Source organism: Lasioglossum baleicum, chromosome 4 (assembly GCF_051020765.1).
Source record: "Lasioglossum baleicum chromosome 4, iyLasBale1, whole genome shotgun sequence".
NCBI classification, from domain to species: domain Eukaryota; kingdom Metazoa; phylum Arthropoda; class Insecta; order Hymenoptera; family Halictidae; genus Lasioglossum; species Lasioglossum baleicum.
In genome coordinates, this window is record NC_134932.1 from 11,776,845 (window position 1) to 11,921,023 (window position 144,179).

A 144,179-nucleotide genomic window follows, 5' to 3' on the forward strand; every position below is an offset into this window, starting at 1 on the left:
CGTTATCTATCAAAAATGGCTCGGTAGCATACCGCGGATGCCAACAGCTAGATCAACGACGGGGAAAGGAGAGAGGAAGAAACGGGTAGAGAAATCGGGCGGCAAGTTTCTTTGAAGATTCCTCCGAAAGCCGACGAAGCTACGACCGCCCCGGCGGGCAAGACGGTAGAGCGCGATCGCCGTAATTTCGCCTCATTACAATTACGCTAATATCCAGCCATCAATTAGCCTCGGCTAAAGAGCCTCGCATTAAATAGCTAATGCATCGGCGTCGTCGCGGACTCGCTCGTTCTGCTCGGCTCGGTTCGAGTCTCGATAGGCGACGATCATCGTTGCCCGTGAACTAGCTTTTCCACGGTCATCCCCTAGAATTCAACCATTTTCCATAGGAGAACGAACGAAGATAACAATCTGAAACTTTGCATACGCTTTTGTCATACTTTTGTCCTGTTACGTAAATCTTGTCAGTTGCACTTCGTTGGAAATGCAGTTTCTACAAAATGTTGACTGGGTATCCCTCGCATCAGACACACCGACAGAATCTTCGTGAATTCTTTGCTTCAGGAAGACAAAGTGTTACTCAGCCGAAAATATTGCTAAAGGTCGCTCGATATATGTGCTTTTAAATAAGATACACGCTGAAGAAAGCAACCCATTAATTTCTCCGAGAAAAATTCGCAAAAATCAACGGTTTTTTTCAGACAGCTAACTAGCCATGACCTCTTAATGGCTGAATTACACGTTACGATTGTATCGCGACTCGCCGCGCGTTGTTTCGTCCACTTATTAACCGGAGCCGGCTTTCAGTTTCGTGCTTTGATAATTACGATCCATGAATCACCGCGATTACGGGGACGGTAGCGGCCAATGAGATATCGCGAGGCCGCGTCGAGCAGCTGTGCAAAAGACCGCTGCGAATTCCCGCTTCGCCGAGGAGACGCGATGAAACTGTTGATTTCCGAAAGTGAAACCGTGTGATTATCGGAAGCTGAGCGCCCCGTAACTGATAGGAAACAGCGTGCTTCCGAGAAACGTGGCATTGGCTCCTGTATCCTGGGGCACGGGCGAATGCTATGATCCTTCCCGCAGGATCTAACCGCCCATCTAACCGATAGTATTAAATAACTATCTGTAGGTAATGCAGTCGAGCAAATGATACCTTGGAAATCTTATTTGCAATTCCTGTACTTCTATTCCTTAACTACCCGCGCTGGTGTAAAAAGTACACCATTATTTCAAAAAATGCTGTTCCATCACAATGCGACTTCCCCCACCAGTGCCGCTTCATGTAACCTACGCCCTATGTATACACAAAATACACACGAAGTATTGTTTTGGTGGCGGCACGTTGAACTGCTGTTTTCGTGTATTCATTCGTAAAGAAGAAAGAAATGAAGAGGAGTCGCCACCAGCTTTGGCAGGTATTTTGATACGAGCGAGATGTTTTATCTGCGGTAGGAAGAAGAATCGAGTACTATCATCTGTGGCAGTTGCAAAAGATCAGTATGTAAACAACATATGACCAGCGTTATTACATGCGATTCGTGCAAGATCGGCGAACAGAGCAGCGAATAAAGCGAATGTGAAAAGAATGTCGCCAGATTTTCTTCTTTATTAACAATTATTATATTCATTTATCGTTATTTTCTCAATAAATTCAACAAAATACACCGCGCGAGTAATTAAGTGAAAATTCAGGGCGCGGGTAGTTAAAGGTTAAATGATAACAATGTGTCAGTCAGTCTCCATCAATTCTCGGAAATATTTTGCCGCACAGATCAGAGTTGGGCATTAATCGATTAAAATTTTAATCAAGATAGATTAATTAATGTGTACGATTAAAAAAGTAATCATTGAAAAATCGGCGATTGATTCAATCGATTGATGAAGTTAATCGTCAATCGTTAATTAAAAGAAGAAACCATCGAACAATCGGAGACTGATTCAATCGATTGATGAAGTTAATCACCATACGGTCTATCCATAAACTGTAATAAGGAGGGAGATAGAGACAGAGAGCAGAGATGGAGAATTGACAGAAATATATCTCAACGGAAACTCAGTTTACATTTTTTTCATACAGTTTTGATTCCGTATTTCATTTCGAAGTTTCAGTAGTTAATCATTGATCAATTATCCGATTGACGATTACAATTGAAAGGAATCTAAACGTTAACCGTAATTAACGACTCAACTAGGAGATTAATTGCGATTAACGATTGAAGTAGTTATTCGTCAATCGTCGATTAAATTTTCGCCCAACTCTGGCACAGATTAGCAAATCCTGCAGAACTTTTGTGTTCGGACTGCTTGAATCTTGATCTTGGACCATGTCCAGTCCCCTCGCGAGCATCCAAGACACCAGTGACTCAAGCAAAGGGTATCTCATCGATCCCCTCTGAAAGTCGATCGGAGTTAACAACGCGACGATGTAAATAACGAGGATTCCAGGCTGCACGAGTCATTAATTCTCGGTATACGTATGTATATGAATGACAGCGGTATCACGTGCACGATATTCCTTTTTACAGCGGCGGGAAGATAAACCGCGTAAGAGGGTTCAATGTTTCACGGCACGTGCTGCGCCTACCACTGTTTCTCGTTCGATAAACTTGATCTTCCCTGATTTATGTGTCTTTTTTCGGCCTGTCGATTCGCGACGGTTCTACCCCGAAACGAAACTGTTTGCCGGCTCGATGTCTTCTTCCGGGGACCAGCCGATGATGATCCTCTTTCAAGGTTTGTTAGACCACCGTTGATCCGTTCTCGGACAATTTGTCGGAAAACGTTGGACGACGCGAAACTCTGGCCGCGCGGCAGGTACTAAATGTTATTTCTTCGCGACCCGTCATCGGCTCGTATTTCGATGATTTATCGCCGCTTGTGTGCGATGCAATACCCTCTGCCGAGGCCGTAAGTGCGCGTTTAAACGATAAATCTCGGCAGTCACGGTACGAGAACCTTTTCAGGTCGCGACACACACACACACACACAGCGTCGAGCTTCTTCTGCTTATCGATATCTTCACGGTTTGCCTGTCGCCGAACCGTTCGAATAGGGTAAACGTACCTATTACTGCGGGTGCACGTTTTACTGCGGTATTTTTCCCCAATGAGATTAAAATACGTATGAATGAATATTTTCCACTGAATAAATTTGTGCAATTCGAGGAGAATGTATTCTCGTTGGCAAGGCAAACAAAATTGTCAATCATTCTCATATTTTTATAATCTCAGGATTTACAGAGTACAGTTACCCAATAAGGAAGGAAGAAACTTTCTGAAGGTGAAATGTGTTGAGATAATGGTAATTATTGTCAGCTCAACATCGTCACGTTCATCTTGAATACAAAGCACAATATAAAAGCACAAAATACAATAACAATCGACAGCAGAATTTGTCGGATTTGATCGATTTCGACAAGTTTCCAGGCGACCGTCCGCCCCCAGCCTCCAGGGGTGTCTTTCAATTACAGTTTTCTGCCATTTCCGTGGACGAGGAGCGGATCGATAATAACGCGATAAATCTGGCCGGGTTTTCACGGTCGGTTATAGCAGTCAACTTATTCTTTTCGGGTGTTCGTAAACAACGTGACAAATGCCCCGCCGGCCCATTAATCAACTCGTCGTAAATTTGCCCGGCACTTCGAGTGCTTTAATTGGAATTAAAACGCGGCCGGGCCGCCGCCGCTGCTGCTGCTGTTGCTGCCTACCTCCTCGTTTTGTTCGCGCATTGATCTCGGATTACTGCATTACAACCGACATCGCGGACATGACGTTGTCCCGGGGACGAATGAAATTCAGCCGCCTTTTATTGTTCGACCATTGTTGTCCGTGTTCCGGCTTCTTGCCGAGCGTTGGATTCTTTTTTGCACGTCGCTTCGTCGCGTTCCGTCTCCTGTAACAAATCATTTCTGTCCATCCGGTTTAAAAATATATTGAATCGGAAAATATTGGTGACGTTACTCCTGTTGTCACGTGGGTAATATAATTTGCAATGGTTTCTGTGACACTGTAGGTGTCGTTGCGCAAATTATCCCCTTGCCGTAACATTTTCTTTACAGTTACAGTGATTAAAACGTTCTCATCCTCAGAAATGTCGTAGAAGAGAAAAGAAATTTATATGGCCACATTTGTTTTATAAATATTTAATAAATTTTATTTCAACTGAAAAGAAACGCGTAACATTCATATTTGTTAGACTCTGTTCAAATCTTCATCACGAGTCTTATTCTCACTTTTATATTTAATTATATGGAGATTAAAATGAAAGGAATAGTCAGTCCTCGTCTACGAGGATGAAGGATATTATCATGTACGGATGCTCCACGGTTTGGAAACAGCGAAATCATTACTTTGTGACGTTTTTACCATTTTCATTGTGTTCTCCGGCGACAACCCTTGTTTTGTTCCAGATCAAGCGAAAAGGAAGCGTACCCGGCCAGGGTTTCTCCCTTGAACCGTCTCGGGCGAACGCAACTGCAATAATGTTACAACCGCAGATTCGAACTTATAAGGGAGTAGCTGAAGAAAGTCAAAGCCTTAGACGGGACTTCGCGCGAAATCAAGATCCGGGCTTTAAGGTGGGGACACGGGGGTAATGGCGTGTGCATTATTCTGATAAATCGCCCCCGGGCCGGCGTCAAACCTGACTTCGTGGCTGACAGGAACCTTGGTCAATCGTATCTACCTCTACGCAAGACGTTCGCATTCGAACCACCAAAGTTATTCGACGGCGAGCACATTTCCCCTCGAAAAATACAATTTTTATTGAATAATTCCCTGCGGATGAACGCTGATGTTATTCGGGTGGAAATTGGAAAAGAAAACTGCTGTCGGTCTCGAAAAACTCATTTCTAAAATCCTGTGTGCGAGGTCCTTTGTTATTAAACTTGGCAAACATAAATAGTTTTACAATCTAGTAATAAGCAAGGCAGAAGCAATTAAGTGTCTCCCAGGCTATCGAGTCCGATCGAAGGCCGCGCCGCAGCAACAATTTCTAAATCAGTCGCGAAATGGAGGGCGGCGATGGAATGGACTGCGACAGAAAATCTGCGGGGACCGCCATTAATCGGCGAGTCTCAGCCAATCGGCGGCCGTCTCGAATTTCCGTGGACACTGATTAAGCAACGGGACTGTCAGCTTAATATCCAGATGCCCGATAAAGACCTTACGGGCGGCGGTTGTGGTTCCGGCGATCGAGGACCGAGATAGATCGGGATCGTCCGGCGGACGCGCATTCAGATCGCATGCGAAATATTCGCGAAACGAATGGCCCGCGTCCCCGTGGACACGGCTACCGTGCATTTGTCCAGGGGCCGTTCCTTTCGACCGGATCGTATTAATCCGTCGCTAATGAGCAACCGGCCGATTGGTGCGCCGAGCGAGTATCATCCTCGAGATACGAGGGACAGCCTCATTACCGAGCCTGGGCCGCGTGTGCTTCGTGACCGGCTCAATATTTAACGCGTCTCGGCCCGCTCCATCACCTTTCGATATCTCGACACACCTGGCCCTGGGATTAGGCAGCCGTCGGGAACGTGGACGCAACCTGAGATCCGGGATTCGTAATGAAACAAGACTCGAATCAATGAATAAAATCGAATTTTCTGCGAGGCAAGTGAAAAAATTCATTTCTAAACCTGTTCGGGAAACAGTGTCACTCACGTAACGTCCCACGTGTCTGCGAACGTGTGAAAAGCACGCTGACCACTTCCAGTCGCTAGAATCCAGCTTCAAGCCAGTCAACTAAATACCAGAATCCATAAAAATCCGAAAGAAACGCAAGTTACGCCACGTACAAGCTTGCACATGAGCAGTTTTCACCAACGCTGTCCGTCATTAATAAAACCGATAAGCCAGCATACTGAAGCGTGCCTAAATTGAAAAAATTCGAGCGGCTAAGCGCGATCAAGATTCGAATTGAGTTCCTAGTCCCCGAAACGTGGCCGTGCATTCCCTAGGCTCGCGTTCCGGCCTGTTAATTAACCGAAAAGTCACAATTACAGTCGGATCGCGATAAAAATCTGGATTCCCCGCGCGACGATTATCTCAATCATCTAGGGAGGGAAAAATCGTGGAAAAAAAGAGGAGCGGTGCAAGAACACACAGAAAGAGAGAGAGAGGGAGCCTGCGTATTGATCTGAGGTCCGGTCCGAGCCCGATAATTAGTCAATCAGTCAGCGGGGCGAGCGTTGTTTTATTGAAACGAGGCCGAACTCTTAACAAGGCGGGCCCCACGGTTCATTCATGCCGGCTAATTCCCAGCCCGTTTCCCTTTTGCGTCGCCTCGTCCAGGTACTTTTACGCGAGCCGTGTCATTAATCGTTCGATTAAGCCGCCTGATAACGCCCTTTGCGAGAGGCGAACGCAGCCAGGCCTGCCAACCGATTGGCTGCCATAACTCCCTAGGCTATTCCGCGAGCCCCAAGCACAACGATCGCGAACACCCGTTCAGGGGAACCCAACGCGACTCGCCGCGGCGACCGCCTACCACGAACATCGGTCCCGATTTTTCAACGAACACCATACGCCCGAGACACGCATGCGCCTCCTTCGAGGAACCGTGAAACATAGGGACATTTCGCAGGACACGAAAATACACTCTTATCGATTCCACGAATCCGAACGATTCCTGGCAACCCCCGAGAACCCACGCCGATAATTAATTACCGGGCCTGATTGAGACTGCGCGAGTTACCCGGCAGTTTTTAACGAGAGACGGACCTCCTTGCACACTGCGTGCGATCCAAAGAATAAATCGATCGCAATCCCTCGGTAATAGCGCATCAGATCTACTAGATCCCCAGTTTTCTCGATAAATAATCTACTCCTATTTCGGGGGAAGGTGGAGAGTTTGTGGCAAAAACAGAATGTTTTTGTAATAAGCACCGGATGTAGAAACGGGGACTTTATAACGGTCAAATTTTCTTACCTGTACTGTGCCAAAAGGCTGTACCGAAACCGAAATAAATAGCGGTATTTTTCGGTTTTTCCCACGCAAACGATGTCCCAAATGAAAAGGAACTGCGTACCATTGGCCCTAAAACCGTCAAGAATATCATTGACCTAAATTAGTTTAGTTCACACAATAAGTATAATAAGTTCCGTCGCGTGAAACCCTCCGTGCGAAATAACAAGCGCTAGCCCGAATTTAGGTAAACTATCCACCGACGACAATACCATGACCGTCATAAAATATTAACAACTAGACTGACCTGATATTAACTACCGAGCCTTAGGGTCTAGTTAGTTTGGGACAACCTACGTCCGGTCGCACACTAGACCGACACGGCGTCTACCTGCACCGCGCCGCTAGGCCGTTTTGGGTTTCTTCTGTGTATTTCAATGGGGATGCGGATACTAGGCCGTACCGACGACCCGCCTCATCCCCATTGAAATACACCGCCGCGCGGTGCAGGTAGACGCCGTGTCGGTCTAGTGTGCGACAACCTTGAAGGTCTTTGCAGACTATACCGACACGGCGCGGCGGCTACCTGCACCGCGCCGCTGTGTATTACAATGGGAATGCGGCGGGTCGTCGGTACGGCCTAGTATCCGCATCCCCATTGAAATACACAGAAGAAACCCAAAACGGCCTAGCGGCGCGATGCAGGTAGCCGCCGTGTCAGTATTATAGTCTGCAAAGACCTTGAAGGATAGGGCGCCCGGCATCTCCTATCCTTAAGCATTGGTGTCGGACGGAGGCTGTCCCAAACTAACTAGACCTTTAACCTTTAGTTACTCTCACCTCAATTTGTGCTAAATGTGGTCTTGTAGGATCCCAATATAATAATGTTTCAATTTAAATAACACAACTATTTTCTCAGTTAGGTCTCTGCTAACAGTTTTGATAGTGTTCCTGATGTCTCGAGAATTCTCTAGAATTTTTAAGAAAATAAAAAAATATTGGAAAACTTATGATATTTTGAATATCTTTGATAATATTTATCGAAAGCGCAAAAGACATTAACTCAATGTTTATTCCAGTCCAATATGTACATTAGGGTGGACCTAGGCTATACTTGATAAAAGGATGACGTGGCGCACTTAAATTGAAAATTTTGAAAATTGTGAAATTCACCTTACTATGGAACATGGCACATCGTTGGATTTGTCTTTTTTCTGAATAGGAATATAGAATAATTATATGACCTCCTTTAAATAATAATAACGATGACCTTGAAATTTCGAAATATGGTTTCCAAACAATTTCTTTATTTTGTCATTATATGTATTTACCTTATTGAATAGTGCAAATTTCTCCACTGACGTTTCTTCGTATAATCACAAGTAACAGAGATATTTAAATATCTACATTAAAATGTAGCATGTTTTGACTGATGGTAGGACATATGTATTTGATCATTTCCGAAAATATGTTATAAAATAAATGAGATTCATAAGAATTTTCCTAGATTTAAATTTCTCGTGAAATACTGTAATTTCTCGAGAAATGAGAAATAAGCAATTATAAAATTTCTCGAGAAACTCTCGAGATAGAATTCTCGAGAAGGAACACTTCTTTTGACAAGAAGTTTGACAGGAATTATGCATTTATGAAGACATCGAAATTACCATGACTCCATGCGAGTAACTAAAGGTTAAAAGTAGCTGGTACATGTTCCCTTATAAAAATGACACGTGCTGTACTGAAGATATTTATACAATCAATTCTTATAAAATCATTTTTATTACTTCAATAATTGTAGAATAATAAATCTGCAACCGGTCATTTTGACCGGTGGTGGTAAGTTTACTGTTACAGCAAAGATGTAACACCCAGATGTACCACCCAATTAAGTGATTTTTTTAAACATATCTAATAATTACATTTCATAAATATACAGTGGCCGAAATTTCTATAAAGTCATCTTCTTTTTCATAGATATTTTAAAAATATCACCATTTTTGTTGATTTATCGTATCTGGTCTTCTGCCTTGCAGACACTCGGATAGAGGGACTGCGTTTTGATTTTTTTCTGTGTGGTGCAGAACACAAGTGCGAAGTTTCTATAAAGTCACTTATATGTATAGTGTTTCTCTGTATTCTGAGCAGAGAACTACGGAAAACTGCGAATATTCTAAAAGTAGTAGTTTTAGAACTCACAGAAATCCTGTTTGTTATAATTTGATTCACGTGTATGAGAATGCCGAGAGGAAAAGTACTAACAAGTGAAGAAAAAGCATCAATCGGTGCTTATAAAGATATAAGGCTGCTCTAATCGCGCAATTGCTAAGAAAACTAATCGGTCATATACTGTGATTAATAATTATGTCAATGTACGTGAAAATTACGGAAAACAATCATCTTAAAGGTAGTAATAAAAAATAGTCAAAGAGACAACATTCAATATTAATGAGGTCTGCAGCTAAGGAAAGGAAAAATGCAGCACAATTGCGGGCTGAATTGGAGCTCCCAGTAACAACAAGACGTATGCAACAACTTTTAAATTCTTCTGGACAAAAATACAACGTAAACCAAGCCTTAAAGAAGTACATAAACCCGCCCGTATTGATTTCGCACGGGCACAAAACACAGTGACTTTATAGAAATTTCGGCCACTGTATATTTTACTATTATTAATAAAATTTACTAAAATTTGTCTCAGCATTAATAAAATAAGACACGTGAGTTGCGGAATACCTCGTTTATGATCGTGAAGCAGTTAATGTATCCTATACATTGGGAAAACCGAAATTACCACCGGTAAATATATACAAATACTCAGATATATTTCGTTAGGAAGAAATAAGCGATGTACTGTAATTTAAAGCAACAATTCCTCGCCCCAGCCACAAAATCCAAATCCTCTACTACAACTCTAAAAAAAATAAAGAAAATTCCAGCTTGCCCAGCTGCGAAAAATACAATATTCGAACCAGAGGCATTCGGGCAGTGGATGCGAGGCAGCGCTCTATTTTCGCGTCCATTTCCGCAACCGAGGGCAGATAGTCTCCCGATCGCTGTTAATCGGTCAATTCCGAATTCGAATCCATCACCGAGCGCGGCTGGTTTGAAAATAGTTCCGTAGGAACGGAAGCAACAAATAATCGTGCGAGGTGCGGACGCAAACCGCGCGTAACGCGGTTCCCGGTCGCGGCGAGGAGCGCGAAAGAAGCAACGGGGAACGACAGAAGCGGATCGAAAGAGCCGCGGAAGAGCAAGAGTGTCGGAAAATAGAGAAGCATGTTTGAAATGGACGCGCCCCATATAATCTCTGCGATGCCAGTCGGGAGAGAGGCTACCGTCTTCTACGCCTTGGAGATTCTCTGTCGCCGAGGCACCCTCGAGTGTCTGTTTGTTGCTCCATTGTCGCGGAACTTTATCCGTTTTGTTCTCGAATTATCGAGCCAGTTACAACGTCGTTGCGGATACAGCGAACTTGACATTCAGTTTGAAGAAGTTTATCTTTCATCCTACCAGAAGACCAGCAGGAATTCTGGAGGAAGAAGACGAGTCTCGGAAAATGTATTGAATCGATGTGACGTTGTATTGTCTTTTTTTTATCAGCCATTTTTAGAGGAACTTCTTTTGAAGCAACACAAATATGTTCTTCGCGCGTCAAAGGGTTGAAAAGGGGTGGTTTCGTTTCTTTTGGGTATATTTTATTTTTTTAATCGAAATTTCATGTAGAAAATGTCGCAGACGTGTAAAATTGATAAAAGAATCGTAAGGATTGAAATTAGCGTAGATCGGGCTTATTGAATTTGATCGAGGGTGCGAGTCGTCGAAAATAGAGCGGGACACAATGGTCGGAAAATAATAGAAAAGGAGGGAGTGGCTATTAGCGTCGACGCCAATGCACGTTTTATACTATATACACAGACGGTCTCACGTTTATATACACGCGAGTACTGAATTTGCCGTCCAAAGCAAACCGTATGTCGGACATCGAGCACGATTTATCGCGTTGACACGTGTCTCTTACAGAGACGCGTTTCGCCCCCGTGCACGGCCTCTCTTTTAACCGCGATTAAAATACATTTCGAGGATAGAACGACCGAATTTCCGCGGCCTGTGTTCCCTTCTTACGAAGCCGGCGAACTCTTCCCTAGTAATTTATATCCTCGCGAGCGGCGCTCCTTTGCGGAGGGCTTCATTAAAGGCGAAGCTGTCGAGCGTGTGCTCGGTCTATCAGATTTCCACTCGTTCTGCTGGCTACATACATATCATCTCTAACACTCTATACTGGTCTACAATACAGTTTACACAATTTGCCGCTTTGGCCCAACAACCGAGAACATTAATCGACTTTTGCAGCTGCAATCTGTTCCCGAATGTTCCTTTTATCAATAGACTGCAGAATTTTATGCAACTTAAAACAATTCTCTTACAAAAGTTTACTAAAAATTTGAAATTATCAAACGTTACACAGACGCCAGCAATTTTCTTTGAATCAAGGAGATCCAATTTCGTAAATTAAACTCGAATCGCTGGTACCACGGGCCAGGGATTCGAAACGATCCGCGTTGAGTCACGGGGGTCAAAGACACGGGGGTTCCTCCAGGTCGAACCGTCGGCCTAGAAAAAGAAGTCGACAGAGGTTTCGCAGCTACTTGCGGATAATTAATAATGCCGGGATCAAAAGTGTGCCCATTGAATGTTCGCTCATTCACAAAACGATCTCTCTCCGCCCAGATGAATGCCGGACCAGATCGTTACAAGGGTATTCTACGGGCGTGCCTCTAACGGGTGTCTTCAGGTCAATACCGGCGGTTCGTTGAATACAATTATTAATGCCGTCATTAAGAGCATTTACCATTTTTAATGCGAGCGATCGGAAAGAAATATAAATCATATCCGCCGCATAGCGTCTCTCTTCCTTTCTCTCTTATATGCGTCTCTTTTCGCCGACGCGTCTTCGCGCGAGCCTGTTTTCAACTCCAGCAGATCCTCTCCCTCTTTCCCCCCCATTGTAGCTCGCTTTCTCCATTTGTAATTTGACCGAGAGGAAAAATTGGGCCAGGTGGACTTGGATCGATCTCTCGCGGTTCGGTTTAATGCGTTTCCGAGCGAAAGGGGTGCGCACCCCTCGAGGAAATATCATTAATTCGAAATTAATGCGTCCGGTGCTCGAGGAGCAGCGAACGTACAAATTTTAAAGGTGAGCAGCAATATTTTCGAAGAAATTTTATGCAACTGTTTATAGTGCAGCGGTGGCGAGAGAATAGCGGAGCACATTCCCGTACTTCCTCAGCTGAGAAATCTGTGGAATTAACAAATTATAGCTTTTACTCCCACGACAGAAAATGGCCCCCCAATAACGTTCCTCTAATAAAAATAATATTCCCCATAAACCAATCGCCCAACCAAGCTCCTGGATCGTTCTGAAATCTCTACCACAACTTTCCCGACGTCTACCATTAGATAATCGTTCTCACATCCTTTCTACCGCGCAGAGTTTTTAACTTTCCCCGCGAATCGATCTCGAACAGCGAAACACGCGTCCTGAAGGAAACTCTCATGCAATCCCGAGCGGATGTGGGCGTCGCTTATATGCTAGCCAGAGCATACTGAAGCAAACTCGGGTAAAGGATCGGCCGCGGGGCCATCGGAAATCGCTCGAATCGCGACCCTTATCGCCTTATTAGAGATTATGCGTGTGCCCTGCGCGGCACGGACCGTTTCCCGAGTGCTCTCTCCGCGCCACGGGTTTCGATATTTTTATCGGCGTCCTGTATCGACGGTACTCACGCTCCCTTTCATGGTCTTTAAACCGGCGCACTTAGCATGGCCCCCGTCATTACTTAACGGTGAGTAATAAAGTTGTACCACCAATTAGCCGACGCCATGGAAGCACGCGCATCAACGACGCGGAGCCGGTAGCCGGCCTTGCGTATCGCGGCCACGCTATCAACGCGATATCTCGTTTCGCTCGGCCGGGATAAAATCGGTAATCCGAGAATAATCGTTATTATCCTTACCTGTGCGAGCCGCCAGGCGTACAGGTAACCGTCGCAGAACGGCCTCTCTCGCCAATTTGCCCTGCCCCGTTCGATTGTTCCATGGGAAACCGAGGGTGGTTTCGCAATCATTCAATTTTTCGCTCGCGATCGACGAGCTGCGTCCACGGAACCCTGGGAAAAAATTGCACTCGAATATTGTGCTTAATTTTCTTTTTTTTTAAGCACTTCGAGCCGTACACCTGCTTCTCATTATGTCTTAACGCGTTACATGTTACTAGACTGCGAATCTTTATTCATTTATGGCTCATGAAGATTGTATGTAGAAACATTTTTATTTGTTTCGGATCTACAACGGCTGTACCCACTGGAAATAGGACTGTATTTCATTAAATCAAATTTGTGCATAATGGCTTATACATACAGTTAGGAGCAAAATTGATCACACACACTTTAAATCAGAATAACTTTTTTACGAATGGACCAAACGACTTCAATTTCTATGTAAGGCTAGGAGAATTAGTTTAGGAAATGACGTCTACAAAGTATGTTGAAAAACTGCATTTGGTCGGAATTGAGAAAAACAATAGTAAAAATTGATTTTTACGACTTTTTTAGCTCAGCTAATAACGAAAATTTAAATAATGTGTTTGGTCAACCTGTATAAATTATTATATATACGCTCCGAAAATATCATTGAAATTGGCTAATTGGTTTACCAGTTATGAACGATCAAAAGTGGTAAAAATGGCAATTTTTCAAGATTTTCGGTCTTACCACTTTCGATCGTTTATAACTCGTGAACCAATTTACCAATTTCAATGAAATTTTCGAAGCGTATAATAAATAAATTGTCGTTATTGGCCCAGCTAAAACAGTCGTAAAAATCAATTTTTACTATTATTTTTCACAATTTCGAACAAATGCATTTTTTCAATATATTTTTTAGACGTCATTTACTAAACAATCTCTAAAAGAGAAATTCAAGTCGTTTGATCCATTCATAAAAAAGTTATTCTGATTTCAAGTGTGTGTGATCACTTTTGCTCCTAACTGTATAGTGTGCGATACTAATAAACGATGAACAACACTTTCCCAGAACGACCAGAGTGTCTGACCACCCACGCCAAGGCATCCCTGGAAAACCACCCCCATTTTTCGCGTGCGTACTTTCTGGGTCGCGTTTTCCCGAGGAAAACCGCATGAATATGATTTTTTCAAAGACATTCAATCTTCTTCAATGACTTTAGTAAATAGCAAATAACGTCTAGTTATTAATTCCTTTGAACCGGAGACGAAATTCTATTTCGTCAATATACGTTGGAGAGAACATAAGATCTTCTCGGAAGAAATGATGACCGGCAAAGAAGTTCTAATCACTGTAATGGTAAAATAGATCGTAGGACAAGGGATTAATTAACAAAACCATGCAGCGATCAGGACAGCGTCCATTATCGAATAACCGATGAATCAGAGCGGGGGATCGAGCCCCGGTAGATCACCGTCTACAATTATCGTGACATCGACGACTGCTGGAAGAAGAATTAGAGTTCGGCTGGCGCGGAAAGGGGACGCCATCGGCCTCGGGGATGAAGAGGAAGACGAAGGAGGAGGAGGAGGGTCGTCGGCGAGGGATGAGGAGGTAGCAGAAAACGGGTCTCGGTTACGTCCAAATAGAAATTCAATTGATCTTGTCCGGTAGTGTCAGGCAATCCATCTTGTTCCTTCCGCCGCGTCTGAACGCGCGTCTCTAACCTCGGGGATACCCAGAAGGAGGTTTCCGCGTTTCTCGTTCTCCTCGCCGTGGCGACGGCCACGATTCCGTCCGTCGTCGTCAGAAGAACCACCGACTAAGAGAAAAAAAGGAACCGGCAGACAGCTGTCCAGCCGACCGCCAAACTGCTCATTAATTACGTTCCTGAAGACCACTCACACGCGACCGGTTGTTTGTCTTTCCCACCCCGTCTGTCATCCGGCTGAAACCGAATCAAAATCGGACCGCGCGGTTCCTCCGTTTCCGCAATTCGATTTTTGATCGGTCGCAACGATTCCTCGCGGACAAGCAGCATTCGAGGGAAGAAGCAAAGCACAGTCGGGATAGAATTTTCGGGAAAGATGCTACAGACAAGAGCAGTGGGCAATAATGTATGGGCAAGATGAAACATATTATCTTTCGTAGGAGATAATGTATGCGAAACACGCAGATGCAATAGAAAACAGAAGTTAGGTTCCGCCATTCACGCTAAAGTGTCCGCCACCATTTGTATTTGTCAAGCATAATAATTTTATCTATGGCCCACAGCTCAATCTAAGCTCAATTAATCAAGCGCGCGCGATGATGCAGCATTTAAAGCTTAATCAAGATGCAAAAACAATCTAAAACACTCAAGAACTTTCGTCGTATTGATATTCAAACACACACAGACACACAACCATTACTACGTAGCAACACTATGTACAGACTCTCCCTCGAATCTATGTACATTATAAAACATTTTACAAATCAAAATGACTTTGCATTCTCTTATCCTTGTTGCTTCATTCGTCATCCATGGTTTAACATCCATAAATCGTTGTTGATGAATGCTCGAGCCAGCAAGGAGCTGAACGCACGTAATCAAGGTGATTTTATCGAACGTCCAATGGAAAATCTTGATCAAGATTAGTAAAATTGTTTCTCGAAGGATTAATAAGACGGATGAATGGTTCCGAACCCGGCTGTCTTGAATCCTCCTTTCAGGGTTCGCAGAAAATAAGGAAAATGCGCTTCTCAACAGCGATCATCCGAGTACACGATCAAGGTAATTTTATCGAACAATCGGTGGAGAATCTTAATCGAGATTGGTAAAATTGTTTCTCGGAGGATTAATAAAACAGTCGATGACTTTGACGGTGTCCTTAGGACCTTAGGGCCCGACGAAAATGGAAGGGCTCACGATGCTCGGCCGCGCGCGATAGCCAAGTGATAATAAATGGGTTTCGAAGTAGCTGCCTAATTACCTTCACGGACATTGCACGAAGCCCAGGCGATGGTGGCGGTGATACCGTGTATATTATTTTTTTCCTCTACGACAGACCAGCTACCGGTTTTACAGCGTCGGTTGAATTTAACTGCCTATTAATTAATACGCGCCAATTAATTACAGTCGCGGCATAAAAACGCCATTCCGCGTAATTACAGTGGTGGCGAGTCGTGTCCCGGCCGAACGCTTCTCCGTCCCTCTCGCCCCTGGATCCACCTGGATCCGAAGATTTTTCTATAGATCCGTGACAGACGTCCGCATCCTTTCCCCATACATTTACTCTGATAGTATATTCTTATTTTCCCTGATTTCGCTGCATTCAGTCGGGCAACCTTGAATCAGAACTAAAGTGACTGATATTAGCTCTTCAGTACCTGGTTATTAAGATTTATTTGTTTATAAATAAATGGGAAATAGATTTTCCCACCATTTTTATCGGTTTTCGTTTTCGGTTTGAACCCCATCGACTCTTGTTCAACTTTCATTTTTTGAATTAATTGTGATTTAATTTCGCATACCGTTTCACCAAGCAAAAGGATCGCATCAAGGAGGGTCTAGATCCCGATCTAGATCCAGGTTAAATTCCGATCACGTCGAGATCGGGTCTAAATTAACTCCCGAGTCAAAGCCAGCGTTTCTCCATTGTCTGCGAACAGAAAGAATTCAGTTCATCGCGTACGACCAAGGCTAACTCGGCAAAACAATGTTCACGATAACATGGTTACCCAGTTTTACGTCACTTGGCCGTTTTCCACGGTACGTTGTTTCTTTCCACGCCGGCATGTCACTGTCAAGAACGTATCGCATAGAGCAAGCAGTCAATAACCGATTGCGATTATCAACCGGCTGATGATACGCCCCGCGCGACTCCGTTTATTCCTCGAAAACGATTGTGAAAGTCGCGGCCCGCATACAATATCGCCCGACGAAGAATGCGAGAATAATTGCGAGCTTCTTGCAAAAATTACCGTTTGTAATTAAACATTTCCTTATTGTCGTTCCCGGAATTCATTTTGAATAAAATAAAAGGCCAGCTTTGTGACTGAATTTATGGCTTTTAAAAATTGCTGTACCATTATTCGAAATATTGTTTAGATTATTAAGTATGTTGGTGTCGAATCAATTACTAAACATTTAAGTATTGTATATGAGGTATTATATACAGGGTGTCCCAGCTAACTTGACCACCTTGAATAACTTTAAATATCGAATGGTGTTTTAGAATATTTAAATATAATATTAAAAAATACCTCATTCCATTTAAAAAAATGAAAAGATGACCTTTCATATCTTTAAAAAGATTACCTAAAAACAACCATTCTTTTGGTATCGTGTGAGCCCCATTTTACCATTCAACTTTGTCCTTCAGACATTTGATCTATCTTTAAAAACAACAAAGATATTCAAGGTGGTCAAGTTAGCTGGGACACCCTGTATATCAATTTTATATTCTAGGTCGGAAGAAACGTTTAATTTTCCAGTTCAACTAGCTTCGAGTGCAAAGGGTTAGTGGAGGCAGAAAAGGGTGTGTTCGATTAAATAAAAACGAAAAGATGTAGTACCTGGTTGTTCCATTTGCGTCAGTGCCTGAATGATCCGAACAGGATGATGCATTCCTGTTGGTCCGTGCTCCTTAAGGACAAGTTCCTGTCGGCCGAGCCCCCCCTCGTGAAATAAAAAGGGCTAATTCGAACAAAAGCCAGGCAAAGTTACCCGGTGTGCACGACCAGGGCCGTTGTTCAATGTATCATTAGGTAGTCATTGCGATCACCGTGGGTCCCGTATGTACACGCACCGGCCGACGGACACGTAGGTAAGCCATCCTGGCTTCATTCACGTCAGATGCGAGGCAACCACGTCATTTATCTGCCAACCATCCCGGCTAACGATGCATTGCCGGTTTGTTGGCCAAACGTCGTGCCCCGTCCTCGTGTACCGTCCACCAGTTCCCTCTCCCTTCCACCACCCCCCGTTGAAATTTAGTCCGTTTTTACCGTTTATCCTCTGCTCCTCTCGTTCGCTACGTTCCAATCCCGTAATTCTTCTGTTCCTACCGTCAAATCTTTTTCGCCCGTCTTTTTCACCACCTTTCCAACCTGCTATTCCAAGCCTAATTTACCATGCCGCCGTACAGAGCGGTCCGGATCGAGAAATTCAGTGACATTTTGTTATATGTAGAGACTGCGAATTTTATGCATTTATGATAGAAATGGGCAGATCTAACTTTTGACAGTAAAATAATTCCAAGAATTTCAATGTACTACTATATTATTTTCAACATGTTAAACATATTCAGCAAGAAAAATTAAATATTTATTTCATCCCAGTTTGTCGCGATTCAGGTAGAAAGTTTTTATTTTGCACAAAAACCCGCAGTCTAGTAATAACTTCCGAATCATTAGAGGATACTGCAATAAATTGTCCACTAAAAATATTTAAAGAATAGTCATTTCTAATTATAGAGAGAGGTGATTAAATATTTTTTGCATTTGTTTAAATATAATTTTACCAACTGTTTTTTATTTCCACATATGCATTTTATATTTAGATTTCGTACATGTAATGTTCTATAGGACACGTAAAAGTAATGCCTCAATAAAATTCCATTTTCCAAAATTCAAATATTTCTTTTACGTAAAAGATCTTTCATATGAAATAGGTATTGACTCCAAAAATTGTTCCGAAAACCAGAAATGATTTTGGCGATGAAAGAGCAATTAATGGCTCCAGATCGGCCGGTGATTTCGGTTTGAAATTATTCAACGGTGTCGCCGTGTACGATGCTCGATCAAATACCAGTTTTCCATCCGGAACGAATATCAAGAGCCCGGTGTGTCAGCCGGCGTCTCCCGAAGAAGCAAGGAACGACTTTAAAGTGCAATACAATATCGCAGCTCGGTCGAAGTTAATGAGAGTTTCGCGTGTTCCGGAAGCGAGTGGACTCCTCCGCCGCCGGCAGAGGCAGCCACGCTCTTTCCTACCCTGTTTCCTCCCCTCGAACCCCCTCGAAACGTACGTCCCTGGCAAATGTCCGGGCCACTCCCAAATTTTGCACGCACCTTAAACACATCGTGCAATTAGCGAACTGTGCCACGGGTCGTCGGCGAAAAAAATTCATGCCCCTTCTGCCGGCGACAGATGACAGCGCTTCTTTCTGTGCCATGGGCGGCCCACGATGCGCTGCGCTAACCCTTTTATTAATCAAACGGTGCACCTAATTACGGTCCAAACCCTGAATTTGCTCTGGGGAATTTCATTTTGATTTTTCAAGGATGGACATCTCATTAACAGTGTTAGATTAGGTTTATAAAGTTGAGTTAGCTCAGAAGAGTTTTCTAATGACAGGACTAACAAACTCGGGTCGAGACTGTCGGCTTTAAGTCTTAAAATGATGCTAGAATAATTTTGACCAGCTAGATTCGCGATCGGCACCACTGTGCAACGTGGACAGACGTCCATCGATACGCAGTATCGAGAATATTCCGTGATCCTTTATTGCGAACGAGAATTTCGCCGACATCAATTACACTCATACATATTATGCACATTAATTATATTCGCGCCCGGCCGATGCCGGGGCAGCCAGCAATTCCACGCAAACGAGATTAATGTACATTAATTAAAGATGTGGGTACGCGCGCGAAAAGAGTGCACCGAACAAGAACTGAATTGAAAAGCGTGTGGCTTTTGCGAGAGCCCACGCGCGTGGACAGTATTCAGCGTTACGTACACGCGAGTTAACGTTTAATTCGTCGAATACGGAATATCGTCGGTGGAAAATGTTTAATCATAAAACAAGAATGTCGAAGCTTAATTTCGAAGAGCGCAAATATTCTCTGCAAAACGGACGTTCAAACATGAAAACATGTACCGTTCCGCCTCGTTCTCGACGCAATTAAACCAAATATGTAGAACGGAGAAACAACGCCGACCACGAGCAACCTCGAACAACCACACAATTACCATGACTTCGATCCGTCTCCCGTCCCCCGGCCCACTAACAACCCCATGATCTTCAATTACGCTCGCGAAACACCCCGGCATCCACCCCCGGAAATCTACCAGGCTGTTCCAGTAAATCATCTACTCCGGTAAATCCGAGAATTACTTTCCCAAGGTTATTGATCACGAAATATCAACTACCCTCCAGTCTTGCGTCCCCCTAGCCCCTGTAAAGCGTTCCAAAGGAAACACGATTTTCTCCGGAAAAACCTTCTGGAAGAAGGAAAAGGAAGAGAAAGATGAAGCGCAACAGAGAAAGAGTGAGAAGAAGAGAATGTTCACGAGTATCCGGAGCTATCGATCCCGCATTCGTTTGTATAACGTGTTTACTTCTCACCGCGGATATCTTCTCTCGCATAGTCTTCCCGGTGTCTGTTCGGTCTGCGAGCGGTCCGAGACACCCTCTTCTGGATCCTTCCCGTGCTCAGCAGGGGTGGATCCACGGTGAACGCGGAACTGGGATCGAGGGAGGGGAATATATCATTTATCATGGCCGGGTCTGTCAATCCGTGGCGCATTGATACGATGATGGCACAACGACGCGACGCTGCCATGATCGGACGGCCTGCCGCTGATGCTCGCACAACCGGATAAGAATGGTATTAGACAGTGAGAGCAGATCCGGGAGAAGCAATGGACTCGCTAGAGTGGAAATAAATTGTTAATGCTCGGACTATATGCCCACTGCTTTTTATTCATGTTGAATTACAATTGAATTACTTCACAAATTATAATTACAAAGTAATTCGATTCGGGGAACCTCGTTCAATTAAATGACAATGTAATTTCTAATTCTGGTCTCACATTCAATTAAATTACAATATTAGGCATGCAAATAAGTTCCTTCTCCTTTTTTTCTACGTATGATCATAACTTCTGACTGAATTCGAATTACTTCCCGATTTTGGTGCCATTTGAAAGAGCGTTCTTTTAGTTTTAAGAAGAGTCGTCATAAGCGCTCTCCAGTCCTATGCAACAATTTCAAGCAATATAGCGTGCGAGAAGCTTCATTTGCGTCACTGCTTACTTTTTGCATTCCAGCTTAGGAAATCAACTGTTGCAGCTAATGAAATGGTTTGTTACAGAACATGCAAAAAGTGATATCAAAGATTTAAAGCCGGAAATTTTCATTTGGAAGACGGCGGTCGTTCAGCTGCACCAAGAATTTTGATGACGGTGAGTTAGAGCAGTGGTCCCCAACCCCCGGGCCGCGGACCGGTACCGGTCCGTACATCAAATGGTACAGGGCCGCCCAAGGAACATTAAATACAATTAATTTAAAATTATTAAATCAAAACAAATCTAAAATGTAAACAATCAACGTCCTCCCCTCCCTCAGCGGGCCGCGGTAAAATTATCAAACGTTGACCGGTCCGCGGCGATGAAAAGGTTGGGGAGCACTGAGTTAGAGGAATTGCTCAACGAAAATTCGACCCAGACGCAAGAAGAATTGGCAGAAAGATTGGGAGTCACACACCAGACAAGATTTCAGTACATTTTATGTACGTAAAATGTAATAAAATCTTGAATTTGGATAAAAAAGGGGAAAGAACTTATTTGCACACCTAATAATTCGTGTTTACAATTGAAATACAATTACAAAGGACAGTTGGAGCTCGATTAACCGGCTTGATCGGGAGACAAACAGCCCGGACAAATTAATTAATTAACCGATGGATAATCGAGATCCGAGGGATATAATTAAAATGTACATTATATTCCAGAATAAATTTTTTATTTTTGTAACTTGATTTCCCTTATGATGACCCATAGTTCCTTTGACACTTTTTATCCTCATGATGCGTAGAATACAAAACAATTTAAAAAAATTTGACCTTGAAATTCAAGGTCAAGGACAATTTTGCGGCAACTTTTTGTTACAGATCTCCATCGATCCGAAGATGTAGAATACGCCTATGCTTGCCAAGACCAAACATTTCTTAACACCCTGTACAGTGCAGTGTAGGGTAAACGTACTGTATTGCTGGCACTGCAGTAGTTATTGGCACTTTTCATTTAAACGGCAAATATTAAGAATTCCTGGTATAGAAAATCATTTTATATTGCTTCTTATGTATATTTCAAAGCAACGTTGTAAGTTTTCATAACAGAGTTTCACATATGACTGTTAGCAATGCTGGTACATCCAGTAAGACCGACGACGGATGACCACAGTGCAGTGTAAATAGTAAATAGTGTTTTATTAAAATTTTCGTTACGAGTAAGTATACTTTATCGCTTTTTAACTTACTTTCGGAGTGTACTACAGATGTAATAACTGCGTATAGGTTTAATTATAAAACAAATAGACTGTTTAACGTCTACTTCTGACTGTGCCAATGACTGTACCATTTCTCTTATGTTTGTTATTCACTGAATATATTTTATAATTAAAGATTTATGACTCGTAAAACTGTTTGATTTTGCAGAAAAATCTCTATTAGCTTATAACGATAGCAAGTTAATCTCGTTTAAACATTTCAAAAACAGATTTTTAATACGATTTTGGCTAAAGGTGCCAATCATTGTACAGTTTACCCTATTTAGGAGTTGTATGTATAAGAAAAGTAAGAGGTGGATAAAGAAAAAGATTATTATCCGTGATAAACTATATTATATTCGGAAATTTCAGGCAATCGAGTATTTCTAATTGTCGGGACTCGAGTCAGTAAAACCCGACCCTAGGCACCCTATAAAGGGTGGTACCATCGAAGATTAGATTTTATGGGATCCCACTGTCTTAAAATTCGTCTACGAATATTGTAAATTCGATAAACATCCTCAGTCTACTAATAACATTATTATATAAACATTATAAACACAATATTTATAAAGTTTGAAACAAATCATACATTAGCGTCAGAACTCTAGTACCGTTAGTACCCTAGAGAACTTGGGAAATTTCCATCTGTCAACCTTTTATTCCCATTTCCGACAGGGGTCGATTTACACATTTATTGGGGGCTATCGAAAGTTTTATAATGACCCAACCTGACTACATCGTAACTGTTTAGGGTTGTTTCGACCGCGCCATTTACGCAGGTAGACGACAGCTCAGTAGCGTTGATCAGCTACATTCCAAATTGAAACTCATTGAACAAATACTGCAATAGCTGTCAGATATTTATGAATCTATAAATCCGCGTACATATTGTCTTGCCGGCAGATTATGCTGTTTCCAAATACTCGAAGGTCGAGCCACAAGGACACTGTGAACTTCAACTAGAGATTATGACCTCGATCAGCACCTCGATTAACCGGATCCCGATTATAAACAAATATGCGATTATATTATGAAGGAGAATAAATTTGCAAAAATAAAAAAATTTCATTTTGGAATATAATGTACATTTTAATTATTTCCTCGGGTCTCGATTATCTATCGGGCCTTAATTTACCCGGGCTGTTATGTCTCCCGTTCAAGCTGGTTAATCGAGGTCCTACTGTACAGAGTTGGGTATTAATCAATTGAAATTGTAATCAAGATTGATCGATTGATGTGTACGATTGAAAAAGGTAATCATTGAAAAATCGACGATTGATTGAATCCATCGATGAAGTTAATCGTCAATCGGAAATCATCGAAAACTCGGAGACTAATTTAATCAATTGTTGAAGTTAATCGCCACACGGTCTATCCATAAATTGTAATAAGGAGGGAGAGAGAGACAGAGAGCGGAGATGGAGAATTGACAGCAATGTATCTCAACAAAAACTCAGTTTACATTTGTTTCCGTATACATACAGTTTTGATTCCGTACTTCATTTCGAAATTTCAACAATTAATCATTAAACAATTGTCTGATTGACGATTACAATTGAAAAGAATGTAATCGTTAACCGCAATTAACGACTAAAGTAGGAGTTTAATTGTTAATTGCGATTAACAGTTGAAGTAGAAATTTATTCGTCAATCGTTGATTAAATTTTTTGCCCAACTCTACTGTACATGTTTTCGCCTTTACTAATACACAGGGTTTATCTATTAACGAAAATATCTTGTGACGCACTGAAGTTACGAAAAAAAATTTGTTCACAAAAATTGTTCGGGAGAAATGTCAAAGACAAATTCAACACGTGTATTTCAGTTTACATTACATTTCGGATTACATTAACTACACGTGAAATGGGTATCCCTAACTTGTACCTACCTCGGGGACTTTCACAATGATAGAGAACCGACTTGAGACTTTAAATCTCCTTTCTCCTGAAAGCCGAAGTCCCAAGCGACAGCCGTTCGAGAGCTTGATCCTTGGAAAGGGTAAACATTGACAGTCATTATAGCCGGGGATTATTTCTTTAAGTATGTATCAGTCACGTCTATTGATTACACGGCCCGAGGGAGTTGCATTGCCGCGTTAAATGTTTCCATTTCTAGAACCCAGTCGGATAGTCAGAAAGCGAACGGCCGAACAATCAACCCTTCCTTCCAAAGATTTTGAAATTTGAATGCGACGAGGAACGGCGTGTCAACGTTTTCTATGGGTCTGCAATTAATGTGTTCGGCTGTCAACGAACTTACGGTTATTTAGAACCCATTACGTTGACCGAGACCTATGGTTTATTACTGTTACTGGCAAATGTATAATGAAATAATAACAGCAATTTAGAAGTTGACGCCTTTTAGTGTCCCGCTGACCTCGGTAATTCCCGAGCGGGAATACTTACGTTTTTCGGGTCCGCGATTCACTCGGGTAGAGATGAACCGGCGTAGGGTTCATAAAGGATACTACGGACAGTAAATGAACATTAAACTGAAACGACCAAATGACTGTTATAAAGATGTACCCTCTCGAAGCGAGGAATCATTTTATTTGAACCAGGTACTTAATGGCGGTAAAATTTTCATGCCGGTATTATGCCAAGTTGCTGTACCGAAACCGAAATAATACCGAAATCGTTAAAATGCCGGTTTCGGCATATTTATGGTCGGTATATTTCCAATATTCTACCGACACCGTTATAAATAGCGGTATTTTTTTCGGTTTTTCCAATACAAAGGATGCTCCAAATAAAAAGGAACTACGCGCCGCTTACTCCAGAACCGTCAAGAAGCACACTAAACTAAATTACTTAAGTTTACACAATAGAAATACGTTCCGTTGTAAAACCCTCCTGGCGAACGAACAAGCACGAGCCCGAATTCAGGTCAATTATCCACCGACGACGCACAGTGGTACAAACCGATGAATTCTGTGTCAAAATCAAAGAACTTTCGATAGCTAAACTTAATTAAAGCTGAAACTTTGCAGAATATAGGAAAAATAGAGAGATTATGGTACGAACGTTTTTTAACCTAGAAAAAAATCGTTAAACTTTGCACAATTTCAAGAAAATTGTGGTTTATCCAATACCACGCGTAGAAAAAATTTTGTTTTGACATTCTATACATCATTTCCAGTAGATTCTTTCACGCTGATTTACAATCTGGTCTCATCAATTCGTTGGTGTGTGGCATGTCAAAAAAAGAATTTTCCGCGCGTAGTATTGGATAAACCACAATTTTCTTTAAATTCTGCAGGTTTAACGATTTTTTTTCAAGGTTAAAAAACGTTCGTACCGTAAACTCTATTTTTCCCATATTCTGCAATGTTTCAGCTTTAATTTAAAAGAAAATCATCGCTCTATCTCATTTCTATCGAAAGTTCTTTGATTTTGACACAGAATTCATCGGTTTGTCCCACCGATTGTCGGTTTGTTATCATGGCCGTCATAAAACATTAAACCAAAGACTTTCCAGATATACCTCCCAATTAAGTGATTATTGAACATATTGAATAATTACAATACGCGTTTGATAAATATATTTTATTATTATTAATATTTACAACAATTTGTATGAACATTAATTATCGATAAGACATGCGAGTTGCAGAATACTTCGTTTATGATCGTGAAGCAGTTAATGTATCCTATACATTGGCAAAACCGAAATTATTACCGGAAAATGTATGCAAATATACCGATATTTTCATATATCGGTATGACGCCATACCGGGATAAGTCCCTGATTTAAACATCTATTGTAATTAAACGGATTACGTGCGTGTATGACAAGATTAGGTAAGTTTTAGAACGGTAAAGGGATTTCAAGTAATTCGGAATAGGAGGTCCTCGCCGACAGGAGGGTCCATCACCTTGAAATATATTATCAAGGTCGTCCCGAACAACTTTTTCCTATAACTCAACTCGTTCGAATTATTAAGGTAGGTAAGGTAGTGTTTCACAATTTATTACATAAATTATATTGAAACGGTTAAGGGTTGCAACAGCGGAGTGCAGTTTAAACAAAGTCTAAGGGGAGCGGAGGGAAGAAAGTCGAACGAAAAAGTATATCACTATCCTGAGAAATGATATTATGCTTTTTGTCGGAGTTCTGTGTGGCTCTGGCCGAAAGATCGGCCGCCCTTTGAACGATTGCTCAGCAGTTTTTCCGCTCCGCCCCGAAACGCCTGCTTGTCTCGGCCGCGGTATTGCTGCCATTAAAGCCGTTGCTTCTGGATATGGGCATCCATTTTGAATTTTCTATTGCTTCCTCTATATCGCACAATTTAATCATCAGAAGACCCCCGTGAGCTATACTTTTACATTTAATCGCAAACGCGACAAATAATTAGGAGTTAAATCATCCCACTTACAAAAAGGCAAAATTACTAAACCAATGAAAGTGGTCTAAGTAAAAATGAAAAAACAAATGAGTTTATCAGTTATCTCACATGACACTATTTTAAACTAAAATATATAATTCAATGTACTTTCATGATTATCCCTTATACATTTCCATAATTATGAGCACATATGAACAATATTCAAGTGAAAAATGGGGGTCTCCAAAAATTAAAAAAGAAAAGAAGACAATGAACTGAACATACAGTTTTCTTGTTTCCAATAAAAAAGCGCAATAGACATTAATTTCAAAGCAACCATCAGATCGGATTTTTTCACGACGAAGGGTGAAGGTCCACTAAAGTGATCGAAAAAGTCCACCGAGGTAAAATATTTTTTAGCGGCGGTAAATATTTGAATAAAAAATGTCTCATTAGTTACGAAAGCAGGGAGAGTCGTCTCTGACCCAGAATAAATATTAAAAATCGCAAAGAGCCCATGTCGCCAGCAAATAGATCCATAAAGTCGGTCGGCGGCGCGTCGCAAACAGATATAAATCAATCGAACAATGATAGGAGGTTTCCTGGCTTGATCCCGATATTTCCACTTTTCCCAAATGGTTGCGAACGTCGCCCTCCCGTTGTTGTCGAGAATTTCGTTCCCTTCGGAGGAGGGTACACCCGGGTACACGGGGCACATATGTTACCCCCCGAGATGCCACACCATTTCACGCAACGCGAGCCCCAATTTAATTTGTCCTGCAGAAGCGAGCAAGAATCCGCATTCGGAGTAACTGGTTCAAAGGCTGACCCCCTTTGTTCGAACACGCGCAGATGGACGCTGATCGTTGAATCCGGAGTGCCTTCCATTCGGTGTCCTTAAGAGATGAGTCTTTAATTAATGTTTCTAGTTACAGTGGGTGTACGAAGTATTTGATACGTTAAAAAGATTAGTTTACTAGCTAATGTGTAAATATTTTTTTTAAGAAAAAAATAAAGTTGCAGGCAGAGGATAACGTGATCGCAAAATTACATTTTACATGGTCCCTTTTGCCAGCATTATTCGAGGAAGCCTCAGTGAATGTGCAGTCTAAAATATGGAGGAAATGGTAGTCAATGTCGAAGAAACTAAGCGTGTCGTTCCACAGTGAATAGGTCTAGAGGTACCCAGGGGGTAATAAAAAAAAGAAGGGGAGGACCTTTTGGAAAAGGCCAGGTACTTATTTGCAGTTGAGCTCGACGCGGCAATAAGCGAACTACCTGAACGACACCCGAGATGACGTACAACGGAGTGCGCTGTCTTCATATTTTGCGAGTCCGCATCGTAAATAGCATTGTCCTCGGCCGTCGAGCAGACTCAGAGGCACGCGTATTCGTCCCCCACGCGTTATTCCCGCCCCTGGTAGAAAAGATGTTGGCTTAGTTTTTCCATCGTCGGTCCTGGAACTTGATGGAACACCAATAAATAAGATTATTGCCAGTTGATCCTTCCGCTTTTTCTCTCCCGGCCAGGTAAAAGGCAAAAACGTAAACCCACGAGCCAGTAGTTCACCAAAATTTTTCGCTTTCGGCCGGCAGGACACAATAAGCACTAAAACTTTCACCCACGGTCCACCCTTGGCGATGATTTTGTCCGACAATCAGCTACGCACCGACCTGCCACGAAGCTGGACTCGTTGTTGAAGCTAAAACAGTCCAGGGGGCTTTTTGTTCACGTGTTAGACCGTGTACGTGTTGATCTATCGCCTCGGGACATCTTGATACACCGTGTTTTGGGGGTCAATGGTTTTGAGGTCCGAGTTTGTGGGTCACCGGGGCGGGATGCAGGTCAAACGAGAGACTAGAAGCTGGTGGACCAAATGTCTTTGAATTTCTAACAAAGACGCAAGAGACTAAATGTAAAGTTATAGTGGAGCAGCGAGGTGAGCTGTGCGGTGAAAAAAAAGAAAAACGAAGAAGATACATATGTACTTTTTCTTTAGTATGTGTCGAAATGTTGTCACGAATGTTGGCTTGTTTTCACCGTGCCGCTCCACTATAACTGCACCCTAAATGAGTTTTCAAAGTGAGATTTAATTGCACGAGGTTGCGGGATTTCCAAAGATTTTAGGGTAATAACAAGCAATATTGCAATTTCATTTACAGCTCATTGTGTCATTGAAAGGAATCGAGCGAAGCGGCGATGGGAGGGGCGATCATTATTCCCTTAGACGGTAACAGGTTTCGATTGTCTCCGATTCTAGAATATGGACTAGCCCTCCTCGATGAAAGGCCTACTTTCATAATTCTTCAGCCATCCTCGGGCTTTTCTCTCCCCTACGAATGCGCCGAAACGAAAGTGGGATTAATGAAAATACAGAAGGTGAACGGGGGCAGAAGAGAGACGTGCTAAATGCACGTGTATATAACAGGAAAAGTAGGAGTGTGAGTAAGAGAGAGGGAGAAAAGAGTAAACACACGAGAGGGAGAGAGAGAGAGAGGAAAGAGAGAGGTTTCAGAGGGGTTGATTAATCGTCACCGGTCAGGCTTCTAGAAAGAGACGTCACTCGCAAGACTGCCTGCGTCTAGCTTTGCTACCCGACGTTCTTTGTTTACTTGCTCGAAATATCTATTTCAATCTCTTCCGTCCCGGAAAGGAAAAACATTGCAAAACATTCGAATCACGGCGAAAGAACCTTTATAAAATGGGGACGGGACGTAGAACGAGTTCGAGATTGCCACTGCGGTAATATTACTACCCCTGGGAAATGGTTCTCGTGTGTTTTGAAATTTAGTTCAAATATCCGACAAGAAATTCCCGAGCGAAATTCGTACACGTAATTTGATATATCAGTACGAAATAATTATTTAATTCTCGTGAACGATCTACCAATTCAGAAACAACATCATTAAGAATTTAATTCCCTAAATGATCGAAATATCACACTGTGCGCCAGTCGAAAAACTGTCGAATCGAAGATCCCTGGATTGAGACGCAATCGTCTCGCGAAGAAGACGCTAATGATCGGCCCTTGTTTGAAGAGCCGGCCTCGAAACAATTATCGCTCGCCGGAGATAATAGACGGCCTCGCGGACAAACTATAAATAGTAAAGCAACCCTGAAAAAAATGAGGAGAAAAAGCATGATTAATGATGCGTTCGACGCGGTGACCAAACCAACGGGGACTCCAACGGCTGATCAGGATGGACACGCGTCTGCACGCACATAATCGCTGTCCTCTCTACACGTATACGAAGCTTGGTACCTATACTATCTCGTAAATGATGTCTGAGAGAACAACGTCCGAGCCGGCTCGCGTGTGTACGGGACGAACGACCACGACGATAATAAATAATAATCCGCAAAGGGCGATACTTGTGGGAAGGAACGAAGGGTCCCCCTACGTACACCGCAGCGTAAATGATTTTACCTACTGACTTCATTTTCCTCGGCCGAGGGAAAATCATGGGCCTCGTTTACGGTGGGGAAGATATGCGAGATGGATGTTGCAGGAAATGGAGAAACTGCGATCAAGGTGGATGTACTAAACGATGATCGAGAACTCCTTTATGCTTATTCATGCTTCGCTTTTAATTCATCTTTGTCTTTTCCAAAAATTTCCCCTTCTTTCTATTCCGAATGATTGTACCTTCCATTTTTCTTTTTGTACATTGTCATCCCCGTGTCGTCACCACGAATGAATAGGCAAGCTAAAATAAATTTAGAATGAAATCATCCATACTAATCGCAATTAATAAATCAATAGTTAAAATATTACACGAAATAACGTTTGGCCAGTTGCGGAGGAAGAAATTCGGGAGCGGCAACTCGGGGGTTTGAAGGATGCCTCCGTGATGGTTGATACGTGTTTCGTACACACGCGGTTGGCGCGATGTTTACACTCGGGTGCGTTCACCTGTATTCGACGTCGAGGCCGTACAGCTGATCGTCCAAAAACGTCAAACACGTGAGCGTTCTTATGCTTCCCGCGGTCTTGAATTCGGGACCGTTACGTATCAAACAAAATATGAAATTCTCATTAATAGTTATTCGTCTTTAAAAGGTTTACGAATACTTTGTACACTCGCTTGTACGACTTAGACCACTTCCATAATTACATGCACGAACGTCGCTTATCAATTTCGCCAATTTTAGCAGATCTCGCGAAGCATTTTCGATTCTGCGGGGGGGATTGGTGTTCGCCGATAGGTCGACACGTACTCCGGACCTATGGGGTAGCCGAAGGGGGTCGCGCACATGGCCGGCATTGTGCGAGGTCGTGCGCATGGGGATTCAAGGGGAACCAAGGGGAACCAATATCTGTTCTGTGTCAATAGCGTTAATAGTGGGAGGGGGTTGCAGTACATATCGGAAAGCGGGTCCGCAGTATTGGGGGTGGCCTTAACTCTGAATCAAAGGGCAGCTGATAGAACGGAGTTCCCCTGGATGGTAGCCACGGGAGGCTTTGACACAGAGAACGAAATCAGGAAAGGAAGAGGGAGACAGGAGAGAAAGAAAAGAGAGACCCTAATTGTAAACCAACCCCCTCCACCTTCGCCCGACTGCCTCGGTCCGCGTGGTGAGGTTATAAACCCGGAGAAAGTTTGCCGGGGTGCTCATTTTTGGCACGCATAGAACCCCCTGTGCACCGTGACTGGTCGAAATCGTAACGGGGACGTTTCATTTCATTGTAAGTCGGCTACGGTGCCCGGCGGAACTACCCCCACTGTCCTTCAAGTACCTGGACTAGCCGCATTAACCCTGGAGACCATCTAGGTAGTCAGACTTTACCCGTAATTCTCGAAACAGTCAATTGGCGTCGCGCTTACAGTGCAGTCGGAACTCTCTTCGTGCTCCTGAAAGTGCCAGTACAGCTACGCTCGAGAAATTATCAATTGCGAAGAGGAAGTGCAGTGCTACTCGTGCCACGAAGAGGACGTGCTAGAAGCAGTGAGGAAACATTTTGTGCAATTTGTGTCATCTGCGGTGGTGATATATGCATCAAGAGTACGACATCAGTTTGCAAACGGAACTTCAGTCACCTTCCGTCATCAGTGAAATGAGATACGGGTTCACGTTAGTGACCTGTCCAACGCATGAACAGGTTCACGTGTGTGTCTAAGGAAGAGTCCAATTGAGAGGAGTATGATCGAGAGAAGAGCTTGATCCGAGTGGATGCTGCTAGATTGAGGGGAGGTTGATCAGGATCGAGGCCCAGTTTCATTCAAGTCTTGCTGGACTTAACTATCGTAGCGTCCTGTTCTTTAGCCATATTCAACATGTCCAACTCCACGTACCCTGCCAACTGCGGGCCCGACTATTGGCTTTATCAAGCAACAGTCGGCGACCAACCCCCTCAACAAGTCATGTACCCGGATAACGCGTATCAGGCGCATCAGCAAGTACAGTCCAGGCCGGATTACATGCAACAACTCAAATTGCAAGAACTCTCGTCGACTCCAGCGAGTCTTCTAGAATCACTCCTCCGTCACGGAAAGAAAGCAGTCTGCGATAGTTACGCGAATTCTTTCGGGAATCCGCCGACACCACCAGGCGGACAATTCCTGCTGACACCGCCATATACACCGACTTCGACAGACGGAAAGTCACCTGTCACAGGATGCGTGCCGATTGGTCAAGTGCAGGAGACTAGCAACCACGTGCAAGGATACCAGACTTATTCACAGCAGCCGCTGTGTAATGTGACGCCTGGGCCGTCTAATTATGTGGCAGAACAAACATACGGAACTGGTTATTTAGACAATATTAATATTGTTAACCATAATAACGCAAACACCAATAGCAATTACAATGGGGAACCGAATCCTCAGTTGAAGCGTACCGAAGAGGCCCAGGTAGATTACGCATGGATGAGATCAAATGGTTTGTAGATTGCGACTTTTTGGAAATGTTACTCTGTGATTGTCCTATTTATTGTTTAAAAATTAACACGTTGGTCGCCACATACATGGGTGATGGATACTTCCGTGAGGGCCCTCTCACCCAGATGTGGATGACGTTCTTCTTCGTCACACACACACACACACACACACACACACACACACACACACACACACACACTAACAAGTTAAACAGGATTTTACAATTTATAAAAATCCCATTTGTAACGCAGAATTTAATGGAATAAGCACCGGCAAATATAAAATATACTTATACAAAATAAAAATATTTAAAATATATACACTATTACAGTACTCCCCAATCTTTTTATCGCCGCGGACCGGTCAACGTTTGGCGGCCTGCTGTGGGGGGGGGGGGGAATTTTAGATTGTTTTGATTTAATAATTTTAATTTAATTGTATTTAATGTGTTCCTTGCGCGGGGGTTGGCGACCAATGCACTATTATACTAATTTATATTTATTGATTTATATTTATAAAATAAAATATAACATTATACATACTACGTAGCATGATATTCGTTAAAACAGTTAAAATATTTTCTCGCTTCCTAGAACGCAAATCTTTCTAATAGACCAGCCCCGTTGATTCTTACGAAGTTCTAAACGGCGAGATGCCTTTGTCGGTTTCTTCCATTCATTGTCGGACCTAATATTGTCCGAGTACAACCATTCTCTAACTAGAAATTCCCGAATTTTTGTATTTACATTTTTTTGATTACTACGAATTACTGTTTACGTTTTTGCGCCCTGACTATCGGATTTGGGGCTCCGCGAGAGAAACTCGAGCGATTCACGCTGGGCGACAAACGTGTTAAGTAAAATTTACAGGGGTGGGCCAATGTCCGAAAATGTTGGGCGGGCACCCGAGCCTCGGGTCGGGTTTTGATGTCTCGGATATGAAATAAATAAAAATCGTACTCTATTCTATCGACCTTAATATTCTAGTATTTCTTGAAAATTTCCAGAAGCCATAAATGCATAAAGATCCGCAGTCTACTTATTAGTTTATCACTTACTTATTTATCTTTGATGTATTACGTATTACGAATTTTCTCGCATATCACCCCTCAAAGCTAGATGATTACATAAACCTTTTGTTTCAGGCGAACACAATGGAATCGTACAGAAGCGGACCCGCCAGACGTATACAAGGTTCCAAACCTTGGAGTTGGAGAAGGAATTCCACTTCAATCGCTATCTGACTAAAAGACGCCGCCTCGAAATCGCTCAAGCTCTATGTCTGAGCGAGCGCCAAGTAAAAATTTGGTTCCAGAATCGACGGATGAAGGCGAAAAAGGATGGAATAATATGTAAACAGAATGCCGAGGTGGTAACTAACGGGAATCATGTATCCAGCACTCAAAATTGCTCGTCGATTAACAGTCAATTTGCTGCTGAAATGATGACACCAACGATGCAGATAGGACAATTATCGGCGACAAATCAGCCGACGACTTCTGGTTTGCAGGAGTATCCGTATCTTCACGAAGCCTACCTGCATTATAGACAAACTATGTATGATGATAACAGTTATTATCAAAAAGAAAACTACATGGACCCAATGATTAAGTTAGAAACTCTTGGAGACTAATAAATCTATTTATACTTAGACATTTTTTGTACGAATAATGAAGTAATCAAGCTCGATTGCAAAGACTGGTTTGTATAGATGAGATCATTTTTCCAGTGTGTATATATAGAGATCGCTGGACTTGATACGAGCAATTAACACTTTCTATGATGACCAAATGTGAAAATCTACAGTAAGGAGCATAACTGTTTCCACAGATTTCAAACAGAACAGCTTTTTTATGAATTGACCAAACGACGTCAATTTCTCTGTAAAGCTAGAACAGTAAATGACGTTTAAGTTGTGATAAACAATGGTAAAAATTGATTTTTATAATTTTTTTAGCCGAGCGCCAATGACGAAAATTTCAAAGATGTGTTTTTTGTTGAAATTGGTTAATTGGTTTACGAATTATGAACGACCAAAAGCGGTAAAAAATGCCGGAAGTCATGAAAAATTGCAATATTTTAACCACTTTTTATCGTTTATAATTCGTTTAAGAAAGTTAGAAACAGTTATGCTCCTTACTGTATGTATGTATGTAATGGGAAAAGACAATTTGACGCCGGTGATAAACACTAAACCTACCCGGCCTTAACCGTAACTTGTACAGAAATAATTGTGTATAAAACCATTTTTATTATTTTAATAAAAGTGTAACACAATTAATCTGGAACCGGTCATATTGACCGGAAGTGGTAGGTTTAGTGTAAATTAAGTTGTAGGTATACGGACTATTTCGATGCTTTAATTATTCTTGTTATGTTAATCTATACGTACGTTCTAATGTACTATCCGTACATTCAAGTCGGAAAGACTGGTTTAATTTAAGTTTATGTCAAACGAGATATATCTGTGGTTGTAAGGAATCTTGTATACATGTGGTGACGCAGCATGTCACACAATTTCAAATTTCACCTTTGCATTAATTGTGATTTATAGTGTAGAATTTACGTTTTTATAAGAAAAAGAGTAATGGAAGTAAATTCCTATGGAATTCCTATGGCAAAGCATTAGCGTTCAAAACTTTAAACTGCAATATATGTCGAAAGCGAAATTGTGTGACATGTGGCGTTCTTCCTGATAACCACAGATATTACGATATCACTCGCCGTTTGACAGAAAACATTAAGTACTTAACAAAACTTAATTTGTTGATTCCGACGATATCCACAGTACTCCCTCGGTATAATTGGACTATCCGAGGCACACAATGTGATCGCAAAGATCAGTGCAATCTGATAATCTGTAGATCATACTTCTACAGCGTAGATAAAGGTCTGCGCAAGATTTTACATAGTACGTAAAATAAAATTAATTAATGATTTTCCGATTCTGTGGAACCGACTGTTATAGTCGGTATCTGGTTGAATTTTGTTTTGAAAAATGGTAAAATGGAAATCTACACGAAGAGTCGTGGTTTAATAATGAGGAAGGTGTGCTCTAAAACCCCATAATACATGGTGGAAACAGAAACGCCATTAGAAGGGGTCGACCAAGAGCAGGTACTACGGGGAATATCGTACTTAATCAGCTGCGAACGCTAATTCCAGTGACATATACCTATGTGCCAACAGTAATGTTAATCTAGTAATCAAATGTCCTCAGATTATGTTAATTCATCTGTTGAGAAATAAATAAAATATGAAAAACTAGTCATTGTTGTGTGAAAGTATCCTGTGAAAAAAGTGTACCATTAATAATTAACTGCCTTACGATAACGTGCCCGAGACTGAACATTGCCAACTAGAATTTAATACTCGTTAACTGTTTTAATAGGATTTTTAACTGTGATTCTGAATGAACTTTCTCAATGTCTTAATTTTAAAATCGTCTGCATCCAAATTTGAATTATTGTTCGGTGACTTATGGACGGGAGATTATTCATTAGCTTCTTTAATTTTCTGAGAAAACCGTCGATTTTCCACAGTCTCTCGGACCATTTTTATTTTGGCTTTTAACACTAAACCTACCGATCATCAAAAGTGACTGACGTGTACAGTATTATAAAAATAACAAGATTAAATTTATTTATATTTTGTGCGATTTTTGTGCCAGAATATATACTGGAGTCAAAAAATATATTCAATAAATTACCATGAAAACACCTTTACGATTTCAATAATTGTCAAATCAGAAATCTAAAATGACCGGTTCCAGGTTTTCTATTTTACAATTAGAAAAGTAATAAAACTGATTTCATAAGAAACGATTGTATAGATATCTTTAGTAGTGAAATAAAATCAATCTTGTCATTTTTATAAGGGAACACGTGCCAGTTACTTTTAAGGCTCAGGTAGTTTTAGTGTTAAAACATGAGAGTTTCAGCGCCAGTTTTCCGGACGCCGTCAAAGCAAACGGCGCTTGTCGAAGACACCGTTGCGAAAGGCGTAACGAAATCGGAAGCAGTTAGCTGAGTCATCACCCATTAATCAGCCGCAAAAGTATGAATTTTGGCGCGTCAAAATATTTTCATGATGACGTTCGCAGTAATACTCGAGCTGCGGAGGAGTGGCCGAAATGCGAAGAGATCGGGCGAGAACCTACGGAACGTGGCGTGAACGGCCGCGCGCGCTTTCGGTATACCTGAGAGAGCTACAGGATGCTCGGTTGTTTCGCTTGGTCCGACTATAAATCATAGTGGTTGCAGGGTCAGCTGGCCTGATCTTGCCCAGGACAGCATCCTCTCTCCTCACGATCCACCGTAAAGGTTGGACTTTGTCGTGCGATTCTCGTAATTTTCTTTTTTTGCATCATTAAATTATTTACATTTAATCAAATCATTACATTTTTGCTTATCATTAATGTGAAACCTAAAACAGTAAAAACAGTTTAAAAATGTGAAAATGATATATAATCATTTTATTTCGTCTACTTACCACATTTCACGATTTTTCCTTGATCTTCCAGTTTATTAACATTTTCTTTCACACTCATTTGAGGGTTACGGTCTATAGAAAAATCTTAGCCATTTTTAGTCTGCGGATTTTTACGCATTTATGATAAAAACCACTGAGTCCACTGAGTTCACTGTGAGTAACCACTGTAGCACTTCAACGATTCGAATATTTTTGGTGAGAACGAACTGCGCGCGCAGGGATTAGGACAGGATTTTCTGAAGAATGAATATTTCTAATTAAAAATGTGAAAGCAGCTCGAAACTGGCTGGTAGTTAAGGGCAAGCAGAATAGAGGGTAGCTTCAAAGGGAGTTGAAAAGTTAAGGGATGAGGAGTAGGGATCGGGCTGGCAGCTGCGCTGTTCACATCGAGCAAGATGGCCGAAAACGTTCCTCTTGCGTGTGCAGCAGCGTCCTTACAGTTTCTTTTTTATCGGAGAAATTTTCAAGTTTACTTTACAGTGGAATATCTTTGTTCATTTCTGATTCACAATATCAAACATGCATCGTCGCATATTGTCATTCTGTGTTTTTTAATTCTGCTCCGGAAAATGTGAACTGTGTGCGTAGACAATTAGATCTTGCCGATCATTCTGGTGAGAATGTTCCGATATGTTGAAGGTTTATTGAATACGTACCGTTCTACTGTCGCGCACACGAGTTTCTTGATGTTGATCATTTGTGAATTCGCAAGAGACGCGTGAGTGTAGACCGTTGAAAAGATTTTTATAGTTATTTTTACAGTGGTACATATTCTTCAATTTTTTGATATATCTATGTATGTATTTATTAGGAATAGTAACTAGACGAAACTTAATACTGGATAATTTTATTGAAGCTTTAGAAACTAAGTTTACGACGATACATATAATGTTCCTGTAAAAACAAATCATTCGAAAAAGTTCTTCATGTCTCACAACACGATCCTCATTATCATCTTCGTTCAATTTTATTTTGCATATCATTTCAATTATTTTTAATATTTATTTAATCTACTGTCTACAGATTCACAAAAATTTTTTCGAAAGTCTCCCAGTGACCTCAAGAAAAATAATTGTTGCGATCTCCTCAATACCGTCTCTTTTCTTTTATATTTGCACCCTTAGAAATTAATTCAGAACTCCCACGAAGGGCCGACACGATTCCAGGCTAACGAAATCGGTTGCAAACGGGGCCGCTAAATCGCGAATCGTGTCGCCGTTATCGGCCGATCGCTGGCCATCAATGGCGATCGATAAAACATTTTAATGGGGGCGGCGAGCCTCCGTTTGCCACACGGATACCGTCTACTTCGAAGCTGGTTCAACACTTTACCTACCGGAAGACTATTAATAGCATTTTTAATCATTGAAGCGCACCAAGAGAAGTTCAACATTTCTTTATCCAAGAACATATTATATTGTTGGCAACTATTTTCGCGTACTTTTGTTTCGTAATTCTTTTATTGTATCATTATAACCTGATTTAGTGACCATTCCTTTTGAACTGTATATCATTGGAAAGCTCTGAATTTTGCGATTAATTTGATATAAAATACTCGTGCTTAAAAAATATATAAATGACTTTATTTGAGAAAATGTGGAGGGCGCGAACTTAGTTGCCAACCTAATATAATAAAAATTGGACAGAATCTAAATAAATATAGTTTTGTCCTTTTTGTATCTAGAATATTTTAGTCGCTTCTAGTGCTTGGTAATTTTATTGTTAATATAGCAGAAACGACATAGTTCAAGTGAATGTATTGTCAATTAAAAATTCTCAATGTTTAAGGAACTTGTGAGTCGTCGGTAGGCAATGTGTTAAATATAGATTCCGCGGTTCTTTCTTATGCAAACACAGGCGATCCATGGTGGAGGAGATGTGCCATTTGCGAAATGGTCATGGACTCTCGGGCCAGGCGTCAGCGGTGGGGGACGGCAGAGAGGAAAAACGGGGGCCGAGAAAAGGTTTGTATGGTAGTGTATAGGTAAACCTACATTGCGAGCGCAACCCTGGGACGGAACGCGCCGCTGGCAGCGAGAGTGAACCTTCGGTTTCTAGGGGTTGGACGGAGAGGGCGAGGGTCGATATTGTGCTTGACAGATAGTTTCCCATAGCTCCGGCAATCCATCATGGCCGGCACGCGGATACGTATTGGTTTTTCTGCAACGCGTCTTAGCTGTGAACCTCGAATTGAATATATTCTTTTTTTCTTTCTCTCTCTCTCTGTTTCTCTCTTGACGGCCTGTCCGGGTAACCCGCGTGGAATTTATCAGCCCTCGCGCTCTGTTTATACTCCTTCCTCCCCCCTTTGCTTAGGGGTCTGTTGGTCTTGGACGCTTCGAGCATTTGATGGGGGTGAACATCGTCTCAGTGCAATTAGGCAAATTTCCGGTTTGAAGAAATAACTTGATCAGTAGACAGCAGAGTTGAGCAGATTTACAATAGAATTACTCCAGGAATTATAATTACAACGTAATTGAATTACATTGTAATTCATTCATATTGTAATTTATAATTCAGATCTTCATTCAATTAAATTACAATGCAATTCACAATTGCAATTGGAGTACAATTATAGAATACTTTGTAATTAAATTATAATGTAATTCGTAATTGCAATTGGAGTACAATTATAAAATACCGTTACGTATTATGAAGGAGGACGAGGAATAGAAACTACGCCGCATAGACAGCAAACAAGTATATGAAAGAAAAACATAAAAATATATCGCACATCTTCAAAGTTCTGGGCTATAATTTGGAGAGCTGTATTTTAATTATATTGTATTTCAATTACACGTCTTATTAAAATACTTAGTAATTGAATTAATTGAAAGGTTTGAGTTATGCAATTCAGTTAAGACGTAGTTGAATTACTATATAATTGAATTAGCAGAATTCTGATAGACAGCCTGCAACAATTTGCAGTGAAATAGAAATTTTCTTCTAATTTGTTTACTGTTTTGAATTACACATACTCATTGTTGTCATAAATGCATAAAATTCGCTGTCTATTGATCAGTTCGAAATCTTGTAAAAATTCGAAGTTCATTTTAATTATGTTGTTCATTTTATATTGTTCATTTTTTCTTTCGAATTTTTAAAGTCAATCATTAATGAACTTTTTAATTCTTTCGTAAGTGGTCACAATAAACAGAGAATCAGGTTCCATATAGTGTATCAAATGTACATTTTATTTTCTAATTTATTGAAAGGTTTTTCGACTACGTGTGTAAATTCTGTAGTAAACGTTACAACGAAATCCCCGTACACCGGTTCGACTTGTCGCATATTATTCGCATAGAATCGCGAGCACCCCTGATACATATTGAACTCGCTGCCACATCCGATGGTAGTACAGCTCGGAGATCGATGACGCAATGACTCTCCGAGTAAGTTTAGGAGGCAGAGGTTTAATGTAGATCTTGTCGCGGTTGTGCCTGTCATGATGCTCATATGTTAACACTCTCGCGGACCGTTCCGCGTGTATGGAGAACTAAGATCGAATAGATCCAGGTTTTGTTTTCTTTTCGCTGTTAATAGACACCGGGGCTCAGAGTCTCTTGTACTCTAATAAAGAAGATTGAGCTGAACTACGTTCTGAGCGAGTCCTCGAATATTTCTCCCGCGAATCAATAGATAAACACAATTCATTCACACACTGGACATTTTTCATGCTTACGAAACAGCTTTCAGCGAGAACAAAAAATTGTCTGCGTTAATTTCAAGACACTGGAGCTACGTAGACAGTATTCTTATTTTTTCACGAACAATTTAGAATTCAACCCCTTACCCCGTAGTTTATCGAGTCAGACTGATGATGAAGATTTGAACAAAGTCTAACAGGTGTGAATGTTACGCCTTTCGTTTCTAATCAATCGATATTTATCAATATTTAAGCCTTCAAATAAATGTAGCAATGCAGAAAATATAAATTTTCTTTTCTTTTCTGCGACACTTTTCGGGATAGAGACGTTTTAATCACTGTAACTGTAAAGAAAATGTTACGGCAAGGGGTTAAATTGATGATTGATGATTAGAGTTGAAAGCATAGCTTATGACGCAACAAGGAGCAGAAATCATTGAGAACGGTGACGATTAGCTGACCTACGGCAACCATTTCTCCGACCGCATCAGCTAAACCGCTTGGACCCCATTTTCAAGCAGCCAGGCTTCCCCTCGAGCTGCGACTACTTATAAATCTCTCGATTTCACCCCAGCAGTAGTCGGGAGTGATACAAATACATCTGAACAGTAATTCGCAGCCAGTTAAAACCCGGTATCAACCGCAATAATCACTTCCCCTGGCTATGGTCGCGGTCCGACGACCTGCTGGATTATGGGGGTGCGGGGAAACCGGAGGGACCAAGAGGACTCCGGAGAGAATGGCATAACAGATACACGTGTCCTGGCGGCTCTGCTTTGCGACACGTGATTCATGGGGGTCCCGATACGTTTTTTACACCTGCGACGGCTTTATTAGAATTTCTAATGGGATGGGACAGCAGGGGGACAGAGAAAGAGAGAGAGAGAGAGAGAGGATAGTCAGCGAAGAGTGACACGCGGACGCGAGCCCGATCCTCCACTGTTCAGGCCCCGAAATGCAACGACCGTGCCCGACTTCTTCAGGGTCCCTCCGATGCATTCGGCTTTCATTACGTCAGGCTTGAAATACGTCCATTTCCTGACGTGATGACTTCGTTATCTTGCTACAGGGAATGCCCTGCTGATGGGATCCGCGAAACCATGGGCAGACCCTGAAGAATCTTTAGCTCTCAAATATTTTAGGCTGCGAATTTTATGCAATTCACTACAATAGTGAGTAGATGAAATTTAAAACAGAAAAGAAATTTGAATGAATTAAAACTACTGTTGTTTTCCTCACAGTATTCTCTCTCCACTCACTGAAATTCTTTAAAAAAGAAATACATGTCTACGTGCCTCCGCGTCTTGCAATGAATGCAGACAATGTTTACTTTACGGTCCTGCTTTTCCGACGGTTCAATTGCAACACAATCCTAGGGCACAAGTCTAAAAGTTTTGAAGAGTGTAAAACGATTAAAGAAGTATTTAGCTTGTGGCAGAACAACAATCGCATCAAAAATCATCCTCACCCCAAGAATAAGGATCCCGCCACTCCAACCACAACCTAATAGATCCATTATCGTACCTGAAGAGACTACGGAATCCCCACAGCCCTTGATTCGACTTTAAATCACCCTGAGCAAACCAGTACTTTCTCCACCGTGAAACGATACAAAGACCTTCCCTGAAAGAAGACATTTCCATCCCCATGTTCGCAATAGCAGCTCAAACAACCCCGAAATAGGCGTCCCCTAAAATCAGTGCGAAAGCCATGAACAAAAGTGAGTCTCCGATGACGGATTCGCGTGCGTCCCGGCGATGATCGCGTTTCGAGCGAGTCGTCGATGTTTTGCGGGCTGGGATGAGCCGTGTCTGATCCGCGATCGGTCTCTCCTTAAGTGCGCGCGCGCGTGTGGAGGGCACGCCACCGCCACCGCCGCCGCGCCGCGCGCGGTGCGACGAGACGAGACGAGACGAGGAAAGCGAGGCCTAGAGGAAGGATGGTAGGTGTAGGACAAATACCGGGCTCCGAAGTGGCGAATACCGAATAAGAGGTGGTGGGGATGGTGCCGGCGGTGCACGAGCGCACGACCGCGAGAGAACTTAAAGTGGAAGAGATAGCCGGTTCCGTTTCTCGGCGGTGGGGGACGTTTCGACGGAGCGGTGGGGAGGACACGAGCGAAGGGGTGGGGCGGCCGGGGGCGGGCGCGCGCGACAATTCAACAGGAACGGCCGCGCTTGCCACATCTGGCGAGTGAGTGGCACACTATTCCGGCACTTCTTGCTTTTCTTCGGGATCTAATCGAGCCTTCCTTCCTCGGACAAGCGATACTGAAAATTCCCTTCCACAAAGGACGCTCGGTGAGAAATGATTTACGACGTCCGCGCGACCGGGTGAAAGGGTTTTTTAAGGTGATTTCCAAGGGAAGAAGGAAAGGAGGAAAGGTGGAAGTTGAGAAAGACGGTTGATGAAGAAGAGGGACGGTAGAGGGAAACGCGGAAAGTATGCGTAGGAAAACACGAGCAAGTCGGCCACGGGCCTCGCGTTATCCGCGAGAGGCAAGGAGAGCTCCGCCTCCTCGGCCGTCCCCTTCGCTCCGGAACCCCACCGACACGTCGCCACCCCGCGGTGCCCCCCGTTTGACCAACTGGCTACTACGTCACACATGCTTCTGCTCGCCTTGGTGCCGGCAACTCCGAAGGCTCTCCTCTCTCGGCTGGCTCAGTCGGCTCAGTGAGTTACGAGTTGCGTCCGGGTTCGCCGTACGCGCGATAACGGGGGCGTCAATCGGACCGCGCGGCGATTGGGAGAGGATTCCTAGAGCCACTCGTGCTACACCGTTTTCCTCGCTCTCTCTCTCTCTCCCTCTCTGTCTTGCTCGTCGTACTGTCGTAAATATCTGTCTCTCTGTCCCCCTGGATGGAACACGTCTCTGTCGCTCCTTCCCGAACGGCGGTTGCCCGTCCCTCCGATTCGGCTCCGGGCAACAGGTTTGAATTTATGGGACAATAAAGAGTGCCGGTGCGTAGTGCGCGCGTGTTCCCCTCTCGCTTGCTCGCATTCCAGCTTTTTCTTCGACACGTCCCGACCGACACGGTCGTCTCTCGTCGGCGCGGAGGACAGCGAACGCCGTGCCAGACTATCAAACTCTCATAAAACTGTCAGCCGCGACCGGCCGGCTGACTTATGCGCGACCCCTCTTCGCGACAAGGCTTCCGACCTGTCCCGATCCATGAACAGTGCCCCATCTCTTGGGTGTCCGCGATGCGTCCGGAAGTGGGCCGAGTGGTAGATCCTTGATCGACACACAAACGAGTCAAAATCCTTGCCGAAAGTCTTCGACGTGTATTCGCGAGACCGTGAAGTTCGCGGATAGAATCGCACGGATACCGCGTGCACAGATCGTTACCGGGGTTCCGAGAGCGATCGGACAAGGTGTATCGGTGTATCGAGCCGTCGATCGAGGATCGAGGATCGCGCGGGAGCTGGAATCGCGGGGAACCACCTCTTCTTTCCTTCTTGGCTGTGCACACGAGGGTGTACGCGGAAGGGGGCGCGTGCGCGCGTTGCCCCCTCGAGAGACGGCAAGCGGAAGACTACTTCTCGGTGACGTTCCGGCCAGAAGGTTGCTGAGAAGAGAGGAGAGCAGGAGAAAGAGAGAGAGAGAGGGAAGGAGTGAGAGAGAGAGATATTCTCGCCCCACCATAGAGACCTCGGGGCTCCCGAATATCTCTCCATTAGCCCCCCTGACGGTGCTATCCCCTCTCTGTGACCCCTTGGATTTCTCATCTCGCTCGCACACCCCTCTCGTCGGCTCTTGTCACGTCGGGTAGCAGCCAGGCAACACCACCACACGAGCAAGCAACGGCGGCAGCGCCAGCAGCAGCACCCAGCAGCAGCTTCAGCACTAGCACCACCAGCAGCAGCGCAGCACCACAACCATCACCAACATCAGCAGCATCGGCACACACCACCATCAAGCAGAGAGACGACCCGACTCGACTCGACGCGGCGCGACGCGACGCGACGGAGACGCACGCGGAGGAGAGAACGGGGTTGAAGAATCCTACGCCGCGGCGGAGAGACCAATCAAGGTTTGACGAACGACGGGGATTGGTCGAGGCGCTCTCCTCTGACACGCAGAGAGCGCGGGCACGTGACAAGCTACCGCACACACCGGGGCCTCCGTTGGATCGCGGCGAGGCCTTCAGTACGATACCAACCACCCTCCGCGCACGCAACAGGAACGGTGAACGCCGAGGCCGCGGTAATACGCCTTTTCACCCCCCCTGATGCGGTGATATCGGGTCTCTCCACCCGGGATAACGAGGGAGACCAAAGAGAGAGCCCGGCGTTGTTGGACGGTTTTTCGGCAAAACTTGTTCCCCTGTTCCGTGTTTCATTCGCAACCGCGTGTCAACGGTCGTCTTCATTTTCTTCTTCTTCGACGATAATCAAGAAGATACGGTAGTCCGTGGCCGGTACCAGCGAATTCGTCGTTTCGTCGGAGTCTCCGGCGGTGTCGAAATAAATCATCGGTGAAGGAGAAGGAAGGAGGAGAGGGAACACAGTGCGCACACAACGGGGTCTCGTCTTCAATGGGGCGGCCCGATAAGCCGGCTGTTACGCGCTACTGCACGCTGCCGCCGCGAGTTCTCCGTAGGTAATTGCGCCTCGTGAGGTCGTAAAGAAGCAGAAGACAGTTTTATAGCCCAGGCCCACGTGGCCCTCGTAAACTCGGCGCGGCTCAGGTCGGCATCGGACTCTCTGTCCCGGCCTGTGGTCCACACGCGACCGGGGCCGGCCTCTTCAGACAAAACCGCGCTCCGCGCCGAAACGTTCTCCTGGGTTCTCCAATCCCCACGTTCATTATCGAGTCGTTTCGGGGTCGGTGTTTATCCGCGTGTAACCGTCCGCGATAGGTGTGAACGAGCCTGTCTCTCCCTCCCTTCTTTCTCTTCTCTCTCTTTCTATCTATCTTCCATTCTCTCTCTCTATCTATCTCCAGCTACCAAAAAGAAACCGCGGTGGTCCGCGTACAGTTTGTTCTTCTTTTCTCTGAACCGAATCAGTGGCTGTATACCGAGAAGTGTGACGTGCGATCGTTCGCCGCGGAGCCGCCGACAAGATGACACCGCGATCTAGTACTTAACGAACAACCACCCCGAGACACCCACAGTGCCGTGCGAAACAACAACGTACCGATCCCACGAACTAATCGTGGAACCCCGGAGAGGAATCCAAAGGTGTGTTGTTCTCCGTGAATGTCGAGCCGTGGACGCGCCGGTACCGATCGGTATACAGTGAGAGGCTGTCGTCGTCGTCGAGCGGTTCATCAGGTGAACCATGAGTTCGTACCAGTTCGTGAACTCGCTGGCGTCGTGCTACGCTGGTCAACAGCCGCAACAACAGCCGAGGGCCACCGCGAGTTCACCTGGCGAGCCGATGCAGGCCGCGTCGCCGGCGGGTGGAGACTATTACAACCCTAATGCCGCGGCAACCAGTTACCCGGCACCCTGCTACTCGCCCCAACAACACTATCCTCAGCACCCGTACGCGACGCCGGCGTCCGGGATGCAGCACACGGCGCCCACCGGGATGATCGACTACACGCAGCTGCAGCCCCAGCCAAGGCTCAGCGCGACCGCCACGTCGCAGCAACATAGTCTTCACGCGCAACAGTCCCAACATCATCCGCAGCCCCATCATCCCCAGCAGCAGCTGCACCAGGACCCGACGACGCCGCTCCTGCAGGCCGCCTCGGCGCCGTCCGCGCCGTCAACCTCCAGCTGCAAGTACGCCGACTCCACGTCCTCCACCAGCGTCGCCTCGCCCCAGGACCTCACCACGTCCACCTCGAGGAATAGTCCCACGCCTCTGGTCGCACCCGGCACCAGCAAAGCCGCCTCGGGACTCACCTCGCCACCAGGTAGTTCATCAAGGTCCTCGGTCGCTGCATCCGCTGCATCGCCACCCAGCGGCAGCTCCAGACCAGGTCCAGAAGGCAGTTCCACTCTGACAACAGCCTCTTCAGCGTCCTCGCCAGCTTCGTCGACGTCCAGCACCTCCAGCACCGGGAACAACTCGTCGAACAAGTCCAACGCCACCGGTAGCAACCCGCCGCAGATTTACCCGTGGATGAAGAGGGTGCACATCGGCCAGAGTAAGTCGATCCTTTTCACTCTTTTTCTCGTATCTTCGTCTTCGTCTTCGGATGCTTCTGCTGAGCCCGCGAGATTGCGTTTAATTGAGGGTTGCCGCGCGCACAGGCCCCGACCGAGGCCGTTCAACGACCGCCGACATTCGATTGGAAAGTAGTTCTTGCGGTCGGCAGAGCCGCCTGTGGAATTTCGAGGGGAATCGCTGCGTGTCCGGGGGGGCTGATCGCGCGGATTTTTCTGGTGGTTGCGGAGTCGATCGACGGAAAAATCGAAATTATGCTGGGCGGGACGGTGCAGATAGGCCGGGGAGGTTGGCAACTTGTGCTTTTGTTTGTTGGGCTGATTGGAGTTGCGATAGTGGTTCAGTCTCCGATGAGAAAAACGTGTGGTTTGCATTTTAGCAGTCCGACGTCTTTGAAAATTATTGTACGGGTGTTCTGTCTAGATTCTTTAGGTAGATTCATTGTTAAACTTGTCTAGGCTGCTATGTTTCACTGGTTGAACAAACAGAATGATTAAACGACTGACGTTCTTTTAAAAGACGCAAGTTTTTATAAACTAATCAGTAAAACATTTAGATCCGATAGAAGTTGTCGATGTGGTCGTGATTAGAATACAGGAAACATTTAAATGACTGCACCTGAACGGTTGAATATGTTAGATTCATAATCTAATTTGCATGTAATGATCGGGTAGTGATTCTTGATGACAACGTTATCATCTGTAGAAATTGTGGGACCATTTATCTTTCACTCGCTGAAATTGATCACACGAGGCACGTTCATTAAAAACCCTAACTCTAAACACGATTTGTCAATGTTCCTATATAAAACTTCTTAGAAAATGTGTTCGACTCTTTTTGCTCAGGAAATCTTCTTGACGGAGATTAAAACCATGCAGAACATTTCTGTTTTGCATAAGGGCTCTCAGTCTAAACATAACCAATGATAAACTGGCTTAATTGTCAGTCCCCTTTTTTCCCGCGTACCCTTAATTTGCATTGGGAGAACGTACTCCAAAGCCTCCACCCTCAGACACTTCAGATCCTCCTCGTCGACAAGTAAATTCTGGTGATCTTCGCCTAATTTGCGTTAGAAGAACGCACTCAAAAATCTCCATACTTAAACACTCTACATTTTCCCGTTCGACAAGGAAATTCGAAAGATCTTTACAAGAGCGGCTGGAAAATGGCAAATTCGAAAATTCTCCACGTTCTTCCGGTGCACTCGGTGCATCCTAGCAATAAAAGGCAATTCACAATGGGACAGTATGACAGTTGTTTCGGATCCCGTAGTTTCGCCTCCCACGACGCGTACCACGTGTTCCCATGGTCCCCGATCGGTAGCGCAAAAAAAGATTCGGATTTCCACAGAGCCCGCAGGGTCTGTTCTCGTGTTTCCCTTATGGCGGAAAGTCCGCGACAAGGTATTCGACGAGTCCCAGAGAAAAAGAGCGGAAGAGAGGGCCGTGAAATCGTCGAGCCAAAGCCGTAAATCGCTTGTCGGCCTGTGGCGGGCCCCGGGCCGATCGGTGATAAGTCATCATGGAAATGAACGAAAGAAATATCGCCGGCCCGGCCGAAGTTAGCGGTGATTTGTAGATCGGCGCCGCGGAAATTTGTGCCAGTGTGTCATAACAGGAATGTGGAATTACGGCGGTTAATAATCGCGATTACTCCACGGGTCCGGTCCGCCTCCTTGGGCCTGCTAAATCACCGCTGAAATATTCGCGGCGCGATTATAAATTTCGATAGTACGTCGCGATAGCGATCCGAGCTCCTCCGGAACGTTTCACAGATTTCAGATCTCCGGAATCTCTACAGATTTTCATGCTCCTGACAGATCAATCGCGGATTGTATTAGCGTTTCCATTATAAATTTTCTACACTAGGATTTCAATGATTCCGATAGGCGATAGATGAATCGCGGATGGTCCAGATCGAGATTCGTCCGGTGTCGATCGTTTTCGTCGGTTCCGCAGCCTCGGATAACAAATTACACGGCGAACGATTTAGAACAATTTGCGGCTCTCGGTTAGTCGGTGGCTCGTAAATGTTTCACGTTATCGCGGCGCGGCTGACGTCCACGGACGAGAAAGCAAGAATAGCAGAAAAATAATCGATAGGACAGTAAGAGATAGAGAGAAAGAGAGCGCTGGCTGCTTGATCGCGGATGAGAATTACCGGAATATTGTGTTACCGCTTCGATTCGATTAGGGGAACTTCGCGAAATTAGGGGGCAATCTGCGTCGATGTAGAGCGCGGAGAAGTTTGACGCTGTTGGGTCGTAATTGTGGATCTACGCTCACCGAGCATTTCTATTTTTCGGTCGGTGATCGATGCGAGATTAAAGAGGACTCTCGGAGTCCTGATTATACCGTGTTCGATTTCGAGGATTGTTCCGGAAGGATTTTCGTCGATGCTCGGAAAGTGGAGATGCAGATTTGAGTACAAGCTTTGAAGTTCTAATGTGAGGCTGAAACCCTGCGAAACACTTTATTATAAAACACTGTATCTATTAAATGTTGCCGTAGCTGTGATGCCAAAGAGACAAACGGTGATCAAAATCCGAAATCGAATACGCAACAACCGCGAACGAACGCCTACGCGGGGCCGACGTAACGTCATCGTGGGCAGATTACGCAAACCCTGGTCCCACGTGAAATCGTCTCTGCAGTTCGGAGATAGGTCCCAACAAGTGGTCCCGCGTGAATTCGGCTCGCTGTAAAAATACGGAAACGAGAGGAGACAAATAGAGCGCGTCGCGTTCGACTGAAACACGGTGTGGGAACGCGGCGCCGAAAGAAAACGAGAGAGAAAGAAAGAAAGAAAGAGAGAGAGGAGGGGAGCGGGGGCCGTGGACCAAGAGTAATTCAGCGGAGTCCAAGGGACTGGATTCACCTGCCCCCGTGGTTCAAAGGAGATAAGACAGCGAGCGCTGGTCGCGTTCACATTAGTCGCCCCGCGTGATTTACTGCGCGGCCAGTATGATTCAGTCAGCGGGGAATTTGACGAAGAATTAATGGTATTATGATATCGTGTGTAACTCTATGTATGTGCGCCCGGGCCATAAATCAGGCTGCATTGTAAGGCGCGGGGGGCCCTTTCCTTCGCGTTCCGTCCCTCTCCCTCCGTAGCGGCCCGACCCGAGCCCTCTCCGTCACTCTCTCCTTCTATTGCGGCCCTCTTCGTCACTCCCGACCTCTCACGGACGAAGGCCGAAGCCCCATTCGACGGCCCTACCAAACGGACCACGAAAACCGAAACGCTCCTTTCCAACCTCTCTTTCTCTCGCTTTCTCCTTCTCTGTTTCTATCCCTTTTAGCTCACGCCTTCTCCACCTAGGCTCCTTTACCCAGTTCACCGCGTTTCTGAAGAACTGGATAGGATTACGGGTTTCCCGAACGGTAGCGCACGATCCCTGCAGCATGGGACCCCCCCAAACATGGCGGACGGGGCCCGGGGTCAAGCAGGTTTCACAGAGTTGCAAACCTTTCTTTACCACCTTTCGATCCTATTTTACGCACACCTTTTCCTCACTCTGCGGACTCCAAGCTTTCACTTTGGAGATTCCAGGTTTTTGCGATCGGTGTGGCGCGGCGGTCTGATGAAGATATTTTTCGATTGAGTGTCCTATAACGTGGTAGTGTCCATAAAATTAATTACAATTTCATTACAAACATGCAATGATCGACTTTGAATATTCTGCGATACCTGCAAGGAGTTCGAGGATCTAGAGTCAGAGTTTTTCTTAGATTTCGTTCGGCCGCTTCTCGATGCACTTCGCGAGAGATGCGTAAGAGTATAGTTTTTCCACGAAGTTCCTTTCCACTCTCATATTCCCGACTTCCACTCGTGGGTCACTTCTAATCTACATCCGGCTCGTGAAACCTCCACCTTTCCCGGTACGATCTGTCGCTTGATATTTTATTTACACAAAACTCCGTGCGTTCTTTTTATTTCTGTTAAATTTTCCCGCGCCATGCACGCTTGCCACGCATTTATTTATGCATTTGCTTCGGCCGTTGGGCTTCTCAGAACTCTCTCTCCCTTGGTCTTCTCTTTTCCTTGAAGTTCTACTTCCCGCCGAGTCTCTCGGAATTCCATAATACTTGTAAAAAGAAGAAATATCGCTGGGAACCTGCCTAATGAGTCAGAGAATATTTGAGGACGTTGCAAACATCCGCGAAATACTTATGAACATTGTCAACGTAGCTTTATGAAATTCCCTGTCAATAAAAATAAATTTTCATTGTCCAACAATTTTCTCTGAAAAATAACTAAAGTACTTGGCGTATTGGAAAAACTTGCTTCGAGGCAGTTCAAGCAAGCTGAAGCTTGCCCGACGGGACCAACAATGTCTCCGTTCCTGAGAGATCGACATTTTTCGAGGACAAACGCCATAGTGTCCTCTTCAGCGACCCCCCGAACGTTCATTGTACGTTTTCTCGAGCCGAGGCGCAATAATTGCCTCGTTCTCCGAATCGCGGAGAAGAGCGGCGCAAGGCTGGCCGTAAATCACGGACAGTTGCACGAGATTCGTCTCGTCAAAGGGTTAATTGTATTCGGAGATCATTTGCAAGGTAATTTCTGACCTGGCCGTGTCTTCTCTAAACGATCCTGAAAGCAAGCACCCCGTCGCCTCGGCCCTTCGGACGCGAGATACCGATTTGGACCGGATTGGCTTCGGATTTTGACGGTGATCCGACTCAAGGTCGACGTTTGCGTTTTTAGTTGCATTTTGACAACGCACGGGCTGCATTTAATTATAACGCCACGTCTAGAATAGACCTGCACGACGTTTGCCGATGTTTAGACGCGGTTTGAGGCCGTCTCCGCGAGTTTATTGATACGATTTAACTTGTAATTCTCATTTTTAGCCCGATGCAATAATTAAAGAAAATAAAAGTGACTGCGAGGAGACCCCGCTTTCCCAATTAATAATTTCTACCGCAATCTTCGAATTTGCTTCCCCCAAAATTGCAAACGCATCGTCTCGTCGAGAGAGAACCGACGGAACTCCGCAAGGGAATAATTGCCAGGTTGTTGGTAATTGCGGACATAATTGCCAATAACGAGGAGCATAATTGCTGGGGCTGGAATAAGTCGATGAATATCGGCCGATACCACTTTCTACGGAACACCGTACAATCTCGGTTGTTCGAGGACGTTTTCCATCTCTCTGTCTGTGCTTTAACGCGAGTTCCACAAATATATTAATTTGAAACTATTAAGACAAATTACTGTATGTTACAAAACTTCAAAGAATTTTTTAACGTCAAAATTTAAAGCATTTATTAATTGTATCTTAAAATACTAAAAGAATTGTATTGTTTTTAATTCAGGAAGAAAAGGAATTCATTCAAAAAACACAATTACTTCGTAGTGAAAAAGCGAGAAGGAGTCATACAAGAGGGAACTCGCGCGCGTCCAAATCGAGGAGGAAATAATTGATTCGTCGAGGATCACGTTCAGAAACGACGCCGCCGTCGCGACGCTTTGAAGTCATAAACGCATCAGCAGCCTTGTGTGAAGAAACAAACGTACGCTGTGAAAATCCAGCGCTTCTGTATCTGCGACCGAGGAAATGCTAATTATACACAGATTACTCGAGAATGCTGCCTGTTATCAAACGAACAATTTAAACTTGACAATGGGTCGGTTAACTTTTAACATAATTCACTATTTTAGGAGGAATAGAGAAATAGAGTAAAATCCAATTGTTGAAGATAATATACCATTCTGCAGTTACCAGACTGCTGTCGTTAGAAGTTTGAAAGCGGATTGAAGACACGCTGAAACATTCATTCAATCTTTTTGGTTGCTCCGAAAATAATAGCAACTTCACAACTCTTTGATTGGCAGAAAAGTCTGTCGTTTTGGGGAATTCTGCTGTCGTTCAGAAAATTGGCGTCGTTTGTTATTAATCTTAATAAGTTGAACATATCTCGGTATTCTGAAATTCTTTTAATCTACTGTTTTAAATAGCACCAGATAATTCGTTTCCAAATAATTGGATCTCATTGTGAAATAACGTGTCAAAGTTGAAAGAATTTAGTACGTATCTAGAAACAAGAGGGGAGAATACACTCCGGGAAAGCACACTTTGAAATTAATGTAATTTGTGCTTATTAAACATTAGAAATTCAAGTTGTTTTATACACATATTTTTAGTGTGTCTTTCTTAACAGATATGAATGAAATGAAACGTAGTTTCATTAACTTACCTATTTTTATTAAATGAAGTAGAATTATTAACGAAATGTAAAGGTACAAAATGATAGCACACTTAACGAAAAACTTGAAATATAACAGAATTAATCGATAAAAATCAATTATCAATATTTTGTAGGACCTCCTGTACAGCTAACGACTTTAATCATTCGGTTTGGTAAATATTTATACAATTTTTTAATACTGTTTTGGCTAATATTCTCCCTATTCGTCCAAAATGCTCTACTTTAAATCGTTAATATTTTGGAATTGTCTGCCATTTTGGTACACAGCTCCGACAAGATGTCCCCAACAATTTTCAATAATGTTGAGATTGGAGATCTTGCTGGCCACTCCAAAACACGAATAATTTTGGAAGAAAAGTATTTCTTGACCGCTTTCGCCGCGTGGACTGCGACATTATCGTGTTGTAAAATGTTTTCGTTTGCAGCAATTCTTACAGCATAAGTGTTTAGTTGTTCATTTATTATTTCAATATACCGTTCACAATTCATTCGTCCTTTTATAAATTTGATTTCTGTTTACCCCAATATCCAATATCGGCCCAAATTATCACACAGCCGCTTTCCATTTGGCGACGCGACGACTTAAAAATTGCTGTTCTTCATTCAAATCATTATAATAATAGCCTACGCCGTCCGGGCCATCCAAATTATATCTTGCTTCATCAGTAAATATGACTCTTCGCCACTTTGTCCTCACATTTATATGCTTTTCGGCAAATTGTAAGCGGAACGCTTTATACTCTTTCTTTAGCCAAAGTTTCTTCTGCAATTTTCTTCGTGCTAAGTGCTTGCATTTTTGTAAAACACAACGTATATTCTTTCCGTTAGTGTTTACACCAACACTTTCAGCGATTTGTTTCACAGTCATCCTCGAATTTGATGCTGTTCTCAATGTTGCACGTTTTTCACGGGCAGTTAAACTTTGTGGGCGCCCAGAACTCTTCTTTTTCCCGTAATATTCAGGATTTTTTAACAAGCTCATAATAACTTTTCGACATCCATTTACAATTTTTGATATTTGTGTAATTTAATCTTATTCTTCTTTTAACTTCAATATCGTATGTACTTCACATACACTTTGTTTTTTTTCCACGACCCATTCTTAACCCTTTAGTACATTGTTTTATTAAATTAGCACGAAAGAAGCTAGTAAGTACCCACTTTATCGATTACGTTTGGCAATGAATGTTTGCTCTTCAGTAACTTCTCTGCACAACTGACAAATCTAAAACTGCTATTTGTGCTGTCATGTTGTCCCGCGCGTGGGCCCCAATATTCACGTTTCCATTTCGAAAATTCTATTGAAGTAAATATTGTGGATGCCATTCAGCACATTGTACTTACAGGCACGTCAGAATATGTTGACATATTAAAATATATATATATTCTTTTTCTTCGGTCTAATGTGCCAAATGAGGTAAAATAGACGATGTGCTATCTTTTTGTCCCGGCGTGTAAACCTTCATTCAAAGTCTGCGCGGGCGTTCGGAAGATGGTCAGAAGTAATTACTCGTAAACTCTCGGCTCAGTCTTTTCAAGGATAACAAAGAAAGCCGAAGTGTACAAGCGGTTGCACGTGCCAGCGAGTAAGGCCTTGCCCCAAAAGCGGGCTCGCAACCCCCCATGATATGCGATCGGCTCAGCAAAAATGCAAATGCGTGGCTTACTCTTTCTCTCTGCCTCTCTTCGTCAGACAGAGAGTTCTCCAATCCGGGCCGAAATCTTTATTCGGGGCGTGTCGGTTGTGGAAAATCGGTCGGACGAGCGAATCGCCGGTCGGCGTAGACCGCGTTAATGTCCGCGGATCACGCAGCATTAAGACGAGTGTCCGATAAAGATCGGTGAAAGGCGTGCCACCGATTAGTATCGTCTCGGAGCAGGTCTTGCGCAAGTCTAATGATCATCGGCCAAAAAATCGTGTTTTCCATCGAATTTCGTCGGGAAAGGTCGCCCGAGCCGATTTTGGGGACCTCGATCGTCGATTATCGAGGAGAAAGCTGATCTGATTATGGTCGTGGCCATCTTGCCCGGGCCAGGATTGAAGGTTCGCGATTCGGGGGCCACTTGTTTGCCAGTCGGAAGATGGTTCCGCTCCTGGAACGAGTAATTACCCGGGCCGATCGGTTCCTCGTAAATAAGCGCGAACGGCTATGTGGCACACGAGTTCACCTGGCAACCGGTTCCCTCGTTTGAGAGATTGGCATTGCGAGCTTCTTTGACCTGTACTTGGCGTAATTGAATCATTACGTGGCCCTGCGACGCTACGGAGGACCACCGAAATTATTCGGAACGGCGATCATGCAGCTTTCTGATGGGGCAACCATTTTGAGAGAGTCTGAACATCATTTCAGAAGAGTCTTGATATGTACTTGTAATAATTTTTTCAAATGTACAGCTACCAGATTGTTAGTTATGTTTCCGGCTACGGGTGGCATTTTTTCTGGAGTTCTGTTAGGTCGATTCTGAGATGCGGTGCAGAAATAGACGGGGCATTCGACGAGAAGACGGGGCGTGCAAAGATGTCCAAGAAGTTGTTCTAGACAAGAACTAGTGGTTTAGCATAAATAGTACGGCTATGCTAATTGACCGCCTACGGAATGGAAACTACAGAGCGTCTACTTCCGCTGCAAGATGTCATTAGTAGAAGCGGAGAACGATAATACGCGGTACGTCTACGCGATATTTCAAAACCGGAATTTTTATAAATAATATCTCGTTCCCGTACACGTTCGAACTTGGCCGAACGATAACTGGCGATAATTTTCGTAGATAACCGGACACCGCTAACAAGCTGAATCCTAAACGGATTCGATTTCTAAGAATTTATTCCTGTCCGATATTTTACAACAAATCCGAACGATTTCATCAATCATCTCGTTTCTTTTTTGCCTCTTAATATTTCAGTACGACTCGCTAAAAATAAGAAACTTTCGACCAGTTTCTACGCTTCTATTGCTAACATTCTTTTATTATTATTCAGCAAATCTCCCGAGGGATTTCCTTTTGCGAAATTTATTGCTACATCCGACACCTACAACGTATCCTTGGGATTTCGTCAACCGATATTTTTTTTTCTATCTCTCTGAATGTTTCAGTAGGATTTATTAAAAATGGGTAACTTTCCACCAGTTTCTATATTTCTATTGCCAATATCCTTCGATTGTTATTCCGCAAATCTCTCGAGATTTATCTCTTGAGATGTAATCTTGTTTCACTCGCGTCAATAAATCTCCGGAAAGTTTGAAATTTTTTTCGGGCCTATAAATTCGCAATGACGCGCGGATGGTATCAAGGACTCGCGAATGGGAGTTTGAAATGTTGAAAAAAGACGGCTTGTTTTTCATAACGCTCCATGTTTGCATATAGAAAGTTGATCGGCCGGTAGCCTTCGAGGAAGACGTTTCGCCGTCGAAACAGAAACGATAGAAAATGGCGAGGAAAGAGGCGCATCCGGGTCCCCGACAGCTTTCAAGAAGCCTACCGTCAGGATTTTAATCCCTCCTGGTGACTTTCTCTGGAAACACGATTTTCTCCTTAAACTGCCATTCCTGTTTCAGTTCTGAACCATCCTAGCCACTTGTAACGCAAATGGAAAAAATCAAGGAAGTGGAAACACCTCAATCTCTCCGAAATGACTATAAAAAAGTCATAGGCACAGATAAAAAATTAAGAAATCGTGACCTCCACTTCTCTCTTCGCAATCGCGACCAAAAAATTATTATTCATTTACTGATCCTTCTAACGTCTCAAAGTAGCTCAAGCTGCTGGGTCCAGTTTTGAAAGAGTTATTCGTTTTTAAAAAGAGCATGAATACTTTGCACACCCACTGTAGTTATGGTTTGCCATTGAAACGAGAGAAGGAATGCCGTGTTGGTGTCTTTCGATAGGATGGTTCGCCATTCGGCAAGGTCGCTTTCCGCAGCCCATAATCACGGGTCAATCATTCTGCTATAAATAAGGACGTGCAAAGGTTCACCAAGGTACAATTCCGAAGGGTAGCACGCAATTCGCAGGGCAAAATAATCTGGTGATTCGCGCGCCAAAACGGTCTGATGATCACGGGTTCTGTACCGAACAATTTGAGCCTCTCCTTTGGTAACTCTTCGAGAAACAATTCTCCATAAACCTCGCAAATGAACAGTGCCTGGATTTATTGCTGAAGCATCACACTCGTTACACATCAATTTAATCGAATCAAACAGATAGGGTCCCATTAAAAGGAGCCACATTCTCTTTGACAACAGATTCAATCGATAAAAAAGAAATGTTAACTTTTGTAGTTTATGTTTTCTCAGACTTTTATGTGATCTACAACTGTAAATTCTCCAGCAGGTTGATCAAGTTTTCCAAACGTGATTATATTGCCAGACCTCATTAACACCTCTAAATGACTGCGGACGTTATCGTCGTGATTCTGTCGTTCAGACTGGCTTATCAACCTCGCAATTACTGTAATCTTGTGCTACAGGTTATTAAGACCAACTTCTGCCATTATTTATCTATGATTAATACGTCTTGCGCATTATATTTACATATTATGAAACGTTTCTCTGCACATTAACGCGCGGTGATGCTTGATCATTAGTCTGATGAATAAGAAACCTCACTTTGTAATCAAAAACTTGCACGTGTCTGGAGTGTTTGACAAATAGATGAAATCAAATGCGAGAAAGTGGCAAAACAAAAATTATGAAAGTCTTGTTCCAGAATACCTCTAAAAAGTCCTAAAAATTAATTCATCGATCGCCGAACGCTCGAAAAATGCGAAAGAAATTTTTCCGGCAGTATGAATGAAACTAACGCACTGTGTATCCTTCCAAGGATGCTGTATCTTTCCAAGGACCCTCGGAATAAGCGAGGAATTTTTTGGAACGACATTTACCGTGGGACTGGAGTAGTCGGCCGCGAGGATCACGAGATCGGCAAAACGATCGGGTTTTTCGCCGATCGGCCATAAGAAATTAACAAGCTTAGGAGATGGTTTCCCGTTCAAGGGTTCCTCGAGGCCGGCGATACCGGTCGCATGATGATGAGAGAGCACGCGGACGTGTATGCATCCGCGATTACCATGGCTAACAGGCGAAACTAACACGGGAACGCCGGCCTGGAACTGGTTTTCCCGGTCGCATCGCATATTTCATTTGAGTAACAACAAAAATTTCTTTTCATTAGTATGCATTAATCAATCAGCATGCATGAGCAATACCCTGTCAAATATGCCTGCTAAGTTCCGTATTATGGCCGCGAGGGGGCCCCGATTCCTTCTCGTCGAGAGGAGACGGCACCGCTTTGCCGCGCCGTTAACAATACCTAATTTAACCGCGGGATTGCTACTTCATGGATTTTATTTTACTTCCTCCCGATTTACTTTATTTCTTCGCCGGGGAAATCGAGCGGTCCGAACTTTAATAATCGATGGCTGCAATCTTATTATACCGCATACAAGGTAGCCAATTTCGAGCGAAACTTTGACCGATTAAACTGACTTTTAACAATCTCCCGAGCACAGTGAAATAATCGCGTGTGGAAATTGAAATTCCGACGACAGAAATTTGCATGGATCAACGTTGAATTATTAAGTGACGTTTGCCATTAAGGCTGCCGTGTGCAAGCGTCCGAGACCAATTATTTTTTTGCAATTATTATTACAGATTATTGCCCGGTACAAATTGCTTCATGTACCTCAAAGTACCTCTTCATCTTGCTGATATTAGCTTCCAGAAACTGCGGAACAACGGATTTTAATTACGCTGAATCAGAAGTCTCGGATAATTATTTGTTAAGCGGTCGGTTAATCGAATTGAATATAGATTCATCGGCGCGGTAGACTTTGCACGGATCGTGTACGTACGCTCTCCTTCGAAAAGAAGGTATAATTAATTACCCGGCCGCGGAACAAAACAATTAACAGGTTTAATCGTTGCCTAATCAAAAATACTTACTCTCGATATTAAACAGAACACGGGGCTCAACAAAACGAAACCCGCGCCATCAGTCATCGGCAGCCAAAGCGATAATTATCATCCCCGCCGAACCGAAATTACTCATTGCACCACTTCGAGCGTAATTAATCTCCATCATTACGTAATGCCCATGCCCATACAATCAATCCTAACCGAGCAAAGTCAACATTACCTTCGCGAGGCCTGCGAACGAGAAAATGCTTCGGTACGATCGACATGACATTTCTCAAGGCTGATCTGCTTGGTGCGCGCACCGACAAACAAAATGGCCGCTGAACTCGCCAACAAAATGACGCTCGTGTCTCGAGCTGGACATTGCCAATTTTGCAGTGAACATTGGTAAATAACAGCGTCTATTTCGTTCTATCAAACGAGATTCAAATGGTCCAAGTATACCTGCTTGAATTAGAGTAAATTCAATTCTGAGATTTTCATAAAGCTACAGTAGGTGTACAAAGTATTCGTACAGCTTTTAAGATGAATAACTTTTTTAAAATTGGACCCAACAGCTCCAGAAGCTATTTTACAGTTTTTTACAGTAATTTCAAAGAGATTGAGATGAGAACTTTTAAAGTGTCTTACAAGGTGGAAGTGTATTTAATACTTATTTGTTTGCCTAATAAAGGCCTGAACGACATTTGCCTAAACAAGCATGGCCTACTCAGCATATGCGGAGCTCTGGGGTAGTTTACGACGCAATCCTGAAACGATGGAATTTACTGAGGGCGAGGGGTGGTGAGCTTCGGTAAGGACGCGGTACAAATCACTTATTAGGGCATAAATTTTCATTGCGAGCAGCTAGTGCAAACGGGATGAGCCGATGGGGTAATGGATGTGTGCCGGGAGCGAAGTGGGCCGCCTGTTGCTGCGTGGCCCGCTCGCCACGGGGATCCTTGATCCTTATGCTCCTGCAGTCGGTCTTTCGGCCCTCTCCGGCGAGAACCCCTCCCGAAGGAGGATTCCCGTTCCTGAAAATTTACGAGCTGCCGGTGAATGGAGCTCGAGCAGCCCTGCCGCGCCGGCACGCTACACACGTTCCGTGGTTTTCCCGCGACAAAAGTCCCCGGAAAACCTTGCCACGATCATCCCGACGATGCGATGTCTCTCTTCGGCTTATCGCGCGACGTCTTCATACCTAATCCACGTCCTCCAGTCCCGCGCAACGTCCACGCGGCCGGCCCCAAATCAGGATTTAGCAGAATCAATGCAAGTCACTTTGTTTATAAAGTTTTCGAGAAGCGCCACTGGGAATGCCGTTACAAATTCATCCCGAAACGTAAACACACTTTCACATTTGATTTAATAAATTTTCGTGCCACGTGTACCACCCATGACACGTGAAATATCAGTTACTATATCAATTAGATATCCATGAAATTGAAAAAAATCATAGAGAATTAATTTTCGAGTTAAAATAGCACTAAAAGAATGAGGAATTCTAAAAAATGCCGTGTAGAACGGAACACATAAGTTTGTTTAATTGACGAGGAAAAACGCGGCTCGAGATGGAACGTGTTGAAAAAGGTCGTGCTCCGAATAACCATGTTCCCTGTGGCTCTCTTCTCGCAATGAAGACGTCGCGTCGGTAAAAAAATATTTATGAGCGGTAGTTTGTTATCTTGCCAGAGGAATTAAATTCAAATTACTTGAATTTGTTACATTGTTACGGTCATGGGTCCAATTTTCTTTTTCCCCCTGTTCTGGTCTCCCCTCTCCGCCTGTTGCGTTCCTTCTTTTTTTCAATACTAACTAATTTAGGTATCGGAAGCGGTTCAAACGATCCCGGCAAAAAATCCCGGCGGAATCCGTGGCTCGTATGAAACAGAGCGTTCACTGGTTCGGGTTGCACGGCTGATTGTAAAAAAGCAGTCTTTCGCTCCCCAGGAAATTTATGGCCTGCTCTTGAATGGCGTCTGTTCGGTTCATCTTGGGGGTTTTGATACGGCACGAGAGAACACCGTACAATGATTATTATTACGGTCGCGCGAATATTGACTCTCGAATATCGGGAACAATTTCACATGTCCTCGAGGCGTAACATCGTCCAACAATCGTATCTGGCAGAAGCCGCTGTCCTGAGTTATTTATGTGAATTAGAGTGAGAGAGAGAGGGGGGAAGAGAGACTGTGCTCTCTTTTTGCCCCTTGTCCTCCACCACTCTCCACGGTTTCCCTTCTCGTAAGAGGCAGTCGTCTCCGTTCACAAGTGTATCGAATTCATACGGTATTTTTACTCGGACTCTTTTCGGCAATATATTTCCCCGGTACTCGATCCCTCGGTGTCATAACATTTGTGAGTTATTCGATGCGTGCTGCCTTTCTCTCAAACCCCCTTGCTGTTATTGTAACATTTCTTTCTGCAGCTTGCAAATTTTCTATGGGTACGAAATGTGCTCGAATATTGAATTTGTGATTCTTAGGAAATTCTATATATTTTACTCTGTTCGATCTAATAAAATTTAATCAAACCTCCAAGACTTCGCTTTCGCAATTAAACGAAGAAGAAAATTTCGTCGATCTTGCAGTAGAATGTCGCAGAATCTCGCAGAACACCCGCAGAAAACTCATCAGAAAGTCGAAAGATGATAAATCGGGCCCGAAGCCTCGACGAGCATAAATAGTCAATTAAACACGGCGGCACGGAACGGCGGAAAAATCGGTTTTGCACGCTTTCGCCGGCGATCGACGGGTTCGAGGACCCCGGATCAAACTGGAGGCGTCGATCGATTAATCAGGATCGCGGAACGTCGTCGTCGCGGCACCGGTGAAAACTATTTACATAAATGGCGCGTGGTACGACAATCGACAAATGCGAACAGCGCCGATTACACGTCGTCATATTTCCCTGGGACGTCGACGGATATTCGTCGGATGCATCGATTAGAGTGCACAATATGGGACGCAACGGGAGAATGCATTTTTTACTGCGTGTATTCGGCGTCGGATGCAACACGAAGTCTATCAGTCAGTTTCGCGTCTCAATTAACTGTGTGAAGAAATATTGCTGCTATTTTGTTCCTGGCTCCTATGCACTTTCTATGCACCTATGCAGTTACTGTGTGTTTATGATCTTACATGGTGGAGCGATGTCGTTCTATATCATCGGCGATGATCGATTTTCAACTCGTTTTGCAGTGATCGACAACGTTGATTTTCGTGAAGTAGACGTTCCATCACATTAAAAAGGATTTCATATGTTAAGCATTTCTTTAATTGCGTGGATAACATGCGAGACATTGTTTAGTTTGCTACACAACGTGAACAAAATTTTTGAGGAAAATTGCATATCGGGAATCAAAAATTAAAACACAGAATACGCAGCAACGGTGTAATGTGACAAAGATGATAATAAAAAGAAAGTAGCGCAGGATAAAAATGAAAGAAGGCCTCCGCGTGGAAAATCGGGCCATCCAACGCGTAGAAAAAAGGTCTAAGCGATTTCTAAACGCGGATCATGAGAGTAATAAGCGGTTCGGCCGAGCTAAAGTGGAACTAGTGAGCTGAATGGAGTTAACGACGTGCTAACAATAACATATTTTACGAATATTTGCGGCGGCGTGCAATTTGTATCCGCTTCAATTACCCGGCTGCCTCCGTTCGAACGGTCTCGCGTGTCGGTGCGCATCAAGCCTCGCGAATAATCCGCGAGCACCCGCTATAATGAATTCTTCCGAGCATGATAGACATGGTCGACCAACGACCCGACAATTCCTCCGACCACCACGAAAGCATCGGCGAGGAGGAGGCAATCGTCTTGAAAATGTTTGCCGGTTCTCGGTCCGAGCTAATCGTCGGACGGCCGGTCGCAGCGTTAACGCTAACACTCGCGCTCCTCGCAAATCGAGTCCCATTAACGAACTCGGTGGTTAAAGGCAAATGAGCGTACGTTTCAACGGGGAATTCGTTAACACCTTCGTTCTATGACACGGCACATTACGTCGCGCGTGTAACGATTTCACGGGCGCATCATCGACACACATAAATTTTCCAGCATCGCGGATCCTGGCTCCGGTTACGCTCGTTGCGCTCTCCGAAGAACTATCACTCTGACTTGGCGGAAACGCGGTTCGAATACACTGTGGATTTTCATGGGGAAATTGTTTCGATTTTTAGTAACCGGAGTTTTCAATCAAAATTGTCAACATCGAAACGAAGTCCGAAGGATTTCGAAATCCTTGCGAAATTTGAACAATTCGAGAAATAAAACGGGTTAAAAGAGCGGCGCACCTGCCGAGCCATTAAACAGCGCAACTAATTGAGAAGTATTTTCCCCATTAGCCGGAACTATGCGTGTTTTCCGATGGGTTCCGCGTCGATCGCAGCGAGCGACAGTCTAGTCGCGCCGAAAATAGTTGCTAAGGGTGTGAAAGGGGACGCTGCAAGCTGAGCGTGATTCCGCGGTACCGAAAAATACTGTTTCTCGCACCCTCGCCGATTGAGACTGTAGTTGAAACCACTTGAAACTGAGTTTTGATCATTGAATTAATCCTTACGTTGTTCTTTATTTATCAAATAAATTCCTATAGTCACTTCACTCGTTTCGGAAATTGCTAATAGGTGAACTTTTGCTTGGGAAACACGCGAGGGTTAATTGATGACTGATTGGTTTCTGTGAACATTTTACTCAGTCGCAAATAACAGGAGAAATTTAATAAACGCTCGTTAAGAATTGTATCTTATTGTATTCGAGACACTCGGACAAGTAGCAGCAAAAACTTCGCAGTCTAGTCATTAATATCACTTGAAGTTCAGATGTTGGGGTTAATGGAGTTGGGCCGAGTATGTGCTCCGATGTAATACATAATCAAACGTAACAGTATTAAAATTCTATTAAAATCCTGAAGAAGATTTGATAACGGAACTAATAAAATCACCTAATCCAGCAATATTTTCAGTTCTGGTGAATTGAAGTTACGATATTCTATTGGGTTGTAATATCTTGTGTAAAACTGGCGATGCGTTCGTTGAGAAGCCATGCGCGATTGAAATAGCTAATACGATTGAAAAAATAGATTTGCAAATATTCTGGTGAAAACGACAATACCATGTATGTAACAAGTAGAACGTGCTAATTTTCCTCGGTGAAAACGTTTTATTGGAACCGAGGCAATCGAGGAACCCGCAAAAGGCACCGAGTGATGTCAGATAGTCTCCATTCGCCAATTGTCAAGTGATGCAGCGTTAATTAAGTGGACGGTTTCGAGTGTACCGAACAGAGTGGAAGGCAGAATTAAGTAGGGAACAGCTTTATTCCGTGGGTGATGCTCGGTGTAAAATATGTTCTGTAAAGTGTGTTGTAGAGGCGCCCCCGTCGCACACCCGGTGACCCGAGACCATAAATAAATGCTTGCGTGAGGTTTACATACTACTGTGAATTCTTCCGAGGGATCTGACGATATACGAATACGGCTCCCAGGCAGTTGCTCCTGTTTAGATCGGAATAATCCGATTACGCTAAAAATAATGCTAGGAAGTGTCGCTCTATCCTAACGACGATCGCTAAATCTTTCGCCTCCCCTCATGAGCGACAGATCTTACGAAAAAAATTAAAACAAGCCTGCAATTAATCCAGCCTATCATAAATCAAACCATTCTGACCTTTTTATAAATCTTCATTTCTCAACAGAGATTCTAGGGGAAGATTTTTTCTTTCTCAACATTTCTTGAGAAAGCAATTAAAATGAGTCTGACTCCTCGAGGACCTAGCAAGTGCGAGCCTGTCAGTGTTACAAGGACTAAAACCATCAATTAGCAAAATCTCAAAAATGGAGTTTAGCTACCAGGAATAGGAAGAGGATTCTAAGCTGATCTGAGAAGCAGATCGCGGAATCTTGTCGATTCGAGTGGCAAGCCGAGGGTGCAGGGACTCGTTTTCCGAAAAAAAGCGCCGCGGATTAGGGTGTAAAATTAACGAAGGGATCCGGGTCTAAGCCGGGAACAGCTCGATCGGATGGTTGACTCCGTTCGCAAAGAGTGCTCGTGGTCTTGTAGAGGCGGTTCTCCTCTAGCAGCCGAGAGCGATCCCGGACCATAAATAAATGCTGGTGCGCGCGAGGCTTACGTGCCACCACCGAGCTCCTCTTCGTGGCTGGGGCACCAGCCGAGAGACCGGGGTAAACCAGGAGGAACGCCATCGCCGATCAAAACCGACAGCCTCCTAAGAGGAACAACCTGACCTAAAACATCGGTACTACATGATTCATAGAGGACAGAACGACCGCGGCGTGTCTGCCCGGTTGCCTCGAAAGAGGGATGCGTTTCCGATGATATTTATCTGCAACGCGCACGCTTGGCATGGGAAATAAGAAGCAGATGGCGGACGATCGGCCATTGCGGATGGATTCTGGCAACTACGGAAATATCAACTGTGAGGATCGTTTCCTGCTGATTCTGGGCGAGGTTCGATCATTAGACCAGACCAGAACATCCGCTTTGTTTTCGTCTATTACCATGTTTTTATTAGCTCGTTTTCTAAACACGCTGCTTGAACTCTCTCACAGCATCGTGCACATTGCTGTAAAATATTTCACAGGATCGAATGAAATATGCTCGAATGAAAAAATACACTAAAGGATTTCTACAACTCTGGTCTTCGCTCGACCGATCAGAAAATTCGCTGTTCACCACAGGTTCGCCGTGAGCCTATCAAAGAACGGGGGATAAAATCGGCCGCGGCAATTAATTGACGATAACCGGGTTCCGTCTCCGCCCTAAGTTCCCGGCATTCAACAGCCATAGTCTCGCGCGTGCACGAGCGCGCAGCGGCGTGTGGCCGTAACACACGGGCCCGAGAGCAGGCAGCGTTCCTGCCGCGGGAAAATTAATGACTTACCTTCGCCGGGAACAATACAGTCAGCTGCGACTCTTTACGTGTCTGAGTGCCGCGCGGTGATGCGAGCTGCCTAAGGTCGAACGAACAAAACGCGCACGCGAGCATGAGCGGGGCTGGCGAAACGTGAGCATAAGCGAAAGCCAGCGAACGCGAACCTAAACGTGAACGTGAACCGCGGGACTAACACCGAGAACGAGCCGGAAAGCGTGGCACGCACGGCACGGCGCGTGGATCGATTTATTTCCAGCAAGAGCGCAAGAATGTGAACGCGTATAATTTTCATACGGCCAAGGGTTTTTCGTGCGACCCCGAGCTCCGAACGCTTAATCCGTTCGACGGCGCGTCTTCTCTTGGCGCGCGAGAACCTCGTGCTACCCGATTCGCAACGGTCTCGCCGGATTACCGTGCTTTATGCGCCTCCACGCCGCTACATTGTTGGCCGGTACTACCGCGTTTCGAATCCTGCGATTTAGCTGAACGTCGCGCGATTATTTTCGGCGGACCTCTTCTGCTTCCTGACCAGACCGCTTCTTCTCTCTTCGCCCCCTCCTTCTCTTTCTCACGGCTTTTGCTCCCCGGGGTGAAAGACTTCGCTTCCCGGTGACCCCGCGCCATCTTCCTAACTGTGTTCAACTCCTCGGACTCGAACCAGCAGATACCATAAGCACATCGGCTGTTCAAAGTGCATTATCGTTGCCTCCGACCAACGGTACACGTACGAAATTAGACGTTGTCCATTCAGTGGGTCATCGTGGTACATCGGGAATAACATATTATCTGTTCCCCGGAGCTCTCCGGATTGAATTCACGCGGGTAAGAAACTGTCCTAACCGAGGGGTTACTTTTGTTGCGAGCGGATGAAAGAGAGGCCAGAAGAAGATGCTCGGGAGATTGCGTATTCGCTCCGAAAGGGAGAGAGAGAGAAAGAGGTTGGGACAGGATTGAGGAAGAATGGGGAATACGCGTCTCCATCCATCAGGCAACGGTCCGATCGGTCGACACACGCGACTCGAACCTACGGACAACCACCGAATGCATTATCTCTCCCCGTACGCGGCTATCCGACTCGGAGTCGATGCCTTTTCGATAATCAGAGCGTTTAGGGGTCTTTATACGTTCGTTGAATAACGTATGGCGAACTGCTAGACCGATACTGATGTCACCGGCTCAACGTCCGGCCGTCTCTCTACCTTATACGTACCGGCGGACCTCCTCGCCGTGATGTTCTCGATGGACTATGAGCTTCCTAAATGATTTGAATAGCGTGTTCCTGCGATGCGCTCGCTTGAGTTTGATCGATCGGGAATCATCGAACGGCTTCTTCGGTTGTGGTCGACGTTGCCCGAGCCGCGTTATGGCCTATGTCTTTGTTGGATCATGGCGAAAATGACGCGACCACGCTTCTGTGTTCAATCTGAGATACATTCTGATATTATGTTAATGGTCATCATTAGACTGCGGATCTTAATGAGGAATTTTAAGAATGAGAATTTGTATGAAGAAACAATTTAATCTTTTTATAAAGAAGCAGTTTGCTGATTGTAATTCATAGTTCGTACATTTGAAATAAATTGTACTGAATCATTTCGAAGAGTCTGTGATAGCGTAGCGACATCGTAAAATTTACGAAATTACGATACATTCATTCAACAAACACAGTGCAAAAAGAATCGAAGAGAAATATTTAATACTCTCGCCGAGAAAGAGCAGAAGGTAGCGAAGAAGTTTCTCTCGAGCCAGAAAAATATCAAAATCTATAATCGATGATTCCCGCTCCAAACTCGCATGCCCAGATACAATCTGGAAGTTCCACGCCATAGAGACTTGATAAATGACCGTGGAACGTTTCAATAATCAATTCCGAGCGGTTCGAATTGTTTCTCGCGGGCCGAGCAATCAGTTCTTATTGCATTCGGGCATCTCCGTTTTGGCTGTGGTAATTAGGCAGGGCGACAAATCGGGGTTTCCTCTTCGTCGTACGTTGCCCCGTTCGAATGATCATGCGTTCCTGGCACGTCCGTCGATATTCGACCATAGTGAAAGAGAGGCGAAAGTAAAAGGACCGCGACTTTCGTTGGCTGTCAACCGGTACAAAGTGCAGGAACGGCTTCGCCCAGCTCGGCTCTGCTCGGCGCAGCACGGCGCGACGAGGCGTTAATTGAATTTGGGTTCGTGTGGATTATTGTGAAGCGTTTAAAGCGGCCAGAAACAAACCTATTTGCGTCGGGGAGCTTTCTCGTGGAAGATAACAAATGATCCACGAGGCGGCGGCCGGCTCTCTCGCAAACTTCGGCATAAAAGCTTCGCCCGAGAGCTCTCTCCCTCTCTTTCCTCTTCTCTCTCCTCTCCGGTTCAGCCGGGATCCGCTTCGTTTCTTTCTTCAACCCCTCGCGTTCTTTCGTTCGTTTCCCTCTCGACTCTCTCTCCTCTCCTCTCCTCTCTTCCACGTCGTTGGCCCCGTACTCCTCAACCCCGGGACACGTTCTTCTCTCTCTCTCTCTCTCTCTCTCTCTCTCTCTCTCTCTCTTGCTTTTGAGAGAGAAACCTCTCGCCACGCAGCCGCGGATTGAAAAGCAATAGTTTTTGAATCTATTTATAACTGTCCGTTCCACGCGGCCAACGCGGAACGAGAATCGTCCGATTTGAATATGGCCGCCCTTCGCCGAGAGGAAGTTTCGACGGTTTACGGGGGATTACGTTTTGGTACCGGGCCAACGATCGGGTATTAGACTCACCTGTCTGGTATCGGTTCCGCTTCTGTATATTTCGAGCTGGCAAAAAACTGGATCGAGGTTTTCTTGCGATGGCTGAGGGTGCTGATTATTTTGAGTGGATCAGTTGGAATTCTTCGGATGATTTTTGTATTGAGCATCAGAAAATTTTTTAAGTGATCAAAAATAAGCATTGGCCTTAGAGATGACTTTTAGACGATTTGAAAAGGTGTATTGAGCTTTGGACATTTTTTTCGAATTTTTTCGAGCTAGAAACCGAATAGAGAGGCAACGTTGTTACTCGCGACACCACGTATCGAAATCTCCACTGCTCGTGGAATCCCACCGTTCACGTAGTAGAGCATCATTTGATTCCAATAAAATCATGTTCTGCAATGTCGACAATACCACACAGTTTTCGTGTCATTCACACGAAAATGTATACAATAAGAACTTCCGATAACACATGTGCGAAATATCAAGCGAGGTTTTAGTAGCGGTTTGCTGCAATCAAACAGAACTCTGAATAACATACAGACCAGGGAAATCAAAACAAAGTGGAGCGATGAAATCGTATACGACCAACAAACCAACTGGCACAAGCAGCAAACGAGGCTCGTATAGCTATTATAAAACTTCATCTCTTTGAAATTTCACTGCATAATGTAACACTCGGCAATGAGCAAATAAACATGTCACATGAAATTTCATCATTCTTCCGATTATAAATTCGAAATTATACAAAATATATATTTCCAACCCCCTTTTTCGGGGGTTGTTGCAAACCCCCTCAACATGGCCGACAGCCAGCAGAAAACACACACGCGCCGGATATTTTTCCAAGATCCATCTCTCAGCCAGGCTTCATCGGAATCAGCTTGTGCAACATGTTCTCGACTCGAAAACCCGAAACCTCCGGAGGCCGCAATATTTTACAAGCACGAATCAATCTTGAGCCGCAGAGCAGCAGAGCAGCGGGTCCACTCCATCACACGGGCGTCGCCAGTTCCATGGATTCACATAAACTGCGACTGTTTAGACTCGAAACTTTCGAGAAACTATCAACCATGAAGCGTCCATCCTGCCCCCGGTGGCTCGTTTCCTCATCGTCGTTCCGCGCGAGACTGGATCGGCCGTCGTCACGGCCCATAAATATCGCGTGGGTCCCTTTCTGAAAATGATTACTTCGCCAGAATTTATAACGAGCGAGTTAGTCGCGCGGCGGGTCGAACGTGTCAGCTGTTTATCAGTCGAAATAGATCCGAACCAGTCCGAGGAGCGGGTCGGACGTGCGGTAACAGGTGGATCGTGGAAAGCATCGGATTCGCTGATTACTGCATAGTCTGCAACGTCGTTTTGGTTGTTCGAGTCTTTAAATTAATTCTGAAGGAGTCCTCGCTGAATTTCTACGTTGTCCTAATTTGTGCTTTTGCAATTGCATTAAGCATTCTTCTTTTTATACATAGAAACAGGTCCTCAACCTTAAAATGACTAATGGCGGGAATGCTATAGTCAGCACCTGCGTGACGTCACGAAGCTATAGCGTAGTCTAACCAGAGCTTAGACCATATATGTATACCTACAGACCCAGCACAGATAGTTTTCCCCTCGGCAAAGATAATGTGCTCTGTGACGTCACATTTTCAAAAGATGTATAAGCTATGCTCATCGACAGTGCTAACGCTTGGTTTATAGGGTGGTTTAGGGGGATCAGCGGGTGCGCCATGTAGACAGTACACGGAAAGAATGGACAGGATAATTTCAAAGAATTTGGCATTTTATCATGAAATAATCAATTATAAACTGTATTTGAGATACACATGTTTATTCTATATGTTTTATTAAGGTATTACAATGAAGAATAAAGTCTTTTACATATAAATCGATCACATTTACAACATTTTAAGGTAGTACTGCTAATTTTACATAATTTACATTTACCTCGCTTGTGATTAGTTATTATTAGACTGCGGATCTTCATGTATTCACAAAAAAATAGAGTAGATGAAATTCAAAATTGTTGAAAAATTTTAAAAATTTAAAATGTCAATACATGATTTCTGCTCTATTACAATCATTCAGGGAAGAAATAACACTCAATTTAGTTTCTATTTCTTGCAATCGATGTAGACAATTTTTATTTTCAATAGAGATTACACTTGTTACACTTATTGATTAAAAAAATTATTGTTCAAAAAAGTGTGTAATGGCGTAGTGTTTGGCGTCGGTTGCCGTGTCAGCCATTTTCAAATTATCTTGACTTATCTTTTGACGTCACAGAGCACCTTGTCTTTGCTGACCTGAACTCTCGCTTTTCTTATACACATACTATACCTATACCGGGTCTATTAGTATATGTATATCGCTGCTCCGGAAGTATAATAACGTAACTGCAAAAATTGAAGATTCGGTTTAATTCTTCTATGAGATCAGTTTATAGACATTGTGGGTTATTATTGCAACTTTTAAGTTATTTCAATTTATAAACATCTAGTAAATGCATGTTTGAGCCCGCCAACACAACAAAATCGATTTCACAAAATTTTACAGTTGTGTCATTATATTTCCGGAGCAGCGATATGGTCTAAGAACCAGGGTGACATCGCGAGTCGTGTTGAAAGTGGGGATACTATCACGACCCCACATTAGGGATAGTAACACTGGGTAACCCCACTATTGGCGGTGGCAATTCATCGCAGGAATAAAATGTTCCAAGCGAGTCTACAAAAAGTTGGCAATGCAAAGTTCCTATTCTCGAAGTGAGAGGTGGTAACGTCGGCCGACCCAGTTTCGGCATCCTTTTGTCTGGGAACGAGTGTTCGAGTGACCCAAGCATGATGAACCTCGCAACCTATGCGTCATAAAGCCGCGGAATCCTCTGGCTAGCAAAGAGCACCGCCGACGATAGCGATCAGGTCGCGGCAGATCGGCGGCGACTGGCTTGCGGCCAGTGGCGCCCACGGAGTCTTGCGCGGAGAAACGCTTGCGTCGCGACGGAAGGGAGAGACGGACAGAACGCGAGAGACTACCGAGCAGACCCCCGGCCCGTGTGCAATTTAAATTTATCTAGGCGTGTTTTGCGTCATTCAGCCTCCATCCCGGCTGATTTGTGACCTTTCGGTGGTTTCGCAGCTGGCGGCCAATCACGGGCCAAAGATCGGGCCAGTCGTCGGCCAGCAAAATCAACGACCTGTCGACATTCCTCGCCGTAGAAGAGACCGAAGAGGCCGACGCGAAACGACGTCCCGGGACGCGATGCACAGTGGTCCCAGAATTTAACTCCGAGGAATCGATACAACCGACTCCTCTCAAAGTTCAATTGAATGCACACCTCTGCACCTTTTGTACACGGTCATGTTTAGCCACCTAAAAATTGTTCGAAAGCTGACAGCGAGAAAGATCAATGTATTATTATTATTATTATAATATGCGGACCGAGGTCCTTTCATACAAATCTTTACAGTTGCTTACAGTAGAACTGATAAAAACAAAAAGAAATATAATAAAAGAACAAGTCTTAACCTAAAACTTACATAAGAAGGGACAAGCGCGAAACTAAACAAATACAGGTACGATATTAACAAATAATCTTGCGTAATTTTCTTTTGAATGCCTGTAACGTGCCGTTAAAAAAGTCAATATTATTGTACAGTATGTTTGAGCTTGCAATAATGCGATTTAAAGGATTTATTACTCCATATGTGGGTTTGGATTTCAATGTTTGAAATCCTGCTCTCGTTCTCAAAACACATTCAGGTACGTAGAAATTGATTTGCCTCAGGAGTGCGGGTCAATCAATATTATTATTTATCAAATTAAAAATAAAACTCTGGTCGCGCGCGCGCGGATACTACTCTTCGATCAGATAATGTCTCCAGGTTGACTATGTTTAATGTTTTAAAGTAATCATGATCAGAGATTGACATTGGATTGTTTGTCTTATATGCACAAAACCTGAGAAATTTATGCTGCACTCTCTCGAGCATGATTTCATACTTAATGGTTTTCGGAGACCATATCTAAATATTTTAGCAATGGGACTAGCCTTTAGGATTCTGCTCGTTCAGCTCCCATTCACCGTTCAAGAGATTCAGAGCCAGTCTTTGCAACAATACAAATCATCAGAAAACATCGCCTTCCAATTGGCGCGACTTCGGGATTAGAATTGTTGACTTTGGAGCATATCTGAAGGAATGATGTGTTAATTTGGCTCAACGCTGAATCGCGTCCAACAGTGTTTGCATATTGATGTTGGCCGAGCACGATTCGGATAATCGTCGAGATCAAAGGGAACTGCTGTGCTTAAATCCGCTTGATCCATCCATCTAAGAGGCATCTAAATCTCCTTCTACCGAAGTACTTTTATTGTCACGCGGAAATTAAAACCCAGGAAATCTATTACGTTAACGAATGCTTTGCTGATTCGGATACGAAGAAATTGATTATTCGACACATGTATCATTCTTTTCACCGACCAGTTTCTCTCTAGCTGCGATCACATAACCGAAGGCTAGCAGAAAAATTGAGCTGGAAGTCCCCTTATCAGAGAACCACAGGTACATTCGGAGAGAACATTATCCCCCAATGATACCGAGCCACTTTACAAGGAAAGGATCGCTTGAGCGTAGAAAATTAATGACACCGTCAAAAATAACACAAGCTCCGCGCGCCGGGAAAGCCTCGGAAAGTAACGCAAGATAAATCCACGGGAAATTTGAACAAGCAACGGTTCGTTGGTACCTGTTCTCGGCGGCTATCCGCGCCACTCGTGCAAGCCGCCGTCCCCAATTATCAATTATGCAACGCGTGCTTATCAGCGTGCTATTCAATGCCCACTTTCGTAACGGAAACGTGCGCGAATGTTCAGCGAGCATGTTACACCGAACAAGTTCGTCTAACGAGATCAGGAAAATCGAAGAAAATCACCGGCACACGGATATAACCTTCTTCACTCAAGGATCACTGTGCTGAAACTCTTGAAGGGACATGAACTTTCCCGAAACAAGAGAGAGAGAGAGATAGAGGGAGAAGGACCGAGAGAAAATAGACCAAAGATCGAGAGAGCGAAACAGAGTCGAAACAAACGACAAGTTTTTAAGAGCAACATTATCTCGTTGACTCGGCTGTAGGATCTTGAGGCCGGGGACCACCTAGGCTTCAAAGATGCAATCGTAATTGCATAATAGCCACGATAAACTGGCCGGGTTATTTATGAACCTCCTCTCTCCTTTTGTCGGCCGTGTCAATGGGGAGCTGGGATTCGAACGGCAACCGCTGGATGTGTTTCACTGGATCGGGCCCGAGGAGATTTTAGATCCAACATCGTCTTCGTCGTCGTGCCACAAGCCGCTCCGGAGGAGCTTAATCTCCCACCAAGCCCCGGATCGATGATTTATAATTTCTACGGGCGCAGATTCCTGTTCGCGGTTATAAATACTTGTTGCTCTAACACCGCTCATACGTCGCGTACCGATTTCACGGTTTCATTACGAGACCTTACGATATTTAAGCCAAACTCCGTGGTACCCTCAGTACTTTCCGAACGACTTAATATTTCTCGTTTTCGCCAAAGCGTCGCGTTGAAGTGATTTTCCGCGGGTAAATTCCCGATCGACACGCACACAGATTTATAGATACCCTCGCGTTCTGCACCGCGACTTGGTAACTTAATTTCGAGCGGTATCAAGATCGGCCATCAACGAGCTAGAAAACAAGCCTAATTAATTCGAGCCGCGGAAGATCGCCTTTGTTTCTGTTCGCGGTGTGTTACACCGATTAGCAACATGTTGCACGCTCTCTACGTTTCCCGTTGTTATCTGCGATCATCGCCGTTAACCGCGATCGGCTTCCATCATGCAACGCCTAGAAGGAATCAACGCAAAGAACGTTCCCCCGTGGGTAGGAAGCAATGCTTCACGTTCAAAGGTCCCGTTTTTAAGGTTTCCGACTGAATGCTGAAGCTCAAGGCTGGATTCTCGTGGCAACGACATTCCTCGGGTACGCGGCGGCCTTTAATAAAATGCATAACATCTCTTGCATCGCGTCGAGATCACCGCGAGAATTTTTTCCGAACGTGCCGCTGGAATGCGTATTTATGGGGACCGCGAATTTCAGGGTTGAAGATGTTCTGTGGAGAAAGGTCGACGTTAATCGACAATTATGAGGACGGGGATGCGCTGGATGCTGATGGGGTTAGGGTAACTAGAGAATTCGATGTTGGATTGCTCGTACGAAGGGGTTTATGATGCTGTTAGAGTCCTCGGGATGTCCCGAGGTCCTGGTGTGGTTAATAGAATCGTTAGAATCTGCGTAGCTTAGGTAAGAGTGTGTAGTGAGCTTCTGGTAACTGCTAACAAGTTTGTCGGTGATTACGAAAGATGATAGACTGAACAATTATCAAAATTAAGCGACGTAACACCCTAATCGAAGACCACGAATGGTCACAAGCTTGAACAGCACTCTCCAGATGCGAAGTGCACCTGCATCTCAACACAGTCACCAGTCGCTCCGTCATACGGGCACGTAAAACTGCACCCGCATTGTATCTTTCCACCAGCATGTAAATCAGCTGACACCGATCGAAAAATCGCAAAGTTCAAGGTCCCTCCCTTTCCGCGAGAGTCCGAGTTCCCGAACAGCCCTTAAAGACACTTAATTTCTCCTTATCATTAGCCCCGCGACTCGCGGCCGAGCTCCCATTACTTTCTTTGGAATTCCCCGATCGATCGGTCAGATGGAAGCGTCCGATAGAGGACCCCGGTGTATACTCGCGGCCGTATCAGATAACCACTTAGATACGCGTGGCAGGGTGCACCGGTGGTAAGATTCTATATATACTTTCGTAGAATCCGCTGCTGGCCGCGCGAACGCTATCATGCGTGGCAGAGAAGCGGCCTCGGAATGCGACACGCGGCCGCGTGTTCCTCCGTTTCGTTCGTTCCCTTCGTTCATCCGTTTGCCGAGCATCCGATTCTGGCTTTCTCTCTCCCTCTCTCCCTCTCTTTCTGTCCAGCTTAATCGAGCAATTCGAACCGTGGTCCACCAGTTGCACGCGCCGATCCTCAACAAACGCGATTAATTGCCCGCCGAGGAAGATAATTCCGTAACGCTGCGCACCGAGATATCTGAATCGCTCCGGAGATCCTCTTCAGCGAGACCCTTTGTGCTCGCTCTCCCCAGAATCCTCAGACGTCCGCGTTTAGGATCCGGGGCTTTGGTCGCCGATTGTCGTCTCATTCGATTTCTGCGCGAGGAACTGGCGATCTTCTTGCGACATAGTTGCTCTCAGATGGATTTAGACCCTGAGTTTTCGAGTTTAGAGACTCCCTAGTAGCAAAAAATATTGTTTAAACATTTTTTTCAGATATTAAAATAACATTTTTTAAGCCACACTTTAAAATAATAGATGAGATATTATATACAGATACAGGAAACATGAAATAAATGTTAAAGAAATGCGAACTAAATATTCATCAAATATGAGAGAAATATTTAAAATATGTAAAGTAAATATTCAGAAAATATACAATAAATATTTAAGATAATTAAATAATATTCTTATAATGTAAATTTATATCGAATAAGTTACAGGCACAACATATATTCAAAGTAAATTCAAAGTAAATATTTTACGTTTAATATTAAATAAAGATTTATTCTATATTTGATACCAATATTTTATTCATAATATGAAATGTGTATTCTTTCCATATTATGGAACAAATATTTTTTTATGATAAGTATAGAATATTTCTTGAAAATTTTAGGGAAAAAATATTCTGTTTCTAATATTAAATAAAGATTCATTTTATATTAAGAAAGAAATATTCTTCTCATAATAGAAAATAAATATTACCTGTACATTAGGAAAAAATATTCTATTCCCAATATTAAATAGACATTCATTTTACATTTGGAAAAGAATATTTATCTCGTAACATAAAATACACGTTTGCAGTATATTTGAAAAAAAATATTTGTTACCATATGAATGTCTATACAATATTTTGTGCTACTAGGGTTGCTTAGACTTCTAAGCGGGAAGGAATAACTGGAAGTCCCTCAGAGAATTTTGTAGTACTTGTTTCGAAGCTTGAAGACTTAATTTTTCCAATCTATTTCCATCGAAGATGTGCTTGCATAAAACACTGCAAGCTCGAACGTCTTCGAAATTATTAGTTTTTTTCCGGAAAAATTGAGATACGATTTAAAATCGATTGCTTCTCGCCCAGCGAACAAAATAAAATAGAAAGACGAGCCCGTGAAGAAAATCGTGAAGATTCAGAGGGTAATCCAGCAGGGTCGTTCAGCTGATCGAACTATTAGCAGGAACACGGTGAACGCGAGCGCCGTGCCGCGCCGGCAAAGCGTGTCATCGGTAAGGACAACGCGCCGGCGCTTTTTCTAAATCCTCTTCGATGATTAATGGCCGTCCACGCGTTTCGCATCGCGGCGTCGCATCGAGCCACGGCTGAAAGAATGCTGCGACCAAGGATTCGCAGCAACAAAGCCCCGAGGGCCGGGCCGCGGGCAACCGAGCGCCGCCTTTTGAATCATCTGAATGCGCTCGCGGATCCGTATTCGACCGGGAACGCGAACAAAGCGTCCCGGATAATGATCCATTATCAGCCATTGATAAAGATAGCCGGGAACTGGCGCGATTCCGTGACTCGAATACGCGGCCCCGAGATTTCTTTTCCCTCCGGCATGGGCCCCGGTTGCCGTGATTAATCGATCCTTGTCGGTCTTGTCAACGTCGATGCACCGGAAGAATGCGGGCCCGGCGAGTTTCGTTGTTTCGCTCTGCAATCGATATTTAATTTTCTTGTCCCCGATGTAGCGTGTGAACACGAGCCTTCGTTCTTACTTTTCCGTTCTGGGATATTGTTAGTGGATTGTTGGTTTGTTGACCCTGGGACTCGAAGTAACCCGACTAGATTCGGTACAAGAAGAATATTAATGTCTAAGTTTAAGATCAATGAGAAGATCATCGTCTTCTGGAGCTCTTGTTCTTGCTTAGAATATTTTTTTTAACGAGGTACATCGTGTTGTCGATTTCTCGATGATGGTTTTGTAGAACTTACAGTTCTACAGTACTCATGTTAGTCTAATTATAACGAGTGCAGCGCCAGGTGCATCCTATATTTCTTGTGCGATCGATCCGCTTGATCGCCGTTCCCGAGGACCGACGCGGCAACAGTAGCGAACACATTCATGTAAAAATTAGAAGATAAGGATATAAACAGGTACAGAGGCAAAGTGCACGGCGCCTAATAGTCTGTCATTAGCGATACTCCGTAATTCTCGAATACAGGATGACCGAGATCGGTTCCCCGAACAGCGAGCCGGCAATTAGCGACCGCTTTTTGTTCGTGGAAGACGGCATTACCGGTAATTAAAGAAAAGCTCGGCCACTCGTGAATGATCGCGGAACGTTTTATTAACCATTTGTTTCGAGCACGTTGCCTGATTATGGTCAGCGCGAATCTCGCCGACGAATCTGCGAAAAAAGGGAACAGCCGGCTTATCGTCCTGCGATCAATCTCTCTTCCTGCGACTACTTTCCCTTCGAGTATTACGTCCTGCCATACGTTCCGCTTCCTCGTAACAATATAATTCACGGTATCTTTTTTCAAAGTAAAATTTTCGATCGCGCCTTGTGCTGCGCTTCGCGCGCGTTCCCAAGTCGGAGACTCGGTGAGAGTAGAATGCTGACTGTCGACGCGCCTCTCCGTCGTCCCCACGGCAGAAAAACGTTGACAGTCGTTGACGTGCTAGTACATGTTTGCATTAGGAATGGTCGACAGTCGTGGAATCAGTGTTGCGTCATTTCACGAGATTCCCCGGACGAAGACCGAGCGCAAATACACGCGGTGATCGTCGATTTTCTAGGATTTCTTCGCTGGAATGCGTCGGACTGCAGCGTGCGAAATAGTATTTATTTATCTCATCATTCGCGGTTTTTATCGCGCGCCGTTGCGTCGGTTATCACGAGACCACGAATCTTTATGCAAAATAAAAATTGTCTGCGTAAACAGCTGCCGAAGTTCATTTTTATGTGGTAACACGATGAATTGTTAGATCACAGTTCAATGAAACCAATCATTTTTTTTGTATCTTTTGCGGAGTACATTTTACAAGATAAAAATACGAAGGAGACCACACATTCCTGTGAAAACGAAAGGAACCACCGTTTTCGAACAGCGTACGAATAAGATTTCTCGCGGAGTTTCCACACCGCTCCAAAAAATGTGGAAACGAGTTTCTATCAGCTTTCGAAAATTCTTTTCTAAAAATCGAGGATCACGAGGAATTTCACAATCTAATAACAGTATGGTTGGCTCGGTGAAGCCTGGCATCGCCGTTCCACATTGGATTTTCTCATCGTTAGAAAATGGACGAGCTGCCGGCGGATGAGTATCGATTAGTATTATGAGCATCGCAGGTCTCAGATTTTCGCTGTGCGCAAACCCCGTGTTTCGGAGATCGCCGAGCGCTCCGAGTCGCTTCTGAATTAAACATGAATTGCGAAACGAACGGCGCGGCGTTACGTTCGTTTCTCAGATTACAGGCTTCTTCGCATTCGCATCTCGTGATCAAAATTGAAAACCGCGTTCGCGGATTTATCAAGATTTCACACGAACCCTTAGCCCGACTGTGTTCCGGGTTCAACGATTCCGATTCTCTCTTTGGTCGATCGAACACCATGCTGGAGGATCGATGCTCGATCTCGGGGAACATTGTTTTAGGTGTTACAATTACGTTTTGAGCGGTGCCAATCCTCGGAAAAAGGGATCGGGGATCAAATATACGGACTGTCGACAACGGTTGCAAATAAGAGCAGCTGCGAGTGCTCGCCTTGTTCCCCTTTCTGCTACCATTACAAGACTGGGCTCGCCGTAAGCGAAAGAAGAAGGAAGATGGCGATAAAGAGCTCGTTGTATCAATATACACACGTGTAGCAACAACACGGGATTCTTCACCGTGTTACAGTGAAGTGTTACAAATTGCGGCTGCATTGATGGGCCTCGTTGAAGATCGCTCGCGGCTTTTCAGCAGTTTGCACCTTTGTGCTCCAACATTTGACGGAAAGACGGTGCGGTGACGATTCAGGTCTTGATAGACGGACATTCTTCGAAGATTTTCTTCACGATTTTCTCGGCTTGGTCGTTCCTAATTTCAGTACATCGAGGCGAATAGAATGATGTATGATTGATACCAACAGCTTGGGGAGGCAACTGTAAAGTTCAAATCGTATGGTGCAATATTAAAAAAAGGTCTTGTTAAGAGTGTCCGAATGTTAGTGGGAGCCACTGTAGATCAATCTACATTTAACACTAAATCTACAAACCATTAAAAATACAGCCTTATAAAAACTGTAACACAATATCGCCGCCTGAATATAAGAACTAAGTAACTTGAAATTTGGACATTTTGAGTTATCCACTTCGTATTACATAAGAAATCAAGTAGAATTTAATATAAAAACTGGGTAACCTATCAAAGTAATCTACGACATCTAATGAGCACTGTTCAAAGTAGATAAAAAATAAATACAGATTTCTATTTGTGTATTAAATGAGCACCTCGATTTTTTAAAAATTTGTTTTAATCCATAATGATATTTTTTCATGTATTGTTCCACTTAAAATAAAGAAACACAAGCAGATATTGGCATTATGTTTAAAATAACGGTCTCATCAATTTCTCTAAAATAAGAACATTCAGGCGGCGATATGATAGATACTTGTATTCTTATAAATTCAATGATTGGAAAATATAAAACCGGTCATTAGACTGTGGTAGGTTCAGTGTTAAAGAACACGGTCTTCGACCACTCCCCATCCGAACACTTCGATGAAAAGCAAACGATAAATACGAACGATTTCTGAAGCATTGTCTTCGAAGAGGGGTCTGGCACGAATGCTAATAAAAATTGATCTACTGCATAAACAATCGTTCCGCTCGCCACACAACGTGCTTCGTCCCCCCCACGGAGTAAAAACAAACCTGGGAAAGTATAGGCGCCGAGGAAAATCTCTCGAGCCTAATAATAAATACCGATGCGAGGCAAATCGAAGCTTTATTTCTCGGGTTAGCATAGGGATCGCAATTCCCGGCCGAAAATGTTTGACATCCGCGGGGGAAGAAGGGGGCTCGGTCGACAGGGTCATCGAGAGTCGCATAGCTGTCGGTGTTGTGAAGACAGCAGAGGCGGCCGGCGTAGAATGAGAGACTGCGCTAAGCGCAGGGCCGTGTCGTGTCAGGAATCCCGGTGTCACCTCGTGTCGTGTCTAGCGTTTTCGTGGCTCGCTCTTAATAGAACAGGCCGCTCGCGTGTATTCGCATCGAACGGGAAAGAGAGAGTCTTCTAGAGGTGTGTGTGTCAGAGAAAGAGAGAGAGAGAGTCTGTTAGCCGAGCGTGTCACTGGCTGCCACTCTAGAGGCCGTTTCTGACCCGGCTGACTGACAGACCGGCTGGCCGAGCTTGACTAAAACGTGACCAGGATATAACCTCGCTATACTCTGTCGCTATAGGCTGCCCGCGATGGGGTGGTTGCCGCGATTCCACCATCAAAAGTGTCGATAGCTTCCCACCCTTAAATATCACATCGTTACATTAAAAACCGAATATTCAGGCATGTCGTCTTCCTTTAAATTTTTCAAGCAATGCAATTCAAAGATTTAAAGCTATGCACTTAATGTAAAATTAGTAAGACATTATCTAACGATCTTCTAACTCGAAGCACCGGAATCAGAACAGTAATTAAATGAGTTATCGCCGGACACAATGTCCTCGTGGAAGTTTGTGCAAGTGCGACAGTGTACGAAGGCGCGATTAGGGCTAGTTTCGATCGCGTCAGGTGCTTCAGGGGGAATAAAAGTGAGCGATCAAAGGCTAGCGTATAATAACGGGTGGTCGGCGCGGTCCGGCGCGTAACGCTCCGCGGTTAGGTTAATTATTTCAACGAGTGGAGCGGCTAATGCATCGGCCGTGGCTACTGGATCGCGGACTGGCCAGTTGGCAGCTGTTTTACCTATTTGCTCAGCACGCCCGAGCCATAAATAATTTTGCAACGGTGTTATTACGATACAACTCCGCCTGTTACACCTATCTCCTCGGGTTGTTGCAAAAGCCGTGACTATCTGGTAATGAATAGGCTCTCTCTCTCTCTCTCTCTCTCTCTCTCTCTCTCTCTCTCTCTCTGGCGCGTTCAACGAGCATCATAGAAACGTTCGAGGTCGCGGATTTAAATACCAATTACCTGTTACCCACTCAGCTTTTCCAGCCGCCGCTGCTATACTACGTAAATACTCTGATTTAGTCGTTAGATCTTAATATTCGGATCGCGTGATTGGCCGATACGGGCGTTTGCGAAACCGGAGATTCAGCTGACAACGGGCGCATTAATCGCGAATGAATGAAACGAATCGTTTAATCACGCACCGCCGAGGCACCGTACTACCATTGTTGCGTAAAATATCCCTTTATTAACCGGCTCGCTTCGTTTGCTTTCTATCGGCCGCTGGATAAATACCATCCGCTCTAAATAATCCGATCCCAGTCGTTCGCTGCTACTTCGATTCATACACCGGTCCCTGAAGGCTTGCTTGATCCAAATACTGGCGTCGATGCTGATTTATAACTTCGGGAACTGCTGTGGGAACTCGTTTCCCGATTTTTAATTTGTTGACGGGTGGGAGTTACCAGTCGCACTGAATGGAAAATAAGACGAGCGGATTGCAAAAATATTCGGAAGCAAGAAATGGCTGGAAACGGTCAGTAGGTGATTTATGAAAAGAATGAGATAGATTTTTTTGCGGAGGTACTCGCGGAGCAAGTGACAATATCGCCACTTGGCAATGCACACAACGTTATCTGAACGATTCTATCTATCCAACGGGTGAATTACAGTTTTCCAGCGAGCGAAATGAGCGCTCATGGATTATTCAGTGTGCAGCGGATAATTAATCAAACTCTGTCACTGGGAAAGCTTTCAGTCGGCCATTTATTGGACTACGATAGAGCTGACCTAGACCTGGTTCGCCGCTCCAAACAAATCAATTCGCAAAAGAAGTGTTTACTCGAATACCTGCGACGTGAAATTAGTCATCCTCCCTTCACAGTTTGTGTACGATGTCAAATAATATTATTAATATTTCATGAGGAAAGTAATTTCGTTTTTAGCGTAGAGATGGCATTGCTTCCATTTCACCATCTTCGTACGAAATAAAAATTTCAGTTTCGGCCGAAATGCTGAACATTTATAGTCTAATTGCGAGATTAGAGAGCCGCTGTCGTATATCTCGTATTTTTGTGAACTTTCTCACAGTTGCGAAAAGTTTATCATTCGCAAACACGATTCAAGCAGTCCCTGCAGCCGCAGCACAGTCGCTGAGAACATAGCTCGAGCTCTCACCCTCGCAACGCTATTAATAGCGTGTTCATTAATGCTGTAAATGAGCCGACTCTTTAATATCCGCATTGACATGGATCTATGATCGTGCTAGAGGCGCGACGCCGTACTCGTCTCGCACCTGCTCGAATCGGCCATCCGAAACGAGAACTTTCCCTATCATCTCTTTTCATCGAATCAACTCATTACAAATTCGTAAACGCGTCATCGCAACCCACTCTCTCTCTAAACATCAGAACCTTTGATTAACAACAATATTCCAACGTCTTCGAAACAGAAGAACTTCTTTTCCATATGTCACAACAATTATTGTGAAAAAATGATCTCTGACTTAAGACACTCCCACGAAACTGCTCTCTCATGATCGTGACGTATCTTATCTGCCGGCTGGTCTATCAGGATGTCAGCAGCTTGACAGCTAGATTAGAAGTATCACCTACATACGAAAATAAAACAATTTCACAACTTTCGGTTAATCTTCCTCGGGGTAAAATTAGCTTGTACGAGAACACGCGTCGTATGACTACGTAAAAATTTATTAGAAATGTATCTTCGTTGTTGCTGTATTTCATTAACTTTTTTCATAGTTAAGTCACCCAACAACAGTCTACTCAACCTGAAACCAAATCGAACGCAACTACAATAATTTACATTCAGAAACATGAAACACAAAAATGAAACGTACGTATTGTCCTCGCAAGCAACCACACCACGAGCCAAAAATCGTTCTCACGTCTACCATACGAGCAGAGGGGCCAGCAGAGAGCAGAAGAGTCGAAAAATTTCTGCTTTCGAGGTGCGTCGACCGTTCCCGAGCTTTCCAGCGAGATGTCCAAGCGAAGCTTAATGACCGGGACCATTCGAGGGCCGCGTTATCGCTTTCCTCCCGATGTAGCACGTCGCTGGCTTGACTTTTTAATAAATAGTGTCCCCGGCCTTGCTTCCCGCATATCGTTTATCCGGCACACTTGGCCGTTTTGTAACCGGGATTCCTCTTTCTGGCCTGGCTCATTATTATACGACAGCCGGACGCGCGAACCTAAGCTAGGCCGGCACGCGCACAGAGGTCCAGGGGATCGAGCCCGGCTCTCGATCCTGGATCCTTTCTGGTGATTAATCGCTATCCGTGTCCCGCTGACGTCGATACAACCTATGCTCGCGACCGGAGACAGTCTGGACCCTCGACGGACGCTTCCTCTCGATAGAGCCTAGGGTTCGAACTGTATGGATAGGGAAGCTTGCTAACAATTTTCATCGCTAATTATTCCTTAATGTTTCTTAGCAATTTCGTTGTTGTTGATGCAGGAACGCTGAAGTTGAAATTTCTTTAATTAGAGGCTGGAGAAGAGTGATCTTCGGGAATTTTTTCCTAGTTTTGAGAGTACCTCGTATTTTTTTAAATTGTATATGTTTGTTCGTTGGGAAGTTATGAATGGGTTTGAGGTGGTCCTGTCGAGAACGTGAATCTGTTGTGATTGTTGAAACAAAATTTAAACAACGATCTCAAGCCTATTGAGATATCCAGAGAATGTGGCTGGCAACAGATGCAGGCAAATTATCATGCGAATCGAATTCCCCGAGGTGCGACAGACCACAGAGCGCTAAGCGCGCCGTAGAATGCTTCCTGAATCGATTTGCCGCGCGTTAGACGCAACAATCGGCCCGGCACGACGTTCGACGAGTTTTTCGATTGAATTCGATTGCGACACACGGATCCGGCGAATGGATCCGGTGACACGCGTCGAACGTGCTAAAACGAGAAGGTTAAATTGTTCCGAGGATTGCGATCGACCGCTTACCCGATGGAATTCAATTCAACATAGTTCCGGTTCGGTGCGAGCTAGTTACTGGGCTCCAGAGGGAATGTCCATCTGATATGTTCGACAACCGGCCGCGCGGGTTATCAGCTCGCGGCGATAATCCTAGGTAACCTGGTTTAATAGTCAGGAAATGTTGTCACTTTCCTTGGCAGCCTGTGCTGATCAGGTGTTGTTGTACCGGGGGTACCACCCAAAGAATCTCAAATGAATTGCGTCGGATCTGCACTTACAATTAGTTAGATAGAACAGTAATTATGTTGATCAGAGATAACTCATGTACTCGTAATGTTTGATGTGGGTCCCATGGAAATCACCCACATAAATTGCCCCGACACGGTTTTAACCGACAACATTTCACCGACTCCAGATTTGACCGACAATAACTTTGGCCGACAACGCCTTTAACCGAAAACGATTTTGACCGACAACGAATTTGATCGTTAACGATTTTGACCGACAACGAGTTCGATCCACAACGACTTGAAACGACCACAGTATGATAATACATACTGTGGTCGTCTCAAGTCATTGTGAATCAAATTCGTTGTCGGTCAAAATGGTTGTCGATTAAATTTGTTGTTGTTTATGTACATAGATGACACGATGGACAATTTTTTGACTTTCTCGAACCGTAAAGAACCGAGCGAAGCGACCTGATTAAACTCTGTAACACCTGCACCTAGTTCAGCTTTGACATTAGCGTTGTCCTTGATCTCATCTAGAGGAGGTCCAGGCAAGCAGTCTTGACAGTAGCGTTGCCCTTGATCTCACCAAGAGGAGGTCCAGGCAAGCAGCCTCGACAGTAGCGTTGTCCTTGATCTCACCTACAGGAGGTCCAGGCAAGCAACCTTGACAGTAGCGTACTGCTTGATCTCAGCTAGAGGAGGTCCAGGCAAGCAGCCTTGACAGTAGCGTTGTTCTCGATCTCATCTAGTTTAGGTCCAGGCTAACAGCTTCGACAGTAACGTTGTCCTAGCTCTCATCCAGAGAAGGGCCAAGCTAGCAGCCTTGGTACTTCCTACAGCTTTGATACAGTTTAAATCGGAGAGATGATTGGTGCCAGGTTGTTAACGGTGAAATTTCAATTGCAGGCACGGTGAACGCGAACGGGGAGACGAAACGGCAGAGGACGTCGTACACCAGGTACCAGACGTTGGAGCTGGAGAAGGAGTTCCACTTCAACCGCTACCTGACGAGGCGGCGTCGGATCGAGATCGCGCACGCCCTCTGCCTGACGGAACGTCAGATCAAGATCTGGTTCCAGAATCGGCGGATGAAGTGGAAAAAGGAGCACAAGATGGCGAGCATGAACATTGTACCGTACCACATGTCGCCGTACGGCCACCCTTACCAGTTCGCGCCCCACCCAGGCCAGTTCGCTCACTTGGCCACATAGGACGAGTTCTCGCCCGCCGAGCTCGGAGCACACGCTGTCCGGTTCCCGGGGATGTACGGCGAGCAGAACTTCTAAACGGCTTTTTTCCCCCGTGGCTCCGCAGGGTCGGGTCTTTTCGTCGTTGACGTTACGCTTGACCCGGGCCGAGCCGGGACCACTTCGCTTCCAGTAGGACACGTGGCATGACACAGGCCTCAGAACACCCGAACGATTGTCACTCGTCAACCGGAATCCTCCTTCCACCTCTTCCTCTTCTCATATTTTCCTCTTCGTCTTCTTCAGCTTCTTCGTCGGACACTCCGAACAACCCAGCAAAGGGGTCCCCAGACTTTTTGCCTCCGTCGAGCTTCGAGGCTTTCGTGGATTGACTCGTTGCTCAGCCCTCTTCCTCCTCTTCTTCTTCTTTATACCCTTTTTTCTCCGTTCGAAAATCAAACGGTCTTCTGAAACCGAGATTCGATCTTGGCTACAGTCAGCGGCAAGAAGTGTTCAATGATTCATTGAATGATTCCGTGTGTGACCATTGAACCTCCATTATCCTCTATCCTTCAGCATCTTTATCGAACATATTAAGATCCCTTTTACTACTTTCCCCCTGAAATCGTCCAATCTCGCGCAAGCAAGATTCGCCTACTCCACCCTCTCCGCCTCCAGGATCCGAAAACTGTTCGAGACCGACGTTCGTCGGGGCTAGCCTGTGTCCGCGAGATTAACCAGCACGGTCACAGGACTGCTCGAAGCCGAAGGGAAGCCGGGAATAGTCTGCAAGCACGCCGTGCGCCCGATTAAATGGACTGGACGCGCTCCGAGGGGCTCTCGCCGCTCGTAGATTACAAAGTACCGATGTTGAACGCCGGCGAGCAGCCACCTCAGCGGGTGAGATGAAACCGAATCATAGTAGTTTAAGGCGTAGAATTTAGCGGTCTGAGTAATTAATTAATTCGGACGACTAATTAATTAATTCTCTTGCCTGCGCACTGTTTCGCATCCTCTGCGATCACCTTCCCCCCACCTCCTCCTACTCCTCCCAGCCGAACCAACAACCATCTCCACACTTGCGAACGAAGAAAAAAAAAACAAACTGGTTCGACAAACGATGCGCTGATGTACTTACTCCTTGTTTCCCTCTTCCCCCACTTCCTCTTTCTCTTCTTTCGCTCGTTTTTCGAAAACGAAATAAAACGAAAAATCGGAAACGCGACTCCCGTTCAGAGAGAGGGAGAGTCGTCTTTCTCCCAGGCGGAGCGTCGTTTCTATGTGCACGTTAAAGTCTCCACTTCGTAGTACGTAAGGTGCCTATCAATACTCGATCTATCCTCTGCCGTTTCTCGATACCGAGGCTGCTGTGAACGTCCCGACGTCCTTCGTTCGATCGAGTCCCGCGGGAAACGATTCGACAGTGTCTCTAGGGAATACGATCAACGGTGGATCAAATTGATCAAGGATCCCCGAAAGTGTCCTCTCTTGCGAGCGGAACTCTCCGTTCCTCTTCTTCTACCAGTCCTCTGCAATCGAGAGTCGTGGAGTTAATTAGCAACAGGGAGAAAAGACTTTTGTAAATAATCGCGTGTGACGTCCAGAATAACCGCTGTTCGGGGTCACGGATGAGCTGTTGTTCGATTAACAAATACCGAATAAAATACTGAAGTCCAAAGTTTGCTTTGTTCACCATTCGATTAAACACGTTCATGATCTCAGGATTATTCAATCTTGAGAGCTTGATTGTTCCAGTGTGCAATGCAGCGGTGTACTGGAAGTGGAATGTGTATAGCTTTCTGTATAAAAGTCGCAAGGCCTTCTCGGGAACGGAGGTTTGAAGTAATGGCGGCTACGCAAGCGCGTGCCACCTCGCTGAGTAGTTGCACTGCGCATCTCGCCGCGTTATAATTCGACGAAAGAGGAGGCAGAAGACGAGGAACCCGTCGGGGATCGAATCGAGCGGGGCGTGCAGGTGTGTAAATGAATTTAGATAGTGTGTTCGCGGCGCGAGGCGCGTTAATTGGTTATCTTGTGATACGAAGTAACTGATAATGAATGGAAACGAGAAGCTAGGCCCGCGTTTACGGCGTCAGAGCGAAGCAAATTCGGAAGAATACAGGGATCTAAAAAGTATATAATTGATGATATCTAGAGTGTGAGCGTGTGAGAGAGAGAGAGCGAGAGAAAGGGACAGAGAAAAAGAGATGGGAGAGAAAGAGAGACCGAGATATCGCGACGGCGAAAATAAAAAAAAAGGCGAACAAGGCGGAAAGAGAGAATTTAAGGAATAGGCTAATGTTGAAATGTACATAGCTATTGAATATACGACAACACGATATTTGAATGACGTTATTATTCGTTCGAGGCGCTAACGAACGAGCCCGGCTGCCACGGATTTATTTTTCTTGTTCTCCAACCGGCCGACAACGAGAAATAGAGTGTTATTTAAAAAAAAATGATTGGATTCGTTTCTTGTGATAAAATAATAAATCTCGATGTAATTGAAGAAAAACACGTAGCTGTCGTCGATCATCTACGTTCGGCGCTCTTTCGTTATCGCCTGGCACGCCTGTAGGGATATTTAAATAAAAGAATAGTGAGGATTCTAATTATTATTATTATTATTATTAATATTATTACGATGATTATTGAAAAAAATTATTGATATTATCGCTATTATTCTATTGAGAGTGAGCCTGTTGCTAATGACTTGGTCCAGTGTTAATATTTGTATTTTATTTGTTTCGTTATTATTATTATTTTTTTTTGTTGTTCACGCCGCGTGTCGTATACAACACGTTCCGTACCTATGAATGCGAATTTCAGGTGTTTCCTTGTTCCATTGCGAGGGGAATAGAAGAGACACACAGATACATAGACTCGTACACGTACATACACACACACACACGTGGTGGCGATCGAGAAATCCCTGCGGACGATTCTCTTCGCTCTCGATCGCGTATCGAACGCGGATCGAGGAGACAGGGGCCGGGTCTCTCAAACGCGAATGAAAGAAAAAAATAGCTGTTTTACTCGTCAGGTGCGACGGATGCGTTCTCCACTTTAAATTAAGCTCAAGTATTACGTTCGTGTAGCGTCAAACTCAAATGTTACTTCATTCCATGTAATATACGTAATAGTCTAACTAAAATACCTACTTATTACATCTACGTAACCTAGAGCACCGTACGCGTAAGGTCGTATAATTATATAATTTAAATTGTAATTATTAAATGGTATGACGTACAGAATCACACGGCTGGACTATCATTTCCTGAAATCCTCCCCGAAAACTAACAATTGATGTTTGTAATCCGTTTACTGTCAAACAGGAGCCAGGTAACAATTTCGTTTTTTCTTGAATCATTTTAATGTTTCTACTGTTCTATAAAATGTTCATTTCGTGCAGCATTTTCTTGTTATAAACGCTGCTTCGTTTTCTTGTAAATGCGCGAGTCATGCCGCTGTATCTGCTCTTATAAAAATGTTTTAATAGTCCGAGCAATAAACTGCCGGCATTAAATAACGCCATAAAAATCGGGTCAACAATGCTATCTCCCGAAGACAATAACACAGCGTTCAAATAAGAATGCCACAGCCTTGGCATTAATGGAGGTTCGATTACGCGGAGCGAACTATCTCTAATATTTTTCTGCTCGTTTTCGGAACTAACGGGGAACCGTCGACCGTCAACGATATGCTGAAATGTCGTCGAATATTTTCCGTGGAATATCTGCCGGCGGTCGACGTTTTGTCGTTTCAATTACAAGAAATGTTGCGCATTACGAGATAACGAGAACGTTTTTCTGGCCGGCGCGATAATGCTTTATGAATTGCTCGTTAATGGTCGGGACGAGGATCGGCGACGCATTAAAAATCGTGTTAATTGCCCGGCGGCTCGTAAACCGATAATTGTTATGTGTTTACAATTATTGATAACGGTTCTGGCGGTTGATGAAATTCCACGGGTGTACACGATAACATCCGGAGTCGAAAGATCGAGCGATGCCCGCGCGAAGGGGTTATCGGGCGATTCTCTGCTCGGGTTACGGTCTCCGGGATCGTTCTTTAATTGGCCCAGCTTCCATGTTCGACAGTCTTAATTTCAATCGGACCCCGAGACGATCGGGGATTATCCGTAATTACCGATAATAAACCTCGGATGATTATGTTTCGCTGCAGCCGGAAAATAATGGCTCCTCGGGCCGGGACGGTAAAACGTAACGAGCTGCAACCGGCGCGGAATAATTGGCCAATTTTAATGAGAGATCGCGACGATTAGCGGGCATCTTATCCGGGAACTGTCCGGGAGCATCTTCATTTCTGACCGGATCGGACGAATTCTCCGATTGTCCAAATATACCAGCCACGATTTCAGACTGAGAATGCAATAATGATCTGTATTAACTTGTCAAGAAGATTCGAATAAAAATTAGACGGTAAAGAAACCGAATAAAGTCGCTTCGTATATTTCAACTAAAAAAATTCGTCTAAAAACAAAGGTAATGTAAGAGAAATTACGCGGAAAATGTAAAACGATGTTTATTTGCTCGTAGTCGTGCGACAACTGATATGTGGTCTTCAAGAGCTGCTTTTATTTGCGAAACATCTGAAACGGTCATTGCGTCAACGTTGCCTAGGGTAACATGCCGCAAGGAACGCAACGGCATCGGTAACACGCCGAAAATAGCGAAACTACTCGAGCAGTCGTCACGGCAACGTGCACCGATCAGCAACGTGCCCCGATCGGCAACTACTCACACACACCACCATCGGCAACCTCTTTCAGTAATTTGTTAGACTTTGTTCAAATCGTCATCATGGGCCTAACTCGTTGAAGTACGGCAAGGGATTAAAATAAAAACGTGTATATTCAATTTCTGTATATTCAATTAAGAGAGAATCTGCGAGTCTCGAGGGGATCAATCCGGGATCGGTGATCGTGTGGTTCGTGAGCGACCGGAATCGAGGATCGAGACGGCCCGATAAGATCGCGTGACAACAGCGGGGGGTCGGTTGTGATAAAGCAGCCTCACACCCTCGAAAACTACCGAAACGGACAGGAGTCGTGTAACAAGGAGACAAGAGAAGACAAGGCTTGGACGCAAGTCACGATCCTTGCGAGCAAGACTCTCTTTTCTACCACTGGTTCACCATGCTACCGACGATGACGTCGCAGATTCGATCGGTCCAGAGAGCAACTCTTTTACTGTCTTTCTCTCTCTCTCTCCCTCTCTATCGTTCTTTCTTTCTAGTAACGTCTGAGACGATCGTGACTTTCGTTGTCCAAAGATCGTAACGATAGACCCGACCGAACGAACGGTGAACCGACGCCAGGGCACCGTTGAATTATCGATTCTTTTGCGTTTCGCCGGATCCACCGGCTTCCACGCGTAATCGTGAATCGGTGATTGCCACCCGTGCCGCCGAACAACCGTGATTTAGAGCACAGATGGAGGACTGTACCGGTTGCCAGACGAAATTGCTACTGTCGCTGTCTGCGAGCGCGTCGCCGCAACGGGAACCTGATGAGAACTATGCTCGTAAACTAATGTACTTCTTCCTTTTGCGAAAATCGCGCTATTTCTGGGATTTCATTCAGGAGGAATTTCCTAGCTGTCGAGCTTAATAAATTGTCGGTAAATGTGGTTCTTCCTCTTGCAAAAATCACGCAATTTCTAGGATTTCATTCAGACGGAGTTTCCTTGCTGTTGAACGTGAACGTAAAATATGGATCTCTAATTTTTACGTCGCTCTTCTGTTTGAAGTTGGCACAGGATCTACGAGGATAGGGTAACTGAGAAACGATTAATCTAAATCGCAAATAGTCCCAAAAAAATCCCCAGTATCTAAATCCAATAAAGCTCGACAAGAAAGGCTCCGAAAGCTATCAAACGATGACCCCAACCGAAAATCCGAGTGCCATCCATCGCTATGGAGGCCGGTGCTTAATGGATTCTCTCCCTTTTCGTTCGCGGGACACCGACGCAAGAAACCCGCCCCACCATGTAATCCGGAATGGAGGAATTTTCATTGAGAACCGGGTACGGTATAAAATTCCGGTCGACACGACGGTAACAGCGGTGTCGGGTTCCTTTCCTCTAGCCGTCGCCACTGGATCCCGCCAAGGAAAATTCGCGGAGGAAAGCGTGTTCCCGAGCGTTTCGCGCGAACGCTGTAAGGTATATAATACCTCTCTTGGCTGGCGTCAGTCACTCAGTCAGTCATTGATACCGCGGGGTGATTAATGAAGAGTCAAGGTTCGGGATCACGGTGCCGAGTTCAGAGGAGGGGACACGGCGGGAGAGCTCTCGACATCCAGAGACGAGCTTCGATACCAAACGTTCCTTGGGAGTAAAGTCGAGAGACGCGGTCGTCGCGCGTGGAACGCGGCGCACACGCTCGCGGCACTGCCAAAACGATCTCAAAACAATCAGGGCTCCCAATCGAAAATAAATGGCTTCGATTTTATCTGTTTTGAAATTTCTTCATTTTCCTCAATTTTTTCGTACAATCTTCGATTCATCAATCTTCACTTTTCATTGACCACTATTTTGGCCTCAGTTTTCAAGACTTCAATTTTTTTGCAATTTTTTGGTCTGCAAATTTTGAATCGTCAATTCAATAAACTGCATTTCTTCAATGTTCAGCTTTTCCATTTCTGCAATTTTTTAATCTTCACTTTTTCCGCCTTCAATTCATGAATCTTCATTTTTTGTTTCAACAATTTATTTACCATTTTTTAGTCCTCAGTTTTCAAGTCTTCAATTTTTTTGGTCTGCAAATTTTGAATCGTCAATTCAATAAACTGCATTTCTTCAATGTTCAGCTTTTCCATTTTTGCAATTCTTAATCTTCAATTTTTTTCGCCTTCAATTCACGAATCTTTATCTTTTCTTTCAACAATTTTTTGAATTGACAATTAGACTTCTTCTTCATCGTTTCAGGCTTCAATCTGTTACTTCATTTTTTTCTCTCAACAATTTTTTGATTGACAATTTAGACTTCTTCTTCATCGTTTCAGGCTTAAATCTGTTACTCGGTAACGTCTGCATCTCCAATTTCTCTGTCTCCCGTTCTTCCAATCCCGAACGTTTCGGTGAATAGATTCACTTTTTCATTCCCCGATGCCGCAATCTCCGATCAGAAAGCAGCTAAACCTGGGCAAACACGAAGGTAAACAAGCCGGCACCTTAGAAGAGACATCACACAGGCCCCCTTAAGAAGATTCAATTGTGCCGACCCATTTCCGCGTGCCTGATAAAAAGCGGACCTGTAGAAGTCGGTGTAGTTGCAAACCCATTAACAGGAAGCTGTTGGTAGAGGTCTGGCATGGTCTCGTCCGCGTTTGGGAAAGTTCTAACGCGGTCGTCGGTGTCAGTTTTTCCTTTAGAACGTTGTGGTCCCGCGGTCGTGGCGGGGGGGGGGGGGGGAGTTGGAGGGCCTGCGGCCCCTGCTGTCCGGTATCTCGTCGGCTGAGACCGAATGAGTGACAGGCGACGTAGGAACCAGAAAAGAGAGAAAGAGCAAGAGAGATCGAGAAAGAGAGAATGACTTGGAAGCAGGCCGTCCATCCGTCCGGGTCCGCGTTTGTTCGTTCCGTTCTGCCGTTCGTGTCCGTGGACGTTCCCCGGTCGTCTTGGTCTTGGAGCCGTCGAACAGTCGCGGAGTCCTGTCCACAAACGGAGCGGAGCAAGACTTCACCACTTTTATGTACGGAGTCTGAATAACAAATCTGTCCAATTCACATGTCGACATCAAAGAAGATAATATAAACACTACATCGATACATCGTCTACAAAACCTTAATGTTTTATTAATGCGGCCTCCGGGCCCCGCGTCCAGCCCAGAGAAGCCCCATTCCCGCTTCGCCGCGGTGTCCATTTCATTCCATCCCCGGTTAGGCGACCAGCCACCGACGGACACCCGGCGTATCCTCTTCGAACCAAACTCACCAAGGCGGAGAAGAGTATGTATCGCGCTATACCCACGATTATTCCCCGCGGATCCCCGCGACCGAGACGCTTGTTTTGCACGTTTTGCCAGTACCACCGTGCCCGAGCCTACGGACCGAACGTTTTGATCGGCTGTCCAACCATAACGTCGAGATTCTTGTCTTGACGCCCGGCGCATCGCGGGCTACCATCGACTCGCTGCACGCCGGAAAAAATCCGAAGGCGAAAACCTGCGAACGACGCGACTGTCGTGGACACGCGGTGTCACGTTTAATTCTCTTCGTTTTGCGGATTGAATCAGCTCCGGCGTTTGGACTCTTCGGGTTTATGGCGGAAACGACTCTTTCAAACTTCATGTACACTCTTCAGTACACCTCGTGTACTCTTCCAAGCTTAGAACTTGTTCGGCGAGTTTAATCTTTGATCTCTTTCTTACTTAGCCGTGCAATTTTACTTACATTTTGTGTTATCATGTAGACTTTTTGTGATTTTTATTATATACGTGCTTGGATACAAAAATGTATAATAATCATTTCCAGTGGAAGCATCGTTATAATTTCAATAATTACAAAATAAAAATCCAGAGGCCGGTGATGTGACCGGCGGTGGTAGGTTTAGTGTTGAGAATCACGTACGCGAATAATTACTTTAGAGTTAAGCTGAATAAATGAATAATTAATTTCCAAATGAATATAATTGCGCTGAACAATTATATTATAATTTTCTAATTGCAGCGCGAAGAAATGAATAATTCCTTTATTAAGTAATTTGTATTTACATTGTATAAGTGAATAATTGCGCTTCACCTCTGAGTCTAACACCTCTTTTCCGGCGAGGTCTGCAGATCAGGGGAATTGACTCGAGGAAAAAATTTACCCCTTCTCTGCCAGTTCCAAACTGGTCACGTGACATTGTGACACACGCAGAATGTTTGTCACGTGTTCGGAACTACTTCCTTCTAATTGTTAATCCCGACCTCGGTTGAAGGTGCAACGTGTACGTCTGGGAACAAAAGGGTTTGTCGTGGATGCAAGTGCGATTCAATTTGCCGTTCACGTTTCCCGAACTCATCGATGGCCGGCGGCCTAGCGTATTACCATATTTCGCAGCCGGATCGATGCTCCTCGCGCGGCTTCAATTTGTATGTAAATCCTCGGCGGCGCTGAAACGTTTGACCGAGTTACCCAATTTGGCAGCGAGCCGCGATAGTCATCGGCGGAAAGGCGAGCGGGGAACAGGCGAGCAGAGATCGTTCGAGTCCACCGGTTGCGTTTATCTGTAATTTTTAATTCGATCCCGAGAGTCAACCGTGCGCTCGAACAAGAAAAAAAACCATGTATACCTTACGAAGTGTACACGCGGCCATTTTTGGAAGCTGCCTTCGAACAGCGGTACCGATCAATCAGATACGAATTACACGCGAGGGTATCGATAAAACGGTGTCCGAGAAATGACTCGTCCGTCGAAAAAAGTAACAAGCTGATCGTGCAATTTCGAGCGTATAATTTCGCTGCTACCTTGCTCGCGAACAACGTTGTATATGTACACTTCCGTTGCGTGAAAAAATTAGAGGGTTCGAGGGGGATCATTATGCGAAGAGCAGCGCACACGAAGTTGTTAAACACGGCCGCGATAAGGGGGATCGAACACGTTAATTTCTCGTGCAACCCGTTGCGAACGATAAGGGTCGGGGGATGAGGATAGCGATCGAGCGTCCGGGCTAATTATGGTTTTGAAAAGGTAAGTTTCGTCGGTGGAAGGACATCGGTCTGGCTGGCGAAACGAGGCGGAGGCTGTAAACGCGGAAGCTGGTTAAAAATGCGGCCCGCGAACCAGTATTTTTCAAGCGGGAACGCGGGGCTCAGCCCCATCAGCTCGCCGGGAAGCTACGTTTCTGCGAAGTATATACGCTTTCTGCCCTCCCCCCCCCCATTCTCTCCTCGTCTCTCTTTCAAACCGAACGACGAACATGGGAGTCTGCTCTCCGCGTCGAAAGTCAGCGAGCGTTACGCACGAAATGCATAAGCGCAGCCCCGTGTAATTGTATGCAGGAATGCAGGCAAGGTAGCGAAGACAGGGTGTACGCGGACTGTTCTGTAGGGAGGTTTGAAATCGAACGAGGACATGGAGAGAGGGAGAGGGAGAGGGAGAGAGAGAGAGAGAGCGTGAGGGACGAACGGAGGGAATCGGAGAGGAAGAAAAGAAACGGCGAGGTAGATAGAGAGGAGCCCCTGATCCGCGGGCTGATGTGAGTGAAGGCCGAGGAGAGAGGCCTGAGAGCTGAGTGACAGCCTCGCCACGTACGTGGGAGGCGAACCCGCAACAAAGGGAAGACGATAGCCTTATGCAAATAGCTGCGATATCGCGAGCACTCCCCGCGAGAGCCCGAGGAACACGAACGAACCCGAGGTACCCGCACCCGTTCCTTCTAGATTCGTCCTCGGGAAAAATTCGAGCGCCGCTTCGGAAAAACCACGGACGCCGCGATTCGTCCTGACCGGAGACGTATGGCTAGATCTTGTCCCTCGGACCGGATCCGTACCCTCTTCGTCGATACTTTTAACTTGGGGGACGTTGCCATGGGTCTCTGGATCTACTGGTACGTATGGAGGTGACCGTGTCTCCGCGTCCAAGCGACTTTTCTCCAAGCTTAACATATGGACATTTATCCTGTACTTTGCATTCGCGACTAAGTAGTTCAGTGAAATGTGCCCTTCGGCCGTGACAGTATACTCTCGGTTAATTTTGGTGGTCGAAGGTCATTCCAAGGTCATAAGAGAAAATCAAACTGATCGGGAATTTCGTATCGATGTGGCGACCAGTTTAAAAAATTGAATTGTTAAAAAACAAACGGAAGGAGGAGTGTAAAAGGGGTGAGTGGGAGTAAAAGGCGGGTAAAAACCGAGAAAAGACAAAGAGTCCGCGCGGTAAGAAGAGCCCACGACCGGTTAAAGCAACGGCGGCCTTTAGACGTCACTCGGAATTCCAAATATCCGCGAGTTTCTACGATGTAATAACGAATGACACGGCTGGAGAACAAACGAAACGAGAAAGTCTGCCGGCGGTAAGAGCGGCTCAGAGGGTTGAGAGACGTGGGACGGGGTTGTAGCTGCAGAGGGAGCCGATGGAACGGTGGAACGGGACAGAGAAGACGGGTGGAACGGGCGCTACAACCGAGTTCCAAAGGGTCTGGCGCTTTCCACCGAGAATTAATCATCCCTGGCAGCTCTCAATGTCCCTACCTACTACTTTCTTCGCATTCCCAATTATACGCTTATCTACCAAATCCGCGTCAAAGCTTAAACCGTAAACGCACCCCCATCGAAAACTGCGGATTCCGATTCTGGCCAAAAACGTCAGGCCATTGTTCCAGAACAAAGATCCTCTTCGAATCCTACTCCAGAAAATGCTCCTCAAAAATCTGCATCCTTTTATATTGAATCGTTATTTCGAATCAATTGTATTTCCTAACTACCTGGAAGCACGTGTAGGTACATACAGTGAGGGACGAAAGTATTCGTACACCCTTTATGAATGATATTTGCAAAAAAGATCTTCCAAAAATTATAATTTACAAGGTTACATGCAAAAATAAAAAAGGCATTCTTTAAAACTTGTAAATTATAATTTTTGGAAAATCTTCTTTGCATATCATTTCGTAAACCATTGCTTGTAATTGATTACAAAAAACCAGGTCGTTTGGTACAATTATAAAAAAGTTGTTCTGTTTTAAAGGGTGTACGAATACTTTCGTCCCTCACTGTACATGTTAGATAGTGCTTGTTATTTCAACATTATATGGATAATTCAAGAAATATACGACCTAGACTACTTTCATAATTATGGGCACATATCAGACATCAACAGCATACAAGAAAAATGATTTAGAATTATACACACTTGTATCTTCATGGAGATGCTATGCAAAATAAGGAGTGAAATAAATGGCAGAGGGTGTAGAAAAAGAGTTTAATATGACCAGCGAAAGCGGCTAGGAAAAAAATGATGGTAGCCCAGCAGGTGACATCGAGTGGTAGCCATAAATTAAGTTAGAAAGAAAAAAGCCGACCGTCCATGCATAATTCGAAAGAGTCTAGTAGAACGAACTATTGAATGCGACAGCCTAATTAACACCGCAAACGTAATACAGAGGGCAAGAACAGGGGCTCGTAAATAACATTCTAGGAGATCACGATGAAAGAAGAGAGGAAGTAAGGAGTAAACACTTCTACACATGGATACAGCGAGGTAGCAGCGGAGAATTTACGAGATAGCTACCCCCACTACGATTCCCCATTCGTCCCACCTTCCTCGTCCTGTCCTCAACAGGTGGTCGTTTTGCTCAACTTCTGTATAGTAATTTATAATTTAATTGATTTATGCTCTTTCGAGCGCGGTTATACAGCGGCCCGGCACTCTGTTTTCGAGAAAAGTACCGTTCCGTAGCTCGGATAACGGTCCTTTGACGAATCCAATTTAAAACCGCGTTTCATCGCGTTCAACATTCGATCTATGGATCGCGTATCCCCCTCGCATCTATCTCCTTCGATATCTCATGCTTTGTGCGCCACCATTTGTTGATCTAAACGGAACAATTAATGGAGAGCACAAAATGATAGCTGAAATTTATTATCTAGAAGCCACGCAATTTTTTCGAATCTAATTTTTTTTAAAATTATTCACCCCAAAACACAAGGATATACTCCAGCAGAGAAATTGACGCACTAAAAAATAAATAGAGTGCAGAAAAATGTTATCTAAGTGTCTCGTGCTTCTTTAAAATTTTTTCTTTCAAGTTCTACAAATTTTTCTAGAAAAATATTCCAGATAAAACTCGAACGAAAAGTTCTCAGAAATTTATGCCGAGATGATGTATTAGTTTCACTCTTTGATACAATGTTCAGGCAAGAAACTTACCTACGGTACGTCAAGATAGAAAATTTTAGGGCGGCTTGCAACGAGGGGAGTTCATCTCCATCGAGCGACGGGTCCCTGAAAGGAGCGTAGCACGCGAACCAAATGCAAAGGACACGCTCTCCTCTTTCGTACGGTTATTGTTTCGGATGCATTTGCATGACCTTGTCGCAAATTTCGAGTAAAAGGGTTTCGCCCATAAATCAGAAGCACCGATTGAGAAGCTTCTTGGAAACCCTTTCGTGCATTTACCGGGCTAATGATGAAACAAGGGATACTTAACCTTGCAACCCTTCAGGCTAACGTTATTTACTGCTTCCTTCAGCGTGCGCTGTTTCTTGGAGCACACGCTCGCTTCTTGCCAACAAATTGCGCTTAATAAAAGAACTTCCTTGACCAGTGATCATCATAAAACCCTTCTACATTTGCATAGCGTTCTGCTGCGTGGTATTCTATTTGCTGCAAGAATAAGTTCTGTCAAATAACATTTTTAGTTCCGTTCTGTATTTAACACTAAACCTACCACCACCGGTCAAATTACCGGCACCAATTTTTTATCTCAGAATTCAGAATTTGGAATTAAGAATAAAAAACGAGAAGAATAATTCCTAGCAAAGTTATTTTCAATAACGAGCAGCCAATATTAAACATGATGAACCGTACGGAATCACAGTGGGACCGCCAAGGTACGGCGACGAAGGCGAAACGACGAGGAGTTCTAACTTCCTTTTAAACGTTCTCCGTGGCGGTGGTCGGGGGAAGGAATTAGATTGAGAGGGGGGAATTTAAATCTCCATCGGTAAATGGCAACTTTATCGACGTAACATCGGTGAATTAAAGGTGCCCGCAATTCGCGGCGAGGTCATTAGGAGATAGACGTAGAACGGCAGTCGAATCACGGCCGCCTTATCGGGATCCTGAATCGCGGGCAAAGAAAACAAGTTCTTCTTCAATCCAACTTACTTGATGAACTCGCGACCTGATCGTTGCCTGACGTGCAACCACCGAGACTCGGTCGACACCTGAAAACTTTCCTCCTTGCCCTTCCTGCCCTCCGTGGACGTCTGCTTTCTGTCTCATCGATTTGTAATACCCTCGTGCCTCGTCCTTAATGACGGCAACCGGCGGGCATGCTGGCCAACGTTAGTGCAATCATACTGCTGCATGAAAGTGTATCGGACCTAGCGCTTCGTTTTTGTTGTTCCGTTTCACCCTGGTTCATTTGTCAACTAACCTTTTGCATTAGCCGGTTCATGTACAATATGGATTATATTTTCCTACCAAATGTTACAATTAATAAAATCATTGTTATTTCAGTGAAATGAGGACAGATGGTTAACAGATCAATTTCCATGGGTGCTGAAAGTGTGCGTAGCTCTTCCGTCAGCGTCGTCCTTGAAGATGAAGGATCCATTCGTCGTTACGGCAGAATCCGGATCAATTGTGCAGGACTTGAAGGTTCCAGGCAAAAGAGGTCCAAGGATGCGTAGGTTGACGGGAGAACGTGACCAAGGAGTCTAAGAAGAAGGTGGACAAAGGCCTGGCAAGCTGGCACGAGGGGCTCGCGAAAGACCCGGGGACCAGCGTTCTTTCTGTTCTTGCGGGGGTGGGTTTCGCCGCAGACTGCGTTAACCCTGCGAGCGAAACTATTACAATTCCTGGTGTGGCTGAAGCGCGTTCCCTTCCTTTTGCACCTCCCCATTCCAGCATCCTGCCACCCCGTTCCTCGTTGCTCGCAGCCCTCTGCAACCCAGGTCCTCCCCTCAGCCCCCCAACACCCCTCGGCCGTCCTGGCATCGCGCCCGTCAAGGGAGATTTATAGTAACTCGAATTCCTCGACTACTAGTCGGCCGTGGCTGAAGGAACGAAGAGGAGACGTGGAGAAGAGAAGCAAAGAGTGAAAGAGGGGACGGGGGAGATGGCAGAGAGAGAGAGCGAGAGGAAGAGGGAGAGAACGCCGCTCTCTCCGCGGTTCCGGAGAACCTGGAGGTCCCACCCTCTCGGGTTGTGGGTGGTTTGTAGGGGGTGGCAGTTGGGTGACGTTGGGTTGTTGGCCCGCCGGATGGGCTGCGAGGGTGTCGGCGGACGTGGAGGGAGGCACTCGTCACTCTCCGACGTGACGGCCGCAGAACTCGCTTCGTACTCCATCGCCTGCTCAGCTAACCCGTCGACGTCGTTGCTGTTGCTGGTCGGAGGGGTTGGCGCGATGGTTCCCGATGTGGTCGATGCTTTTCCTGCTGCTGACTGTGGCTGGTTGTTCCATGGATGGAAATTCTGTGGATGTCGATGGTATTGGTCGACGCTGATGCTGATGAGAATGTTGTACCGATGTTGTTCACGTTGGGGTGTGAAGTTTGTCGCGCGGAAATGGATCAGTAATATTTTAAGAGTATTCAGGAGAGGCTGGGGGATTCAGTTAGGTTGATGTTTGATCTGGGATATGTATCGGTAATACTGTAAGAGAGAAAATCGGGAGGGCTAGCAGAGATGGGAGAGGTCCGCTGGGTTCAGAAGAAGGTGGCGGCATCAGGAGAGGATGGAGTATTCAGAATTCGGCACGAATATCCGGGGAAGGGGTGCAAGATCCAGGCAAGAGTAGGGGGACCAGGGAGAGGTGGAGGATCAAATCCTGCTGTCTTCGAACACTATCCACCACACTCAACACACGACCCTAATAAAAGTAGCCTTCGCGCGCAGCATAACTGAAACTCCGACCATTCGAAACCGTCGTTCAGCCGACACCAACGGAACCGGATACGTTCTAAAACAAAAACGCGACCGGCATAGTTTCCCGGCAGGCTGCGGTGGGAATCGTGCGGATAAAAGGCAGAAGGAGGCGAAGCAGATATCAATCACTTCGGACCGGTGACGGGCTGAGATTTGGCAGCAGCTTCGGAACGCGTAGTAGCGGGGGCGGCGCGGCGGCCCGACCCAGCCCGCAAACAACTGCGTCCATTCTATCGTCATTTTTCTAAGAAACCCTCGCGCTATATTGATTCACGAGTTATCGAAGTGTCAACGCCGGCTCCCATTGTCGCTGGCCGACCTGTGCGCTGGCTGTCGCGTCTCTCGATGAAACCTGTCAAGCTATCCGCGAGCGCTTCTTGTCACCGCTTTCCAGGGACACCGGAATCTTGGCACCGAATCTAAATGGCCCGTTCCACCGGGAAACCGTGGGACACCGTGTCTTCGGCTTTGATTGATCTCTATTTTCTTTCTCGAGCTACGAGCGCGTTTCGATTTAGTTCGAACCAAAGTCAACAGGATGACGGTCCAACGTGGCTCACCTTAGAACCCGATCATGTTATGAAACACCAGGGTCGTCCAATCCTTTGATTCCTACTTTATAGTATGCTTAAAAATATATATTGTTCCCAATTTGTTTGCAGCCTTTGATCTCTTTCGGAAGCAATAACTTCAACTTATACAAAATTTAATTTCGGAGGACTATGAAGCAGTCGCGAATGGGCATTAAAATAGACACTTGTGCGGGGGAAGGTTGTCGGAACATTTTTGCGAAACATTCTAAATTCATGTCGGCGAAATTCAAAGGGAGGCAGAGCCGCAAGCATGTTCCTCGTGTTATGCGGGTTCAGTCAGCGTCAGCTTCAATGAGGAAGAAACCGTGCTTCTCCTCTGACCAGTGTCAGTTACATGTCCTAGAAGACTGGCCCCATGGGAGCGCGAAGGTAAGACTTCAGGCCGGCGCAACCCGTGGGTGTCAGGATGACTGAAAACGTGATGTGACACGTGCGCGTGTTTAGGTCGACGAGCGTTGTTATGAGATTGCGTAACCCTGAGCCGTGCTCTCTGTAGACGTCGGCTCGGCGCGGCTATATAAAAACTCGAGGATGTGTTTGAAAAGCGGACAATGGCAATGCTCGACCAGTTCGTATCCGTCGAAGTAGCTGAACTTGGAATCCAATGGTGAAATAATCGATCGGTTTAGGTAGTTGTAACCTAACAAAACTAGTGTAAACTAATTGTAAGTTAGACACTTAGCCATATCGTAACATAATCGTATATTGTATCATTTGTAATGTATATGCTATATAAACCTTATATGGTTTAAAGTAATAAATAAATAATAATAACAATAACAGTATTCTGTAAGTTGTATACCTTATTTCGGGAAAACTGTCAAATTGACATGAGGGACGGATGAGGGTTACGTTTCAGAATTATTTTTAAAGGGTAAGAAATTCTTATGCAATTGTTACTAAGAATGCAATTGGTCCAGGATAAAACGGATTAGGTAATTAATATTGCAGTTAAAAGATTAATTAGGGGGTAGCAGCGTAGGGGTGGTTTTAGATGAACAAGTAATTCTGCCATCTACAAACAACAGCAAACAGGTTCTAGTAGAACAACAGGCTAAGCCGATAATAGTTCTTCGGTGTTCTCCAGTATCGAGCGATGAAAGCACACGAAAGGCTTGAAAGGTTCAGCAGGTTGCTATAAGATGGCGGGTTAGTCGTTGTACAGCCATCATGAATCAAATTGTGTCAAGAAGAAGTGGGGGTGATGGTGACGAGAGGTGGGCCTATCTGGTTAAGCCTACCGCTCGAAGGGTGGAGTCTGCCACGAATGACCTACGACCACCTGGATCTGCCGCATTGGCGTAGGAATACATTATGCATCATCGTAGTCGCACTCCAACAGTCTCGTATTTTCCGAAATTTGATTTTTAATACAGCTATAAAACACAAAACTCAAAAAGATTTGCCGAGCTAGCTGTAACGATCTCGAATCTTTTAAAGAGAATTTGGCATAAATGTGTGCTATCAAACTATGGGAATTTTAAGTTGTATACACATGTATAATGTCTTTGTAAGTGTAGAATACGTTGACAAACATAATATTGTATAACTCAATTCAGGATTCAAACTTTCCCTTTTAGAAATGATCCATCTGGTGCCTCCAGCTGGAACCTCTTCAAAATCCAATGGTTGGTAAAATTTTGAGAAAGCTTAAAAAATGTTATCCCGAAATTCGAAGTAGATCTTGTAGGAAAAACATTTACAATAAATATTGAATATAAACTTTTCTTTGCATAAATATTCTGTTCGAGTTGACTTTCTGTGATTTCCATTTCTACCAACGAAAGATAAGATACACTGCCTACAGTATTAGCTTACGGTACCGACGAAGTTCCTGGCAGCTGGTAACGTAGTCTGTTCTTCAACCCTCGAAGAATTATTTAACATTGCTTAATTATTTCCTTGATCTTACACCTTCTATTAAATTTCTCAAGTACTGACTAATCACTCGAAGGAGCAATTTAGATTGATATAAGATGGAACAACAAATTTATTACTGTAACAAAATATAAACAAAAGATATAACGACAGTGTATTTTACAAAACCATGATAATTTACTAATAAAATTGTTATTCGAATCAGATGAAAAATCTTCTAGGCAACTTCGCAGACGTCCAGATCTCCGAGTCGAGAAAGCTAGTGGGCGACATGGTTATCGCAACGGAATATCTTGCAACCATGATCAATGACTACTATCCGTGACTATGCAGTCTTCGGAGGCTGTCTATCCGAATACGTCGACAGGCTCAAGGTCACGGTCAATATCACGAACAAGATATTGCCAGGAGGAATGCGGAATATAAATAGGCTCGGGATACCGCAATCTGTGCGCTGCCATTGATCAGCATGCAGATGGCTTTCGAACAAGACCTCGACGAATTGCTTTTTTCCCCTTAATGCGGACACTTATCGCGTGTAATTTGTCATCTCTCCTTGCGCAGGCTCCTTCGTCTCCGTCTTCGCCAAATTATGAAAAATAAAAACAAAATTTTTACACTTGAACAACTTGAACCTATCCTAACTTCGATTAGTTTTCAAATTTTTAATTCATTGATTACAACCGAACGTGGGTTGACTCTCCAAAATTCATAAAGAAATAGATCAATAATAATTGTGCCCATCATGAAAGTGATTTAAGTGAAAATTAAAAAAAAAATGATTAGATAGCACTTGTTATTTCAAAATCATATGGAATTCGATGTCTTCTTGCATTGAATAATGTTCTACGTACGACGAACATTTTTCGGTGAAACGGTCCTCAATATTGAACAATAATTAACATAATTTTCGCATGCTCGGGAGCGTGTCGGCGAGAAAGAATTCGATACCGCGTGGATGTCGAGAAAAATGAAATTCCTTCGCAGTTTCGCGGCCTCCTAATATCATTTCGGCGGAGCCGGGGCCGAAGAGTGGTGGAAATAACTGTCACCGAAGACAATTTATGTTAATGACTGTTCCTGGGCCGAGGTGGGACGCGGCTGGACCTCGGGACAGTCTGCAGGTCTCCGTGGAGCCGATCGGACACGCTGCAGCCTGCTCTCTTTCCACGCGCCGGGGTCTCTCCCACCATGGAGCATCAGCCACCCTACTCGTTTTCAACCCCGCGATGGCGACGCCCAGCGTCGATCCGTCTACTCTACCACGCAAACTCGGCCTCGGCGTCCTATGGCGTTCGTGTGTGCCCGTGGAAAAGCGTCGCGAGCTGTGTCTCACTGAAAAAACAACCTCCAACAACCAAAAACCATCATCTCGACTCTGGAAGCTGAAGATCAGTGATCGGTGAGCTTTTTTAATTAAAAACAACCTGGACCATCGACGGAGCACTTGGTCCTCGATTTAGAGCGACGCGCAGGTCCCGGGGATGATCATGGTGTCCTTCATATTGGAGCTCTAGAGCAAGGCGAGATCGTAGTTTCAATCTGAAAATCGGCTTGCTGGGTCTAAGTAGATCATAGTGGACAGTGGTGAATGTAGTTGCGAGATTTTCCTTTGTCTTTGTCATCAACGATGGATTTTTTCGATGGAAAATGATGAAGGATCCCTTTGGATGCTGCAGGGTACGTTGAATCGACGGATAGAGGGTCTAATGTGGAGTTTGAATTGTCTGGATTGATTAATGGGTTTGCAAGGTTCGTTGATTTGTAGAATTACGTGGATTTCGTTCGTGGCCGTGTTCTGCGTCGATGTTAATGTCCGTTTTCAACCCCCAGAGCGCAGACTCGTCGGGAATCCATTGCTATCATCTCGTGACGGAGGGGTGGAACGGTGGTGAAACCTCCGTCGTGATCTCTGGCAACGAATCGTCGACGCATTTCAAAATACCCGACGCCAGATGGGTTCTGTGAGCGTGAGTATGAGTTCATAGTTGCGTAGACTATATTTAGGCCATTGATGAGCCGAAGTGTGTGTGCAGGTTTGAATGGCTCTGCGGTAGAACTTCGGTGAGAATATTTTCGTGTAGTTTCGTAGACTTGCACGAACTTCTGGTAATTCACATTGGTTTTGTAAGTTTTTGTATTGGTTAAGTACCGCAGAATTTAACAGGCAACTGTGTGGTTAGATGTTGAATTTAGTCTCTTCATCGACAGTGTGTAAAGTCATCTTCTCTAGGCAAACGTTTTGTAGAGATTTATATGAAATTCAGGTGAATTCACAATCTGAAGAATCGTGTTTACAAGGCTGAACAATTTTGTCAACAGAAAATGGCTACACTCCATTTTTGTAATGGTGGAAATTCGTTTTATTTACATTTCCAACAACCACTCACGTCTCTTAAATGAAAACAATTTCCAACAGAAAAATGGCTACAGTCCACCTTCTCCTGAAAAATATACAGGGTGTCCCAAAATTCGTGATAATACTTTCTCGTATACCTAAATAGAAACTCCAGTAATTATTATACTATTCACTTCTGTTCGTTTTGTGTACATTTCCAACAGCCACGTTCCACCAACGACTTCACTGTTGCTCGTCGAGTTCGTTTTACTTTCAGATCTTTCCTATTGTACTCGTAAGGCTTCGTGTATCTTTTTGTACGAGATATCAGACTTTTTGTTCGATTGATTAAAACAAAAAATAGGAGCCTGCCCGGGTTGGCTCGTTTTGAATACGCCCAGTGGCGCCAACGTTGGCGAATTTCGCGAGCTGTTTCGGCCAGCATCTCGGAATCTGGCGGGCTGGCGGGACATCGATCGATTTTCACTGTGCTTCTCACTGGCGGCACAGTTTCGTTTCGCTTGGTTTCACAACGAATGGAAAAACCGACTGCGGCTTGTCCTTGTGAAAATGATTGCGCGTAGATCCCTCATTTCCTGCATTTCTATCTTCTTTATCCTTATTTTAGAAATGAATTAACAAAACAACGGCTCACGTATTACAAATAACATATTCTAATAAGCTTTAACGTTGAAACAGATTTTTTATGGCGCAATATATTTTTTGGAGCCGACATCAAAATTTTTGTAAAAATGTACGAACACATCAGTCACAGATTTTGTGTACCAAAAAATTAAAGTTATGTTTCTACTATTATCGCAGTGATTTTCAAAGACTTCTGTAGCATTGAGTCGAATCAAAGTGTGGTCCAGAGGTCTAAAATTATCTACGATTCTTCGAAGAATTAAATCATAACGTCCCCCGATCGTTGTGAAACCCACAACCGCCGCCATTATCATTATCACGGCCTCCTTGAGCTTCGAATAGATTCGCAGCCGTCCCCGTTTCGCTAACTATTTTCGAAACTGGACTTAACTACTAGAAACAGTCATAATGGACCTGTCCGCTGCCATTATTTTCTAGGTCGTAAGCAATTTTGCAAGAATTTCAAGTCGCCTCCGATTGCCAAGACCATTTTCGAAAGGTTTTGGACCTCCCCCTATTATAAAATCTACAGTTGTTAAAACGGTAACGACACTTTTTCAGGAGTGCCATTCCCATCGAGTCACTGCCATAGGCACTCTCGTTCTCTCTCTCTCTCTCTCTGTCTCTGTCTTTCTCCATTCAACCGCTTCGTCTTTCGGTCTGTGTTCAGGAAGGCGACAGTATACTGAAAGTGGACGTGTGTGCACGAGGGCAAACCGGCTATGACTCCAATCAAGGACTCAGTCGGTCCACATTCCACGTCTAGCCTTTCGATCCCTAAAACTCGCAGGCACGTCCGCCCTGATGGTCCATTTTCGTTATGGCCCGATTGGTCCTCGATTCCTGGCTTTCGTTTATCCAACCGAGCTTTCCCGAAAGCCTCAATTGCACTTCCCAGTTGCCTGCTGCCACCTCAAGCTTGTACACAGTGCCAAAAAATTCTTGGTGCATAGATTCATCGACAAATGGAGCAATTATTTTCAATATACTCATTGCTAGGTAACTTAATCTAGCTGGAGATAGTTTCCTGGCTTTCATTATCATCTAAAACTTTACTGACAAAATCTCATGCAATTTAGAGTCACCTGCAGCTGATGTAGTCTTGTACAGAGTCTTACAAAATTCGTTGTTTATTCATTATCACGTACATCATTTATTATCTAATTAGTCCAGCTGGAAATATTTTCCTGGCTTTCATTATCCTCTAAAACTTTACTGAAAAAATCTCATGCAATTTAGAGTTACCTGCAGCTGACACAGTCTTGTACAGAATGTTACAAAATTCGTGGTCCATTCATTATCACGTATTATCTAATATTAGTCTAGCTGGAAATCGTTTCCTCGGCTCCCATCAAATAAGATCATCCGGAGGATCATTTTTCAAAGCAGGGTCGTCTCAATTTCGTGCCTATCGACACCGGGAAATCGACACGCGAAACACACATCGTTTGTCGATCGTGTTATTAGTTAAAACATATCGACAGGCGGCGTGAATCGACACCTGAATGAACAAGAAGCGGCATGACGCGACAAACCGTCAGGTGATCGATGTTGTTGTCCTCCGCCGCGTCAAAGAATACACGGGCCGGTGATTTTTGGACATTACAAGCATCACTCACAACCTTTCAGCGTGTTTATTTGTTAGGCGTGCCGGTTTCGACACGGAATAACTCCATTCACGATCGTCTGCTTACCGATCCTCCCACTTGACGGTGTTTACGCGATTCGCGGAGATGGTGCTCATTCAATAGAATCCTCAAAATCATTATGTGCACGTTGCAAGCGTTTCATTCTTTAAATAATTTCTAGTTTAGAAGTTTCCAGTAAAAGTGGAGGAAGCTCAGTCGTAGGATCTCTTGTGCCACTTGGAAGAAGCGTGGGAAATGGAAAAAATGTTTAACGTCGAGACGAGGGCGGTAAAGTGGACCAGGCTCGCAGGAGATAAAAGTTTATTCCCCGTGAAATTCAAATTACCTCCGCGGGGACGCTAGTAATATCTGGGTTAATTGCAGCGAGGGAATTTCAAGAAAGAGCAATCGTCTTTGCTGCTGCTCGAGCAGTACCGATACATAAATTTCGAAGTTAGTTTCCATCGCGTGAAGGGTATCGCGTAAGCTCTATCTTGCTTTTAATTAATTCCGAAGGGAGAGATTATTTTCGAGACGAGCGGCGCACACCTCAAGCTTATCGCGTCGATACAGCAAACGAAGCCCGAGTAATAGAACGTAAAGCGTGTAATAGAGTGAAACGTTGTTACCATTTCCGTAGTTGGTTGACAACTGTTTCGTTGTTTTGCCTCTTTGACATTCTTCGCTTGTTGTTTTCTCTTCTTTGTGTTTTTTACGCGAATGGTATGGAAAAAGGAGTGTGGGCGTGCGATGCAGATTCGACGAAAGTTAAACCGGCGCTCGGCAAAATTCATTGAGAACCCTCGTCCGGCCCGTTAAAACGCTTAACGATCCGTTTGGGCAAAACATCGCGTGACGGCTCGCTGATTTCTACTATCGTAATCGAAATCCGACGGAAGGAACGAGGCACCGCGTTTTCTTTTCACTTGCCCGACTCCTTTGAACTGCTAACAAAACAATGTAACGAGAATTATACGATCTTTGACGCTGGAACTCCGCCTGGAGAGATCGGAACGATCCACTTCGGAGCTCTGCTTTCGTAATTATTCAGCACGTTTGTTCGTGCACTGTGGAATTAACGTCGATTCGAATGGTCATTTCAATTTTTTAACAGAGCCACTGCTAATGAGGTCAGGACGATTCGCTTCCGCTTTTGTAATTATTCTGCACGCTCGTTCATTTGGTTTTAGGTACTGACTGCGAGTAAAAGTCAATCGAAATCGAAACGAGTCACCTCAGATTTTTCATTTTACTAATACCGAACAATCGCACGAGTGCATGTGTGCATAAATGTTTCAAAACTGAGTGGTACATATTCTGCTGGAATAAAAATGGGTCTCCCGGTTATGAGAGCCACGTACACAGAATTACGCTAATTTCCCAGCGTTTCCACGCAATTTCGCGACGCCCGACGCCTAAAAATTAAAGCGTCGCGGTCGTAAATTAACACGTTTCCGCGAGAAGTGACGTCACGCGGCGCAATTCGACCATGGGAGTCGCAACGAGGTCTCGTTACTCTTTTATAGTCCACCATATGGGCGCGAGTCGTTTCCCACCACTGACACCGATACGTTGCATGTTGCATGCCGGAGACGTATAAAACTTTTATGCGTGTGCGTAACAGATTCGGCATTCCGAATTCCAGATCGTAAAAAGTATTCTTCTAATTTTTTTACAAAATTCATCTTAACGCCAGATGACGTAATGTTCCATTTTCTTTACGGAGTTACATTTTTGTTCGAGCCGCAGATGTAATTCTTTTACGTTAATGCATACAATTAAGTGAAGTCTCGAGCTATTTATTCATAAATATGCATGCCGCAGTGTATGCTAAATATTATTGCGACCCCGTTTTCCTTTTCGCACATTGCGCTCAGGCGCACTTCCTTTTTATGTTTGCATTTTTAAGTTTTCACTGCGGCACGGTGAAAACCTTCCGCTGTTATTCTTCGGAAATTATTATCGTTGCTTTCAGTTCGGTTGCGTAAAACAGGGAGGATTTCAAAAGCGAATTTTCCCCTATTTGTATAATTACAGACTAATAATTAAGACTAATAATTAGTCTGCGGATCTTTATGCAAAATAAAAGTTTTCCAAGTCAATTACAAGAAATAGGAGCTACACAAACATTTATTTCATGTCTTAATTATTTTGTTAAGCCACGGGCAACATAATCGCAATTTTTCAAATCGTCAGATATTTTTACTGTTTTGTGTTTCACCTAAACATTTTTGTCACAAATGCATAAAATCCGCAGTCTAGTAATTATTTACGCGAGATAAAAGTTGAATCCTTTCCGTAGAATATCGTCGCAGAATTTCCCTGTTCAGAGCTCCAGCTAAAAGCACTCCGACAGAGTTACCTCGAATTTCCCCGACGAGTAGGGGAGCGATTAGAAACTGTTAGAGGCTCCTCCGTTAAAATGCAAAGTTAACGGACCGCCGAGAATTTTCTCGGAACTCCGTGTCCGGTTTTATGGAGTTAGTTCTATTGCGGCAATATAGCGAGGATCCTCGCTGTTGTGCTGTTGTTCAACTTTTTCCTCGGCCGGGCTTCAGAGCCGCGCAGGTATCGTGGTCCTCGGCAAGCTAATGGGACTGAAGACGATGGCGGAGAACGATCGGCCTTCGATTTACCTGCCGCGTGCTTCCAAATTCTGGAAATTCCGCCTCCTAAACTTTCTCTTCACCGTATTATTTTCCACTCGATTCTTCCTCATTTTGCCACTCGGAAATCGGATGGTTTCGGTAGTCATGTTGACCACAATGTTTAGCTGCGTTTAGGGCATTAATATTCTCTTCCATTAGAAGTTCATTCTGATGAAGATCTTAAACAAAGTCTAACAAACATGAATGTTACGCCTTTCTTTTTAAATGAAGCAGCCGTACAAAAAATATAAATGTTCTTTTGTCTTCTAAATTTTTTGGCCAAGTGACTTATGATGGTTCTCAATATTTCTTCATTTCGATGCGGTTCGATGAGTGACTACAAAAAATTGCTGTACTATTATTCACAATACACAATTAAGTATTGTACGAATAGATATACTAATATACAATGGAATTATTCTAGTCCGGAAGAAATGTTTAATTTTCAAGTTAAAATATCTCCGACTGCTAATGGTTAATACACGGAAGGGGAAGTCAGTGGCCCCAATCATTACGAGAAAGAAAATTCATGCAAAACCGACTTCCTGTTTGTACTCGGTTAATTTTCATGTTCGGAAGCGAGAACCTCTGTACGAAACCGAGTTAATACACGGAAAGGGAAGTCAGTGGCACCAATCATCGTAACACGTGTCCCCGAGCACGCATCAGTACTCCCAATCTGAGAGAGAGAGAGAGAGAGAGAGAGAGAGAGAGACTACCCCTTCGTCATCCCATCGACCGATCACATCCCCCATCTCGTAGGGGTTGGTTATCGGGAGGCGGAATTCCTCAGCGTTTCGAAAAATCGCGGTTATTCGAGTCCTGGCTGGCTCCGTTCATTGTCGTGGAATAAAAGCCGCGGGAGTTCCCCACGGATGCTGAGCCCTCGCGTGGATCTCATTTCAGGATCGTATAAAATGGTGGTGGCCGATGTCGAGGGGGGCCAGGGCCGGAGGAGGGGTTCGGTGAAACGGGAACGAACAGAGGGGAGAGAAGAATGGCGAGGACAGAAGGCGATGGGGCACCGAATGTCGGAGAGAGATAAACGGAGAACGAGAGTGAGACAGCGCGAGAGAGCGAAAGAGAAAGAGGGGACAAAGTGAGAAAGAGATACACGCCGGCTGGCGAGCAGATGGTTGCGCCGTTTATTGGTTTATTCGTCGGTTCAGCCATCACGTCCCGTCCAGCCATCCGACCAGCCTAGCCGGTTGACTCTTTGTGTTGTGAGCACCGACACTACCAGGACTCTTATCTACCCTGAGGAGGACTGATAACAGCGCATCTACGTCGCGCGGTCGCGACCCGCCGATGGAAGCCACGCTACGATGTACGGTGATCTCATGGTGGTCGAACGATTTTTATCCTTGCGAGGATCGGGCCTTCGTTTGGCAGAGCAGGTCGGAAGTCTGATTTTTATGGAGCTTTTCGGAGGCTGAAGAATCTGTTTCTGCTTGTTGTGAGCTTACGGTGGTTCGAGAGAGTGTACTGTACTCGGGACATTTTTATTATCGTGGAAATTAGTACAGTCTTCGACATTTTGGAGAAAATTATCCTTTTTCTTGGTGTTTTTGTGAATATTGTTGAGCTTTGACTTTTTATGCTCCGGACTGGGTAGTGGAATGTTTCTTCAAGTTGGTGGTGTTGTTGAAGGTTGTATTTTACTCGGAAAATTTTTATTCTGGAGATTCCTAAAAATGAGATTTTTAATAATTGAGTTCATGAATTCTTACTATTTAGAGTAAATTATATTTTGATGCCTAAATATTATATAAACCTCGTCTAAATTTACACCATTTTTTGAGTCTAAAGGCTTTCCGACGGGACTTCAGTGGGACGCCAGTGTTGAAACGATATATGAAAATTACATTTTACAACGACTCGAACAGCGAGCCCAGAACGAAATTGAATCGAAAGTAGAAATCCATTGGACGAGTAACGAATGCAAGTGAATTAAATGTAGAACGAAAGAACGTGTACCGCGGTCGAACAAGTTAAAGTAGTTACGCGATTGGTTTATTTTTCCAGGACTGTGTTAGGGTGCGGATGTCGATTGTCCGACGAGGGGCTCTCGCCGGTGAAAGGGTTGATTGATGCTGACTCGGCGGCTTTTATCGCCACTTACACGGTACTCTACATTTCATTTATGTTCTGTCCGCGATTCTAAACGAAGCTAATTCCATCGACTCTGCTTCGACGTAGCTACTCGCAAAGTTCTCTGCCGACGCAGCCGCAAAAACAATCTAAGCAAATTCATTCCTATTCCAGGGACCACGGAAAATCTCACCGTCATGAAGCAGAGCATTCAATCTTCTATCAAATCAACACAAGACTAGAAAAAGGTATGTAATCAAACAACAAAAACGGGAAGACTGTAAAATATGAAGAATACAATATTATTCCGAAAATCTTCGAGGAACGGCTCAGGGAAACCATAGAATCAAACAGATTTACGTTCTTCAAACCTGTTATCACTAGACAGCGAATTTTATGCATTTATGACAAAAAAATTTTATGAAAAAGAATTGAACCGACTTCGAAAAAACGCACTAAAAGGTATGAAATAATTTCCATTTAATTTATGTGAATACACACGAACTTAAATACAATACAATCTTTTCGGAGGCGGCGCAAAAACTGAAAATTTTCAAAATGACAGATGTTGTTGATTATGATTTCATTGGAATATGATGGGCTTGGAAATCTGTGGTTGTGGGAAGAGAAGATATATTAATATGTGAAAGCATGTAGAAGAACTAAAGGATTTTCGTAATTTCCAGTGTCGAAAATTTTCAATTTTGCACCTCCTGCAAAAAGATTGTATTGTATTTAAGTTCTTGTGTTTTCACATAAATTAAATGGAAATTATTTCATACTTTTTAGTGCATTTCTTCAAAGTCGGTTTAATTTCTTTTTATTAAATTTTTTTATTTCACACTTTTTAGTGGAACGAGCAGAATTTGTAGTAAACCATAGGATGGTTTTTCGGTCTTATTGGTTATTTGCAATAAAAACCGCAAGGAATTAAAAAATTCAAAATTTGTTTTCAAGGGACCAATCGGGAGACATACCTTACAAAATGCAGTAGGTTTCGTCCTGATTGGTCCATCCATCTCGGAGTAATCGGTGAAATAATTCATTTTTCGCAAATAAGATCGTAAGGAATAAAAAAATGCAACATTTTTTTTCACGGGACCACCCCGGGGACATACTCTGCAAGATGCAAAAGATTTCGTTCCGATTGGTCTATCCATTTCGGCGTAATCGGTGAACATACATAGAAAAAAAAGCGAAAAAGAAGGCACACACAGATCGAATTGAGTAACCTCCTCCTTTTTCGAAGTCGGTTAAAAATGAATGAAAACAACAAAAACATTAGAAGAGTTTAAAAATACTGATATACTATTTTCAATCAGTTTGTTGCAATTTTGGTGGAAGATATTTATTTTGCATAAAGATCCGCTGTCTATTACCCGCCGTAGTTATCACCTAGTGAGTGATCAAATTGTTAGAGTCCAATATCTATTCTATTTGCAGCTCTTTCAAATTGTTCATTTCGACCTAAGCTCGTTAATCTATAGAAGTGGCTCTTATAATCCGATCGCTCTCTAATTATTACAACACAGTATCCAGCCAGAAAACATTTGCTCCTGAACCCTCACGTAACCGTCACACCAAAGTACGCTCGAGTCAGTTAAACCGTGCAATTTCCACGGGTCAGCGGAAGTTCCAGTATTTTATCCGTCTCTCTTCACGCTAATAAACACAGTTTCTTATCGGTCGGGACCCGCCACTTCGTCGCAGTAATTTCGAAAGCATTACAGTTTGCGAGCCGGGACGCGTAGTATAGTCGTTTTGGGCGCTGGGTTTCTGCTCTCGGCCGTAACTCAGAGAGCCCAGAGAGAGTGAGAGAGAGAGAGAGAGAGAGAGAGAGAGAGAGAGAGAGAGAGAAAGTCCGGCAACAGGGCCAGAAAAGTTTCGATGGCCTCTCGGAGCAACAGTTCTAATGCCGAAAATTATGTGAACAGGGGGATGACGATAATAGCGTCGCCGGTGCTCGGGGTGCAGACGCGCGCCTGGACGGTAATGGCGGAGACCACCGAAGGGGTGGCTTTTCGGGTCGATACAAGGGAAAACCCCGTGGAACTTCCGACAACGAACGCTATCCACCTATCGGAACCCATGGATCGTTCGAATACGCCCTCTGGACGGGACGCTCTTGGAAACTTTGCACGATTTTCATCGCTACGCCATTGTATGTATTGTCTCAGAATGAATAGGGGAAGTTTCATAATAATTTGAATAAGTTCAGAGCAGATTAATTATAAAATTTTTAATCTATCTACTAGATCTCCCCCAAAAAAATTAAATTGTAATTTCGTTGGTTAAAGGAACGTAAATTATTTCGGGTTGTGGCAATTCACTGTTTCAACAAGGTTGGTTTATTCGATCGAAGAAAATTCCTTTGAATGGTAGTTGCGATTCGATTTATATGTTAAAATTGTGGCAGTTCTTCCGAGCGTTCAATGTTGAAGAAGCTTTTATAAAATTCATATTACCAACCCGTCTCTCGGCTTATTGATCCCAGAGGGGAGATTATTTGCGTCCCAAGGGAGCAAATCAACGTCTACCTGCTCGTAAATAAGTGCTCGCAAGGATTCGTTTCGAATGGCAGTCTCAGAGTCGGCTTTCTGGAGATTAAGGTCTCCGACCAACTTTGGAATGCTCGTTAGCGAGCCATTTTTACCACTAGTCACCAAACTTGTTCTTTTTCATAAATATACGACACGTGTGTTCATTAAATATCAGAAAGTCTAAATGTCACTCTGAATTTTTCAAATCGTTTTTCAAATACTTCCAAAATAATCATTGAACAGTCTTCAGACGCAAAATCCTCGAACTGAATGTTCTTAAAATTCATTATGTATCGAATTAAACAAAACAAAAAGATGAAGAATATTTTCAAAAGATTGATTTGGTATAATAATGAGGATTAAAGATAATTGGCAGAATAGCGAAAGGTTTGAGGTGTATTGACGCCAGGTATAGACTAGGGCCCGCCCTTATTCAGCTTAATCCCGATTAGTAAGCTTGAGGGGTGGATTCTAAGAGGGTTAGCACCTCCAAGGCAAAGCTTGAGGAATCCTGTCATTCTATTGTGTTGTGACCTATCCGTTTCAATTTTCCAAGAGAATAGTCAATTTGTACAATATTTTGACTGACTGCAGCGGTCTCGTCCCTTGAAGTACAAGAAATTAGGAGATGAGCCTAAGCTGACAAACTATCCCTTTGTTGGTCCTCTAGATTAACAACTTGACTTCTAAAGACGCTTACTGTGGTGGACACTTTCGGGTTGGCTTGGTCACTGAGAAACATAAACACCCACTTCTTCTTTTACAATTTCAAATTCTTTCGGTTTCTAAATGACATTTTTAAATGACACAGATACGTACAAAAATTACCAATAACATCTATGAAGCATGTAATTTCATTTCCTATGAATAACCTGAATAACTCAAGTTTCCTTGGATGTCTCTATAGACAACGTAAATAGTATAACTTCCGAGTGACACCGATAGAAAACGGTTTTCCAGAATATAGTCTAAGTGGAACGCGTTAAGCTAATTACGAGAGTGACGAACAGATCCTCGAGGTGCTCGGCTAACTGCAACCCCGCGATGATTTCAGGTAAACATCATCGTCGGCGCGGGATGACCAAGTAACCTGGAAACGCAAGGTACATCGACATCGTCGGCGCTCAAATAAAAGGAGCTGTACCGCTAAGGAATAAGAAGAGAAAGAGGACGAAGGAGAACACGACCTTGCTAGCATTCAGCTGTGTCATCCGTGAGCCGTTAACGCTCAGGTGCCTTCGATCCCAGGGACGAGCATCAATCACTATCGGCTGCGCAGGTGTAATATGATTATTGTCGCTAAAGATAACCCGCTATGATATGCGCCCAGGAAGTGTGCCAAGTGACATAACAGGATTTATCTTTAATGGCCTATCGGGAACTGTCGAACCCGATAATCGAATCCTGGCGTCCCTCGTGGCGGGAGTTTCAAAAATTTTCGATTTAATGCACTATATTTTACTGAGTATTTATTTTCAATTTCTTTGGATTAATACAACCAGCGTTTTAACATTTATTTAGCATTTTAAAATAATAGGGAAGGACGTTCGCACAATTTATAAGCCGATTTAATTCATTCTAATATAGACTAGCGATTTTAGTGCGAAATAATTTAGTTTAGTATAGAAAGAATAATTTTCCATCAGCAATTTGGGAAATTAATGTCTTCTGAATTTTCACGAATTTTCAAGAGAGTGTATTGTTTCTAGATTTCATATTCGTTGTTGAAAGGTTGGGATAAGGATGGTGGTGTGGGAACGGGTCGGTGTTGTTTGTTTTAACTGTTTCGTGCAACGACAGTGTTGGAGGTTTAATAGGTGTGAAAGAAAAGTCGGAAAGGAAGTCGAGAAAAAGTATGGGAATTATTCATGGGCTTTTTACACGCACGAAGAAAGTTTCGTTTCGCGACACGCAGAAATAGATGCCTCCCTGCTCCCTTCGAGAATGACTCGGCGGAACCAGTCTATTTTCGAATGACTCGGCGATTCGAGTTCTCCTGATCTGGGCTAGTGAGAGCGCCAATTTTAACTGTTTATTGGACACACTGGAAATGCTCCTGGGACGAGTAAAATTCGAATTTAATACTGATCTTAAAAATGAAAAAAGATTTTAAAAAGAAACTTTTTAAGGTTAATAGTCATTTTAAAATCGTATACCTATATTTCTGAACATTGCTCCTTAAACCAATTTTAACTGTTTATTGGACACACTGGAAATACTCCTAGGACGAGCAAAATTCGGATTTATAATACTGATCTTACAAATTAAGAAAGATCTTAAATAGAAACTTTTTAAGGTTAATAGTCATTTTAATCGTGTACCTATATTTTTGAAAATTGCTCCTTAAACAGCACTAAAAACACTAATAGAAAAGTAAAAGGTGATGGAAATGCTTTGATTTTTCATATTTGATGCGATGACAAAAAATGCTTGAAAGGTTGAAAATTTTTATGATTATTCTTGTCAGCAATTTGACTGTAAAAATCAAGACTAAATATTTGTGCAACGGGGAGTCCAGATATTAATTGAAGAACATTTTCAGGTTCGCAGACGAAGAATAACAGGAAGCAGAGGGTCGTGATCGTCTGATACTGGGCCAACGAAGAAGTAATAACCGGCACGAGTGCCATAACCAAGAAAAATCTCGATTATGTCGTAAGATCTATGTGCCGATAGGAGAAGGCCCAGTTAATGCTCTACATCTACCCTGTAGATCCGAATTTGTTTGATAAGAGGCGACAAATTCGGTTCTAGAGAGGTTTGTGTGGTGCATACAGAGCTACAGTGGTCTGGAAACTGCGTTTCACCCCTTTGCGTGCACAATTTAGCCTTAACATTACAATTACAATTAATTCTAAGCTTCCTAAACGCGCCGTCTATGTAAATTGAAAAATCCATTCATGCAACTTCATAAATAATCTTACATTGTTAGAAAAGCGAACTTGTAAAATGTCGAGGACACTTCAGGCCTCTTTGAGACTGTTAATAGCTGCGGGTTACTAAAAATAACTATTATAAGCTTTAAATAGCTATTACAAGCAAGAATATAAAACGCATTGTGATCGTTCTGAACGCCACAGCAAAGCAATTCTCATTGATTCGAAGAATTCTAATCGTTTTATGGTCGTGTGTAAATTTCTTCGCTGTAACTCATATTTATTGATCGTCTGCTTTATTGTACACGTGTATAACATTCGAACGTATCCAGCCGCCACGTTGGATTTATCCGAGCTCCTCGCAATAGTTCAAGGTGCGTAATTAATAGATTTCCATGAATTATATCAAACAGGGCTTATATTTCACCTCTGAATTAATTTAGCACATTAGAAAATAATAGAATAATACAGGGTGTGGCCGGGCGGGTGGTACAACCGAGCAGGGGGTGATACTACATGCAAAAATAAGTCGAAAGAACGAATAACATTTTTTCGTTTAACGCTTCGTTTTCGAGAAAAAGTTCCGCCAGGTTTGTGTGCTTTAGTATTAGCACAAAGTAGAATTGGTTGACCATGGTCAGACGCGTCAGACGATTCCCATGCAAACTCGATTATCTCGAAAACAAAGCGTCAAACAAAAAAATGTTATTCCTTTTCTTCGATTTATTTTTACATGTAGTATTACCACCTGCTCGGTTGTACCACCCGTCCGGCCACACCCTGTATTTTTCCAAGTGCCTTCATTGTTTTACCATTTTGTGCTTCACGTGCACATTCTGATTATAAAATCCACAATCTAATAATTAGAATTGAGCACTCTTTACGACGCTATTAATTTAATGGACTTTTGCTCGCACGGGAAGTTTCCATAAAATTTAATAATTGAAAGGTAATAATTCCCAGAACGTGAACACCACGGATTCCTCGGCCAACAATCGACGTCTCGTTTGTTATTCGGATGTTTGCGAGATGCGCAGGATAATCATTCGCATGGCTCGTCTCAGAGGCGACGGGAGCCCCGACAAAAACGTCATTGTTAATTGCCGCGCGCAATTATTCTTCTCGGATGACGGTGCCGTGTCGTGTTCCACGGTTTCGCCGATCGTTTTTCAGGATACACTTTATGACTAGGCGTTCGCGCCGGGAACCGATCCCGGCGAGAAAAAAATGTGTTAAAGGTGATAAGGAATTAATGATCGTCATTAATACCGCGAGGGGAACGAGAGGAGGGGAGAGGAGAGAGAACCAACGACGAACCCGTGTTGCGAGTCGCGCGCGACCCGTTGCACTGCCGCCGCCGCCGCACACCTTGCATTACCTTGCACATTCCTCTCTCGTACCTTGCAGACGGCCTTAAAGTTTAATTGCGGATTATAAATTGATTGTTCCTGAGCCGCTTCAACCCGCAAATGATTGATCCGACGCGAGAAACAGGGCTGCGTTGCTAAAATATTGAATTAACACGTTCGCTACCTGCGGGTAATGCGAGTGCATGTTTTGCGACGAGAATTACAATGTTTTGATTATAGTGCATTTCCTCGTATCGAAAATCATAGCGAAGCGTACGATCCTTGAGGAACGTGCATAAATCAGCGGCAATTATCACTCCTTAAATACAGAGTGTCCCAAAAGTGTTGTACTGACTTTAAAGTGGTGATTCCAGAATCTTTTCCTTTTACGAAAATGTTCTCCGCAGATTTGTTGATTTTTGCATGCAACATTTTCGGGACACCTTGCCTCCTGAGAATTGTAGATTCCTAACATTGCCAGAGGTCCTCGGCAAGTTTCTCGAAAGGGAAGTCGTGGGTCCAAGAGGCGGATTATGTTTGCCAGGACCACAGCGATGTTCAAGGAGTCTCGGACAGATCGTCGGGTCCGGCGTTTCATCTTTTTTAATTCGATCCTCTAGCCTTTCGTTCACGGTCGATCACGAGTCTCCGTCTTTCACGCGGGTTTTCTCGGATCCTTCTGTAACAGCCGCGCGTCCCGTCCATTAATCTTTGATCGTGCTCACATTAAAATGACACGCCGGCCGTTACGCAACCGCTGGTAAGTGCTAATGAAGTGCATACAGCTCCGTAATTACCATTCGAGCGGCCTGCCCACTTTTCACGTGCGCGAGCGCGGCAATCGAACAGAGGAAAAGGAAAAAAATGGTGGTTTCATAACGATTCCGTTGGAAAAAGCCGGGCGCGGGATAAAAACCGTGGCTCTTGATTAAAAAATTGTGCAAATCGTTCCGCAATTATTCAGCCAAGTTGCCACGAATCTATCTCGGAGATTAGGCCACTCGAAAATTTTTTAAGGATCGCTGATCTTCATTAATTACAGAAATGTATTTTAACCACAATCTACTACTGAATGTGGCTGACATGTAGTTGTCTTTTAAAAATGACAAGACGTTTATTTATTACAGCGAGAAATACGATAAGCACGTTATCCGCTCGTTCGATAACAAAATGGCCCCAGACGTTTTCACTCCGGGGAAAGTCGAGTCCCGCCACGAAAGAAATTGATTATTTATGGACGTTGAAGACCGTGCTCGCTGATATGCCGCTGAATTCTAATTATCGCTTAATTGAATCGCGGTTAATTTGTTCCCTTATCACGGGAACAACCGCGGTATCGCGTGCGCCGATCAATAAAGCTCATTAACTCGTTGGTGACAAGTAACTATCTAATCGCCGCTTGTAATCGCGACGCGTTACACATCGACGCGGGACGAAGGGGGCTAGGTAAGTAAACGGAGAGAAAAAAAAATGAATGACGATGGAAGCGTGCCTGGGAAATCTGCAATTCAGAACAAAGTGTCCAGGCCGGAGATGTGTCGAGTGAAACGAGAGTCTACGCGCACGATTGAGAAAGACAGACGACTCGCATTAATATGGAGAAGGATGTCGTACCTCGGCAACATTGACTCCAACATTTTCCTAGCTGTCAGTCATCTCGAGTTTTTTGCGGTTCGATAGATACTCAATGCTGAATGCATCGATTGTGTGCTTTATTAATCTTTTTTAATCGGCGGGATGCGTTGGACAATTGAGTGGTAATGCCCTGCGGTCTAAAGTCTGGGAGATGGAATTTGTTCAGAGAAATGAAACATAATTAAGTTCCGAAAATTTTCAAGAAATGCTAGAATACAAAATTTAACAAAATATGGAGAAATTCCGAAAAGTAACGCATGTGGTCAACTTCCATCAGTCTACATAACCGAACAATATCGTCCGAAATCATCGCGGGTTGGTTTCGTTGTCAGAAATCGGCCTACAAAGGCGAGGAATCCGTCCAACACCTGCGGCGCATCACGGTACCGGCAAAATGGCCAAAATTACGCGAGTAGCAGACGCGGGTCGTTAACAACTGCGCACGGCGCGACGTGCCTCTCTTCTCGCATCAATTTCATCCGCAATTTCCTCCATCAAGGAAGTCACAGGTGGCGAGAATCATTAGTTAATACGCGAACATCATCAAAGTGTCCTTATCCGCGTGCCGGCCCCGTAAAAAGCTTTTGTGCACGGTGATCCGGAGCATCGGGCATGAATTTCTTCATTAGAGGCCCGGCGGGCCGCGCGGGGGTCATTAACTCGCCTGTAAACATCGCCTTGCCATCAGAACGTCATCAGTTATATACGAAATTGCGAAAAAATGGTCGCGCGCGTGAGCCCGCGCAACGGTAAAAACGCGTAACAGCTAACCGGACGTGCATCAAACACGGGCAGCGGGTTTCTCCATTAGGCTTCTCTCTGGCTCCCGGCGACCAGATTCGATCGCATTCCGGTTTCGGTCGAATACCGTTCAATGCGATTTAAATTGGCGAACGCAGCTGCATGGCCAGCCTAGACACACAAGGTTCCGCGGATATATTGAATAACGCGCGGACCGGGCCGGCGACCTAACCCACATCCGATTACCGTGATTAGATCGATCGCGGACATTAGGCTTGATGCGGGCTGATGTGTTGCCCGTTTCGTTTCATTCGCCTGCTGGCTTCCGAATAAATATGATGTTGTTCCAAAATGATTAGCATCGGTATTTTTAATTTTAGTCCGATAATTATTTTCGGCAGGTTCACTAGATCGGCCAGCCTACCTTGCAGTACCTTCATTGCGCGTTCGTATTTTAAACGGCCCCTAGACGATCAATATTATCGTCAATATATTACAGAATAATATAGAATCGTCTGTAAATTAAATTGAGTCAATCAAGACGAGTTCGATTTTACCACATTTTTATTAACTCGCTTTTGTCTGTCTGTCTGTTTGTTTGTTTGTCTGTTCGGTATAAATTTTGCAATTGATTTTAAACTAACTTCCTGATGAGCTAGAGACTTGAAACTTTAAACACAGCTCAGAACTGGATGACAATGCAATATTTTATCGGTTCCTCGATCGAACGTTCTAGAAATTCTAGATCTATTTAGTTCGTTTGAATTTTTAATTTTCAATTTTCAATTTTCGCAACCGCTCGCGTTTGTTTTCGATATGCCAAACTGAAATAAGCCTGAAATTTACTGCATGTCTCTGTTATAATCTCATCAAGATGTTTAAAAGTTTAAAATCGATTGAAAAATTTCACACACACATGAAAAATTATATTATACTTTTTAGTCCGTTTTAAAAACGTGGTATATTAAAAATTTTCTTTTATTTAAATAATTTATTGTATGATACAATCTCGTAAATATTGCTTCGTCTATGGGTAATATTGACTCAGTTCTATCTTCACAGTCTCAAAGTGAACATTGAATTTTCAAGTATGGTTACGAAGGAAAAAGAGAAAGAAAGTTTCGAAAATCAGTTGGTTCACTTATTCGTAGATCACTTAACAAAATGAGTGTACTCATTTGTTTTTTTAAACCATTCCTTCATCGGCCTGCGCTTCCTTTTATCCTTCTTTATTAAAGCTATCACTAATGCAATGGCCACACAACTTGCTTTCTTTTTATTCCACATGTTAACTGCATTGTCATAAGTCGTGCAATAATAGTGGGCAATAATATTGTCCTCTGTGGTTGCAATATACTGTGCCGTATACTAACGATAATATTGATCGTCTAGGAGCCGCTTTATTGAGATTCACGTTGAAGTTCCACATTCAACACGAAAAGGGCATCACAAATGTTATTTTCGGTAGCTTTGCTAGATCGATCAGTCTAGAGTGAAGTACCTCAATTACGTGTTCGTATTTTAGTGAGATTCATGTTGAAGTTCCACATAGATTTACTTCCGTAAATCGGACTTGAAAGTGCAGAGCACAGGGGTGGGGGGCTCGTTATCGTCCAAGAAGTGGAACTATTTTTGTAGAGCGTTCTTCGAAGGAAATTCCACGGTACATCCGGCGGATGTTCGCGTCAGAGGGCAGCAGAATTCGATCGGCATCGCGGAATGGAGACAAACGGTTTCGCGAAGTAGTCCCGCGGTGGTGCCGCTGCGTTCACCTCCACGTTTCCAGAGATCTTCGCCCGGAGAGTCTCGGGTTCTAAATCCACATCCGAGTGGCGCGAGAAAACATAGCAAGATTAATGATATGCCCTTGACAAGAGGGGAAGAGGGGTGCCGGTCGACGAGCCTGGCAAGTCGCGCGAGGAAACACCAACCGCAGGAATAGCTTTGCTACTTTTCGCTGCGCGCCGTTCCGCGCCGTCCTGCGCCTCGCTCGAGTTGCATACTTGTCAGTCATTCACCGACGTGCTCAGAGGATCCCGCGACACCTTGCACACCGCTGCCTGTTGTTCCCTGCCTGTCAGACTCGTGGCCAATGTTTTTTTGCACAGCCTGGAACACGTTCCACGCAGGAATATTAAACAATGGAGTCGCAACGCGCCGCTCTGAATTTTAAACGGTTTCCTCAATTTTCGGATCACTGGTTTCGGTGTTTTTCAACTGGAAGTCGTTTCTGTCTTTGCTGCGTTGCGCATTTTCAGAGAGGAGGAAATAGGGATAAATTGTGAATTGAGAAATTGTTGATTTACTGATGTTTGTATTTATTGAACTACTTTTCGTCTTTTTACAGTTCCTCGTGTACAACTTTACCCTCTGGTAAACCATCTTTGTAACAATAATGTCCGAATTGCATAGATTGTATATATGTATAATTTATTGAACGAAAATAGATCGAAAATGAAGTACTTAGGAATTAAAAAATTGTTAACTACAATAAAAAGTATAAAACTTTTTAGTGACGTCATTTTCACTTGAATAAATATTACCCTAATGGCGTTGTGCGATTCTCGTTAGGTAGACGGTTTCAGGATTTGATTCAGGCGAAAGATGAGGCACGGAATGATTTCTTTAATTGCCAGCGGAAGGTGTAGCTTCCCCAGACACGGTAAAAAAATCCCGCAGAAGCGATATCGAGCCCCGGACTTTTTGCAATGCCGGTAATTATGATTTATATCTATTCGGTTTCTTGTTGTAACGCATAGGTATCTGATTAGTTTTCGTAAATTACGTCGTTCCACATTTTCTCGGTAGGAATGATTGATGAATTCTAGCCGATTAACATTCCGACTTGACACCAGCTACTCATTAGCCGGCGAGATTGTACCGCGCGTCGCATTAAAAATACTGCGGTTCACCGGTTTCATTAGTAGCAAATCGTTCGCGTTTAGCCCATTCATGCGTTCCCTCGCCGGAGTATAATAATTTCTCTCTCGTTGTTTGTCCTCTGTGCTCGCTGTTGAAATAGCTTTATCAACAACCGAACACAACAACGCTTTATTAGCACACCGATCATGCCTGCTGGTTACAATTACCAGCATTTTTTTGCAATTAAGTAAAAGGTTACAGATAATTTTTTTAAAATCCACTTATCTCAATTTTCATGTTCAGATTGTCATGTTCACTTATTTTCGATTTTTTAATGCAAGAATTAGTTCTTCAACTTCTACACTGTACGAATAAATTCAGAAATAAATTTCAGTCACACGAGAGAGGATCACTTTCACGTTTTTAAGACTCAAACCAGCATTTTTAGTAGTTTAAAACTACCACCAGCATTTTTTCTCGCTCCTCGAATCACGAACTCACCCCAAAACTCGCAAAGATATCGCCATAAGATTCTCTGTTGCTGGGAAACGTCCCCGAAAGGCAGATCCGATCCGAGTGACAGCTGATCCGGAATTAGCATGATTTGTATCGGACGTGCCTTTGCATAGCCGAGTCCTCCCTCCTCCGTTCTTTTCCTTCTCGGCGTGTGGCGACGTTCGGAGATCGTTCGTGATCGAGGAGGTGTCATCAGTCACTGACGAATCCGACGGGGGTTGCAATGTTTGCGCGAACACTGCCTTTAGTTAACCCCGTTCGCTTGCTCTGCTAAACAGTCGACGTGACGACGCTTAAGTACTGCGAATTGGAAGCTACGACGCCATTTTGTTACCTCGTGAACCATTTCTGCTCTATCCGACTCGCAAGCGTTGTTCGAGAATCCTTGCGCTACCCGAAGAAATTGAAGAGCGTTCAACAGAATTTTCTGAAAAAGAGTCTGCAAAAGAGAAGCAAGCGTCGCCAGTTCCGCCGAAGGATGCCGCTCATCTACGTCTTGTTTTGCCATAATTCCGTTCGCCGTTTCTACCTCTCAATCCATCGCAACGGGTTGATCAATCCGCAGATTGCGGTGGTGAAACTTGAAATCAGCGATATCGCTGGTTGGAGTCTGGTTTTCCACGACACTGCTTAATAAATAAACCAGCGGCTGTCGAACATACTCTCCGGAGGAGGTCCGGCTTGGTCGGACGCGTCAGTCAACTGGTCCCACCTCGGCTCCTTCATAATTATATCCCGTAATTCATAATTATTATGCGCGAACTGGTACGCGCTCTCTCTTTCACGCACACACACATATATACCTCAGCCAAACAAAGATTTCTTTAAAAAAGAAACACGCATACACACGTCCAGAGACACACGAGAAGAAAGAAAGAGAAGGGTAGAAAACACGTCCGAAGTCTCGGGGTTCGGGATATCTCGTATTTTCAGGTGGACAGATAGTCATCAATTTAAGGTTCGGATCAAGAAGATATAATGAGTCTAGAGGCTGGTGGGACGTCCAGGTCTGGTGGCGTGCGCGTTCAGCGAGATTGGTAGAGAAACGAGGTGGAAGGTGGCTTTTGATGCGTCTGGCCTTCGGACTCCGCATGGATCTCTCATGGATCTCTCCTGGATCGGACGTGGACAGAAAGAGGTCGGCATAGATCTGACGCGATGAGCGCCGCTGCACTATAATATTAATGATGACTCGGTTGCCCCCATAGAGCAGCCTATCTATTTCGCTCTGTCCCGGACTGTCTTGTTCCTTCGGGATGCAATTTCTTCGATAATTCCGGCTCGCCGGACCGACGTCGTTAATATTAATAAGCTGCTCAATATTAATATTGATAAGCACGCTAATAGCGACTGTGTTTCCGTTTCCTATGTCTCCGAATCTGATGCAGTGCCTCCTCGAAAAACCAATTCCGATTTCTGTTCGTACTTTTAACGCGCCACTTCTGTTTCTTTTTTTTCTGAAAATTTTATGAATATGAAAATTGATATAATACCTCCTACAATATACTTCAATGTGGAGCAGTTGATTAGATACAATTAAAATAAATTTCTATTTGATCCGCTGTCTAGGGTAGAACTGTTGCCATTCCTCAATATTTCGCAAGTACCCACTGTATCTCGAGGATAATATTTGCTATTTTCAAATTGCGCGGAGTGACTTATAATTAAAATTCAGGCTATGGAGATTCGCAGTAGCAGCGAAAATCTCGACGCAGGTAGATCGCCGGCGATATGGTGCACCGCGGAAGAAATATGTCTCCATCCAGGGCCGTAATAAAGCGAACAGGGCAGCGGAATGTTGTCCGATCGCGAGCGCTAAGTTTCCCAATAAATCTTTCCGCGTGCTTCGTTTGCACATTAGTCACTGGCCGTTCGACTTGTTTTTGCGGGGCCGATGCCGGTGCATTTGCTGAAACTCCGTCGGAAACAGTGTCATCGGCTATTCCACGATGGCGCGTCACGATTAATGAGAGCCCCCGAGAAGCCGCCTCAGGAAATCCACTAGACTCTTAACGAGTGCATAAATATTTAACACGCGCGAGCGAGGAACACTTCGGTGCACCGTGCACGATGCACCGCGGCGCGGCGCGGCGCGGTGCACGGTGCATCCGATGAAATTCTTCTAGCTTATGAACAATTATTTACCGTAGTTCGTCGAGCACCATCTTAATTACGATCTCTCCTCGCACTTGTTACTCGTATTTATTTTTAGAAGCCCCGGCCCGGTGTAACATTACAACGCCGAGAGACATTAAGCACGCTTACGGTCGAATCTATCTTGCGACCGTGTGTGCTTGCTTCCTTCGTCATTTTTCTTCCGCCACGCTAATTGCTTTTTATGCGTTTTATGTTATGAATCTTATTGTCGAGTCCTTGACTTTCGATTTTAGTTCGTTGTTGTTTGTTTCAACGTTTCTCCAGCATTCAGATTTCGGTCTTGAACTGTTGTTGGTTTTGTTGTGATATTTCTGTCATTGCTGTGGCACTTTCTCCGAGTGTTTTCCGTTTAAATGTTTCTTAATGGTACCGGTGAAAAATTGCACCGATTATAATGTTATTAATTGACTGCGGAACTTTATGCAAATTCTTATGAGGAACTTTCCCGTAGCGAAATTCTGTTCTCTTCGCTAATGGACTCGCCGAGTGGAAGACAAAATGAAGCTGCATTAATTCGATCAATTTTGTGTTTTATAAAGCCGCACGGTGCTTTTATTTGCCTTGTTGTCCAAATGTTTTATCAAACATTTTTCTGTTTGGAGGTTCGAGAAAATGATCAGCCATTTCATAGTCAAGGAAACGACTATTAACGGCCTAGCACGCATACCCACCTCCCTCCTGTAAAATCCATCAAGTCAAGCCCAGAAAAATGTTCGGAATAATAATTAATTACGGGTTCTAGCCGAGCCAAGGGAGGGGAGAAAAAAAATGGACTAGCCAAGATGGTTCCGGCGTCTTACGTGACCATTTCTAGGCAGCTGGACCGGGAGGATGCCCAGCCCACTGGCTTCGAAGCTTGCCGCTCCTGAGACACGTGGGGAGATAATTAGTATTCTCAGAGAGGGACCGGCATTTTCGGTAAAATGGCGGCTCAGTAGAATGTCGGCCAGACCCGGATTTCCCAAAACATTCCAAAAATACTCGATTCTCACACAGGAAAATTCTTGGGACTCCAAAAAACGTCGCAAACCACATTTTTCCGAAGACGTTAAGAACTCCAAAATTATTTTTTACCCATATTCAATTTTTTCTATCTTTTAATTAAGATTTTTACTCGTTTTTAATCCTCTCTGTACTATGCCTCGTCTAATACATTATTTACATTTCAGATTTTGTCAGTTTAATCAAAAACCTGACCCGAACCTTCCCTCAACTCACCCTCGCGTTAAAGAGACTTTTAACGTCTCTTCTTTCTAATTCTAATGTCTCACAGCTTCACAGTTCCTCGAGCAGCGAGCAAGCAAGAGAAAAGAAATAATTTCTGACAGCTTCCGTCAATCGTACGAACGTCGAAGTTGATAGTAGCATCGATGGCTGGACATCAAGGTCTCCGTTACACAGGTCCTGTCCGCAGGCACCTGGAAATCGATTCCAACCGATTATTTTTGTTTCATCGTCGGGACTTGGTACACGGGACTGGTTCCCGCGCAACGGATTCCGGTAGATGTTCCGGCTGGTTCTCCACGATCGATCATATATTAGAAGGTAAGGTACGAAGTGTTTCAGTACACCTACAATGCCCCGGAGACGGGACGATCCATCGTCAATGAACGTCGGAATTACACGGCTAAATGAGATTCTAGCGGCGGTATCAAAGTGGCAGCAGGTGGTCAGGGCCACGGCCATTTTTCCCCGCTGGATACGGTTTGCTGGCTGCCTCGCGTTCTACCAACCCCACTGTCTTTTCTACCTCGTTGTCCTTTTGTTTGCTGGATCGTACATGCTCCGCGGGAGAAACCGATGCATTCAACTTTTCGAATTTTTACCAGCTTTGTCGTGCAATTACAGCGAGAAACAACATTCTACCTCTTTAACTATTTCTTTTAAGAAAAACTCAAGACGCACATGATTCTAGATTATTACCGTGTTCTTTCGTTGGGTAGTCTAAATTAATTTTCTCGAATTTTTCTCAGCTTCCGTACTGTTAGATCGAGTTAGGATCCCCACTATTCCCCACCCACGAATCGCAACGTCATTATCTGGATAAAACTATTTACACTGTACCTTCGTGACGTCACGCGGCTTCTGACTATAGCATTTCCCCCACTATTTCGCCCTTAAATCCGTTGATCTGACGACACTGGTAAAAATTGCGTTGGTCAATTTCTAAAATATCCATCCGTTCCCAATAATTTTCAGCTCCCATCGCGCCGCATGCGCACCTGGCACTAAAATTGTAGCATCCTCGTTCGCCCATCGAAGCGGTGCCTCTTCTGTCTCATGCCCAGTGCATGATCCGGGGTCCGGCGGCTGATTGTGGGTCTAGACTCTGGGTATAAATTCGCTTGGTCATCAGCCGAGCGGGCACAGTACACCGCGAATGGCCTAACAGTAACTTTCTCTCTCTCTCTCTCTGCTTCTCCGTCGTTCACCATACCTGTCTCGGTTCTTCCGTATTTACGTGTAGGCGAGCCACGAGCACGAGCACGTGCACCGTTCCGAATAACGAACGCTTATTAGCCGGCTACCATTTGCGTCCGATTCACCTGATGAGCAGCATTCTCGGCCGATATCCTGCATTGTGGCGGCGAATCAATTGGCGGCTCGACTTTGGCTCTCGACGCCGCCTGTCAACGACCTTTCTCTTTCTCTCGCTCTCTCTCCGCTCCGCGCGCGTTAAGAAGCTCGATGAAAGAAGTATCAACGCGTAAAGAAGATCAAAGATGCTCGGAGCCGTAAATTGCGCGGCTTCAGGCAGCGTTAGACGCCGTCTTTATAGGTTCGCCGGGCCATTCGGAATGTCTAGCTGAAATTGAAATCTGGTACGCTTTTCAAAATTCTTTCAAGTTTTACGGATATGCTCGTGCACAGCGCCCGAACGGTTTGATTCTCGGCCGTCCCGGACGAGGCACGGCTCCGGTATTAATGGCGCTACGTCGCGTCGGTACCATTTCGACGCGATTCACCTGATGAGCCTCATTCTTGGCCCCATAATCGGCCCCTATACGTGGATGTGGGATCACTCCGGTAAATCCTCCGCACACCCCCTCTACCCTTTGCTCTTCTCGTGAAGAAGCCGAGAAACGCGCGCGCGCCTCACGATGACTAATGGCGGACATCGTAAGTCACTCACAAATTGAATTAAACGCGACTGTAAAACCGTGACGCGGCGCAAACAATCAGCCCGCTATTCATTGTCGGATGGTACCGGAGGTTGGATCATTGTCTTCCACGGATTCGGGGGTAGCGTCGGTGGCTCTTGGCCAGCGAACTCGTTTGGATCATCGATCGGGACGCCGCCTGAACGCTGCTAGCAAATTGGGACAGCATGATTTCGGCGATTTCGAGCGCTGCTGGCAGCTCCGATCGAATCGCCTATCGGTTCCGCACCAACATTTTGGTTTAACTCTATTCCATTTCGTTTAACGCTCTAATCGAATGATGCAGAAACCATATTCTGCCATCAAGGTCGACGAATCCGGCAAACTCTGTGGGGCCGTCTCCGTTGACAGGGTCATCGGGCATTATCTCGAGCATCCGAGACATCTCGCGAGCAGGAAGATGGCAGCGACGGAGACAGAGAGAAAGGGAACGAATGGTCGAGCTCGAGAAAAGTATGGTAGTGGTGAGTGGGTGATACACGTTGATCGCGAGAGACGCGAGCAGGAGAAGGAGAGACAGAGAGACAAGGGGGCAGAAAGGATACCGGGGGAGAAAGAAATAAGGAACGGTGGAAAGAAATGAAAGGCTGTCAGAGGTGAGGAGAAAGGAGCGAGGGGGGTGGAGGGGCGAGCAGAGGCAGAGAGGCAGAGAAAGAGCTCTAGGAGGGTATTAGTTGGTCTGAAGGGTGGATGCGAAGAAAGAGAGTTCCCTCTTTCTTATATATTTTTTCTTATATTCTTCGGCGTTCCTTGGGAAAAGTTTGTTGTTTGAAGCAGCGCTCTGCCTCTCGCGATCATTAATCATGCCGAGTTTTGGTTTGACTAGCAGCACCGCCGGCATGGCTCCCTCTCTCCCACCACCCTCTCTCTCTCTTTTTCTTTCTCCCTCTCGGAGCAGTTCGTTCCTGTTACGCCGTGTTCCTTCGGCTACGCCAACCTCGAGGCTTTCCACGGGGGAAAGAAAGAGGGTAGTTTCCAGAGGTAGGGGTAGTTTCTACCCCCACTGAACATCCCCCAATCTCCTGCCACCCTGTTCCGCCGTGTCCCCCCACGTACGAAGACGCCGTCTATTCGGAAATATCATAGAGGGGTGCCACCGTAGAAAAGCAAACCCTCCCTCCGCGTTTCACCCTTCTCCTTCTCTTTCAACCCCTCACCGTCGAACGTTTCGCCTCACCCTTGACCAACCTCTCCGATTTCTTTCTGCGCGCGGAAACCTCTCCTAGATGACAATAATAGATTCGGGAACTTTCGCCGAGCTACACACCCCCTGTCATCCCCCGGTTTGGACGCTTTGTGGGTCGAGCATGGAGACCGTTTTTCGGGGAGGCAGTGGATTGCGCAGGAAAATGGAATCGTGGACGACTGATCGTTCGCTGCTGCAGAATTTCGTCTGGAAATTCTTTTGAACAATCGCGTATTTTTCACTTTCTCGCCCTTTGGTTTTTTCCTTCGAATGTTTGTTTCTTCTTTGATAATCTTCGAATATTTCTTACGATCTATTCGCATCTGTTACTTAACGTTGCAATGTTTCAAGTGTTGTATAATGTCCGTTCCCGTGCGGAAGATTAAGTTCTTGGGCATACCATTATCAAAGTGAATTATGATTGTTAAAACCAGGCCAATAAGTTTATGGTTCCCGTAATGCTTTTAGAATGTCTTATCGTACTGAAAACTCGGTTAATGTAGTATTGAAGCTGATGTAACGAGGTGTGTTAACGTGTTTCGTGCCCCGCTCTGCAAGTAGCTTCGGCTGTGTGTCGAGCAATAACATTACAATGGAAATAGGGAGCGAGATTATAAACTGCAATATTTTATGACCTATTAGCAGTGCCGGGGTATATCAGATGGAACACGTTTGATACACGAGAGAGTGAATAGAACATTTTTCAGAGCCTCCTGACTGTCGTGACCTTTGAAACCCGGGAGGAGGCCATGTTTGCTCTCTTTACACGAATCGAGGATAGCTTAACACACTTTCTACTGGAAGATAATTGTAGTCCTGGAAATATTCATGATATATTCCCATGTTCGTACAGGAAACGACATTTTTTGATTTGTTCCCATTCTGGAACCTTCTACATTCTAGAACAACAAAATTGTGTGCAAAATAGAATTCGAAGAAAATCGTTCTTCGTCAGCTGAGACAGTCTGAGCCGCTGAGTTCTTCGCGTTCAGAGGCCGAATAGGATTTGCGTGGCCCGCAAAAGGTGCCGATGAACCGGAAGAGGTCCTGAAGCTGGTCCCCGGGCTTATGGCAGGGGAATCGGCCGATTTCGATCCCATCGCGTGGACAAACGGACGTGACGATAGCCGGCGATCACGCTGATGTCTACCGAAGAGGTCGACGGAGGGACCAGATGAAACGTACGAGTTATAATAATCCGTGATAGCAACGGTGGCGATGTCGTGGACCGGAGGAGCGGCCGTGCTGTCACAAAGGCATGCGCCACCCACCTCGACCTGGACGCTCACATCGTTAATCAACTGCACCGGGACCCCTAACTTTCGAGGCACCGATCCACAGGTACGAGAGGCTTCGCCAAACTCGGCGGCGTTGCGTGAACGTGCCTTTAAATAGACCAATGGGACTCGCCCCGCGGATAACTCGCATGTTGTCTTCCGAATCCCCCTCATTCTCCTTGACAATCCTGCAAATGTGTCTTCTCCATTTTATCAACCTCTTGGCTCTGTCGCAGATCCGTTTTCTGAAGCGGCCCCTAGACGATCAATATTATCGTCAATATACTGCATAATAATTGATATTGTACAATAATATTGATCATTTGTAAATCAAACTGAATATGCGCAATACATTGAGCCAATCAAAAAGAGTTTGATTTTTATTGTACAATCTCGTAAATATTGCTTCGTCTGTAATATTGGCTCAGTTCTATCTTCACAGTCGCAAAGTGAACATTGAATTTTCAAGTATGGCTACGAAGGAACAAGAGGAAGAAAAAAATTCATTTTAGGATGTATCTAGGTGTGTCAGAGCTAATCTGCTTTATGGAATATCAAGCGTAAAGAGTATAGCAACAGGATAAAGAAGAATAAAAATGCTGATAAGTCGCAGTTAGTTAAAAAATTTAATTCATTGCGCACTAACTTCAGAAAGGAATTGAAGCGGATCAAGGAAAGTTTCGAAGATCAGTTGCTTCACTTATTGTTAGATCACGTAACAAATTTTCATGAATGTACTCATTTCTTTTTTTAAACCATTCCTTCGTCCATCTGCGCTTCTTTTTCTCTTTCTTTTTTAAAGCTATAACTAGACTGCGGATCTTTATGCAAAATAAAAAATGTTTGCTTCGACTGCAGGACACAGGAGCCAAATAAAAATTGTATTCTTCTTTTAATTATCCTATTATTCTGAGACTAACACATTAATGTCCATAAATATTTTTAATATGTCCACTGCTTTAAATTGTACATATCCATTTTTGTCATAAATGCATAATATCCGCAGTCTAGCTATAACTAATGCAGTGGCCACGCAACTTGCTTTCTTTTTATTCCACATGTTAACTTATTCGGCAATCAACTTATTGGGCAATAATATAATTGTGCAATATGTATATTGTGCCATGCATTGACGATAATATTAATCGTCTAGCGGCTGCATTAGACTGCGGCTTTTATGCGTTTATGACAAAAATGAGTAGATGCAGTTTACAAGAAGAGTTCAGAAAACATTAATGTGCAACTTATTAAAATTATAATAGGAATAAAAATCTGTCTACTGATCACTAACTGCTGATGTCTCCCTAAAAGGAGTAATGGAGACTTTATTAAAGGCTATAACCTTTGAGGTTCAGGATCATGGGAGAAGGATTATGCGAGTGGATGCAGAGTGAAAATTGTTGCAAGAAGCTGATGTCGAGCAGCCCCGCTACTCTGTTTGATATTAATCATAACGGTATGCACTGGGAGCATGTTCGAATATTCAGTAACCCGTAACTGGAGTTGCATCCATGATGAATTGTACCTTTTGCATCGGTACATACGATGCTGACTATCGCGTCGCGAGAAGTCGGAGAAAAATATTAATAACACTTGCAGCGCTTCGACTCTTTTCGAACGTGTTCAGTGTTATCTGGTATACGATGGTCTACAGTGTTGAGTGTCCTCCATCATTTTTTCATCGCGACAGAGGCTGCTGGCTTTCTCAGCAATGTATGCAGTGATCCGCCATTTTGTTTCTGTCAGGGTAATTGCCGAGCAGGTAAAGCGAGACGATGTAACAGATGTATAATAGTCAGTGCAAAAGTGCACATTGAATACACAGTCAAAATGAATAGGTCTAGTAATACGAAGGGGATAAAACAAGTATTTAAAGATGTTACATTAATTTTGACTTTTTAAGATAATTATATTTAAAAGTGAAAATAATTTAACCTCGGCTCCTACAATTAACTCGAAATATTTTAGGTCGGAAGACACATTTGGCTTTATGATTAAAATAGTTCTAATTGTACGTGCAGAGGGTTGAAAGGAGGTATTCTCCTTTCCAGGATTGAAGGGTTCGGGATGCGCCTTTTCATTTCTCAATAATGCAAAGATGGTGGTTTTCAGTAGTCAAAGTAGGCCGCTGTGTCTCCCTCAAATGCCCTACTTTTACATGCAGCTATAATAAAGCTACGACAGCAAAAATGGTTGAACTGACAACATTTCTTGACGTGATGAAATAGCTGTTTCCCTTAAAAATAGAGGGAAAAAGTGAAGCAATTTTTGAGGCTTGTAAAAATAGGGTAGGTGAAATCAGTGAGGCGACCCGCTCCGAAACAACCCCGATAGGATCCATTTTGCGAAATGAGTCGGGTCCAGCGGCGACGGGAGGAGAGAGTCGAAGAGAAGGCGGGTAAAAAGGATAAGGGTCGATCTGACGAGGGTACCTACCCTATATTGGCAGGCGTGGCCGCGGGTTACAGGGTGCGAGAGAGCTTCGAGGGATCGCTGATTGGTTCTCTTCGAACGGAATCGACTGGAACGGACGGAGAGGAGACGATAAGAGGCCGAACAAAGCTAGACAAAGCAAAGGCGAACGGTTTCCGCGCGCGGCTTCTATGAAAAGCCGAGTCGTTGAAGGGGTCGAAATACTATTCCCTATCGCGGGATGGAAGGGGGACGATACCCTTATTCACCCTTAATAAAATGCGCATTTATACGAGGTCTCTGCCGTAGACCCGATATCGGCACGGAATTTGCAACGAGCTTCGCTGGCTTAACCGGGACACCCGGTCGCTGATTAAATACAGGACGGATTCAGCGTCCGATCTTCGGCTGAATTTAAATTGATAGATCATTTTTCTTCCCCCGAATCTCGTCCTCGCGACACATGCTCGCGCGGTTCCTCGCTGCGAAGACACTCCAAAGAAAAATGTAGAAACTGTTGACTTTTTACTATAGAAAATTTCCGGTGAGTAAAGTTTAAAAAAGATTGAAAGTGAGTGGAACTCTACAGTGTGCTGATTGTTAATGTCGTGCAATAATTTTTGCATTTTTCTAATACTTTGCATGAGAAACGAATTCAAGTGGATCGATGTTCCCGTTAGAATCCGCCGGGCAGAAACATCCGAAACGTGTCAAGAAGTCCGCAATGGCGGGTCTGGGAAGGACGTCGAAATTTCTTTGACCTATTTCGCCGTCGGTGCACCGCTGTGGAAGCTACCACCCTGGATGCTTTCCTCGGCTAAGAAAAAATTCGATTCGCACGGTAATAAATCACCGTGGTAGGATTGCAACCCTTTGGCTCGGCCACGGGCTGCCTGCAGGCTACCGAAGGCCCACGGACGCCATTCTACACTACCGAGGGCACTGTAGGCTACCGATGATGCCACAATGAGGTCTCGTTCCGGTTGATTACAATCGGCGTTATTTACGGGCCGTAAATTATTCAAATTTACCTCGAAGAAAGTCCATTTGCCTATCTTCCTCCTCCGCAACCCTTTTGCACGTTTCTCCGTTGATGCTTTACCGTTTTCCCGTTTTCCCTTTCAACGCGCGACACGCTGGCCCACGTTTTATCTGCTCCTCGCATCTCTTCACCACGGAAACCTATGATCGTGTCTGCTGAATTCGAATAACGGCATTTACGAGGCTTCTCCGCGCGATGATTGACTTGCAACGAGATGACTTAAGGAATCGATAGGGAGTATCGAGTCCTGCCGATGTACTGTTAACCCCGTGTTCTATTAGTTCCTTCACAGTTATGTCGATTAGAGCTTCATTTCTTTGATATTTCAGTCTACAAGGATCCAAGTGCAACGAGATTTATCATCAGCGAAAACGCGGTTCAGCATTGAAACTAATAACTAGACTGCGGATCTTTATGCATTTACAGCAAAATTTTTTTTAAATTGAAGATGTCAACATATATATGACTTCTACCTCTTTTAAAATCATTAAGGGAAGATATTCAGGTCAGAATCATTAAGACAATTTTTATATTGCATAGAGATCCGCAGACTTAGAAAATTCATTTCCATCGTCTTCTTCATCAAATTGAATTTATTAGGTTGTTGCATATGAAATATCCGATTTCAGAATGCACATGTTGCCATGCGTTTTGATCAAGAAATACTATTACAATTGACAGGTTCATTGTACGTCACATTGAGATACAAAGCTTACGATCCTATGTTCAATTTTAATTTACACATATAAATTTTATTTCAAATAGATTTGATTTCAACGTCAATCAGCACGAAAACAACGAAAAATTTACGATAACATTATGTGATATTCGGTGGAAATGTGGTGACTAATCAATAGACTGCGGATTTGATGCATTTGTGGGAAAAATGAGTGGGTGGAATTTAAAACAGTAGGAAGGTTGCAATGATTTAAGAGTGTTACTCTAGTTTTCTCAGCTTGTTAAAATTTATGTGGCTCCTGTCGCTTGCAATTTGTGCAAGCAATTTTTATTTCGCATAAAGATCCGCAGTCTACTAATCAACGCACCATTCGTTGATAGTAAAAAGAACTACAAAATAGAGATAACAATCTTGTAAATGAAGCTTGTAAATGATTAACCAAAAAATTCAACTTCTACCATAATACAATCAAGAAACGTGTGATTCTTTGATCAATAAGAAATATGTGCGGTTGTTTAAAGTTATTGTTAAAAATCGGCCATTTCATATGCAACGACCTAATACCATTATACATTCGCCATGGGTGAAGTGTTCGGGCAATTGTCCTTAAATATTCGAATAAACCTTTTTATGGTCCGGTGGATCTTTCCGGTGATAACTGAAGGGTTTTTTCGCGGGGATTACGGTTGTCCCAGATTCGCAACGGGAACAGAGAACATCGTTGGGGAAGAAGAAGCGCTTTGGCAGCGGCCGAGGAACAGTCACGATGATCCATCCACTTCGTCGGGCCGAACGGGACTCTTTAAAGTTTCCTCCGGGAAAGTTTGATGAGTCTATCGAACGCTATTATTCCGTACCCCCTTCCTGTCGTCCTCCTCCCGCGTTCTTTAATCATTCAAAGCGAATCAATCACCTATCCGGGATCGCCCTCCGTCGCTCGGCGTCGCGTCGTCGTCGTCGTCGTCGTCGTTCACGAGACCTCTCGCGACTCGAGACCTGGCATGAACGACGTTATCAAACCAGACCATTCCTCCGTGGTTCGCCTTCGCTCTCCTTCTGACAGTTATGAAAATGTTGCCGGGGGTCGAGGAGATGGAAACTGTCGTAGGATTGTATTCCTCGAATCCTTGTTCGATCATTTCTCAAAAAATGCGGGCGCGAGCCATTTCTACGGATGGAAATCTGGTGGAATTTATACGTTGTTCATTTTATTCATGTATTCTTCATGTAAAACACGATCGACCACAAAGATTCGTGAAACGTCAATCGTAAAGGATTAAAACGGTGGAAATGGATAATGAAATTATAGTGCTCGGCAGGTTTAGCGTTAAAAAAGCGACGTAGAATGAATTCGATCGAAAAGTCGTCGCGGTCGCGGAATGGCGATTTCGTCCTTCGGTTTCGCGGTGCGAGAGGATCGCAGCGATAAATATCGCGCACCTAGCTCCAGCACGAAAGACGGGATGAAAGATAGCGGTACTGCTTGCGGAGGGTTATTGTGCGTCGATCGGTTACGGCTCATCAGCTGCTGTAACTTCTATCCGAAGCCTTGGAGAGGAGGTTCGGAGGTCCCAAGGCGCCAACTATCGTCCTGCACCGCCTTCGCCATGTTTCCCACCTTTTCCTGCACGTTGTTCCGTACCGACCATTCTATCCTGATTGCTGTAAATCTTCAAATGATCAATAAACACCACAAATTACCTGGCTCGTGCTGCCACGACCACAGAGTGCTCGGACTATAGGGTGTCCCCGGTGGCTCGTAAAACTCCGAAAAATTTTTTCAACGAGAATACAATCTTACACACTGTGTTGCGTTTTCCGTTTCGCGTTGTTCGGCGTGTCCTTTGAATCCTCGAAGCCAGCAGGTATCCCTATGTTTCCATTCGGCCACGTTTCTTGTCGGGATATGGTAATTTGTGACCGGAGCCCGCTGAAATAGAGGTTCCGGCTGATTAATAGACGATGAGAATCCAGAAGTTTGTTTCCAATGGACCGGCAGCCTCTGCAAAAAGAGATTAGCTGAAAACAAAATTTCGTTCAGCCTATTCAACAGAAAATTGGGTAAAATGGTCCTTCAAGGACCCAACAATTTGACAATTTTACCTTCCGTTGAACTTTTCAGGTAAGACCGGTATTTCGTGGATGAACAATTCTTTGTTTAAGCCCGTGTTCAAGCAGATACGTATTGATCGGCGCATTGAAACGTTTAAAATGTCACAGGATCGACGCGATCGTTGCGCCATTCCCGATCACGGTGTACATGTATTTACCGAAGAACTATCGCTGCCCATTCTTACATAACGCCGAGTACACAAGCCTGTCAAACGATACATGTAAAGTTACCTGCCCCAGCCGCGCGAGAAGCACACGCTTTAATTCGGAACCATTAGCGCGCGGCGAATCGATTGCGATTTTCTATCGGGCCGGGTTACGGCCCCGGTTTTTGAAAAATGAGACGCTCTCCGGCTCTCAAAAGTGGTCCTAAAACGCTTGAAAAAATGCCGACAATGTGAATCCATTAATCTTTTCGGGCAGAGCTCGCGCTCCCGTCACCTCTCTTTCTTCGTTTCTCTCTATCTTGCTCTCCTGGACCTGCCTGGCTGCCTCCAGGACATCCCTTTGCACTTACCACCTGGAACAACAACGCTTTTCCAGAACGCCGGGACGATTTACTCTCGCGCGTTTTGCGTTCCACGTGACCGGCCGCTTTCAGTGGACATCGGGAGCAAACTGCGGGAGCCATCTTGAGCAATTGGTAGTCTGGAAATGGTAACCGCGGGGTCTGGGAAAAATTTGGGACTCGGAGAAATGGTGTAGCGTGAGGGACCTTCTGATTGAGCTTGGAGAAGTTAAATGTACAGTGACTCCCGCTAATATTCGGACTCCCTTAAGAAGACGATAACTTTTTCAATATTCTACCATACGATTTGAACTTGTTTGAGGAGTTACAGTAGTGGACAAAAGTTTAAGCATGCTCTAAAAAAGGCGACAACTATTTTAATATTGTACTATACGATTTGAACATTTTTAGGAAGCTAGAGCAATTAGTTTACTACAGGATGTGAAAAGAAATTTTTTCAAAAATTGCAACTGATCGGAATTGTCGAAAAAAAAATACTAAAAGTTGCATTTTTAATTTTTTTATGTGGGCCTATATTGAAAATGTAAAAAATACGTTTTGTAGGTCTGTGTCAATTAAATATGCACTGTGAAAGTTTCATCGAAATCGGTTGATTCGGGGGAAAAACGACAGGCATTGAAAGATGTAAGAATCATTAGATTTATTGCAGTTAGAGAAAATCGTGGAGATCTGCAATTTTTACCATCTTTAAATGTTTGTAGCTCATTGCAACGTCGACCGATTTCGACGAAATTTTCAGAATATGTTTAATTGACACTGATCGTCTCAAAAACGTATTTTTTAAATGTTCAATATAGGCCCACATAAAAAAGTTTAAAATACAATTTTTAGTACTTTTTCAACAATTCCGATCAACTGCAATTTTTAAAAAAATTTCTTTTTGCATCCTGTAGTAAACTAATTGTTCTAGCTTCCCAGAAAGGTCCAAATCGTATAGTACAATATTAAAATAGTTATCGTTTTTTTAGAGGTCCTTAAACTTTTGTCCACTGCTGTAGAACAATTGGTTTGCTACACAACGTGAACAAATTTTTGAGAAAAATTCCAAGCTCTCGGAATTACAGAGAAAATACTACAAGTTATATGTATATTGCAACATTTTTATGTGGGCTTGTATGGAAAATCTGTTATTTTTCTATGTTTGTGTATGATGAAGCATTAATATTCAATCTTTTCACATAATTTCAGGATATATCTAATTTGAGATCTACAATAGTTGACTGTACATGTTTGCAGGAGGAAGAGAATTAAACAAATGTCTCCGTTGCAAAGATAGCTGAAAGTTTAAACAGCAATATCGTAAAGTAGAGAATGTACGATTTACGGTTGTCCGTGCTGCATCTTCAGACGCACCGCCTCCAGTCGGGATAATTAAAGTCGAGCTGCTATATGGAGGCTGAAATATTACCGGGTACTTGACACGTCCAGGCTAGGCAGTGGTAACCTCTTTACCTCCTTTTCTTGGTCTGTATAGACTGCTGCAGAACCATATTATTATTTCCCATATGCGGACTGTGGATTTCTATGCATTTACGACGTATGTAAATTTCTAACATTGAATACTAATTTTCCTCGACAAACATCAAGACTTCGGAAATCAATCGTTTCTCCGTTTGAATTGCTTCGAATTAACCAAATAAAATAGTGAAAAGGATTTCTAAAAAATCACTAATAATTTTATCAAATAGTATTTTACACAAATAAAGTTACACGTCTGTACCAACACATGTGCTACGTCAATGGATCGTGTTGAAAATCGTCCCCAGGAGTCCAACTCGATATAATACGGCGAAGAGTTAATTAAGACAGCAGAAAGGACAAGATCGCAGGTTTCTCCGAGTCGGAGCTGTCGCCCGTGTCGAATCGCGAGCAGGGGAATCGTTAGGCGAAGGGTGAAGCGTGTAAACGTCCCTTGGTCGTTGATTACCGTCCGACGCAGAAGAAAGAAGGAGGTAACTGGGTGAAGGTCGGCCAGCATCCGTGACCCCGACAATTACCATTCGACGCCCTTCGGCCTCGTCTTTCCGAAGACAGTTTGCATACACCGAAAACGCTGCCGCATTGTTCGGAAAGGGCCCCGAACATGGAACGCCGACCCAGAAACGTTCCCCGAGCTAATTGCTTTCGAACGACCCACTGAGATATCCTCCTTCCCGTTGCCAAGGTCCTTCAACATCCTTCGACAGCCGTGCTCCATGCTGGACGAGCCAAGAGTTAGCTAAAAAATCTTCGATTTAAAGTGCCTAAAAATCTGAAAAATCCCGAACGATACTCCAGAATTAAGATCTAGTCAGAGGACGACTTCTTTGGATTTCGGTCGAGCACCAAAAGGATGTCGCGCTAATCCTGGTCGGTTACGATTGCTCAAGGCTTCTGCGAAAGCCTCTGAATCAGTTTTACGACTCACTCCGCCATTATTCGCGATGGTCGGCACCGAACTGGCAACGTAATCCGCTATAAACGCGGATTTTTGTTCGGTCGAAGCGGGGACTTCTTCAGGAACAGTCCGGTTCACGCAAATTGCTTTCGAGCACCGGTGTCAGGTGGTAATTGCCGGTGGGCCCCGGGGTCGCGGGTCGCGTTAACGTCGTTACCATCCTGGCGGACCGATAATTACCGCACTCCCGGTCCCACTTTTCTTTCGTTTTTCTTCGCGCGCGCCGCGTTCGAACTACTGTTGGCCGAGCAGCTGGGACTTTCACTCGGGGATCATAGTGTTTGCTCGAACGTTTCTGCCTCGGAAACTGTTGTCGACTTCTTGTTTCGTGCCGGTGAAACATGTGTTTTCATCGTTCCACCAAAAAGCTTCGCGCTCTTGTCTCGGACTCGAGAAGATTCCGTCAGGGTTGCGTCTGTTGGCTGTCAGGGTTGACGCTGATCAGTCAACGCGCCACTGACACTGTCGTGTTCTTCTATCGTGGTCGTTTGAGTTAAAGGGATCGAGTGCTACAGCTTTTTGTACGACAATTTGTACGGCTCAGAGAGTTCAGCCGAGAGTTTTGAGTGTTGCTGAGTGGCTGTGGTGTTGCTGTCAATGTCGGTCGTAAGAATTGTCTGAAAACGAAATTGATAGAGGTTTTCACTTTTTGATGGACGTCGACGAAAATCGACGAGACTTGCCGAAGCATTTTAAAAAGTTCCATACTTCAACAAAAATATTTAGATGGGACAATGAAATGAAGACGATCTAGGTGCACGAAACAACTTAGCCGTTTTTTGGAGGCTTATAACTCGGCACTGGAGGCAGATGGAGAGATGTAATTTCGTAAACTTGTTAAACGCTATCATGTCTCAATATTTACAAAACATTAATCTTCCAACATTAGTAGGTTCCGAGATATAGGACCTCAAAAATCGCGGTGTTAGGTAGCGGCCAAGTTTGAATAATTTCGCCCTCCATTTAACTCTTTAAAAATTAAATAGCGTTCTTTTAAACTAATTTTTACAAACACGTTTTTCAATATTGCAAAAGGTATTTCTAAGCTAACAAAGTTGATCTCACAACTTTTTACGGCCATAGGAACTTGGCTCCTGTTTACAGGATGTTTTTGTTGGGATTTCATCAATTTTTGTAGAAATTTCATCAATTATCAAGTAGGTATTAAAGAAGAAAATCCTTTTCACACAACTTTTTACGGCCATAGGAACTTGGCTCCTGTTTACAGGTTGTTTTTGTTGGGATTGTATAGACTGAAAGCAG

The 144,179-nt window shown here is 44.2% G+C and overlaps 3 protein-coding genes across 5 annotated transcripts; 2 read left to right on the forward strand and 1 right to left on the reverse strand.

Annotated features, from left to right (window-relative positions):
• Positions 1-27,066: 27,066 nt before the first annotated feature.
• Positions 27,067-29,435, reverse strand: LOC143208031 (uncharacterized). The gene is made up of 2 exons (XM_076422050.1): positions 27,796-29,435; positions 27,067-27,413 (listed from the first exon to the last, which is right to left on the reverse strand). The coding sequence occupies exons 1-2, from the start codon at positions 27,839-27,841 to the stop codon at positions 27,094-27,096; spliced, it is 366 nt and encodes a 121-aa protein (XP_076278165.1). The 5' UTR covers positions 27,842-29,435; the 3' UTR covers positions 27,067-27,093.
• Positions 29,436-43,187: 13,752 nt separating this feature from the next.
• LOC143207804 (uncharacterized) lies at positions 43,188-88,499 on the forward strand. Its single transcript, XM_076421595.1, has 2 exons — positions 43,188-46,636; positions 85,705-88,499. Exons 1-2 carry the CDS (start codon positions 45,820-45,822, stop codon positions 86,007-86,009), a joined length of 1,122 nt encoding a protein of 373 aa, XP_076277710.1. The 5' UTR covers positions 43,188-45,819; the 3' UTR covers positions 86,010-88,499.
• Positions 88,500-105,110: 16,611 nt separating this feature from the next.
• Positions 105,111-123,380, forward strand: LOC143207927 (uncharacterized). Of its 3 annotated transcripts, XM_076421851.1 has the most exons (7): positions 105,111-105,457; positions 113,340-113,439; positions 113,580-113,653; positions 115,340-115,566; positions 117,000-117,224; positions 118,488-119,195; positions 119,785-123,377. In XM_076421851.1, exons 1-3 carry the CDS (start codon positions 105,120-105,122, stop codon positions 113,604-113,606), a joined length of 465 nt encoding a protein of 154 aa, XP_076277966.1. In that variant the 5' UTR covers positions 105,111-105,119; the 3' UTR covers positions 113,607-113,653; positions 115,340-115,566; positions 117,000-117,224; positions 118,488-119,195; positions 119,785-123,377. The 3 variants fall into 3 exon arrangements, with proteins under 3 accessions (XP_076277966.1, XP_076277965.1, XP_076277968.1); XM_076421850.1 differs by having other exon boundaries at positions 118,488-123,380; XM_076421853.1 differs by lacking the exons at positions 118,488-119,195; positions 119,785-123,377 and adding an exon at positions 118,242-118,481 and having other exon boundaries at positions 117,000-118,074.
• The last annotated feature ends 20,799 nt before the right edge of the window (positions 123,381-144,179 follow it).

Excerpts from the sequence above, each read along its gene's own strand:
- LOC143207927 (XM_076421850.1), top strand. The coding sequence starts at position 105,120 with ATGTTAATGACTGTTCCTGGGCCGAGGTGGGACGCGGCTGGACCTCGG. Across the intron at positions 105,458-113,339 it reads AAGCTGAAGATCAGTGATCG|GACTGTGTTAGGGTGCGGAT; the intron begins GTGAGCTTTTTT and ends TTATTTTTCCAG. Across the intron at positions 113,440-113,579 it reads CTTTTATCGCCACTTACACG|GGACCACGGAAAATCTCACC; the intron begins GTACTCTACATT and ends TTCCTATTCCAG.
- LOC143207804 (XM_076421595.1), top strand. The coding sequence starts at position 45,820 with ATGAGTTCGTACCAGTTCGTGAACTCGCTGGCGTCGTGCTACGCTGGT. Across the intron at positions 46,637-85,704 it reads GAGGGTGCACATCGGCCAGA|GCACGGTGAACGCGAACGGG; the intron begins GTAAGTCGATCC and ends TTTCAATTGCAG.
- LOC143208031 (XM_076422050.1), bottom strand. The coding sequence starts at position 27,841 with ATGAAGACAGCGCACTCCGTTGTACGTCATCTCGGGTGTCGTTCAG. Across the intron at positions 27,414-27,795 it reads TCATCTCGGGTGTCGTTCAG|GACACCGAATGGAAGGCACT; the intron begins GTAGTTCGCTTA and ends TCATCTCTTAAG.